This window comes from Trichosurus vulpecula, chromosome 1 (assembly GCF_011100635.1).
Source record: "Trichosurus vulpecula isolate mTriVul1 chromosome 1, mTriVul1.pri, whole genome shotgun sequence".
Taxonomy (NCBI): domain Eukaryota; kingdom Metazoa; phylum Chordata; class Mammalia; order Diprotodontia; family Phalangeridae; genus Trichosurus; species Trichosurus vulpecula.
Window position 1 is genome coordinate 406,350,453 of NC_050573.1, and position 144,179 is coordinate 406,494,631.

General features: G+C 36.8%; 2 protein-coding genes across 3 annotated transcripts; both read right to left on the reverse strand.

Annotated features, from left to right (window-relative positions):
* Nucleotides 1–215: 215 nt before the first annotated feature.
* TTC33 (tetratricopeptide repeat domain 33) lies at nt 216–46,653 on the reverse strand. The gene is made up of 5 exons (XM_036741870.1): nt 46,570–46,653; nt 41,761–41,982; nt 16,347–16,428; nt 12,528–12,659; nt 216–2,715 (listed from the first exon to the last, which is right to left on the reverse strand). The coding sequence occupies exons 2-5, from the start codon at nt 41,979–41,981 to the stop codon at nt 2,362–2,364; spliced, it is 789 nt and encodes a 262-aa protein (XP_036597765.1). The 5' UTR covers nt 41,982; nt 46,570–46,653; the 3' UTR covers nt 216–2,361.
* Nucleotides 46,654–63,694: 17,041 nt separating this feature from the next.
* PRKAA1 (protein kinase AMP-activated catalytic subunit alpha 1) lies at nt 63,695–119,588 on the reverse strand. Of its 2 annotated transcripts, none has more exons than XM_036765342.1 (9): nt 119,462–119,588; nt 107,387–107,528; nt 105,868–105,961; nt 95,499–95,643; nt 90,752–90,839; nt 88,162–88,386; nt 72,745–73,231; nt 71,398–71,524; nt 63,695–65,813 (listed from the first exon to the last, which is right to left on the reverse strand). In XM_036765342.1, exons 1-9 carry the CDS (start codon nt 119,586–119,588, stop codon nt 65,569–65,571), a joined length of 1,680 nt encoding a protein of 559 aa, XP_036621237.1. In that variant the 3' UTR covers nt 63,695–65,568. The 2 variants fall into 2 exon arrangements, with proteins under 2 accessions (XP_036621237.1, XP_036621245.1); XM_036765350.1 differs by lacking the exon at nt 119,462–119,588 and adding an exon at nt 118,042–118,162.
* Nucleotides 119,589–144,179: the final 24,591 nt, after the last annotated feature.

The following is a 144,179-nucleotide window of genomic DNA, read 5'->3' on the forward strand; positions in this document are numbered from 1 at the left end:
AGACCACCAAATAAATAAGCTTTCAGTGTGTCTTAACTCTTACCTTATTTGCAAGAATGAGAGTACTGATAATATATATGATAGATTATGTCCATTATTCAGAAAATGGTGTTAACTACTTTCTAGACATGGAAGTAAGATTTCCTTTTCACTTCAATACTCTCATTCTCATCTCTCAGATTATATGGGTCACACATGCAAAAAGAAAACAGAAGCAATAGTATAAGACTTTATTTGGTTAAAGGGGAGAACAGTCTGATTTGCATACTTAAGAAAAATGAAAAATTAAGTCTCAGTTTAATTTTTTTAATATTCTAGTGGCTATACAGCAGCTCCATGAATTGATAACTTATACTAAGAACCATATGCCCTGGCAGAGACTGACAGAGGTTTCACCTTCACGTGAAGGAAAGATTACAAAGCAATTTAATTGTTTACTCTGTCTTTATATCACTCTTTCCAATAGTAGAAAAAAATAAATAGGGCTAAATATCTACAAAAGAATTTGTGTTATCTCCTAAGAAAGGAGACACATAAAGGAAACAATAAAAGTTTATTGCACTATTTTAAAAAATCTACCGTACTTTAAGTAAAATCAAAAACTTGAGATTGCAGAAAACCCCACAACTTTATTTATACACGAATTTAACAATAAACAAGAAAGCATAAACATCCATCACACAAACAATATGTGAAATTACAAGACTGTTCACATCTATACTTACCCAATTTGTAATTATTTAAAACAATAAGTATTTTGTATTTAGGGTATATAACTTACCATTCTATCTGGAACCATCTCCCCAATAGATCAAATACATAGTACAATACTTTCCACAGCAGAATTAATCTGCTGATTTCTCCATCTCCGAGTAAAGCACCCAAAGATCCTGTCAAAAATCCATCAAATGACCTGCCTCCAATGTAGATGAGGAAAACAAAATCCCCATAATGAAGCAGATTACTTTGATTCTTGTCAAAGGTAACTGACCTTAACACCAAAATATATCTTTCTGAGATTCAGGAATAAGATAAAACTTCTACTTAATGGTATATTATACTGGTGAATCATAAAATCAACTTGCATTAGCAAAGATGTTTATTTTTATATGCATTTGATAATTTTCATTCAAAGATATCTTCAGTAATTCCTGGTGGTTAGCAATATAAAGAATGAACTTTTAGATTCTAAGTTATAGACATGACAATGAGTTAGTGACTTAAGAACTAATAATTTCATCCTCACTTTTTAAGGACAGAATTTACCTATTTTTTAATGGTAAGCCATGTTCTTATCCAATAGAGATAGCTCCTATCAAGTTCCATAGGCTGAAAATAAAAATCTACCTTCTTAAATATCACATATTAAATAACCACGAAGGTAACGTAAGCTTTAAAATTAAGGAAAACACAGAATTTAAACTGGAAAAGGGTATGCATGTTATTGTGCTCTAGCTGTAAAAAAAAAAAAAACATTTATAATAAATTTAAAGGTCCACCTTTTTAAAATGATTCATTTGTGGCAGGGATTGCTTACTCTTTTTTTTTTTACAACAAAAACATTTTAATGTCAGGATAATGCTTTTTATTATCAATCTGACACATCTGATATATGTTGGAGGGAGAGGAAACAACATTATAGATCAATAACCTTTTTCTTTTCTAATATGGTTTTGAAATTTGAAATTTACAAAAATCTAATTTGTTTTTGAAAAACCAAATGTATAGATCCAAGTTAAGAGAAGTATCAGAAATTGCTTTGAACATATAGATATGTATACATTTTTTGTTGAAGTTTCCAAGATTCTACATGACATTCCTATATTCCATATTCCTGATGATATTTTGTGACTATTAACTTTGACTATTAACTCTCCCTTTTCATTACAATGCCTAAATGCTTTTAGGTTCAATCTTCTTTTCACCTAAATACCTATATTTTGAAGACAGAGGGAAAACCTGCCACTTTCCCAATTTCAAAAAATAAATATTGATTTGAATAACCAATTCACAACAATCAAGTCTTCATGTGTATCCACAAATGACAAAAGGGACCTGCTGTATTTTTCATAAGCTTTCGCTTTTCAAGTTATGCATTAATAAAATGAGTGCTTTAATATACTAAAACTAAACAAAATGTGTTAATCCTTCAAAATTTTACTCACATTTCTCGAGGTTAAAATTCTAAGTCATAAGTCATCAAAATGCTGACCAGACATTATGCAATGATTCTACCATTAAGTTTTCAAATATCTCATCTTAAAATTATTGGTTTCACCCTGTTTCTTATGGATGGAATTCTCTGCTGCTAAAACTTTTAAGAGATGCTCAACAAGCTCGATTCAAGTTACATGCATTGTTTTATCGAGCTTTGATAAAAACAGAACCATCTGGAATTGCGGCCCCTTCTTCCTTCTCAGTTACAGTCTCTACAGTCCCAGATGCCGACACAATCACCATTGTTTTATTTGCTGAAACTGTCTTCTGTTTTTCTGCAATAGCTGCACAAACAGCAACAATCTCATCGCTTTCAAAGTCATAGTCTGGAATCGATTTTGGTGAAATATGTATTTCTTCAGCTGGCGTTTCAGTTCTTTTAATCCTCTGCGCTTCCTTCTGCTGCTTTTGCAATGTTCTTGCCCAGGAAAGGTCTTCTTTCCATATTTCAGGATTCATTGGATAGATGTGCAAGGCCACTTGGAAACTTCTAATTGCCTACAAAAAAAGAGGTGAGAGGTGTTCAAGTCAATCAGTTTAACACTAGTCATATCTTTTCCATACTTTGTGTTTCATATCATGACTTCACTGGGAACAATTTATTGCCAAATATAAAAAATATCATTTGTTGACGATGACTCTTCCCAGGATGCAAGCCGGTGACTGGCTAGAGTTTTGGTAAGTGTCATTGATGCTTCTCATCAAAGTCTTGGGCACTGAAATATATCAAACAGGCACTGATGGATGAGAGGAAAGGAGAACAGCAGGGGGTGAGGCCGGCCGTTGTTCTGACTGTATTAATGCACACTCTCCTCACACTCATTCAGTTCCGCACTCCCCGCCACCACCAAGTTCTGAGAAGGAAATAAACAGTGCAGTGGCTGTGATCATTTTATCCTTTTCTAAGAGCCTGCCCTCTTACACCTGAGAGGGCATCTGGGCAGAAAATGCCTGAACTTCTTCTGCCAGGTTGTCTTACCTGAGGAAAATGAAGCTCAGCAGGAAGATCTTCAAAAGTGTATTAATTATACTGCTCAAATTTGTGAAATAGGATATATGATGAATTTTTAACAAAAAAATCTACAATTTATTTTCCAAATGGCTGTCCTGTAGAACCTAAATACTGATGGCTTTAACTCTTAAAATCCTTGGTATATATCCACATTTTATCAGTAAAGAATAAGAGACTGTAATGAATTGAGAAAAATGTAAAGAAATTTAGCTGGCAGACAGGCTTTTCAAAGAATGCTTTTTTTTTTCCTGGAAAATAATCACAGCACTTGATTTAATTAAAATACTATACATACTGTTTATATTTTCATGGAAAATAGTGAGTTTAAAAACACCCAAAGAGTGTTCCCTTTCAAAAACATTATGTGCCCTTCCCAGACACCAACTACCTCCTGCCCTGTTGCTAAGTGGACATTTATCATCTGCCCCACAGAGTCGGGATATTCTGAAAATGGGCCTGAAAGGACTTCAAGAATAAACCTTGTCCTTGTACTGTGTTGAGTCAGGATTTGCTCAGCTACCACCAGCTTTCACTTAAGTGGGAAGCCAGATAAAGTGTCAGGATCCAACATTTAATGTCCATTAACGAATGCTTCTAAAAAATAAAGGAGGCCAACAAAAAAAGTTTGCTTTGAAGATTTAGCAGAAGCCATTCTAGTCCATCTAAGAAAGTTATAAAAGGATTAAGCTGATAGGCAATTTTAAAAAATTAAAAACAATACACAAGAAAAATACATTCTGAAGTTGTGATTTCCTTCCCTTCTTCTTTCCTTTTTTCTTTTGGCTAACGTATTTAAGCATTTTCATAAAAATTCAGTGTAGCCAAGAATTTCTTTTTAAAAAATACTGTCTGCATTGGGGGAGGGGGTAGACAGGAGACCAACAAGTTTACATATTTTATGAGAGGCAAATTCTCAGTTCAAAGTATCTTTATCAATACAAGTACCTGATGTAAGAAAACTGAATACAATTTTGAATAAATATTACACAGATCACTGTAAGCACGAATTAAGTGTATTTACCTCGTGGATAATGGTGGCTTTGCTCAAAACAAGATTTATGCTACTAAAACTTCTCATAGTTGAATATGTTGCAATGTACTATGATATACTCCACATATTAGAAAGACTAGCAATTTCCATCTCTACTATAACTCATCTGAGTAGAGGAAAAAAACAGTATTTCTTACCAAACAGTAGCATTTTGGACGTCTCTCAGCTCTCTATGATATAATAAAAATTGTAATCAAACTATTAAAAAAGAAAGTAAACTATGAATTGGACTGGATTAGTATTTTTAGATGTAATTAGCACATGGAATTTGCTAGCTATTATTCTTACATCAATTGATTTTTCCTTCGTGTTTGAAGCTGCTTATTCATAATGCTTCTGAAGGGACATCACTGGCTAGACATGTTTTGCCACGCTTAGACTTTCATTAATAAACTAATTTTTAAAAATTTTAGAAGCCTTAATGCTAGGGTATACACAGAAAATCCTTGAGGAATTCTGCAACCCAACATAAATGCCAGTTTTGTTGGGCTTCATGAATTTTGTGGCCCCTACTTAGAAGCAACAGGGTACTCTAGATCCAATTATGCTACAAGTCAAGATGTGATAGCTATTTTGAGGAAATATGATTCAATCAAAATATATTAACTCCACTCTCTGAGTCCAAAGACCAGGTCTCTGTGCAATAAGATTTTCTCTAAATTTCCCCCACCAAGTACTTGCTGATCCAGGCACACAAATGAATCTATGGGTTCAAACCCCTTCCACTCAAGGTTTCAAGAGAAAAATTTTTGACCAAAACAAGCATTTCTTAAGCACCTACTACATACCAAGAAACTAGGATAAGTTCAGGGGACAAAACGATCATCATCCCTTATTATCACGGGGCCCCAGAGGGTGGAAGTCCTATAAACTGGTACTTCCTCCATCACAGACGTAGCAAACACTAAATCCCAATTCCTGTAATTGAAAGTTATTGTCTGCCAAGAAGAAATTATCCTTCCTCTGCTACAGCTCCCTGATGTCTCAACTTCCACCTCTGCTACATCTCACCTCAATCTTTAGTCTCCTTCACATTCCATTCTTGTTCAATCATCAACAATTTTCCCCTTACCCTAGATCAGGTCTATCCAAAATTAGGTTTATGTGGCCCGCCAGCCCGCCTACAAGCATAGAAGTTTACATAAATGCTTTAATAAACGAAGCCAAGCTACTGCAGAGCTCTCACTAAAATGGCAAATCAAAATATATTGTCTATTGTTTCAATAAAAACCTAAGGTTGGACAGCCCTGCCCTAGATCTCATCTCAGGCTTTCATCTTGCACTCATAGAACCTGACCTATTTTAGAAGACACTGTGGTCCTGGCTACCTTCTCCAACACTGGATGCTCCTTTTCTCACATTCCCAACCCAACACTGGTCTGGGAAGAAATACAAGATATGCTGCTTCTGCCATTTCCAATCCTTCCCTCACTCAGCAAAATTCTCCTCCTTTGAAGTGCATTCCATTCAGCCAAAAACATCTGATCTAAATCCTTCTTGGAAGTCATCTACCAGCTTCCAGGGAATTCTACAACCTTTCTCAAGTCAGTAATTAGCTTGTTTCATTTTTTGTATTTGTATTCTTAGAACCTAGAAGAGTACTTGGTACACAGTAGGTGTTTAATAAATACTTGCTAACAGCTCATGATCTTTCTCTCAAACTCAACCCTTGCCCTTATCAAAACATTTCAAAATACACACTAATGTAACCTCAAATTCCTTGGAGACAGTTCAGGATCATCCTCAACTCCTATGATCTGTATCTTCATTTGACTCACAGAAATGATTCTATCTTAAATCTTAGCTAGCAACCTCCATGATCTTAGACTCTGACACTCTGTTCCCTGATCTTAACCCCCAATTTTTCCACCTCTCTTTCTATCTCAGTCCACCTAAACCTAATCTTTGTACTTCACTATTACTTCACATTCATCTAACCCTGTCCTCTCAGTGGTTATCTCCCCTAACCCAACCTTACCTTCCTCCCTTCACTGCCTTGACCAATCCAACTATATCTTATTTTCTATTCTTGAATCCTTTGTCCTTGTCCCATAACTAATCATGCCTTGCCTAACCCCAACTTCCTCTCTTCACCTTCTCTTCTACTCATCTACTGATAAACAGCTGCAAGTCACACAACTGTGCTGGCAACATTACCTCAACTGAGCCCTCACTCTGCACAACAATCCTTTTAGTCTTCCTTGATTGACCTCTATCACACTCCCCACAGTGACTGTTTCAAACCTTCTCTCCTCAAGCTCCCCTGTACTGCACATTCACATTTCTCTCTTAGCAGACAACATTGTCTCCTCGATTTCCTGGGAAAAGCAGATAATCCAAAACGAACCTTTTTCATGAACTGATACAAAGTGAAATGAGCAGAACCAAGAGAATAGTGTGTACAGTAACAGCAATATTGTATAATAATCGACTGTGAATGACTTAGCTTTTCTCAGCAATACAATGATTCAAGACAATTCCAAAGGACTCATAAAGGAAAATGCTATCCACCTCTAGAGAAAGAACTGATGGAGTCTGAATGGAAGACTGAAGCATACTTTTTTTACTTTCTGTACTATTCTTGAGGTTTTTTTTTTTGTCTGCATTTTCCTTTGCAACATGGCTAATTTGGAAATGTTTTGCATGACTTAAATTGCTTGTCTTCTCAATGGGGGGGGGAGGAGGGAAAGAATTTGGAATTCAAAATTAAAAAAAGTTAAAAATTGTTTGTTTACATGTAATTGAGAAAAAATAAAATTAAATGGAATTTAAAAATTATCCCCTTAATTATTTCTACTCCAGAACTTCAATCTGTTTACATGTTACATGTAATTGAGAAAAAAAATTTTGCATGTAATTGTTTACATGCAATTGAGAAAAAAATAAAATTAAATGGAAGCTTAAAAATTATTCCCTAAATTTTTCCTACTCCAGACCTTAAAATCTGTCTTCATCGTTTCCCATTTTCTACTTCTTTTCTCTAGTCTCTGAAGGATCTTCTTGTAAAGATCAACTCCTCTTCTGGGACCCTTGATCACAAACCTTCCCACCTCCAACAGAGGTTGCTCCTTTCACAATTACCCTTCCATCTCTTTAATTTTTCCTTATCCATTAGTCCCTTTTCCATGAACTACAAACAGTCCTAACACTCCCACTCCTTAAAAAAAAAAAAAAAACCTAAAAACTTTCATTTGACCCTGTTATCTCTCAAACTATCAATTCACAAATTCCTATAAGAAGCTACCTACACTTGTTTGCTTCTAATTCCTCTCCTACCACCCATTTTTCAATCCCTTGCAATCTAGTTTCTGACCCTAACATTCAACTAAAACTACCCTCACAAGGGTTATCAACAATTTCTTAGCTTTTTTCAGTCCTCATCTTACTTGAGCTGTTGTGTTGGGGTTTTTTTAAGCTACTGCTGACAATTTCCTTTTTTCCTAGATACTTCATTCTCCTTTTGATTCCATGACACTGGTCTCTTTTGGTCCTTATTTCTTACTATTTCCTCTTAGGATTCCATACTAGATCATCATCCATGTCCCTGCTACCTAAGTGTGGATATCCCCACTCCTCACTCCCAAGGCTCTATCCTTAGTCATCTCTTACCCTCAATCTAAATCTTTTCCTTTACTAATCTCATCCACTCCTCTGGGTTCAATTATCTGCTCTACACAGATGATTGCCAAACCTAGTAATCCAACCCTAATTTATATCCTCAAGTCCAGCCTTGCATATCCAACTCCCTGCTGGAAACCACTATCTAGCTGTCCCAATGGCCTCTCAAATTCTCAAATGGATCTGTTATCTCATCAATGTGAATGTTCCCTCCAACGATGCTTATCCCAATCCACCCTCACCTGCCATCTGTGTGACTCTCGCCCATCTCTTCCCATATGTTCACCACAAAGGATCCATACAGGATGCTGGATATTTTTTGATACTGTCTAGCACGCAACTTAAGGGTTTTTTTTTTCTGTTGAACAATTTTTCGCCCTCACTCCTCTGGACATCACCAGTATATCAATGAGCAAACAGACTATCTACTGGCTGTCTCTAACTCTTATCACATGATGAGATCATCTTTTTCATCCAAACATTTCTTTGATGGCATTCTTTACACTGCTTCTCAATTCCCCACTTAAAATTTACCTCAGCTTGCTCACAGCTACCATATGCCTGTCCACTGTCCTTTGAGTTACCCTCAATTTCAATTCTTTAGAGAGATTATAATGCTCCATGAAAACACCAGAAAAATATTGGTATTAAACAGATAGTATTTGTTTGGGGTCATTTTTTTAAATTATGCAATTTCCCAAGAGCAATCTAGTCTGCCCTCCTCCCCTGTTCAATTCTCAGCCCAATTCATTGTCCATTTACAATCAAGGGGTCTGTGAACTTTAAAAAATATATTTTGATAACTGTATGTCATAATTGGTTTCCTTTGTAATCTTATGATTTTGATTTTATGCATTTAAAAATATTATTCTGAGAAGAGGTCTGCAGATTTGACCTGATTGTCAAAGGGATCCATGATGCAAAAAAAAGGTAAAAAAACCTAATATGAAGTATCTGTCTAAAATACAAATATATAGTGATGGATAAGCTCTCTATATTTAGCTACATATCATGGTCTAGACTAGAGGTGGGGAACCTGAAGTGTCAAGGCCACACATGGCCCTCTAGATCCTCCAGTTCAGCCCTTTGAATGAATCCAAACTTCACAGAATAAATCCCCTTCATAAAAGAATTTGTTCTGTAAAACTTAGACTCAGGCAAAAGGCCATACCTGAGGACCTAGAAGGCCACATGTGATCTGGAGGCTGCAGATTCCCCACCCCTGTCTAGACCAAAGGTTAGCAAACTATGTCTAGATTACAGTCTGTTTTGGCATGGCCTGAGAGGTAAGAAGTGTTTTTTTTTATATTTGTAAACAAAGTTTTATTGTATTTTAAAATGTAAAAACCACTTCTAGTTCACAGGAGTATAAAAATAGGCTGTGGGCAAGACTTGGCTGGTAAGCCATCAGGGCATAGTTTGGCAACTCTCGGTTTAGACTATCAATAGTCTTAAATTTCTTCATTCACTGAGTTTCTTTAGGTTTGAATTTGGAAGGTTTTTCTATGTAGATAGTTAGGTGAATTCTTTGGAATGGCTAATGATTTCATTTAGGAGGTTCTGTAATTCCTAAATGTTCCATCCTCACTATCACTAAATTTCATCCTCAAACAGGAGCAATATGGAGGATCTCACAATCTCAGGTACTTCCTCCACAACTGGCTCTTGTCCTGGATCTGTTTCATGTCAGTAGTGAGTACATTTGGAAGGGATATACCTCCTTGTTCCAGCCTCATGTGATATTGGGAACAGCTAATTGGCACAGAAGATACAGTGCCAGGGCTGGAGTCAGGAGGACCTGAGTTCAAATCCAAGCTCAGACATTTACTAGTTGTGTGACCCTGGGCAAGTCACTTAACTTCAGTTTGCCTCAGTTTTCTCATCTATAAAATGGACATAATAAATAGCACTTCCCTCCCAGAGTTGTTGTGAAGATAAAATGAGACAATAATTGGAAAACACTTAGCACAGTGCCTGGCCCATAGTGAAATGCTGTGTAATTATTTATGGTTGTTGTTGCTATTATTGTGATTTTTAACGATCACAGGATTGGACAAGGTGATCTCTGTCACTAAGAGTATTCAGGTCACCCTGAGTAATTTTAACATGCATGGGAGATATCTTGTTGAAACTAAGCCTTTAAGGTGACATTTTGCCCAACCAAACTAAATACTCTTTTATAATCAATAAACAATAAGCACAGTGAAATCCTATATTGTCCATCTTTTAGTCAACTGTACGACGGCAAAGATATGGTCTAGAAGGTTTACTTGTAAAAATCTTCCTGTTCCCTTCTAGTGCCCTCCTCAAGTTATCCACAGCATGTACACCAACTATTCTCATTAAAATTTTATACAGATAAGAAGTAAAAATATGGGTTAGTATTTACTTACGTTTTCTTGGTCACCTTTTTTTTTTTAAGTAACAAGATCCCACATTTCTCCCATGCCTTTGATACTCTACCCTCTTTCATATATCTTAAGAATCAAATCCTTCGATTCCCTCAAAATGTGTTGCCTCCAGTACAGACTTGCTCTATGTATATGTGATCCACTCCTGCTGCTTTTCCCATACTTTTTTTCAGTGCTATTTACAATTTCTCTATAAGAATATCCAGAACTATAATGTGACAATCCCAAAATGGTGGCTCCACTGTCCTTCACTGTGAGAAAAGTTTGTGAGAAACACTTTCAAATTCTTTCCCTCATGGGTCTGTTTGTGGTCCTCTTCTTCCAGTTTCATTCTAAAATACCTTCAAGATGACTGGGTCCTCTCTCCTAGCTTTCCTTTTAAAATGATTTTCCCATCCTCTGCTTCTCACTGTTTTGGCAGGCAATTATTCCTCATCACTTTTTACCACTCTTCACTGTGAGATTTTCCAAGTGAACTTACATTTTAAAACAGTATTTGCTCTTCGCTACTGTATCTCTCTGCTTAGCTACTAAGTCCACTGGGTGTTCACTAGGGCAGGTTTTAGGCTTTTTTTGTTCTTTCCTACAGCTACTGATTGACATCAGCTACACTTCTACCACTGGTGTATGCTACTACCCCCTTCTTCATCTATTTCTCATTTTTCAATGATAACTTATTCAAATAGTTCAGGTTCGAATTTTTAAAATTTTATATTGTATCTTTTCATCAAGTTTACTCTTTTATTTTTGTATAAGTTTTAATATTTGTTCTAACAAGTTAGGAGTCTGTATGTAGACAAATGATTCAGGAATTGTTCCCACATCAATAATATGGCATTAAGATGTAATCAATTTCATTTTTTTGATGTTACTTGGTGTTTGCCATGTCTAGGGTCTAAGGATTCTTTTTTTCAAATAGTATTTATGCTATATAGGCATGAGACTTCTGTATATTCTTCAAGTTTTGGGCCTTTCTCATTCCTTATTCCTGAACTATTATCTCCCAACATATTTTTCACTGTGCTTGCCTACTTACACTGCTGATTTAAGTTAATGAATATCAAAGTAAAGCTTGATTTGATTTGGAGAATCTGATCAAATCCTTCAAATCTTCCTCTAATTTTTCATCCCTTTACAACAGATATGGGTTCATAAACACAATTATTTTCACAGTGTTTTTGTTGTTGTTGTTAATACTCAACTTGAGTACTACAATATAATGTCCAAATGTCCATTTAGTAATAGATAAATGGATAAATGACAATGCTAATTCCTCCAAATATGATGAAAGAAGCATAGAGAAACTTCTATGAATGGGTGCAGAGTGAAGTAAACAAAATACATAATAACTACAACAACAGAAAGAACCACAAAACAATCAAAAACGAATGCTGCAAAACTACAAAGAATAAGCAGTCTTTGTAAGACAGAGAAGACCTCTCCCCATACTCTACTCCTTTGCAGAGGTGGTAGGTCCACAGGTGAGGAACACTGCATATATTTTCAGATTTTCTTTCGATGTATTGGATAGTTTTGCCAATTTTTTTCTTCTTCCTCTTATTTTTCTTCAAAAAACTGTTATTTGTTATATGTGATGGCTCTCTGGGAGAAATTTTGTAAATTTATGTAAAAACAATGTTAATTGTTATTTTGATATTAATATCAAAACAATATAGGAAAGATATCACTAAAAATGTTTTGTTTTGTTTTTTAAAAATTTTTCCTCCAATTCCATTATTTGCCTCTCCAGGAAGGCATGTAAGCCATAACTGCCTCTTTTGTTCACAGAGAGAATGCCAAGACTGCTATGTTCCTTCCCAGTAGTAGGTCAATTCCTTTGGTCAATCAAGAAAAATAGGAAATACAGAGTTCCAATAGCAAAAGTTGCTTTTTCACCACTTCATGATTGTTACTCTAGAAGTAGATGGGGGTTGCACTTGTTCATTTGTTCTTTTTCACTCATTACCCAGGCCACAGATCCTAGGTGGCTAGCGTACTAGTGATAAGAGTCTCCATACTTTTCAGCATGAGAGAATCTACCAGGGCTACCCCTCTGCTGGCACAGTTTTAGAGAAGAACCTATCCAGATATAACTCTATGATCCTATGAGCAATTCATATGAGTTATATAAATTAATGGGCTTTTATATTCAGGTTTATCCAATCACATCTAACATCAATAAATGCAAGCCTTCAGGATTTAGATAATGTTTCCTTACCAAGACAATCTCCCCTAAACCAAGCTGAGCACGTCCCAGAGTTTGCCAAGCTTCCCACGAATGTGGATTTCTCTGAACAGCCATTTCTGCTGCATGAACTGCAGGGAACATTTCATGAAGAGACATCAGAACCTACATCAAAAAAAAAAAAAGAAAAGAAGAAAAATTAACCAATCCATCAGTTAGTGTCAAAAACTAACAATCAGTTTTCCCCTTAATAAAACTAAGATGAAACACCTTTCCGACTTTTCTCTTTCTGAATAAAATTTCTTGTCACACTTAGATGCTGTCATTTTAATTTTTGTTCCCTTCCTCTCTCATTTATGTTTTGAATTAGGAGATCCCCCCACCCCCACTCCAAGTAACAAGAAATCTCTTATTTAAACATTCAAATATATCACCTTTCTTCTTCTAATTACAAATTCTTATAACCATAAAGACAAATAAAAATGTGGCTTCCATGGCAGTAATGCTTGTGCTAAGAGCTACCTAAGCTAAAACACTTCCTTCAAGTCACAGCCCAAGGCTGGGAAGACCAGCAGCTTTTCTACTCTAACCCTATGAAGTCTCTGCTCTTGTGGGGAGAGGAGAGAGAAGAGAAAGGGAAGGTTAAACTTCTCCAGAGTGCTTTCTTCAGGAATTAATGAGTTCCTATTTCAATCCCACCAAGCCAGCCAGATCAAGAAGTTCTTCATGACCACATGAAGTCAAGAGGTCTGGCATTTTTAGGGTCCATAAGCCCAAGTTCCCCTTAGGTGTTAGGGAACCCAAACAATTCAGGATCACTGACAGAAGCTTATTTCACACAGGTGGCCACAAATCATAGTTTAATGTACATAGAAGATTTAAAACAAAACCTGAGTTATAAAATAATGTTTCCTATAGTATATGGACAATTTTTACTTGTGTTTTCCCTGGCTACCCAAAAGGCTTATAAAAGACTTGGCCAACTTCAGATCTTAATAACATACATGTGCATACTTGTGTGTTAAAAGGATCACTTTAGTGATGTTTTACAACTATTCCCTAAAAAAAAGTTTCCTATTTTTGCTGTTTTATTTGAGGCTTTCAAATATTTTAGGAAAACAAACCTGGTGCCTAGTACCCACGACTCCTTCTGTCTGATTTTCTCATATAAGTATTTGAAATATTTAAGTATGAGTATCATTTTAAAACTATTCATAAATATTTTTTTGAATGTATTTTAGTCTCCTGCTCAGGCCTTTTTTTTTTTAAGAGTTAACTTGATTATCAGGAACCAATGATGTTATTATCTTGAAGGCAATGAAGCTATATGCCAAATACAGCACAGCTAGTTCCCAAAAAAGATTCCTAGTTTAAAATTATTAAAAAATCATTGATGACTCTTATGAAGAGAAATCCAGCTGCTTCATAGACAATAATAATTACTTTTTATAATAGTTGATTTAAATGAAAATTCAAATAAATTACTACTTTTATCCAGAAGTAGGAGGAGTGTGGCAGGGCAAACATGGAGTCAGGAACCCTTGGATTCAAGTCTCGCTTGTTATACACACTAGCTGCGGAATCCTCAGCAAATCCCATCACCTCTCTGTGCCTTAGGTCACTAACTCTCAAAGACCAGAGTTTGAAAAGCAGGTGTCACTATACCCTGGTATCAGTAGTCCAGAACAACACCAAAAATAATCCATGAGTAACTGAAATGTGCTTTAATTCTTTTCCAAATAAAACTGTCTTTAAACAATAAAATAAGAGCAAAGTGCTATTTTAATTCACCTTGGCCTACCAAACAAATGCTGTGTGGGCTCATCATCATCATCATCATCTATATGGCACTTCAAGGTTTACAAAGCACTGGAATATATTATCTTTCTGATCCTCACAACAACCCTGTGAGGTAGGTGCTATTGTCATCCCACTTTACAGATGAGGAAACTAAGGCTTAAAAAGGTTATATGAGCACGAATAAGGTCTGAGGCAGGATATGAATTCAGGTCTTCCTGACTCCATGTCCAGAATCTCACCCACAGTACTACCTGCCTGTCTCATGACAAAATGTTTATCACAAACATTTAATAGCAGAATACTCCAATTACCCAACGCATCTATGATCTCACTGATGTGGGCATTCTTTCTAATGATACATATCGTAATGTATCTAGGTCTGCCCATGCTGTGAAACTCTTGTTTATACTTATTAAAAAACAATTCTGTCAAATGAAATTGTTTTTGAACAAAAAGGCAAGACAGAAAATACCATTAATTTACCTTAGCCTACCAAATAAAGACTGTTCTTACATAACAAATTCCAGCAGGTGGCATCCCATAAATTTTTGACAATATTATATTTATTATAAAACAAAGGGTACATGCATTTTCAGTATGATTAGTAATATGCTAATATGATCACATGATTTTAAAATGCATTCAATGAGATATCCAAAAGAAGTAGGAAAGATGCTACACACATAATACATATAGACCACAGATGGCTATTTAAAAGTCTCCTTTATAAATAACTTTCACTGCCATCTAGGAAGTCCCAACCAATACTTCAAAGCACCTTTGAGTATCCAAAAAACCCAAATCTTAATAATCCAGAATTTTTGATTAACAAGCTTTCTATGCCAGCAACTTTTAGGAATTGGAAGGCAAGAGAGTCTGAAGCACAAAGCAAAAACTCAATAAATATTTGCCAAATGAATGGATAAAATATTGTAGCTGTTTCTCCTTCCCTTGGCTTAGTCACCAGCAAAGTCTAGGTCTCTTACCCAATAACTGAATCTTCCCACAACTCACCTCCTGTGAACTCCAAGGTCAGTGAGTGAGCCTAGAGAAGAAAAGTACCTCACAGACTGGCGGTATAAATCAGTCCAGGAGATAATGTCATCCCAGCCCAGCATGCAATGAGGCTTACTCTCATGCTGTGAAGCAGCATGCTTTTAACTGTTTCACAATAGGGAGGCACTGAGCAGGGTGGGGAACTCAGGCAGTTTTTAGTTACTAAGTCAGGTCTTCTAAGGCTTCCTTTAATCCCTTCATTTAGTTGTTCTCATTGTTGTTTGTGGATCAATGACATCACGAGGGCCATGTCCTGGCTTTCACGTGAATTATATTTGAGAGTGGCAGACCAGCAAAGTCGTCAGCTTCAAATGACATCTAATAAGGCTGACGTGAGAGTAACAGCAACACTGACTACACAACTTCAAGTAACTTAATACCCTGAAGTTAAGTGCTTTGTTTCTAGAGGCAGAAAGGACAAAGTTTTCTCAATAATTATTCCTTTTGGAAGAGACAGGAACAGAGAGATGAAGGAGACAAGAAAGGAGATTCATTCACACTTCACCTGAGAGTGTTAACTTGTCCTAATCCTCTGGAAAGAACGTAACTGGAAGTTAACTTCTATTTGGCATTATCTATGAAACTAACCTGCTGTATAACCTCAGATAAAGCATTTATTCTCCTTGTGCTTCAATTTCCTCACCTATCAAAGGAGATCATATCCCAACTACCTATTTCACAGGGTTGTGGGGAGGATCAAATGAAAAGAGACTAGAAAGAATCGTGAAACAGTTAAAGCACAATACATCATTAAATTACATTAACTGGACCTTAATTAGAGGCATATATTAGTATCCTCTTTGCTAGATGATATAGGAAATTGTCAAAGAGAGAGAGATGTCTAAAAATAGGTTTAGAGCAGGTTTAAGTTTTCCATCCATTTTAAAGAATAATATTATACACAAAAACAATTTCTTCAAATTCGAATCTAATTTTTGGGACTACCCATTTTCTTCACTTGTTACCACTTTAAAATTCTAAGAGTACAAGTATTACCTGTGATTTCATCTCATACAGGGTAGCATCATCTGGAGTTAACTGAAGTGCTTCATCCCATTTGTGAATTGCCTCCCAGTACCTGCAGTTATTAAAATAACATTATAATTTCACTAGGTCCCTCAAAGTTCACTGATACTATTAAATAAGTATTTATTAAAAAATATGAATGATAAGATTACTCTAGGAATGAGAGAAATGAAGAGCACAGGAAGATGAGAGAGGTGATATAGGCAAGAATAGGCAGAGAACCTTGAAACTCTCTCTAGGATTAGACTAAATCTTATCTTAAATGATAGGTGCTAAGAAACCCAAGACTGTTGTGGAAAAGGAGAACGCAGGGCTGTTTTCAAGGTGAGAAGCTATGAAGCACTTTGGTTACGTTTTTCCGGTGATTTCAATCAATGGACACTTATTAGGCAATTCATTATTTTCTCAGAACAGTACCAAGCAGGCCTAGATCGGTCAAGGTCCCAAATAACAAAAAGCCTGATCCCTGCATGCTCCTTGGAAGGCCTCTTCTCCCTGCCCCAACATTCTCTACATGAGTCACAGAATCTTTTAATTAAAATGGCCCTCCCTAGGAATCATCTAGTTCTAGCAGGTCATTTAAGGGTTCTACCTCTCACCTCAAGGAGCAGTCCCATTTAAAAGACCCTCCCTTACAGAGATAGTCAGGAAGAGACAAGCTACTACCCAGCGAGGCTGACCACTCCATCTTTGGTCTGATAAAATTGTTCCAAAGTTCTTCTTCCTAGTGCACTGAAATTCAATTCAATTCAATTCAACTTAACAAGCTCTGGGGATACAAGGACAAAATGAAAACAGTTACTGCTCATGGGAATTTAGTTTCCTGAGGGAAAACAAGTATGCGGAGAAATACAAAATATAACCAAAATAAGTTCAATGGGAAGAGGAAAGCACTAACAGCTTGGAGCAACAGGAAAGGCCTCTGGGGTCTAGGGAAATGCCATTTGAGCTAAGCCTTGAAGGGAGTTAGGGATTCTAAGAAACTGAGGCAAAAAAAGAGAACCTTTCAGGACGGAGAGACAGCTGGCACAAAGGCATGGAGGTGGGAACTAGAAGGAAACCACTTTGTCAGGAAGGTAGGGTGAATGAGAGGTAGTAATAGGAAAACATTCTGGAAAGAAGGGTTGCTAAAGAGTTTAAATACCAAACAGAGGACTTTGTATTTTATCCTAGAAACAACAGGAAGCCACTGCAGAGAATCTAGGAATAATACACATAGAATTAACATCATCATTATTGCTAGCATTTATATGGTGCTTTAACGACTGCAAAGCACTTTACACATTTCATTTGATCATAACAAAATCATCCTCATTTTAGAGAGAAAGAAATTGAGGCTGAGAGAGTGGTTAAGCAACTTTTCTAAGGTTACACAGAAGTGTCTGGGGCAAGACTGGTCTTAGTTCTGCCATCTGGAGATATACTGAGTAAGGTGAATCCCTCTTCTACATGACAATCCTTCAAACATACATTTTTAAAATAAAAGCATGCCCTCTCCATGCCCTCAAGTCTTCCTTCTAATCTACCCTTGCCCCCAGACTATACATCCCCAATTTCATATGGCATGGTTTCCTTGACCCTTCACCATCTTGTTCACAAAGTTTTAAATATTGCACGTAAAATAAAGACCTCAACAAGGAGTACTGTAAGAACTAACTTCCTTCATCTGGATACTATACTTCTATTAATGCAAGCCTAGACTTCATTTGCTATTTTGGCTTGCAATATCACTTTTCCAGCTAATGCTAAACTTGCAGATTAACTGAAACCTTTTCCAAATGACTGCCAACTGTCAATTCAATAAGCATTTATTAAGCCCCTACTAAGTGCCAGGCACTATGTTAAGCACTGAGGATACAGAGAAAGGCAAAAACAGTCCCTACCCTTAAGAAGTTCACATTCTAACTGGGGAGTCAAAACTCAACAAACTATATATAAACTACTATGTACAAACAAGAGAAATACAAAGTAAATGGGAGGCGAGCTGAGAGGCAAAGCATTAAATTAAGGAGGAACAGGAAAGATTACTTGCCAAAGATAAGGATTTTAGCTAAGACCTGAAAGAAGCCAGGACATCCAGGAAATAGAGGTGAGGAGAGACAGAATTTCGAGCAGTAACCACTGCACGTACCTTGCTCAAGCCAAATGTTGAGTTCAGGAAAAAAAAAAATACCTTAAAAAATTACCTATTTCATCTTCTTGTTAGTTGTGGACCATCCCAGGTTAACTAGATATTTCTGAACCTTGATTCTGTCATCCAGTATGTTAATAATTCCTCCCTGTTTTTATCATTTTTAAAAGTCACCTAAGGAAATATAATAACCAAAAGAGGGTATTTGGGACTGCTAAACAAATTAACATTATCTCTGGTAAGAAACCTATCCTATCACAAAACATATCACTATCAAAGATATGTAAATGATACTACCCTGAGGGAATGAGATATTCTCACTGATTCTCCCATAGTTAAGAAAAAGCCAGTGACTGAATTAATAAAATGAAAATAAGTTGTTCATGCTATTATGTTAATTTAAGTAATTTCTACCCTTTTTAAGAAGAAAAATGCTAAAACACACTGAGGACTGCTACAAGAAGCATAATTTCCTCCCAAACATGAAGCAGGGCAATTAGCATTAGCAATCCACTTGGCTAAATACAACTTCAAAAAGCAATTCTCATTTAAGTACAATAAAATTATACACAAAAACACAGGTGACATAGAAGACTATTCAAACATCTCCTAACCTAGACTTCTATCAAAAGTCACTTTTAGATTTTATTTTTATTCCTGTAGAAGAGAAAAGAATCGAATTACTTGCTTTTAGCTCTTATCATTCTAAAGAATCTCTACTTGTCCCTTTGCCTCATCCAACCTTATCTCCAAAAAAGAGTTTTTAAAACTACAGAGAAAAAAAATCCTTTTAAACCACTGGTTCAAACTCTATGAGGAATGAAGCAGGACACTGTTAACTCAGGTCATGAAGACCCACTGTCAACTGGTTTTTAAACATGACCAAAACAAACACACACCATACAGGAAAAAAAATTTAACAATCTGCCAACTTAAAAAAAAAGCTAGAAATAACAAAGAGCAAATCTCCATAGTCACACAGCTAAAGTAGGAACTGTAAACAGGTTTTCAGAACTCCAAACAACTCTCTGCCTGCTATGCCACTCTGCCTTTGCAATAAACGACCAGAGTGCAAAATTATACATCTTACATACATAATAAAGTTGACAAGTGAAATCCTATGTGAAATGTGGGTGAAAAGTTATTACTAACCTGGAGGATGAGTGAGGTCAAGGAAGGTGTCCTACAAGAAATGACATTTTAGTAGAGTACTTAAAAGATAGAAAGGAATGAATTAATGAACAAGAATTTATTAAGCACTTACTATGTGCCAGATGCTGTTCTAGGGAGAGGGGATAAAAATACAAAGTATGAAAAAAATCCCTACTCTGAGAAAGCTTATAATCTTTCTGGGGAAAAAACAAGTACACATAAAAGTACACACAGAATAAATATGAATAAAAAATAAGGTAGCTGGGAGGAGGGCTGCATGGCATGGTGGCTAGAGGCACCCTCAAATGAAGCCAGGAAGACTTTTTGCTGTTCATTCAGTCGTTTCTGATTCTTTGTGACCCCAGAAACCATAGCACACCAGGCCTTCAATCCTCTCTTATCTCCCAGTCTGTCCGAGCTCATGCTTCTGTGACAGTATCTATCTCATCCTCTGATGTCTCCTCATTTTGTCTTCAATCTTTCCTGATATCGGGGTCTTTTCCAACTAGTCTTGTCTTCTCATTATGTGGCCAAAGTATTTAAGCTTCAGCTTCAGTATCTGTCCTTCCAATAAGTAGTCTGAATTAATTTCTTTAAGTATTGATTTGATCTCTTTGCTGTCCAAGGGACTTTCAAAAGTCTTCTCCAGCACCACATTTCAAAAGTGTTGATTCTGCAGCACTTAACTTTCCTCATAGTCCAACTCTCACAGCCATATACCGCTACTGGAAAAACCATAGGTTTGACTATACAGACTTTTGTTGGCAAAGTGATGTCTCTGGTTTTTAGTAAGAAGACTTGGCTGAGGTCAAATGCAACCTCCAGCTGTGTGACCCTGCACAAATCTCAGTGCCTCAGGCAACCTCTCTAAGGCTCTACAATGCAGAGCAGGTGCCAATTTGCATCAGTAGAGGGAGTTTCTTCACCTGGAAGTTTCCTAAACTAATAAACTCACTGGTCCAGTTCAGTGAGTACCATCTAGCAGGAAAAGCACTAGAAGCTGAAAGGATGGGGAAAGGATTTCATGAAAATGGTAGGCGCTGAGCTGTGTCTCAAAGGAAGAGAGAGATCCTATATTTTGTAAGGCAGAAATGAGGAAGGAGTGAATTCCAAGCCAGGGGTGGGGGGAGCTAATTCAAATGCATGAGGATGGAGTGGCTGGCAAGTGTGAAGAACAGAAAAAAAGATCAGTATGGCTGGAAGATAGAATCTATAGAAAGGAATAATGTGACATGAAGATTGGAAAGAGAGGTTGAAGCCAGGTTGTGAAGGGATTTACAAACCAAACTGCAGAGTTTGTATTTGATCTCAAAAGCTATGAAGTCACTGAAGGTTATTAAGTAGGGAAGTGACAGGGTCAGACCTGAATTTAAAAGTCATTTTTACAGCTGTGGTGAGAATGGAATGCAGTGGGGGTAAAGTTGAGGCAAGGAAATCAATTAATCTTAATAAGGGCCCCAACCAAGATGGTGGAAACATAAAGAGGAGAGAACAGACACAAGATATGTTGTGGTTGCAAACATGGCAAGATTTAGTAACTGATTGGATATGTGGGGTGTGAAAAGTCAAGGATAACACCAAAGTTACAAACACTAGACTAGAGAATGACTGTGTCTTTAGTAGACACAGGAAAATTCAGAAGAGTGGTAGATTCTGGAATGGCAGGAGAAGGGAAAATAATGAGTTCTGCTTTGGGACTGTTGAATTTGAATCAAACAGGTACAGAAAAAGGCAGGATAGGACAAGGAGTGAATGTCAAGGGATTCCAGGCAAAAGGAAGAATATAAATAAATACAAGGATATGGGTAATCAGTTTGGTTGGAATTTAAGAGTACCGGGAAGAAAGCAATAAGAGATAAGACTAGAAAAGCAGAACCTTGAATGACAAGCTAAAGAGTTTTAATTTCACTCACTGACTGGTTTCAAGTGGAGGAGTACCACAACATATCACAAGGAAAGATGATCTAGCAGCACTGTTAAGGAGAACAAGCAGGAAGGAGAAGACCTGTTAGGATCCTACTGCAAACAGTCCAGGAAGGTGGTAATGAGGCCCTGTAGCAGGATGATGGCAATAGAAAGGAGACTAAATGCAAGAGATATTGCAGAAATATTCAAAAACAATGAAGTAAGAATAAAAAGCATGTTTTGAGGGAAAGAAAATGAACTCTATTTTGGAAACAGAATCCCCAGGATAACAAAGCAGAGTTAAGATTTCAACTAAGGTCTTCTGACTTCAAATCCAGTGCCTTTTCCATGATACAACACTGCCTCTCATGTTGAGTTTGAGGAGCCAGAAAGACATGCTACGTGGATAGAGAAGTTGGCAAATAGATCAGGGATGGAGACAGATACCAGAGAATCATCAATATAGAGATGAGTTTAAAGCATAGGAGTACATGAGGTTTTCTTAAAGGAAAGACTGAGAAGGGAGAGAAGCAGGCTTAGAATAACGCCTTAGGAAATATCTAAGTTAAGAAATTTTTTGCCTTCATCAAAACTTTCAACACTTCTACCCCTCTATACTTTCTCAAGTATATATCCCTGATCTGACTTCAGTTTCTTCTCTCTCTCTAAACTCTGCCCAATAGTTAGCCATGTGACCTCTACAATGTCATCTGCTGTTGGATCCTTTACGCTCCCCCCACCCCCCACATCTTACTGCCATTCTTGTCTTGCCAAATCTCAGTTCTGGATTACTCCCAGTAATGGCAATGTGAAATAAGGCCAGAAATGTAGGCTTGAGCTAGTGGAGGACCAGGATACCAGGAGGACATCAGGATACGGAGTGTGTATTTTATCTTAGTGGCAATAGAGACATATTCAGACTTGCATGAAGATTATTTTGGCAGCTACATGGAGGAGCTATGAACCAAGGTAAGCTGGATGTGGTAAAATAGGAACTGGAAAGATTAAACATCGACATTTTGAGTGTCAGTGAACTCACATAGATGGGAATGGGTGAATTTAATTCAGGTCATCATTACACACACTACTGTAAACAAAAATCTCTTAGAAGCAATGGAGCAGTCCTCATAGTCAATAAAAAGGTGAAAAAAGCAGTACTAGGGTATAATCACAAAAACAACAGAATGATATCTGCTTGAATCCAAGGCAAATTGTTCAACACCCCAGTGATACAAGTCTATGCTCCAAACACTGATGCTGAAGAGGCAAATCTGATCAGTTCTATGAAGACTTAGAATGTCTTCTAAAAATAACACCAAAAAAGATGCCATGTTCATCATAGGGAATTGGAATGCTAAGGTAGGAAATCAAAAGATAATCAGAATAACAGACAAGTTTAGTCTTGGAGTACAAAATGAAGCAGGGTAGAGGCTATTAGAGTTTTAGCAAGGTAGCTCACTAGTCATAGCAAACACTCTTTTTCAACAATCCAAAAGGCATCTCTATACATGGACATCACCAAATGGCCAATATCAAAATCTGATTGATTATATACACTTTACAGTCAAAAGTGGAGAACCTCTATACAGTCAGTTAATACAAGACCTGGAGCTGACCAGAGTTGATATGAATTTCTTAATGCAAAATTCAGACTTAAATTGAAGAAAGTAGGAAAGCAGGAAAAACCACCAGACCATATAGAACTAAATAATATCCCTTAAGAATATGAAATAGAAGTGATGAATAGATTTAAGGGATGAGATCTGGTAGACAGAATGCCTAAAGAACTATGGAGAGAGGTTTGCAATACTGTATAGGAAGCAGCAACAAAAAACATTCTAAAAAAAAAAAAAAAAAGAAGAGCAGGAAAACAAAATGGCTGTCCAATGAGGCTTTATACACAGCTGAGGAAAAGAGGAAAGCAAAAAGTAAAGGAGAAAGGGAAAGATACACCCAACTGAATGAAGAATTACAGAAAAAAGCAAGAAGATGGAAGATTTTCTTAAAAGAGCAATACAAAGAAATAGAAGAAAACAATAGAATGGGAAAGACATGAGATCTCTTCAAGAAAATGAGAGATGTAATGGGGATAAGCTAGATGCATTCCCAATAAGATCAGGTGTGAAACAAGGATGTCCATTATCACCCCTATTATTCAATTTGGTACTAGAAACGTTAGCTGTAGCAATAAGAGAAGTAAGAAAAATTGAAGGAATTAGAATAGGAAAAGAAGAAACTAAATTATCACTTTTTGCAGATGATATGATGATTTATTTAGAGAATCCTAGAGAATCAAGTAAAAAACTCCTTGAAATAATAAACAACTTTAGCAAAGTTGCAGGATATAAAATAAACCCACATAAATCCTCAGCATTCCTATACATTACTGACAAAGCCCAACAGCAAGAGATAGAAAGAGAAATTCCATTCAAAGTTACTGTAGACACTATAAAATATTTGGGAGTCTATTTGCCAAGACAAACCCAGGGCCTATATGAACATAACTACGACACATTTTTCATGCGAATAAAATCAGATCTAAATAAATGGAAAAATATCAGTTGCTCATGGTTAGGCCGAGCTAATATAATAAAAATGACAATTTTACCTAAATTAATCTATCTATTCAGTGCCATACCAATCGAACTACCAAAAAATTATTTTACTGAGCTGGACAAAATAATAACAAAATTCATCTGGAAAAACAAGAGGTCTACAATATCTAGGGAATTAATGAAAAGAAATGCTAGGGAAGGTGGCCTAGCCATACCAGATATTAAACTGTACCATAAAGCAGCAGTCATGAAAAACACCTGGCACTGACTAAGAAACAGAGTTACGGATCAGTAGAATAGGTTAGGTACACAAGACACAGTAGTCAACGACTACAGCAATCTACTCTTTGATAAACCCAAAGAATCCAGCTTCTGGGCTAAGAATTCACTATTTCACAAAAACTGCTGGGAAAATTGGAAAATGGTAGGGCAGAAACTGGGCATAGACCAATATCTTACACCATATACCAAAATAAAGTCAAAATGGATTCATGATTTAGGAATAAAGGCTGATAATATAAGCAATTTGGGAGACCAAGGAATAGTTTACCTATCAGATTTATGGAAAAGGAAAGAATTCATGACACAACAAGAGATAGAGAACATTATAAAATGCAAAACAGATAATTTTGATTGTGTTAAATTGAAATGTTTTTGTATAAAAAAAGCCAATACAACAAAGACTAGGAGGGAAGCAGAAAATTGGGAGAAAATCTTTACAACCAGTGTCTCTGATAAAGGCCTCATCTCTAAAATATACATGGAACTGAGCCAAATTTATAGGAGTATAAGTCATTCCCCAATTGAAAAATGGTCAAAGGATACAAACAGGCAGTTTTCAGAGGAAGAAATTAAAGATACCTATAGGCATATGAAAAAATGCTCAAAATCACTACTGATTAGAGAAATGCAAATCAAAACAACTCTTAGGTACCACATCTCTCCTGTCAGATTGGCCAAAATGACAAAACAGAAAAATGACAAAAGCTGGAGAGGATGTGGGAAAATTGGAACACTGTTACATTGTTGGTGGAGTTGTGAACTGATCCAGCCATTTTGGAGAGCAATTTGGCACTATGCCCAAAGGGCTATAAAAATGTTCATACCCTTTGACCCAGCAATACCACTTCTAGGGTTGTATCCCAAAGAGATCACACAAGTGGGAAAAGAACCCACATGTACAAAAATATTTACAGTGGCTCTTTTTGTAGTAGCAAAGAACTGGAAATCAAGGGAACGCCCATCAACTGGGGAATGGCTGAACAAGTTGTCGTATATGAATGTAATGGAATAGTATTGTGCTATAAGAAATAGGGAAGATATGGACTTCATAATAACCTGGAAAAACCTACACAATATAATGCTGAGTGAGCAGAGCAGAACTAGGAGAACATTATACACAACCACAGATACATGGATTCTGTGATGACTAACCCTGATAGACTTTGCTCTTCTCAGCAATACAAGTCTCAAAGGCAAATCCAAAGGACTCATGAGGGAGAGAGTTATCTATATCCAGAGAAAGAATTATGGAGACTGAATGCAGATTGAGGCAAACTGTTTGCTCTCCTTTTTTTTTCTTTTGTTTTTTTTTTCTCTCTTTTGTTCCTGCTTTTGGTGTTTTTTGGTTTTGTTTCTTCTTTCTCATGATTCATTCCATTGGTAATAATTCTTCTTTACAACCTATTGTGTAAATAAGTTCAATATGAAGTTATATGTAGAAGATATATCAGATTCTATGCCGTCTTGGGGAGGGGGTGAGAGGGGAGGGAAGAAAATCTGGAACTCAGGATCATGCAGAACTGAGTGTTGTAAACTAAAAATAAAAAATTTTAATCAAAAAAAAAAGACTGGAAAAGGACTATGACAAGGCTATATGTCATCACCTTGATATGACCATCAAGGCCAGCTACCACACTGATGGTAAACTATTTAACTTGAAAAGGCTACAAGGCAAGATTAAAGTGGAGGTAGAGTTGGTACATGACCTTTTGTTCGCAAATGATTGTACACTCAATGCAGTCTCTGAGGCTGACATGCAACAGAATATGGATCAATTCTCTGCTGCTTGTGCTAGTTTTGGCGTATCAACATCAAGAAAACAGAGGCTCTCCACTAGCCAGCACCTCTCCATCCATATGTGGAAACACTGGTTATAACAATTGAAGAAATTTTGAAGGCTATGGATAACTTCACTTACCTTGGCAATATGCTTTCCCGGGATGTCCACATAAATGATGAAATTGACACACGTACTGACAGAGCTAGCTCAGTGTTTGGGAAACTCCAAAATAAAGTGTGGGAGAGAAGAGGTATTAGGATGCATACCAAACTGAAGGTCTACAGAGCTGTTGTGCTGGCTTCATTGTTGTGTGCTTGAGAAAACTGAGCCGTCTCTCAGCTCCACACCAGAAAACTGAACCACTTCCATTTTGAATTGTCTTAGGAAGATTCTGAAGATTATTTGGCAAGATAAGGTAGCAGGCACTAAGGTCCTTTCTTGAGCTGAACTGTGAAGCATTCAAACTCTACTGCAGAGAGTGCAACTTAGATGGGCTGGCCACAAAGCCCACGATGCCAAAAACACATTTACCTAAAAGACTACTTTATGGAGAACTTACACAAGGCAAGCACTCACATAGAGGTCAGAAGAAGCAGTATAAGGATATTCTCAAGGTCTCTGAAAAACTTTAGTATTGATTGTGAGATATGGAAGACATTGGCACCCAGCACGGTGTGCCCACATCAAAGAAGGAGCTGTGATCTATGAGAAGAATTAAGAAGCCGCCTGATCAGATTGAAAGAAGAGAGTGTAAAAGCTGGCTTGAAGCTTAACATAAAAAAAAAAAAAAGATCTTGCTAACTGGTCCCATTACTTCCTGGCAAATAAAGGGAGAAGAAATGGAAGTAGTGTGAAGATTTTAAATTCTTGGGCTAAAAGATCACTATAGATGCTGACTGCAGCCATGAAATTAAAAGATGCTCCTTGAAGTTCCTATGGCAAAATCTGGACAGCATAATAAAAAGCAGAGACATTGCTTTGCTGACAAAAGTTCACATAGTCAAAGCTATGGTTTTTCCAGTACCAATGTATAGCTGTGAGAGTTAAACTATGAGGAAAACTGAGTGCTGCAAGATCAACATTTTCAAATTGTGGTGCTGGAGAAGACTTCTGAGAGTCCCTTGGACATCAAAGAGATCAAATCAGTCAATATTTAAAGAAATTAATTTGGACTACTTACTGGAAGGACAAATACTGAAGCTGAAGCTTAAATACTGTGGCCACATAATGAGAAGATGGGACTCACTGAAAAAGATCCTGATATTGGGAAAGATTGAAGGCAAAGGGAAAAGGGGATGCCAAAGGATGAAATCGATAGTGTCATGGAAGCATTAAACATGAGCGTGAACAGTCTTTGGGAGATAGTGAATAGAAGGGTCTGGCATGCTATGATCTATAGAGTCACAAAGCTGGACATGGCTGAACAAAGACGACAATAACAAAAATGGAGTGTGAACCAGGGAAACAAGAAAACCAATTAAGAGGTTTTTATAATAGTTCAAGTAAACATTGTTAGGGTGAGGGAAGATACAAGACTGAAGAGAAAAGAATGGATTAAATATGTAGATCAAAGGAAAGCGATGACTGTGAGGTTTGTGAACCTGGTCGTACCCATTCCAGAAGTAAGGATGTTTGCTGAAGAAGTCAGTTTGGAGAAAAAGATGATGTTTTAGACATATGAATTTGATAACAAAAAAAAATGGGAAATCCAGCTTGGGACAGAACTTTGAGAACCAAATAGTAGGGAATGAATAATGATTCAGCCAAAGGGACCAAAAGAGTTTAGTCAGACAGGCATATGAAGGACCAGAACAGGAGAACAGGCATATGAAGAACTCAAGCCAAAAATTTATAACTGTTATGAAACTGAAATTCTAGAACCTGAAGGAAAGGAATGATCTAAGTACAGGCAAAACCTTCTTTAGGTTAACTAATACCATCAGTATCTAAGAAACAGTTGCAAAGACTTAAAAGAAAAATTAAATTACTTGTTTCAGACAATATTTTATGGTAAATGTGTTTTTTGCAATCAACTTCCAGTACTATAAAAATAATTTACACCCATTTAATAGATGACACCGAAACTCAAGAGTATATAATTGTCTTAAGACCACAGAGTTTTTAAGTGTCAGAGCCAGTATTCAAGCCTGGGCCTCCTAACTTCGAGTCCAGCATTCTTTTCAGGGAATGACACAGTGACAGAGAGCAAGAGAGAGCTCCTCCTATATGCGGCTTCTCTCCCTTCTGGAAAAAGGTACAGCTCCGGTCCCTTTAACCTATCCACCACAGGGATAAATGAAATAACATCAGCAAAGCACCTAGCAGAGTGCCTGGTACCTAGTAGATGCTATATAAATACTTATTCCCTTCTCACCCTGCCTACCCCTGAGGGAGGCAGAGCCAAGATGTGAGAGCAGCAGGAAGAAGTACAGCTAAGCTCTACCTAATATTTCTGCTAAGAAAATGTACCACACCAAGTCCTGATCAGGAAATAAAAGAAAAAAAATCACAAGTCCTTTTCCCAGCCCAAGTTGGCTTTGGGAGAAAGAGGTCAGAGGACAGGATCTAGCCAGAAATGGCTGCACAGAGTATTTCAGGGCAAGGAGAACCTATGCACCAGGACAAGAAGAGATCTCAATCCAGCACAGAGGGGCCAAAGCCATTTAGGGTGTAGGAATAGTTAAGAGTTGGCTGTTCTGATGCTCACTACCCAGTTCTAGGTCACACATCCAAGGCAGGCTAAAGGCGGGACTTGTCCATAAAGGTGGCATTCCAGGGTGAGGAGTGGTCACAGCTCTTCAGCTGTGTATACAAGCAAGGATCAAGTTTGGAAGCATGCAAGCTCCTCACTTCCAAAGCAAGGAGTGTGACTCTGACCCCAGGAATGGAGTAGGTCTCAGTTCCGGCCTTGAGCCCTCTCTGCTGTATAATAATAATCATGACAAGAAATTCAAACCAAAGGGGAGCTTGTACTTCTGTTGCTCTGAACTGGTAGAGCTTTCTAGCTGGCTGATAGAGGCAGAATCTAGCAGCAATCTACTGGAACATTAACCAGGAGTAAGTCCTCAGGCATGCAGCACAGACCCACAGAAACTGCTGGTCAGAAATACACAGAGCTCAGATCAGGAGGGCAGCCACAAGCCTTTGCCCTAGAACAGACCACTTTGGGAGCCCTGAAAGTTTGCAGGTTCTCAGCCTGGATTGTGCCTGAAATCCTAGAATAACACATTTAATAGGCCAAGAAAAAAGCAGCAGGCCCAGCCCAGACATCCCCTCTAGAAATGTGCAGAGTCCAACCTAATATGAGGTCTGAAGTTGGAGTAAGCAAACAAACAACCAAAGACATCATAAAATGCTAGTGTGGTGTCAGGGACGCTTGAGACACAAACTGAAAAAAAGAAAATGACTCCAAACATCTATAAGCAAAGCCTCAAGAATAGACACAGCTTGGTCCCAAGTTTAACTACAATTCCCAGAAGAGATGAAAGAAGAATTTCAAAAAGAGTTTTAAAATAATTTTATAAATGAAATGAGAACATTGGAAAGAAAAAATGTTAAAGAAACAAGTTAGAAAAGAATGAATTGGAAAGGAAATTTAGTTTGGCATGAGATACAAAATACTGACTAAACAACAAACTCCCTAAAAATTAAAATGAACGCAATAGAAGCTAACGACTCCATTTGACAAGAGGAAATATTAAAACAAAGGCAAAAGACTGGGAGGAAAATGGAAGAAAAGACAAGGTATCTCAGTGCAAAAACAACTAACTTGGCAAACAGATCAAGGAGAGATAATTTAAAAATTAATGGAATACTCAAAAGCCAAGACCAAAAAATGAGCCTAGATATCATATTTCAAGAAATCACAAAAGAAAATTGCCCAGATTATCTCAGAATCAAAGAAAAGAGTGAGAATAGAAATAATCCATTGGCTACATCCTGAAAGAAACCCCCAAAATGAAAATTCCCAGGAATGGTACAACCAAAATCAAGAGGTTCTAGCTTAAATAAAAAAAAATACTACCAGCAGCTAGAAAGAATTCAAGTTCTAAGGAATCACAAGAAAAGCTGAGTATACTCCTACATGCAAAAACAATTGATTTTTAATGAATATAGGACTTAAAAGCATCCTGATGAAAAGACCCAGAGCTGCACAGAAACTCTGAAGTACAAACATAGTAGTCAAGAGAAACATCATACTGAATTTAAAAAGGATAAACAGTTTACATTCTTATGAGAAAGATGAAACATGTGTTCCCCGTCATCATTAGAGGTAATCAATTAGATAGAGCATCTGGAATTAGTTCTCTTATATTTTGATGATCTTATAAGAAGAATAGAAAGGGAGGGGAAAAGGAATTAATAGAGGGCAAAGGGAATGAGGTTAGGAAAGAAGAAAAAGAAGGATGAGGAAATTATCCACATAATCAGAATGCACAAGAAGTCTAAGTAAAGACAGAGGAAGGAGGCAACAGCTTAACACTTGATCCTCACTCTCATATGAACTGGTCGAGGGAGAAAAAATTACACACTCATTTCTCTTAAGTTCAGAAATACATTTCACTCAAGAGGGAAAGAAGGAGGAAGAGGAGAAAGGAGAAGAGGAAATAAGAAGTAAGGAAGATTAAGGAAGACATTAATCCTAAGGAAAAAAAGCTCTAACAAAAGATATGCAAAAGTATTTACAGCAGCTGTTACTGTCCTGGCAAAGAACTGTAAACTGAGGTGGTGCCCACCAATTAGAGAACAGCTAAACCAGTTATGGTATATACATGTGTTGGAGTATTAGTGTGCTATAAGAAACGATGAAGGAGATAGTTTCAAAAACACCTAGCAAAACTTGGATAGATATAGAGTGAGGTGAGCAGAACAGGATCAGAAGAATAGTTTATGCAATGACAACAATAGCGTAAAATAACTTTGAAAAACTTAGGAACTTTGGCCAATGAAGCAAATTTTTTCATTTTTGGACATGCGTGGCCAATAGGGGAATTTGTTTTGCTTGACTATACATGCTTGTAAAAGGTTTTGTTTTCCTTTCTTTCTCAAGTGGAGAGGGGAAGTTGAAGGAAGAGAAGGTAGATTTTTATTGATTGAAAAAATTATTTTAAAAAAGGTTGCTAGAGAACATAAAGTAGAGGGGTGCCTGGGTATTCTTCTGCTACAGAGAAAGAGTACTGTAACTTTAACCAGCCACCAGAGAAAAGAAAAGAGATGAAGAGCATAGCAGAAACCCTACATGGCTCAGTGCTTCTCACTTGCTCCTCAGTAGGTGTGAGTTTGCCTGAGGTTTGAATACATAATCACTCTTTCAGTTCCAGCTCTCTGCCACCCCAAAGGATGCTGGCCCTTTTAGGGGCAGATTAGCTTTGGACTGAGAAGGTCCAATTCTCTTTTTAAATAAAAAGCCGCTTTTTCATCCCAGTCACATAATCAACTGACTTGACTTACAGAAGTCAAGTGGGGGAAAGGAACATTATTATCCCTCCTTCCCATTCAGAGTAGCTAGAAGGTAATCAATCAGATGTCAATTGATGATTCTAATATTGCCGAGGATAGCTAAGCAAGAAGTTCGCAAGCCATATTCCTTGTTCAATGAGTTACAAACTGCAAATTATGAAAACAAAATTTAAAGCTATCATCCAGTTAAATTTACAGGAAAACAGTAAAGGTCCAGCATCCCATTTCCTTCTACTAAATATTTTCAGATTTCAAATAGTCTTACTTAGCTGTTTCCGAGTTTGCTGTCAACGCCTTTCTAGGAGTTCATTTTTATTTTTTATTCCATCATTTGGTAAGTTTATTAATGAAATTTGATGGTAAATGGCCTTCTTACTGACTCATTTTTATATTCTGCATCTTACAGATGGATTTCTTTTGTACAACATTAGAGCAATATTTGAAAGATGTTTTGTTTACTTTTTTAATTATGCAGTGGCTATTATGGAAATATGATACTGAAAGTACTTTTTCATGGTTCACTGTTGCTACGGTAAGAATCAGCCAAATGAGTTTTTCTATGAAAAGTATTTTGTTTTAGCAAAAATCATCTCCCTTCCAAAGTAGTGAATTAAAATTCAAAGTTAGTCAATAAGACACCAAATTTTTTGTCCCCAAATTAAACCAGATATGTAGATTATGTAGTGCTTATGTCCCTCAAATAGAAAACAGCTATCTGAAAAAGACCAAACCACCTTTGTTTCTTCATCTATAAAATAAGGGGATTACACTAGATGATCTCTAAGGTCTCTACCAGTTTTAACACATTACGAAATAAATAGTATAAATTTCACACAATTTGTAACTTAAATGAATTCAAAATAAAAATAACAAAGACTTTGACTTTGAAGATGAGTGAAAACTGAAAAAAACTGAATTACAACATTGATCAAAATATAGGCTATTCCAGAACATAGGTCACACCTCTAAAATGAGATCTCACTGAAAGGAAATGCGAGAGATCTCTTTCCTTACTTTGCAGCACCAACAGCAGGGGTGTCAGGTACAGGCTCCTACAGCAAGAGAGAAGGAGGGAGAGAATCAGTTGTACTGGCTCTGTTACTTCTAGAAAGAACAAGAAGTACTTAACTGTTTTTCCACTGAGAACACAGTATGTCATAAGGTTTTTTATATTTTTAATTCTGGTCCTTCCTTAAGGCTCAGCTCAAATGCCATGATGATTGATTTCTCTGATCCCCCAACCCACCCCTGAGAAGTGATCTCTTCCTACCCTGATCTTTCATGCAATGTTTGGCTTCTCCTATGCACTTTATCATATTTGTGTGGTAGAGTTATTTCTGAAACACAGCTAACTGTCCCCAACTGTTAGCTCCCGACTCCTTCTCCATTGCTGTGGCCTTCTGACGTTACAATGCCCCTTAAAGAAAACGTACATGTATCTAAGTACTTTAACGAGCATACACGGCTTTAGCTAGAAGATATGGGGAACATGCTTAATGTAGACAAATGATCCAAGCCTACCTGCTATGTCTGTACACAGATCATTAGGTACATTCAAGTCACATTCTACTTTCCTTCCACTGTCATTAGGCTTGAAAGCATTCTTGGAGCTTCTCCCTAAACATTACTCCGTCGTTCCTTCCAGATGTCCGACCTTAACTAGCATTTACTGCAGGTTTTTGTTTTGTTTTCTTTTAAACAGCCTTATACATGTCTAATGTAAGCCCAAACTCCTGGGATCCTTTCATTCTTGATTCCACTGCTAACGCTGCTGATTCTGCTGATATTTTCATTATCATCCTTCTGGTTATTTTTCCATTAGTATCTGCCTTACAAGTATTTGGTGTTCATTTTTAAGATAAAAGAATCCTATTTCTCTTTTTGTCTTGTCTCTTTCGTATCCGATGGCATTTTTCAAAATAACATATACTAACCATGAAAGTGGTAAGGTAAAGTGCCCTTAATGGAACGTCTCCTTCTAACCTGAGCCTGAATCAACCCTGTTCTCTGGCTTTTTCCTACCCTAGTCTTTATCTGTTAGCTACCAAAATATCAAACAAGACTGTAATCCCCATAAAAATAAGAGCTCTGTCATTTTTCATTTTTGTATCCCCAGAAACTGGCAGAGTAATATGTGCTAACAAATGTTTGTAGAACATGAACTTAGAGAATTCAGATTGGGGAGCAAAGTGTGCACTACATTCAGACTATGGTTTCAAAAATTTTAGAATGGACCAAAAAATTCTTGATCCCTTTCTGTGAAGGAAAAACAATACAAAGTATCATCTTTAAAAGAAAATCTTTAAACTATTCAGAGATAGTTTTAAAAGCTGTCCCTTAAATAGAATTAAATGACCTATAAGATTAAATAAATTTGAAATTTTACTTTCACGAAAAAGTTGTTTATTCAGGGGCAGCTAGGTGGCACAGTGAGTAGAGGACCAAATCAAGAGGACTTGCTGTGTGACCTTGGGCAAGTCACTTAACCCCAATTGCCTTGCCTTCCCCCCCACAAAAAAAGTTGTTTATTCCCCAAGAAGTAAACCATATCCTTTTTCTTGGTGTGAGGGGAATAGTGAATGCACGTAGGGGAAAAAGCTGCATTCATTCAACTAGTTATTAAATAAAATATTAAACAAAAACATGTATAATTTAAAGATAATTAGGATTATATGAAAATTTTAGATCAAATTAGTTTTAGAAATCACAAAAGAGAGCATAATTTTTTTAAAAATCACCTTTAAGTACAAGAAAAAGTTAAACTAAAAAAATTTTAAATCAATTAGCAAATCCTGTTACTTGCTGCAATTTTCTTTCAAAAACAGGTCATACTTTCAACTCCATTTTGAATTCAGGTACTTATGATACCTCTCCATTCATTTCTCTTGTCATTTTTTTAAGTCAAAAAAATATCAAGAGATCCTACTCACTAGTTATTAATTTATAAGTGCCTATAATAACCTAGACTATAAGGAAAATATAATGTAGATATTATACTAGAAAGTTATTGAAGTACTGACATACTGAAGAATGTCAAATTTTATTTTGACATAGAATGTACAAAATATTCAAAAAGGCAACAACAACTAGAACTGGGATTGAGCCTTATGCATAGGCAAACTATCTGCAGTGTAATTTAAAAGATGCTTTGTAGGTCTCTCTGCCCTGCCATGATGTCTGGAATTCTAGCACAATAAATTAACTACCTAGGTTCCCTAGACTTTTCAGTCTTCAGGATACCCTTTTTAAAATACAAGAAGCCCGGATGATGGAGCAGTAGGAAGCAATGCAGTCAGGCTCCCTTCCACAAAAACTCAAACTTTTAACAGGCCTAAAAAAAATACACCAGCTCAAATCCTAATGGGAAAATCCAGAAAACGTTAAAATGAATTCTTTGTCAGGCCCAACTTGGCATAGGGAGACAAAAAGGTCTGCTGACACTGGAAAAAGGGTTGGGATGGGAACACACTGGCACCCTTGGAGTACTCCAGTGCCCCCCGGAGTGCATCAGTGTAACAGAAGGTGCCAGACCCATATGAGAGTGCTCTGTAAACTATAAAAGCATTGACTTCCTACTATTGTAGGCCTGCACAACTTGCAGTCCACATTTCCTCTACATACAAAAGATGTTTTCCTCTACATTTTTCGCGTGCCTCCCAAAATCCTTTGGCATGCTGCAAGCAGCCTGAGGGCCACAAGTTGTGTAAGCCCATACTACTGTAATATCCAGAATAGAGATTAAAACAATTCAGATTTTTTATGGCACTTTACAATTTACAAAGTGCTTTTTGCACAACCCTACAAGGTAGGTTGTAAATACAAAGTAGGCAGATTATATGTATTTTTCTTACCATTTGTTGTAACAAATTAACTACTATTTAAATCATAGATTTGTCACAGTAAGTTAATTCCCAAATAAGTAAACCAAAAATCAGTTAAACATCTGAGGGGAATAGTGCATGTATGTAGGGAAAAAAGTTGCATTCATTCAACTAGTTATTTTCAATTTATTTTAATTTGCTTTTCAATATAACATTGATTCTTATGATAGTTTTGCACTAAATGTTCAAATGGAAGTAATGGTGACACCCTGCCTACTCTATTGAATTTCAGACACTAAGTGTTTCAATGAACAGGTTTTTCATGTTTTATGCTAAAGAATGTTCCAGATAGTAGTTTCAAATAATTCATTTCAGCCTAGTCTAATACAGAGGTAATGATAACTTCTAACATTGTTACGCCTTCCCCATAATTAGAAATATGCTAATGTTGATTATCTCCTTGATTTTATTTTCTGCACAATTACAAATATACTAATGAAAATAGAAACTCCTGCTGATACATAATTTTATGTGAATTACTACTAGTTAATTGAAAACAAATTTTTACAATTTTTAGAATAAATAACATCACTGGAACTTGGAAACAACTTTCCCATGAAAGCAGTATTATAAATGGTGGTTAAGTTTCCAAAACAGCCCCAAAATGTCTCTATTTAACCCATAACAAAACCGAAACATTGTATTCTTTCAATGAAAAATTACAGAAAGCAACATGGCTATCATATTCATAACTAAAACTTTTTTAAATTACAAAATTTAGAAAAGTCTTATTTGTTTTTATTTTGAATGCTGGATCTCAAGCATATAGAAGATGATTCCCTTTCCCTTTAAGATGTCTTTTTTTCTATCAGCCCAAGGCAGAAACTGGTCCATTTTGGCTATTTATCTCTACCTCCACATCCACAACAATTAACCAACCACTCTGCTCCAGATCACAAACTCTCTACTCTAGAGTAATCTTAGATTTTGGCTAAGGTTCAATTCTAAGTATTCCATAGCTATAGAGGGAACTGCCACATGAGAAAATTCCATCTACCAATGCAGGTTAGCCCCTTCTTTGTCATCTGTTGCCTTAGAGATTTGCCTACAGCACTTAAAGGTTGAGATATTTTCCCCAGCTCACATAGTGAGTGTGTATAAGAGTCATGAACTTAGAGAAAGATGGAGTCACATTTTCTTGGTTTTTCTTAATGTTTATATGTTTTCAGATGCATTTTTTTTGTTTTATGTCCTACCTCTGAAATGAAAAATAATATATCTATAAATATGCAAATATTAAGACTACCACTAATGTTTTTCCATTTTTTTCTATTTCTATACAATTCACTAATTTGTGAAGTCAGGAAAAAGTTGTTTCTCATGAAATACCTTAAAGAATGTAGCTTCTCTTGCTTTTCCTTCAGAATCTAGTTTATAATGTGGCCTAATTAAAATAGAATATTCCCCTCTTAACCTAAAAATTTATTTTCTTAATTGAACCTCATTCTTCCAATTTACATAACTTTGTAACAAGGTAAGTATTTCTTTCCTGCTTTGATGACTACATTTATCTATTTTCAGACAATTATTTCAACTTTTGTTTGTCTGACAGCAGCCAAACTAGTCTATTCTACTAACCTCTAATTAATGTTTAGTTATTCTATGAAGCCATGTATACATTATGTCAAAACAAATAGTTGAAAAAATCAGTTAAACATCTGGTTATTTTCTCCATTTGACGTCAAACAAGAGCTCTGACTCATTTTTCATTAAATTAACAATATTTGGGGACTATGTGGGCAGGTAGTACATATCTTGTTTATCTATATGGCTGCATTTTCTGACAACTACACACAGGAAATTCGGGGGTCATCACAGTAATGACTAATTTGCCTTTTCCTTCTTCCCTCTTCTGCAGTTCAGAAAAAGAACAATGACAGTAAGTTATTAAATGGCACTTACAAAAATTCCTAAAGTTCTGTTTTGTGGACATTTAGAAAGTGATTTCATAAATGTGGAAATTTACAGTTAACCTTTTTTGTGCTCAAGACATAACAGCCAACTCTGTAAAGTCCTATAGAAGGAATGTTTTTGTATTAGACTGTTAATTCATAATCTATAACATATTAACCCAGGAGTTTCTGTTTATTCTTTTTTTGATAACATTTGAACTAAGAATTTGTTTTCTGTTTATATTAGAATGTTACAAAAGATTGTCTCCTAAATCAAAAATTAAAACGGGGACAAAAAAACAAAAATTCCTCAACATCTATGATGCTTCTAGCACTATAATCCACAAATGATTAATGCAGTAATGTTACAATTTTCTTAGTCTCTCAAAGGATGTTTTTTTTCAAAGAAATTTTGTTATCAGGAAAGGCAGCTAGGTGTCGTGCTAGAGACTGGACCTTGGAACCAGGAGGACATGAGTTCAAGTCTCGCACTTGACATACATGGGCTGTTATTCTGGGCTCTCTGTGCTAAAGTTCTCTGTACCCCCGGAAACTCTCTAGGAAAATAAGTTGTAGAGAAGGCATCAACCCATACTGGAAGAAGGTGTTTCTTCATCCAGGGAATTTTCTATACCAATGAAACTAATGGTACAGATCATATCCCTGTTTTCAATAGATGCCAAGCATCATGAACATGCAAGGACATGAATTAGCTCAGTTTCTAATAGCCACAACAGCAGTTGGAATATGTGAGTCAGCCATGAAGATAAGCCAACCCTCTTTCATCAAATATTTACCAGTAAGTCTCCTAAACATACCATCATGTTGATGTTATATAACATTAAAGGTAGCAGTGAAAATGCAATGAAAGGCAGAATTATGCTAAGAACAGCAGCATAATCCTCACAGCCCATTAAGAGAGCAAAGACAGACTTAATTTTTTTTTCTTCTCCTCTCTTCACTTCCTGTTACTCAGAATCTTCTTTGACTCATCAACTCATTCAATATTCTAACTCTACTCCCTCCATTACTAACCTCTCTACACTCTCATTATCTCATACATTTCTTCAGTAGAATAAATAGAGTGGGATCATGGGAGGATAGATGTCCAAAGGACATCATAAAACACAGCACAAAACATGTCTACTAGCCAGAAGCTGCTCTCAGGGTAGCCCAGCATTCACATATACCTTCCAAATTCTAACCATAGAACTTCTCTTCTATGTATAACATATTACGGCTGCAAAGCCTGAAGCCGCCACTTACCAATTCAATTGTGATGTCTCCAGAGTGGTTGATTTCCACCATCTATACTTGATTATGTACTACCATGCTTTATAATTGTATTCTATGCATATATTTGCTAAATCACAAACTCATTTATGGTAAGGACCATGACTTATACATCTTTTGTATTTCTTACAGAAACAATAGGTGCCAATAATTTAGAAATTGACTTATTCAATCACACGTCACCTAATCTTACACACTGATATTCTTGTTCCCAAACTACACATATCCCACAGCCATACTCACCAGTACCACTATAGACAGAGTTGCAGAAGACTGGAAATTGGGAGACTAGGATACTAGACTTAGTTCCATTACAAACTATATGACCTTGCGCAAGTCAGTTCACATCTCTGTGCCTTTTTTTTATAAAATGGGGGAAAAGAGAAGGATATTCTACCATCTAATCTTGTAGCTCCCTCCTAGTTCTGACATTCTGATTCTACGATTCACCACATTAAAGAGATTTGAGATACATGGCAATCCTATCAGATAACTCGGAGAACAGGTTGAAGGTAACAGGAATTACCAGACTAAACACAGAGGTTGCAATTGGAACTGCAATAGGGAACAAATAAATACTCTCCAATTCTTCCACTGGCAGCAGAAATTACAAAAATAGAAGGTACTAAAGGGTTATTGGAAATAATAAGGAAGACTGAAGATGGCAAAAATTCCATATACTCCACCTCCTTAGTTTATTTGAAACAAATGAAACACCAGAGGTCTAGGTCTAAGAGATCTAGGTCTGGGAATGGGGAGGCGGGGAGAGGCAGGAGATATGAGACTGCCAATGTGGAAGGAAGTCCAAATTATAGCTTACAATGGGGGGAGGGGTGCAATTCTTAAAAACTTGCCTCAATAATAAAACTTCTGGTTAATATTTTGCCTTGTTTCCACTATCATAATTCCTTTTCTACCTCCTTCTATTCTTTAATTTTAAAAAAAAATGCATTGTAAAAAGAGGAAAAGCTCTAAAATAGTTTAAAAAAAAATCAAAATTGTTATATATTTTGTACTTGATAAAAATTAACAAAGCACAAAAGTAGCACCCTTAGAAAACAATAAAAATATACACCTTAGATCTTTTTTTCTTAAGACTAGGTCTCCCAGGTGAAGCACAGTGGTTAGTCATGAGCTCAATACTACTGACTAGCACAGGAGTTCTGATCTGCTCAATTTCCAACGTGGACCAATTCATCACTCTTTTGACACCCTGGTGGCCTCTTGCTCCCACTATACTGATACCAGACTTGATTAGTTTAGCTCTCAAAACTCCCAAGCTCAAGAGATCCACCAAGCTAAGCCTGTAGTAGCAGTGATTATAAGCATGTGATACTACATCTTAAACTCTTCCCATTAGCTGTACCATGGACAGTAACTTCTTCCTTGCTTTTTTTTAATCATTAAAATAAAACGATAATGTAGAGATCACTAACAAAAGTGAATAGCATAAACTCTTAGAATAGGGATCATTTACTAAAATTTACTTAAAACTTAGAATTTTGGCTAGATAATTCAAAGTAAAACCGAAGTCCTGCGGGCTACTCTGGTAGCAAGATTGTGTGTGTATCATTGTTGCTGTTCAGTTGTTTTGGTGGTGTCCGACCCTTCATGACCCCATTTGGGGTTTTCTGGGCAAAGATATGAAGTGGTTTGCCATTTCCTTCTCCAGCTCATTTTACAGATGAGAAAACTGAGGCAAACATGGCTAAGTGACTTGCCCAGGGTCACAGAGCTAGTGTCTGAGGCCGGATTTGAGCTCAGGGAGATGAATCTTCCTATCTAGGCCCTGCAAACCCTCTACTGCATTACCTAGCTGCCCTTTAAGTGTGTATACACATGTAAGTAGGTGTTTATACATACACATATGCATACACACACACACACACACACACACACACATACATACTTCTGTTACTCCTCTTCACCCTGTATCCTCTAGTTACAGAAAGCAAAAATATTTCAATCATTAGATGATGATCTAGCTACTCCCCAACAGCCATCTGGAAATGCTGTTATTAGGCTATTGAGTTTCCCAGTTCAAATTCAGAAGCTCCTCAAAGAACCTATGAACGAAGATATAATTAGTATCCCGTGCTCTTTAGCCATCAACTACACACTAAAGAGTCTATTTTTGAATGAAGTCTTGGATGAAATGCAAAGGGTCTCTTATACCTGGGGATAGCAAGTTCTCTGGGACAAACTACATAGGAGCAAAGAAGTCTAGAGTTGGAAAGGTCCTTAAGATATACTTAGTACAATCTAATCTTTTCACAGATTAGGACATTTAGAGCTATAGTCATCGGTGAGGCCAAATAATGGCCACGGTGGAACAGGCAAGAATCAGGACAAAATGAGAAAGGAAAAAGAAATCAGACAGGAGAATAAAAGAAGATTCAAAGAAGAAAGGAAGAAAGAAAAGACAAAAGATACTTACAGTGGCAGTGGGCCCCTAAAAGCTATCCCAGATGCAACTCCATTGTACCACTGTCTAAAAGTTGCCTATCCCTGCCCTAAAGAAAATATATAATTTGATTCCCTATGCTGCTAAAGTTTTTTTTTTAATTACGACGTCAAAAATTTCAAGGAGTAGATTAGAACTCTTAGAGGAATGCTACAACTGAACCTCCCAACTGGGGATGCCTTGGACAGGGAAAAGGGTTATAACGAGATTATATACCCCTAAAGCTACTATAGAGAATGCCTAACTTGCCTAGTACTGATTCAAAGTTGTTAATGCCATAAGAAAGTTTCCAGAAGTCATCAAGCATTCCAGGAGAAGTAAGTGTGATGTGCTTCATCTAGCATAGCTGCCTTTTTAGATGAAGCCACATTAGGTGGCAAAGCAAAACCGAGGAATAGCTCTGAACCTGTGAAATAATATAATCAAAATTAAAATTTTTCTATACTAGCCATAGGAAGGTTCACCTTGGCAACCTATTATTTACCTTATAAATTTAAAATGTGTGAATATACAAATCTTCATCTAATGACTACACAGTCAGAAAATTAAACAAACTCCATTGCCTGACATGGAAAAATAGGTACCATACCTCCTGTTCTCTGCCAAAACTGCACCTTCATCCTTTAGCCGTTTACTCTTCTCTGCACAATCTTCTAGGAGAATTGCTTTCTTTCGTTTAATTGCATGAAGCCAGTTAACATCGTCATTCTCCACTACGCCCTTCTCATCAGCAGCTTCAGCTTCAAACTGCTGGGATGTGACTTTTGAGACCTTTTCACCAATTTTCCTCTTCCATCCAAAGGAAGCCATTCTGGAAAATTATAGATGACCAATTTTAATCATTTCCCACCAACTTTAAGACTGCCTGGAATGGTGGCAAAGGACTTGCTGAGAGTGATGTCTTCAATAATGAGGAACAGTAGGAGGAATGGAGGAGGACTATGTGTAAGAATATTAAAATCTGACAATAAAACCCCTAAACAGACAGCAGAAAAAGATCTGCCTGCTACATTTCCCTGATGAGAATCTATAAAAAAGAGTAGAGACTGTGCTAGGCAAGAGCAACTAGTTTGGAAACCTATGAGGTAAGACGGTGCTTCCCAGTCTGTTGGATGAGGACTCTTAAAGAGGCACTGAGCTATTGTAAGGGGTCTGAGAATTCACATGCGTAACAAATGCTATCATTTTTCTTCTTTATTCAACCCAACAAAACATGCCACATGAACTGTGATCCTAAGATCAAGTGAGTTACTATTAGATTTGATGCTAAAAACTTGACAAGATTTGGAACCCCTAAGGTAAAACACTGATTGATTCCTAGAGATCTCTTGGCCCTCTACAATGTGCCAACAAGGGCCAACAACTGGCCCTTAAAGTAACAGCTCATTTCACAGCCAGAGTTCCATTCACTCCCAGACGGCTGATTCACAAATAGGTATTACTGGTCATACCTACGGAAAGAGTATATAACTGGATCCATGTAACTATAACAATACTCTTAGAAAAGTAATTCATGAATGCATCCTTTACCGACTGTAGATCGGTAGTGCCATCTTCATGTATGAAGAACAGCATACGGATTATTTTAACGTCATTTTTATTATCTTTTGTTTTTATTGAATATGTCTTTGTTTCCTTCCCCGTTTAGCAAGCTATTCCTTACTTATAACAAAGATTTAAAAAGAGAAAAGACCAGTTTAATAAATCAACCATATCTGACAGTATATGCAAAATCCCACACCCACAGCCTCCACCTCTGCAAAGCAGGGAGGTGGCAGTACCAGAACCAAGTAAAACCCAAATGAATAAGTTATTTATTATATTCCTAATAACATAATTTTGATTTTAATTAAACAAAATAAATCTGATAATATTAAAAGTAGGCCCGCATTCAAAGAAAATGTAAGCTGAGAGATTAGTGTTTTACTTCTGCATTTATAAAAGCTGCATGTAGCTCTTTTTGTGGTAGCAAATAATTGGAAATTGAGGAGATGTCCATCAATTGGCTAATGGCTGAGCAAGCTGTGGTATATGAATATAATGGAATACTATTATGCTACAAGAAATGATGAGCAGGCAGACTTCAGAAAAACCTGGAAAGACTTAAATGAACTGATGCTGGGTGAAACGAGCAGAACCAGGAGAACATTGTACACAGCAACAGCCATGTTGTACAATGACTGACTTCGATAGACTTAGTCTTTCTCAGCAATGCAATGATCTAAGACAACTCCAAAAGACTCATGATGGAAAATGCTATCCACATCCAGAGATAAAACTTTTCGGTCTGAATGCAGATTGAAATATACTATTTGCTCTCCTTTTCTTTTGTTGTTTTGTTTCTTCTTTCTCATGGTTCCTCTCATTAGTTCTAATTCTTCTTTACATCGTGACTAATGTAAAAATGTTTAATATGAATGTATAAGTAGAGCTTTTATCAGATTGCATGCCATCTTGGGGAGGGTAGAGAGCAGGGAGAGGGAGAAAATTTAAAACTCAAAATCTTATGGAAGTGAATGCTGAAAACTAAAAATAAGTTATTTTTTTAAAAGTGGTATGCTCATTCCTAAGAAATATGTAACAGACTAGCAAAATTACAGGTTGAATAAGCTCTAATGTTCTTCAAACACAGCCTTACGTATTCTGACCACAGAAAATTTTCACGTCAGTTAAAGTCAGATTTTTCAAAATAGCTTCTATGGATTAACATCTTCCCAGTACAGCCACCCTGGAAAGGATAAATTAATTCTAAAAAACAAATAGAATAACTATATAAAATCTCAGGATTCTAAAAGGTTCTCAAATTTGCTTAGTCTAACCTTCTACCCCACTGTTACTTTTCACTCAACGATAAATATTAGGTGCCTCTTTTGGAGGATGTCAGAAGTTTACAATCTAGAGGATATTAGAAATGCACAAATCAGTATAATACAAAGAATATATAAGTTCCATATGACTGATTTGGATAATAAGTGTTTTAAGAATTTTACAACAGCTGTATGGAAAGGAAAAATTTGCTGCTATCATCAGGAAACACATAAAAAAAACAACAGACCTTGAATGACAGAATTTCAATAAACATACAGAGGTGATAGACTAAAAATGCAGAATAAAACACATATTTTTGGATATGGCTAACATAGGAATTTGTTTGACTATTCATATTTGTTACAAGAATTTTTTTTCCCCAGTGGAAAAGGACAGGTAAAGCTCACCAGTTCTCTCTCTGGAGATGGAGAGCATATCTGATACAATAGGGGACTGGGGCTTTCCAGGTACAAGGAAAGATATTAATGAATTATTTTTTAAAATATACATATGCATATATATATTATATATGTGTATATATATATATATGAATAATAAAGCTAAAAATATAAAGCATGTTTGGGAAATAGCAGATTAGGATGGAAAAGGTAGGCAGTATAGATCTTTAACCAATAAGCTTTTATTAATTACCTGGCAGCATGGTGTAATGTTTTGAGTGCTGGCCTCCAAACCATGAAGATAGGGTTCAAGTCCCTTCTCTGACTCATACTGGCTCCGTGACTATGGGCAAGTCCTCTAACTTCTCACGGAGTTAAGCACTGGTGATACCATGACAAAAATGAAATACTGTATTTCCTCATGTATAAGATGCACCCTTTTTCAAAAAATTTGGGGTCTAAAACTGGGTGCCTCTTTTACAGCGGTTGTATATATTTTTTTTTCCTTGCATTTCCTCCTTTTTTGTGCTTGTTGTCTTTGTGCTCATTGTTTTGCATTTGTTATCAGTATAATTACTACCTTACATTTTGCCACTTCTGCCCAGAAATAGCTCAGAAAAGATTTTCGCACAGTGCTAAATTCAAGTTACAAGTGATCCAGTTTGCAAAAGTTGAATGGAAATTGTGCTGCTGAACATAAGTGTGGTCCTCCTCCAACTGAGAAAACAATCTGAGACTGGCTACAGGAAGAAGAAACCCTACTGAAAACGCCACGGCAGAAGGCAGTGAGAGGCAAGTCAGCAAAACGGCCTGATTTACAGAGGGAATTGAAGATACCGATTGAATTGCCCAAGGGCAATTGGAATTCCTGTGTCCACAAAGATGGCTCAGCATGAGGAGAGAAGAACTGCTGATGAAAAAGAAGTTACTGATTTCAAAGGAGGACACAATTGGTGCTTCAGGTTCATGAAATAGAATGGACTAACCATGTGTACACACACCAGACTTGCCCAAAGGTTGCCTGAAAGCTATGAACAGATGAATAAAACTTGAGTTCAATAACTTTGTCATACATTTTTTTCCCAAATTTCGGCTTAAATTCAAGTGCGTCTTATACATGGCAGCACCTTACACATGGGAGCTCTTATACATGGGGACATACGTTAGTTCCTGCCCTCAAGAAACTTACATTCTAATGGAATTCCAAAAAGTTATAAACCTTGTAAATTTAGAGAAACTGAAACATCAATTCCTAATTGTTTTTACCACTTTTTAGTTTTCGAAGCAGTTTTTGCTTTAACCAAAAGAATTCCTAGACATAGTATAATTTTTTTCCACTCTCATACTTGGGTTAATGAAGTTTTTTTTTTCCCCAAAATAACACAATAATACTTCCTTGATTTCCGAAGAAACCATGAACATCAAGACCTTCTGAATGCCACTAAAATACCACAACGGTAAGAGAGAGGAGAGCCTGTCCTTTGCGCTTTCTTCGTAACTCCAATATCTACCTCAAAGCCTGGCACAAAGTAGGTGCTTAGGAGGCATTTACTGACTGGTCTGTCCTTGCCCGGGCTACCCTACCGGAGTGCACAGTGGGCACTCTTAAGTTAATGCCGGATGACTATTTTTGTCTATTTATAAGCTACGTTTTATTCAATGCTGAGGCTCTGGGGGGCGCAGCTTATCACTGACATTACTTAACCCCCAAACACAAGCCAGAACAGGGAACACGGCTCAAGCCGCTCCTCCCGTCAGTCCCCGGAGGTGCAGTCAGTGGGGGCTCCGAGAAATGACGTAACTCCTTTAAAACAGAGAACAGGCTCAGCGACTTTCCCCCTCCCCACAGCCGGCAGGGGTAGAGGGTTGTGTGAAACTTGCCCACGGACGTCAGAAAGGGGGTGGCGGGGACGCAGCAAATGAAGCCACTCTCCCGGGAATATTCCAAGCCGCCCTCCGGGACCCCAACACAGACCCAGGGCGGGGGAGACAAGAGCTCGCTCCCCCTCCTCCCATCTCCCAAGGGGCGAAGGCGCCCCGACCTCTAAAGGCCATCCCGGCCTCCCGCTCAACCTGGGGGCCAACCCATAGGGCTGCGGTCCCCTCCCCGCAACTCCTAGAGATGTCTCTTCACCAAAGCCAGGCCTCCTCCGCCCCAACCTACCCAGGCCACCCCGAGAGCCCCGGGTTACCTGGCGACAGCTGCCTACTACCAGTGTTTACGTTCCACGCCACTCCCGTACACCGGAAGCGGAAGCGACTCCGTTCGCACTTCCGTCTCTCTTGAAAAAGCGAGGGGGAGGTTTCCTTAGAAGTGTCATGAGGTCTCCTAGGAAACGGAGGTCGATGCCTGCGAGCATCAGGGCGGCCTCTGCTGGGGCTGCGGGAAATTCGCCCTGGGCGCGATCTCTGCTGCTCAGAGCCGGAAATTCCGTAGGACTCGTGCACAACGCTTGGGCTCCGGTAATCCGGGGGAGATTAGAGTTCCGATGTGCGCCCCTTCTACGGCCAAGCCCTGTCCATCCTCCTGTCATAATATCTCTAGAATGTGCCACCTTCCTTCCTCTCTCATCGCCCGCATCCTAGCGCAGACCCTCGTCACCTCTGTCCTAAATTACTGCAGTAGCCTGCCTGTGGGCTGTCTCCTCACTCCAGGGCACGCGCCACTCAGCCACCAAAGTGATTTTCCTAAAACTCAGGTCTGACGATATCAGTACCTTACTCAACACACGGCGGTAGCTCCCTTATTCCCTCCGGGAGCAATTACAAAATGCTTCTCTGTGGCATTCAAAGCCCTTCATTACGTAGTCCCTCCTGCCTTCCCAGTCTTCTTACACCCTAACTCCCCAACAAGAATCCTTCAATTCAGTGACAATGGCCTCCTGGCTGTTCTGTGAACAGGACACTCCATCACCTTGCCTCACCTTTTCTCTGGCTGTCCCCAGTGCCTGGAAGGCTCTCTCTCCTCATCACTGCCTACTGGCTTTCCCTTCCTTTAAGTCCCAACTAAAATCCTATCTTCTACAGGAGATCTTGTCCATCCATTCTTAATTCTTGTGCCTCCCCTCTGTTAATTTTTCTTATTTATCCTGTATATGGCTTGCCCTGTGTGTGTGTGTGTGTGTGTGTGTGTGTGTGTGTGTGTGTGTTGCCTATTGCCTCCCCCATTCAAATGTAAACTGCTTGAAGACAGAGATTGTCCTTTGCCCCCAGTGCTTACCATATGGTGCTTAATAAATTCTCCGTGTCGGGTGTGATTGTGTAAGCTTTTTCTAAAAGGCAGCACAGATATCTCTCCTTCCCCACCCCACCACACCCCTATGCCCAGAGAAGAAAGATGCCACCCCATGAGCAAAACTGCGGACTGGAGGGATTCAGAAGGGCATCATAAAAGGAACTCTAAATTTGGATTAAGAGGATCTTGGTTAAGATCTTAGCTCTGCCCTTCACTCAACTTATGGCCAGAGGCAAAGTTATTTAACCTCCAAAATATATTTCCTCCATTGTAAAAAAAAAAAAAAAAAGGGTAGGCCATTTATTTCTTTGTTTTTTTTTTCTTCTCTTCATTGGTGGAGATCAATGCCCTGATCCTGGGTGAGGGCAGGAGGAGATGGCGAAAGCAGGAGACAGTCTGAAATCAGTCTTTGCAGACTTCCTTGGGGTCTCTGAGATCTTCGGGCTCTATGGTTGCTTCAGGCTCTTCTGCCTTCTAACTTCGAGATGGAAGATGGACAATGTCAATCCCATTTCAGGTTGCTGAAGTCAGAAAAGACTCTGGGAAGAAGCCAAATGAGAAGAGCTTGTGGTCTCCATCATGTCCCTATCCCCAGCTTGCTACTCTAGAGATTTCAAGTAATTTCCTAACATAAGACAACCTCTGTAAGTAATCATCACAGTAACAGATCAAACTTTTGTTATAACTGTAGACCAGATGGCCATACTTATATTGTACTGGCAAAGAGAATGCAGCATTGGTCAGGAAGTAGTTAAAATCTGACCCAACTTTGGGTAACCAGAGCAAAGTCAAGAGAGGAGGTCACCCTGGGCTTCCAGGTCTGTCACATTGACGACATCATCAATTTCTTATGGGTCTATTCCACCTGAAAACATAGGACTTCATACAGAGTTGATGGTAAAAATTGAGAATGTGGACTACAATGCTGTCCTTGACAGTGAATCTTAAGTTATCATCATTTTCCAATCTTTTTATGACAAATATTTAGGTAAAATACCTTTAAAGCCTATGACAGGGCCTGGACTTGGTGATTTGAATGAAAAAGACTATCCATTCCTGGGTATATACAGGTGAGCTTGAAATTTCCTAAGGAAGTTATTGGTGCCAACAGAAAAGTGTACATTCAGATTCTGGTTATATCTAGACTCTCCAACATTCATTGACATGTCAGTACTGATTGGAACTAATTCTAGTCTTTTCAAAATTCTAGCAAGCAACAAGCTGAAACCCTGCACACTTTGACGATCCATGAAGATTGTGCAGAGGCTTACAAGAGGATAGAGGCAAAAGGTTCTAGTGAATGTCACAGGACATATGCATATCCCTCACATGTATCTCAGCTGTCCTTTCAAGAATCCCCAGTTTGGCTAGTGTGCAATTCACTGTGTCCCCTGTCATATGAGAAGCCTCCTTGATTGGCTATCGAATGTAGTTAAAAATAGTTAGACAAACTCATTGATTTTTTTTTCTGCCATGTTTTTGGCCACTCCTAGCTGCCGTGCCCAGTGTGGAGGCCACAAATTGAACTGAGACTGAAAGGATTTCCTTCCCTTACTTACCTCCCTTTTCCCACCTCTCCCCAGTCCAACAAATGGATCTGAGGATGTTTATTTCTGCTTTGTGTTGTTTCTCCTCACTTTCAGGTGCTGGTGGTGATCCCCACCGGACTGGGAATTGGAGCCAGGAATGCAGGCGAAATGGTGCTGCCAGGCAGCTTGGCATAGAAGGCCTGAGAAGCCAGGATAGCTGGGACTCAAGTCTAAGGTGAGTTTGAACTTGGAACTGGGACTGTGCTCTGTGGGAACAAAATTAAGCTATAAACCTAATCCTCTTCTCAGCCCCAGAGACTAAGGTGGTGAAAAGCAGGAAGGAGGGATTATGCTTCTTCCATAGTATCTGAGGAGTAAGTCTGTGTATTTGTAATTATACCTTATGAAATAAATATTCTCTTTGTAAAAGATCCTCCATTACACATATACAAAAAAAAATCTTATTTAAAAACCTCCCATTCCGTTCAACTGTTGCTCTATTTCCTTTCTTTTATTGGTCAAAGGTATAAAAGAATAGTCTCTGTTTCTTGTCTGCATTCCCTTATCACTGATTCATTTCTGAACAGCCCTAGCATTTTGGCTTCTAGCCAGGTGTACTGAAATCTCCTGTAACCCAAGTGATTTGTTAAATTTTCATGGGCAGCATTTACACCTAAGAAATCTATGGAGGGGGGGGGAAACGGGACTACAAATCAGGATTTTTTTTTTGTTGTTGTTAATTGTTTAAAGCGTTAACAATATAATAATTAAATTACATTAATAATTAAATAATTAAAAGTGTGTGCACATACAGTTCCCCATCTCCCCCACCACGGCCTGCCAATCCTGTTGTTAAGCATCGATCAGCACATGCCTATATTGCTCTAAAACATTGCTTGAGTTCAGCAATGCTGTGGAAGGCTCAAGGAATAAAATCACCACCAGACAGGAGGCTTGGAAACTGAGGCTGATATAATACTAATGGCTGGCAATTATAGCATGCTTTAAGGTTTGCCAAGTGCTTTACATCCATCACAATGTCTCTCCTTCCATGCCCACCATTCGGCCGAAATTGTCCTCTTAAAGGTTATTACTGACCTTGTAATCTGCAAATTGAGCAGCTATTTCTTAGTCCTTATCATTAGTGGATTGAATGCCAGGCCTGGAGTTAGGAATACCTGAATTCAAATCAGGCCATAGACACTTCCTAGCTGTGTGACCCTGGGCAAGTCGCTTAATCTTGTTTGCCTTAGTTTCCTCATCTGTACAATGAGCTACAGAAGGAAATGGCAAGCCATTCCAGTATCTCTACCAAGTAAACCCCCAAAAGGGGTCACAAAAAGTCAGACATGACTGAAAAATGACTAAACAGCAAAGCATTTAACACTGTTGACCACTCACTTTTCCTTAGAAGCCTGTGCTGTTTAACTGCCTCCTCCAGGCTGTCTTCTTACCTCTATCATCTATCTTTCAGAATTTCTTCAAATGACTATACTTCTTCCTCACACCCTACACAATTAGGTCATCTCCAAGGTTTTCTCAGTCCTTTTGCCTTTGGAAATTTCGTTAACTCCCGTACTTTTAGCTGTTACTTCTACATTGTTGATTTCTAATCTTTACCTTCCTTTACCGACATTTGAACTCCAGTCACACATTTCCTACCGAGCATTTCCATCCAGCTATCTTGCCCAATACCACAAATTAAATATATCACAAATCAGATTCATTATCTTTATACCTTTCTGCTCATCAAACCCACACTCAAACCAATCATTGTGACTTAACTATTTTTACAGAAGACAAAGAACATGCAAAAAAAAAATAATGGTCACACATTGGATCACAGCTAGGATGTAGATAAATTTTCAAAAGCATAGATCGTATAGATCATATTTTTAGAGCTTAGTTCAATAATCAGTAGTAAATAAAGGCTCTATCTGAGGCAACTAAGTGATGAGTTAATTGAGAGCTTGACCTAGAGTCAGAAAGACCTGAATCGTTTGAAGTGTCTGCTTCAGACACTTACTAGTTTGTGTGGCCCTAGGCAAATCACTCAATCCTGGGTCTGGCTTGCTTTCCTTATTTGTTAAACAGGAATGATCACAATAGAACCTACCCCTCAAAGTTGTTTATAGGCTAAAATGAGATAATATTTAAATGCACTTTGAAAACCTTAAAGTGCTATATTATTATATAAAGAGCTCAATTATTATTGCAAACTTTAAAATGCTAGCTATTAAGAAACAGGTCCTTGTGAAAAACAAAAAGTAAAAGACATTTAGGTGAAAGAAGAAATAAAAAAAATTATATCAAGGACAATTACAAGTCAGAGAGAACATCAAAATCTATGGGATGTAGTCAAAGCAGTCATAGGCAAGTTTGTAATGAGCCCTCCAAGACACCATTCTGCATCTGATGAAATGGATTAATTTTTTAATTAAATTGAGGGTTCAAATAAATTTTCCCTATAATAAAAACAACTATAAATATTCACAGGTAAAAAGAGTCTCCAAGGTGGTTAAAAAACAGTTAAGAAAGTAAAAGCAGCAAACAAGGACATTGTCAAAGTAGGTAACTATTACTGACTTCTATAGATTCACATCAGTATGCTTGACACTCCCAAAAGATTTCTAGAGAGTGTTGTCAAAAATTTTATGAATTCTTGGACAAGAAACTGAAGATCATAATCACCTCAATCGTCCTTTCAGAACCAAAGGTGACCATAGGTAAAAGAAGGTTAGAATGTATTTGTACAGACAGGTAAGAGAAAAGCTGATTTGGAAAGTGAACAGTTGGCTAAGAAGATAAGAATAGGATTTGGATTTCTGGACCACAGCTTAAAATATAGAAATGCCAGGTTCCTGCCCAAGGGTAGATTATCTTTTAACCAACAGTAAGAATGTTATCTGCAGAGATATATCTACATCCAGAGAAAGAACTATGGAGACTGAATGCAGATTGAGGCAAACTCTTTGCTCTCCTTTTTTTTTCTCTTTTGTTTTTTTTTTCTTCTCTCTTTTGTTTTTGTTTTTGGGTTTTTTTTTTTTTGGTTTTGTTTCTAATTTCTCACGATTCATTCCACTGGTAATAATTCTTCTTTACAACTTGACTATTGTGTAAATAAGTTCAATGTGAAGTTATGTAGAAGATATATCAGATTCCATGCCGTCTTGGGGAGGGAGGGCAGGGGGGGGGGAAGAAAATCTGGAACTCAGGTTCATGCGGAACTGAGTGTTGTAAAGTAAAAATAAAAATCTTAATAAAAGAAAAAGAAAAAAAGGTTATGTGCTTGGTGTCTTGCAAATCAAAAGGGTTTTGAAAGACATCATGGAAAGTTATACATTGAATTTATTATGTGCTTAAAAAGAAAAGCAAATTGTACATATTAGTTGTAGTTTCATATTTCTGTGTTACTTATTTAACTATAGCATGGGAAGGATAATCAGCAAGGATACAAAACTGGGTTTGGGTAGATAGAAGACTCTTTGTCTCCAGAGACAAACTCATCTAGTCAACAAGATGTGATGACTTCAACAGCAGTGGGACATCAGCTAAATCTGAGAAGCAATGACTCCTTAAGGCAATGAGGAAGCTATGTCAATGGCTTGAGAATTAGCTCTATGGACCAATCATGTCTTGGTCTCCTTGCCTTGCTCAGGGGGAAAATTAGCCTAACCATATGGTCAACACTGTGCCAGATATTATTTCTGTCACCTAGCACTTCCTCAAGGTCCAGGTAGGGCATTTGGCTCTGAGGACTTTTGGCTCCGGCTTCTCATCTTCTTCACCTCAACTCATACTTATATAATAATGCAAAGGCATATTCTAGTCTGCCTTACTGCTACCTTATCAGTCTTGTCTTTCTTGCTTGTTTGTTTGTAGAAATGAAGCTATACACATAACCGTTCCACAGAAGTTATTTCTAACTGGACAGTAATAAAACTACAGAAGAGTCACTAATATTACTATCAAACTGCCCAGGGCCTAGGGTAAACAAAGGAAGCTAAAGCTTCTTACAGATTTACCCATCTCAGGTTAAACACTTAACATGTCTTTGAATACATTAATCCTGAATGTCAAATGAGACTAAACAGAGGAAGTCAGAGGCCACACTGATGGATGTTCATCAGGTAATCCAGCTATCTCTATTTCCATAACTCATTTCCTTCCATGGGTGAAGAGGCATTATCTAAATGTCCTACCTCAATAGTATAGAAATTAACCATTCATTAAACTTTGGCAAAATTCACCCCTGAATCCCTTGGGTCCTACTTCCTTTTATTTTATTTAGGATTTTTTATTCCTCACACAGAAACTCACAGACTTAGCGACAAAGCCCACTTAGGACACACTGATGTCTATTTAACAGATAGCACATGAACAAATGAACCATGTGACCACATATCACTTGAATTCAATATTGCATTTATACTATTAGCACTACTGATATCAAAGCAAAAAAATCTCTGATTCAAGGGTTCATGTCCTCTACCTTGCATGGCTACTTCAGCTGATTTCAACAGTTTTTCCCCAGGACCTCAATCTCAGATTCTGCCCTACATAAGATGCTGAACCAACTGGCTCTGAAAAGTGAGGTAAGAATTTCCCTTGTCAGTTGGACAGGAGCTCTATTTTTTTTGACGAGGAGACCTGTTTCAAGGGATATATAGTTTGGTTTCCATTAAGAGACTTTCCTTGCTGGGGACCTGTGATCTTGGAAGAGAATTCTGTTTTAGGGGAGTCTCTGAAGAAATCTTTGTTTATTACTCTACCACCTCTTTCTTCCAAAACAAATAAACAAATAAGAATAACTGATCAAAACTTCAAAAAAAAGTCTGAAGAATATGTGTTATGTGTAATAATCATAGGCCTCCTACCTCTGCAAAAGGTTGGGGTCAGAGAATTTTCTCATCTCTTCTTTTAAGATACACTTGCTCTTTAAACTTTTTGGAATATTCACTTTTGACTTTTTGGGGGGGGGCGGTGTTCTTTCCATTTACATTGTTTATATTGTTTTCCTTAGTTCTGCTTACTTAACTCTCAATCAGTTCATATAAATCTTTCCATGTTTCTCTGTTTTTGTCACACTTGTCATTTCTTCCTGCACAGTAATATTCCATTACATTCATGTATGACAATTTAATTAGCCATTTCCCAATCAATGAACGTCTATTTTGATTCTGATTCTTTGTTATCACAAAATGAGTTGTTACAAATACTTTCACATATATAGGGACTTTCTTCTTATCAATAGCTACCTTGGGGTATAGGTCTAGTAATGAAATATCTGGATCAAAGGGTATGGACATTTTAGAAATTGTATTTGCATAATTCCAGATCGCTTTCCATCATACTGATTCACTACTTAGAGTGCACCACTCTTGGAGTGTCCTTTCATATGGCTGTTAAAAGTTTATAATTCTTCTTTTGAGAACTTTTGTTCACATCCTTTGATCACTTATTTACTGGGTAATGGCTTTTGACTTTCTATACACATTAATTCTTTATAGATTTCTATACCAACCTTCTCAGAGGAATCTGACACAGAAGTTTTCCATTAGACCGTGCTTCCCTTCTTAGATGTATTAATTTTGTCTGTGAAGAAGCTCTTCAGTTTCACGTAATCAAAGTTATCAATTTAACTTTTTGTAATTGCCTCTATATCTTATTTAGGAACACATCTCCTAACCATAGCTGTGAGAGGTATATAATTTGCTTCTCCATTTTTTAATAGTATGATCTTTAATATTAAGGACACATACTATTTAGAATGTATTGTGGAATATGGTTTAAGGTATTGATATATGCCAGGCAGTTTTCTAGTTTTTCCAGTAGCTTTTGAAAAATCAAATAGTGAGTTCTTTCTGAAAATTTTTGTTTTCCAACTTTCTTGAACAGTTGCATTCTATTGTTTCATCTAGTCTATGCCATCAATCTACCTCAATTTTTTAACCAATACCAGATGATTTTGATGACTGTCACTTTGAAATATAGTAGGAAGTCTAGAAGTGATCTTCTCTTTGTCCCTTCCTTTCCTTTGATATATTTCAGATTTTTCATTTTTCCAAATGAATTTTATCAAATTCTAAGTATGTCTTTGAAAGTTTTAGTGGTGTAGCATTAAAAGTATATACTAACTTTAGCTATATTACCATTTTTATTACATTGTCACAGCCTTGTCATGAGCACTCTATGAGCAGCTGTCATGTCAATGAGCAGCTATTTGTTATTCTTTATTTCTTTAAGGAGCACTTTGTAATTAGCTCAGTAACAACCTTTTGGGTGCTTTGGTAGATTGGTCACCACATACTTCATGTACTTTGTAATTGTTTGGAATGGGATTTCTCTATCACTGCCTCTTCGATTTTATTATGTAGAAATGTATTGATTTTGAAGATTTATTTTATAGGTTTATTATAATTTTGCTGAAGCTAGTGTCTAAGAATCCTTGATAATTTCCTAGGATTTTGCAAGTAAATCATCTTTTCATCAACAAATAAGGATAGTTTTATCTCCTCTTTCCCTATTTTTATGCCTTTTTTTTCTCATCTTACTGCTATTGCTAGCATTTCCAGAATTATATTAAATAGTCAAAAGAATAGGCATCCTCGTTTACATCTATATTTATTAAGAAGGTTCTAGCATACCCATTGCACATGATAACTCATTTTGGCTCAAACTCATGTTATTAAGAAAAAGACTCCTCTGCAACTATATTTTGTAGGGTTTTTAGCACAAATGGGTGTTGTACTTTGTCAAAGACTTTTCCCACATTTAATGAGATAATCATGTGGTTTGGATATTTGTTTTTAATGGGAAAAATGTTATTTTTTCTAATGATGAAACATCCTTGTATCCCAGGTATAAATACAACTTGGTTATAAAGAATGACATCTTTGATAAGTTATTGTAGTCTGATGAGATTTTATTTAAAATTTTCCTTAATGATATTAGTCTATAGTTGGCCTGTGCCTTATCTTACCTTGGCGGGTATTCACTACATTTGTCTTAAAAGGAATCTCGTAGGATGTCTTCCTTCCCAATTTTTGAGAATAATTTGCAAAGCATATGTACTAACTGTTCCTTAAAAGTTCAATAGAATTCTCTTGTGAATCTCTCAAGGCCAGGCATTTTTCCCCCCTTTTGGCAGTTCTTTTACGGCTAGTTCCATTTCCTTCCTTGAGATTTGATTATTTAAGATCTCTAATTGGTCTTCAGTTAATTTGGGTGTTTTGTATATTTGGAAGGTGTCCTTCAATTTCTTTTGTGTTCTCACTTTTATTACCATGTAACTGACAATAGGTTTTAACTATTTTAAAATTTTCTTTTATTGTCATTTCATTCTGCTTATTTGCTATTTTGTTGATTTGTCTGTTCTTTTTAATCAGATTGACTAAAAGTTTATCAATTTTGTTGGTCTTTTTAAAGAACCAGCTTTTAGTTTTATCACTTCTAGAGTGCTTCCAGTTTATTCCTCCTGTAATTTTAAAATATCTTTTTCATGCTAGGTTTATTGACTCTTTAGATTTACTTTTTTAAATGCACATCCAGTTCATTAACCCTCTTTTTCTACTTTGTTAACATGTTTGCAGAGATGATTTTTCACATGTTTAGCTGCATCCCAGAAAATTTTGGTAAGTTGTTTCATCACTATAATTTTCTTTCACATAATGTATTGTTTGTTTTTTTAGACTCACCATTTAAGATTTCATTATTAAGTCTTAATTTGGGTCTGTGCAGTTCATTTCTCCCCCTTTTTTGTTACAGGGATGGCTCACTGGGGAGTATCAAGGGAGCAATATATTTAGAAACAAAAGTGACAAATCATAAGATAGTAATAAAATCGTAATTAAAAAAAATGTAAGCACCATCAGGTTTGGGATTGTTTCACTTTTGCATTTGTTTTCCCAGCACTTAGAAAAGCATCTGCCACACAGACACCTAATAAATGCTTATTGATTAACTTGGACTTGAAATCCAGCTCTCGTACTTGCTACCTGTATAACTTTGGGCCATCACAACTTCTCTGAATATCAGTTTCTCTATCTATAAAATGATAGGGTTGCAGCTAGGTGGCGCAGTGAGTAGAGCACCAACCCTGGAACCAGGCGGACCTAAGGTCAAATATGGCCTCAGACACTTGACACGTGCTAGCTGCGTGTCCTTGGGCAAGTCACTTAACCCCAATTGCCCTGCTCAAAAACCAAAATAAAAAAAAATGATAGGGTTGAACAATCTCAAAGGTCCTTTCTAACTCTAAATTCTGGGTCCCCAATAAAGTAAATGAATTTAAAAATAATTTTTAGAAAATTAACAAAAGTAGAACCTAAATAAAATTTTAAGATGGGCAACAGAGAAGTGTATGAGAAGCTGAATATGAGTGAATATATAAAATCTGATGAAAACATAGTCAATCAAAACATGAGCATAAATCCTATTTGCCTGCCTTAAGTTAGCAAAGCAAAAACAACTGAAATTCCATAAGATTTCTTATTGTTTATCACTGAACTGGTGACAGGAGGTTGAGTGGGCAAGCAAGTCAATCAGCAAGGGGATAGAAATAGGGTCAAGGGAATTATGGGGTCATGAAAAGAAAAAAAAAAGTAAGTTCAGTACGAATAAAGGATCAGGAAAGTTAGAACAATGAGGTGGCTATGATGTGAGAGGGGTTTGAGAAGTTAAGGATTTTAGAGGAAGGTCCAAATAGTGATAGGTCCAGGGCTGAAAAAGACATATTTGGATTTAGGGAGGTCAGAAAACCAAGAGATTAAGGTGTTGGCAATGGGAATATCTACATAGACATTGAAATTATGAAGGACCCCAAAAGGATGAGATGGAAGACAATTGAGATGCAAAAGCCACTGAGACAAGTGGCTGAATAAATTATGATATGTGAATATAATGAAATATTGCACCTTAAGAAATTATGAAAGTGGTAGATGGAGGGAAACATGATGGCTTTTATTTCCTGATGCAAACTAAGCAAAAACTGAAAAACATTATATATATAATGACTATAACATTGTAAAGAACAATTTTGAAAGACTTAGATCAATACAAGGACCAATCATGACTCCAGAAGATTGATGAAGTCAATTACCACCTTTTAGCAGAGAGATGGTAGACTAGAGGTGTAGAATGAAACAATGCAAATGTGTGGTTTGTTTTGCTTCCTTGTACTTATTTTCTATGAAGGTGGTATATCTGTGCTGGGGAGAATGGCTAGGAAGTTAGTGGGTAAGCATAGTTACACACACACACACACACACACACACACAGCATCAATGAAATTAAATTGGAAAAGAGTGAGCAAGCTATTCATAAAAACCAAGTTCATAGACCTCAGGTTGAGAACTCTTATTATAAAGGATCGCTATAGGAAAAAGTAGAGAAGGAAATACATTGAGAAATGCATTTGATGTAAAAACAAACGCTATCGATAACATTTTGTTTAAAAACAGAATAAAGGAGAAGAATAGTTGAACAACATTGTTGTGTTTGTCCTTCGTTCTCAAAGAAGACCATGACATCAGGGAAATGATGACATGACTTGCCATTAGGCTTGGCAGGTAGGCGGCTCCGTGGATGAGTGCAAGGCCTGGAGTCAGAAAGACCTGAGTTCAAATCGGGTCTCAGACATTTACTAACTGTGTGACCCTGGACGAGTCACTTGCTTGACATTGAAATCCTTCCTGAGGCTGTTACCACTAAGCTGAACAAAATAATTAAACTAAAAACAATGAAGGCTTTGACAAGTTTCCTTTCTAAGATATAGAGGGAACTGATTCAAATGGTCAAAGGATATTTTCTGAGGAAGAAATGCAAGTTATTAAAAACCATATAAATGCTCTAAATTATGAGTAGGGAAATAGAAATTAAAGCTGAGATTCTATCTCATACTCATCAGATAAGTAAAACTTAGAGAAAAAAAAGGAAAATGACAATGCTAGAGAGGGTATGAGAAAACAGGTGCATTAATGTACTGTTATCAGAGCTGTTAACAGGTATAACCATTCTGGGAATCAATTTGGAACCACATTCAAAAAGTTGTTAAACGGTTCATAACTTTTGACTCAGCTATAACACTACTAGAGCTATGCCCCCAAAGAGATCAGTGAACAAGGAAAAAGACCCATATGTACAAAAACAATGATAGCAGCAATTTTTCTGATGACAAAAAATTGGAAACTGAGTGGGTGTTCATTGGGAAAAGCTGAGCAAAGGGCAACATGAACCATGATATATGGATGGAATACTGTAAGAAATGAGGAAGCAGACTATTTTAGAGAAACCTGGGAAGACCTGTGAATTGATGCAGAGTGAAGTAAGCAGAACCAGAGTTTTTTCAACAATATTGTACAAAACAACTCTGAAAGACTAAAAAACTATGATAAATGCTATGATCAACCATGATTCCAGACCAGACGTGTCAAACTGGCCTGCAAAAATCCTGAGTACAGCCAGAACCTGATCAAAATGTAATTGGGAAATGTTGTAAAAAAGTAAACAAAAATACAGTACAACACAGATATAAATTTGTGGTTTTCTAAGGCAATATGCCAGGAGGGATCCATTTCTATTTAAGTTTGACACCACTCACTCAGAGAATTCAAGATGAAACATGTTACCTATCTCCTAACAAAAAGGTGAGACTCTATAGATGGTGACACTTGGGAGGAGTGTGACAGTGTCTACAATGCAGGAATTTGTTTGTGGGGCGAGAGGTACAGGTAGGAGAGAGAAAATATATTTGATTGAAAAAAATTAAAAATAAAAGTATAATCTAAATAGAATTTGAATGTAGTCTGATGGATAGAGCCAAGACTTATCTGTAGGCCTACCCAAAACAGTGGTTTTAAGAACTCAAACCAGGCATGATCCAGTTAAGGGCAGTGATTTGTTCAAATTTAGAGGTGAATTTAAAATTGTAAAATTAAAACAAAATATATTGTTTTATTATTGACAACAAAGACTCTATAGCGGATCAAGCTATTTTTTTTCTCTAAAAATTCAAACAGTCCATTTATTTGGAGGCTGAAATTCTCCACTTACCTTTCCTTCTTTGAGAAAGGAAAACCTTATGCTATTGGGGAAAGAGGGGAAGTCTTCAACATAGATAAATTATAAGCTAATGGTAAACTGACTTTTTGGCACATACATAATTCTTATTTGTGGCAGCATTTGGATTTACTATTCCAATGCATCATCGTGGCATGGAGGTGATCGTGGGCTCTTTCAAGGCTAGGCCAGTACAGTGCAAGCTTTGGAAAGTACAATACCAAGCTGGAGTGGCTTCAAATACAGCTTGGATGACTGACTGTAGGATCCTCATGAGATGACATGCCACGAGGTATCTAAATTTTTTGTACTACTGAAGAACACTGCTTTAAAGCAAATGAGCATACTTTGGAATGGCATGTTAATAAAGGTCAATCTTACACAGTCACGTTAACCTCTATACTTTTTTCTTATAACACATTTTGATTGTAAAAAGCTCACTGATAGGGGCAGCTAGGTGGTGCAGTGAGTAGAGCACCGGCCCTGGAGTCAGGAGGACCTGAGTTCAAATCCGGCCTCAGACACTTGACACATGTACTAGCTGTGTGACCTTGGGGAAGTCACTTAACCCCAATTGCCCTGCCAAAAAAGCAAAAAAAAAAAAAAAAAAGCTCACTGATCAAAGACAAATGATTGATCCTCTGGGTCTTAAAAGTGGCAATCCCTCATAACCAACCTGGATTGTTACAAAAGGCTCTCCAACAATTTTCTTGCCTCTTCTCTTTCTTCCACCTCAGTGCTTCAAATTGTAACAGTTATGATTCTTGTGCACACATGTGACTAAATGACTCCTTTTCTTAGATTACCTACTGCCTACTGAATAAAATTCAACTCCTTAGCCTGGTATTCAAGACCACTATCCAAATCTGGGACGCTTTCTAGCCTTATTCATATACTTCCTTCCAAATTTTGACTGGACTGTTTTTTCCTTTCACCCAGCTTGTACTTTTGTGACTGAAAACAGAAACCATATATTGACAAGTACAAACTATATGTATTTTTTTTTATTTTTACACATTCAAGTTTTAACTTGTATTTACCATATAAACCAAACCTAATGACATTATTTGCAGCAACAGTGACTGATGGACTGCAAAAGATTCCCCCATTACCAGTGGATAGCAAGGCCAACATTAACATTAGCAGGAGCAGCAAAAAAGTAAGACTTAGCTGCCAGGGTATCAACCTCAATTTGGAAGAATTTTTTTTTAAACCTGAGTGAAATTTATCATGTACTGTAGAGGAATATGAAGTCATGCTAAGAATAATGGATCTTATCTAAATATATCCACTCTCTCACATGTCAGATGAGAGTTCAGTAGCACATTAACAAGTAACTATTTAAATCCCCATAAAATGCCATTTTTTGAGTTAATGATACCTTTATAACACTCTACACAAAGCACACATCAAAATGCATAATAATAGTATTGCTATGAATGGTAAATTTCAAAAAGGCAAACATTTGAAGTGTATCTAGCAAAAAATTTTAGTGCTTATTTTGGGTGAAAAGAAACGTATGCATGTGTGTATACTGATATAGATTATCTTTCTTCCTATCTATCTGATCTAGTCAACCCAACATATGCTAAATATTTGCAGCATTCAAAGGTAGTTAATTCTAAAATTTGAGAAGATATACAAGTTGTCCCAAAAGTCCCAGTGCAGTTTTAAGAAATTAGAGCTTAACTAAACTGCACTAAAACTTTTGGGACACTCAATATTGTAAATTTAATTTTTAATAGCCATTTAAATCAATTTTAAAAATACAATTCCTAGTCTTCCTGTTCACAGACTAAATTAAACTTAATATACACATTTATTTCAATGACAAAGAAAATAAATCATTTCCACCATTAATCTCAAGAGATGTTATCATTTAATTGCTGATTAATGGACCTATAGTATATTAGGAGTATACTAAGAAGCCGTTGAAATTAATAGAATGATATTCTTTGTCCCTAAGTTTGCTTTATGGATGACAGTATTATGAACAAGGATAAAATGTTTAAAACAAGAGAACCATATAATTTTAAAAGGTTAAGATAAATATAGCAACTCAAAAGTTGCTACAAGGTTAAAAGATTGGCACTGCATGTTAGACATGGCAGTCTATTTAATACAAATCTTAATAAAAATCAGAATATCATCTCTAAGATTGTGGCTGACAACTAACTGGCACAGAATCTATTAGGCAGCACTCTTAAAAACACAATAATAACAATTAAAACTATACCAGCATAAGTACTAGCAGTTAGCAATTAATGGTAGTTGCTATAATTTCATTCTACATATTTCTGATGTTTTAAGCTGTTCTTGATTTTAAATAAATTAAAAATTCATTGTAATTTAGTTACAAGGGATGAAATAATTTGCACACAACTTTAAAACCTCAAAAATAAAAATTAAGTATTTTATATTTAGATACCGTATTTTTTTTAAAAAAAAAAATTACAGCTGCACAACTACAAACAAGCATTTTTTTTCCATTTGGTATTGCCAGATATTTTGAAAGGAATTAGGTACAATGTTCTTAACAGAAGAAAAATGATCACTGTGCTATAATATACAGTGGCTCTAAAGCAGAGTAAATAGTTTATTTGAAAATTTATACTGAAATACACTCGTCAAAACATACATGAAAATTCTCAGAATATTGCACCACAAAGATCAATTTCTACCTTACTACCAGTTTATAAAATGTTGCATGTAGAATTTCAGTTTATCAATGAATATGATGAGAAATTAGAATAAAAAGGAAAGCTCTGTCAAGGTGTTTTCATACTAACGAAAATCCGGGAGAGGGAAAGTAAGAAAAAGATACATACAAATAGCATATACTTGACCAAATCCTTTCTGTTTTCATTCCCAAAAATGCCAATCAGTTCTCTAAAGTTTAGTGAAGCCTGCAGCTTACCCACATTACCATGGCATCAATTCAACATGCATGACATCACTATAATCTCAAAGACAACAGTGTATAAAAAAAGGGAAATCATTGTAAAAAATCATCCAAAATCTTGAACTACACACACTTCAAGAAAAAAAAGCAGAACAAATAAAAGATGGAGCTATATCTTAATGAAATCACATTTAAATTAGGTAAGTAGTATAAGCTTCTGTTTCCCCCAAACCCAGTATAAAAATTCCTTTCAATGAGAAATCATCTATTTTAATGGCAAAATCTTTACATGCCAGAAAAATCTGCATTATATTTAAAACTATGTATACAATACATTTGTGGCAAAAGCCTATACATCTCCCAGCTGTCAAGACAAAGTAAAAAACATGGTTGCATTAAAGCACAAAAAAATATAAATTGCTGAAAAGATATAAAAAAAGATTAAAAACCATTTGCATCTTGACTCTTTGTAGGTCTTCAACATTAGTTAGAATTTGCAGACTACAACAGATTGTGAAAGTTTTGATACAACCTTGACATATACAACCAAAAGTTCATTTCATTTCAAAAAGATCCCAGCTTAAAAAGTAATATACTGCAATAAAGTCTGTGCGTTTATTATACTATTTGTACAAGTGCAATATTTAAACAACTTCAAAAAAAAAAAAACTCAATTACCAGAAGGGATCACAATAACTTAACAGAATATATCAGAATTGAATTTTATAAGACTAATAAAGTATTTTAGAAAGTTCTTTTTAATTGGTTCCTCTTCCTCTAGCATATATAGACATTATAGTAATGTCCCCTGTATTATATACATACCCCAAAATCTTCAACTTTAAAAAATACAATCTTTTGCCAATCTCCAGGGACATTACGTTTCACTTGAAGAACATGTCTCAAAATATCATTCTAAATATCAAGGGCCATAAAAATTTTTTTAAAGAAAATTTAAATTTATATTAAGTGGATATATTAATACTTTGTACAGAGTCCACATTTAACGTTAAGTACAGCAACCCCTGGACATAAGCAGTGTCGTGCTTCTTTTCAATTCAGTGCATGTTACTAAATTGTTGGAGTTGAACTCACAACTACAGTAACCATTCATGTAAGTTATCATGATATTCAAATGGACACACTATCATCTGATTAGGCAGATATGCATTGTGTTTGCCTAATAACCTAATAAGTAAAGGTATTTAAATAAAGGAAAGAAATACTTGGGGATATGGAACAGTGCTATATTATTCATAAAACGAATCAAACTGAAAGTAACATATATAAGGCAAGAATATTAGATTCAGCATTTGTTTATATTTATTAGCATACACATGATATCAGATTCCTCTAAAATGGCTTTAAATTTGTATTTACCATAGCTATATGACACCATTACCGAAAAGAAAAAAATGAATACTTCCAGCTATAGAAACAGGTCTCTAAAAGTCAGATCTTGAGGTGGTTTAGCATTTTCTTCAGTTCATATAATCCTATTTAAAAATTAATCAAAATCTAGAACTAGTTTGGGAAATATGATCCTTCAGAAAACTGAATTTTTTCATGTTAAATTTCATCCGAGAAATAAACCCCCCAAATAACTGGGCACTTAAATACTCTGTGTAGATGTTATCTTCACTGTCAATTTAAAACAGATACATAATCAATTGACTAAAGAATCATGCTTTAATTTAATAATGAATTGTCAAGATATGTTATAAAAAGTAAATAGAGTATTTTTAAAATTGGAGAGCATTGCCCAATGTCTTATTTACAGTGTATGCCAACTCATCCCTTATGACAGAAAGAGCAATTTATATATAGAAAGTATTAGCACTTACTATTAGAATAAATTAAGTGCCAAGGGTATCTGAATGAGGAAGCACTCTGTGCTCAGACTTCTCAGCCTTAACTAAAATGTGTTTACATTTTATGTCTTTGAAGTAACAATTTTCAATTATATTATAAGATAACGGAAGGGAGAGATACAGTCATTCAGACTGTTGAAATTATTGGATGATTACTTAAAGGAGAAGCACTTAAAGGAGCTGAAAAACAATCAATTCTTTAGTTTTCTAGGGACTAATAGGCAAGTATTTATTGACTTAAATTTTGAAGCAAAAATTTAACAAAACATAAGAGAAATATAAAGGCCTTTGAGGTAAAACAGTAATATTCTACAAAGCCCAGTGTGCAGTAAAATATCCAAAACTCAAGTGAGCTCGAGAGACTTAGAATTCATTGTGCCTTTTGTATTATATACTATATACTTGTTGAAAAATGGACAATAAAATAATCACAATTCACTTCGTTAGCCTATTAATCACGTTCCAATCTCTGTGCAAATTGCATTCGGAAAGGGCTATTCTTCTCAGTGCCATAATTATAACTTGATTACAAATGGAAGCATTTGGCTATGATTTCTGCATGCTTATTGCTATGAAAGAAATAAGCAAACTTATGTTTATTGTGCAAGAATTTTAATAAGATTTGCACACATCTCAAAAAACTCTATTGTGTGACTTCCTGGTCTTGGGGTTAAGTCAACTGTAGAAGAGTCAAGTGAAGTCACTGATGAGGTAAGGGAAACATCTGAGGATCTTCCTTGAGCTTCAGCATCTGAATCATTCTTTTGGCAAGATCGGTAATTGCTCACAGAACCCGATCGTTGTGGAGTAGTACTTCCAGATTTGGCTTCGGTAATTTCATCTAGAAAGGGAAACACTTAAACTAAGTTTCAATTCATCACATTTTGAAGATGAAAAAGTTTTTGTACATCAAGATTACACTTAACAAGCTTGTCATAAAAATACATGCTTTTGATTTTGAAAAAATGGTATTTTTTTCTCAGTCATCCTCAGCCCATCAATGGTTTCCCCTTTATAACCCATAGAATGCATTTGTGATCACATGCCAGAGCCAAGCTTAGTCTGTAGCTACAGAATAGTTCTGTTCTACACAAAGCTAATTGGGATTGAACACACATTATAGGGTTTCATTAGTACCAAATGAATTCTTGAACATTCCTAGGAGTAAGATCATTTGCACTGTAAGATTTTTTCTAAGAACAATACCAATTTCAACTTAAATTAAGGAAAATCTAAAAACAAGAAACATAATTTTTTAAAAACCAGAACAAAACAATTACTAGCAATTTAATCTCACATTTATTTACCTAGCTGTTCCTAGTAAAATTAAAGTTGCAGGTGAGAATTAAAGGGGGAGGGGAAGTCTTCTACAGTCATATATACCATGCCTTACCTGGGTCATTTTAACATAGAGTTAGACAAGCAGATAATCACATGACTGTACTGCTGCCCATCATCCCTATTTAAACATAATTTTAAAGGTCATAGCCTACTGGTAGCAGATTATTAGTGTAATATATGCATAGAAAAGACTGCACATTGCTACAATATACAATCTTTAATACAATATTACATTATTATATATTATGTTACACATAATCTGTACATAATATCTGTCATATAGCAGTCTTGCACAAGCTTAGGAAAAGGCATTATCTTGTCTTTTCGAAATTAAATTGGCTAATGAAAGGTTTACATTTTCCACTGATAGACTAATACAGGAGCACTTTAAAATTAAAAACATCTTTATAATGTTGGAGATAGAAGACAAAAATCTATCATCTACAGGCCAATTAAACAATCTAGTTTGGAGGACTAGAGTGCTGGAAATGCAGTCCGGAGGACCTAAATCCAAATCCCACCTCTAATAATAATTTTCCTTCCTAATAGTGCCCCAAGTTCAACTTTATTTTCCACTTCCAAAACCTCACCTCCCCTTTCCTATTGCTATTTACATCTTGCTAAATCCCAACTCTAGATCATTCCCACCAAATGCCACTTCCACTACAAAGTTATGGAAGCCTCACTCCAACAAAGCAACTCTTTTTTTCCTCCCTAACTGACTCTCTATCATACTCACCATAACAGCTGTTCCAAACCTTTTCTCTTCAAGCTTCACCCAGTATGCCACTTCCCACCCTCTCTTATGAGTATATCACCTAACATTTTACCATGAAAACAGAAACTATTACCATGCACTCCCCCCACTCCCTTCTAGACACCATCCTAACTATTTAACTTCTTTGCTCTAGTTTCTGATGAAGAGGTGACCCTTCTCTCCAAAGGCAAACTCTTTACAACTATCCTTGATCCCACCTTCTCTGGTCTTCTCAAACTTCATTCATGGCCTTCAACAGCATTCCTTGACATTACATGGCCTGAGGGGATGCATAGTGCAAAGTGTGCATGCTCTGTGTTCAGAACCAAGGCTGCAATGAAACTGCATTATGCAACACAGCAAGCTCTGCCAAGAAACACCTCAGATTTATTATGCGTTTGATTTTTAATTAATTTTTGGTCACTGCCCATTCAGAAACCTTTTACCGTTGCCAAATTTTTTTCGACCCCAGGGTTGTGACCCAGAGAAGCGCTGCTCTAACAGATAACCTACATCAGGGCTGTCCAAAATGCCCCATTTGTCCGCGATTTATGTGGCCTGCCTACAAGCATAGAAATTTACATAAATGCTTTAGTAAACAAAGCCAAGCTATGAAAGAGATCTCACTAAAATGGCAAACCAAAATATACTGTATATTGTTTCAACAAAAAATTAAGGTTGGACAGCCCTGACCTACATCATTCCTTCTGTCTCTAATCTTCCACATTTCCTTATCCATTGGTTCTTTCCTTAATGCCCACAAACCCTCACTAGGTCCTATCATCACTGCTAGCAACTGTCTTTTATCTCACCTCCCTTCCTCATCTAAATTCCCTGAGAAGGTCATCTATACTCAGTGCTTCAATTTCCTCTCCTGTGATTCTCTTCTAAATCCCTGCAATCTGGCTTCTGACATCACTCAACTGAAAATTCTGTCCACTCCTCAGTCTCTTTTGCTGGATCATCAACCATATCACTCTTTTTTTGCCCTCCAAATGTCAGTGTATTTTAAGTCTCTGTTCCGGGACTTTTTTGCTTTTCTATTTTCTCACTTAGTAATCTCATCAACTCCCATGGATTCAATTTTCAGATGATGTTCAGATCTACATATACGCTCCCCTACCTAGTATCCTTCTTGAACCCCAGTCATATATCACCAACTACCTATTGGACATTTAAATCTGAATATTCCCATAGGCACATCAAAAACAGCATAGCCAGGACAGAACTCATTCTACTTCTCTTCCAATCTACCCTTCCTTCAAACTCCCTTTTAATGTGTGCCACCAGCTTTACAACTTTCTCCCTTCCCTAAGTCTCTCCCCATTCCAATTTGTCCTCTGTAAAATCCTAAGGTAATTTCCCAAGAGTCCCATTATTTGGTTAATTCCAGTGGCTCCCTGTTACTGCTAGAATATAATTTAAATTCTCCTAGCATCTAAAGTTCCTTACAACCTAGCCCCTTTCTACCTTTCCAGTATTCTTATACGTTACTTGTCTCCCACATACTCTATGGTCTAGTGATATTGCTGGCCAAGTTTGCACAGAATGCTCCATAAGCTGTCTGTCCCCAGTGCCCAAAATCCTATGGCTCTTGAAATCCCTGATTTCCTTCAAACCTCTGCTCAGACACTACTTTCTACATGAAGCCTTTCCCAATTCCTCCAACTGTACATGTCTTCTCTCCCAAAACACTATATTGCTTATCAGAATGTAATCTTTGAGGGGAGGGATTGCTTTGCTTTACACCTAATGCCCTATTTAGTTCTGTATTATTATTATTACATTCTTACTCTTTTGGCTGCAACAAATTTTAAGAATCTAGGCTCTAAATCCATGTTTCCATTGGCTGCCACAGAACTTTTGCTCAGCAAAAAGAATACTGTTGCAAATAATGTTTTGCAACAGTTAAAACTTCTTTAACAAATGATAACTGAAGCCTCTAATTTTACTTTTGTTGATGTGCCATTTTTCAAGGTCAATAGCTGTTATACTCTTATGCTACCGTCTCATCTTTATCCTTTCTAATTTGGCTTTTATTTTGACCTTTGCCCTAAGTTGTTGATAGACTGCACAACTGTTTCCAGATCAAATGACATGTGGAAAGCATTTTCCAGACCATGAGGCCCTTTTACTGTTTTGATGTAGTCAATTTCCATTTTTTAAAAATGGTACCATTTGTCAATCATTGCATCCATCACCTTCTGGCACTCTTGAAGAAATTATTCGTAATGTTGAGCCATGAAGATTCTGAGCAGTCACTAAACCTATGGTCTCTTCCAGTTCTGTCAGTCAGTCAACATGCATTTACTAAGTACTACTATGTGTCCAGCAAGTACTGTGCTGAGCATTGTAAATACAAAGAAAGGTCAAATCAGTCCCTGCCCTCCAGGACCTCACATTCTAACAGATGATTATTTGATACACAATCTACAGGATCTAGATGAAAGGTAATCTAACAAGGAAAGGCAGCAGTGGCTGGGGGAAGGAGGACTGGGAAAGGCCTCTTATAGTAGCTGGGACTTGAAGAAAGCCAGAGAAATCAAGAGGTAGAGGTGAAGGGTCAGAGAACTCCTGGAATTTTGGATAGCAAGTGGAAAAGCATGGAGAAAGGAGGTAGAGTGTTATGTTTAGTGAACTGTAAGTAGGCCAGTGAAGCTGGATCATAGTTTGTGGAAGGAAACGCAGGAACGGGCCAGTTTATGAAGAGCTTTAAATGCCAAACTGAGGGATTTATAGTTTGTTTTGGAACTAAAAAGGAGCTACTGGAGCTCACTGAGCATACATAGTTGGACATATGCTTTAGAAAAATCACCCTGGAAGCTGAGGGGAGGACAGATTAGGGTGGGGAAAGATGTGAGGCAGGGAGATCTTTTAGAAGGCTATTGTAATAGTCCAAGTGAAAGGCGATATCATCCTGGACTTGGGTTTTGACTGTGTGAAGTGAGAAAGCAAGAAATGTTTTTAAGGGAGAAATGACAATATCTGATAAAAGACTGGTTATGTGAGATGACTGATTGGAGAGATGAGGATAATGATGAGGTTAAAAGTATGAGAGACCAGGATAGTGGTACCCTAGACAATAAAATAAAAGTTCAGAAGAAGTGAGGGTTTGGGGGATAAGATAATGAATTCTGTTCTGGACGTGTTGAGTTTAAGATGCATATGGGGTAGTAGGTGATATGTGAGAGTAGCCCAAGAAACAGATTATGCTAGATATGGAGACCTCAAAATTATCTACATAGAAATGATGACTGAATACCACAGGAGCTGATGAAATCACCAAGGGAGAGAGTAGCAAAAAGTGAAGAGGGCCCAGGTCAAAGCACTGAGAGATACAAATGGTTAGTGGGCATAACGTGGATGAAGATCCAGCAAAAGTGTCTGAAGAACTGTAAAACAGTGAACAAGGCAAGAGCAAAAACAGAAAGATAATACAGTATCTGAGAGGATGAGGATGACCAGTGTTAAATACCACAGAGAAAGGAGAAAGGGCTATTAGGCAAGGCAGTTATGAAATCGCTGGTAACCTCTGAGAGGACGACTTCAACTGAATGATGAGACTGGAAGCCAGATTGCAGATTATTCTAAATTAAGTTGAATAGAAGTAGAGACACTGAATATAGGAAGCTCTCTCAAAGTGTTTAGTCACAAAAGAGATGAAAGATATAGGATAACAGCTGAGAGGTAGGGTAGAATTGAGTCAGTCTATTACAAATAGAAGGAACATGAACATGTTTGTAGGCAGCAGAGGAGGAGCCAGAAGATAGGAAGAGCCTGAAAATGATAGTGTGGCAATTTTGCTGAAGGATTCAGAAGAAGATAGAATCATGGGTACTTATAACAGGGTTGGCAATCCAAATCAATTATATTGAAATACAGCTATGAAAATATTGTATTAGAACCATGCAACTCCCAAGTAATTAATGAATCACTTATTTCCTTATTTGTTCCCTGAGCTTAAAGGACCAGAGGAGATTCCCAGACTAAAAATCCTCCTTCACATTAGTTCCCTCCAAGAAATACTAGATGGAAAAACAGCTCTTGAATACAGGAGGTAATCATAACTATAATGCACATTCCCCCAGATTCAGAAGGTGGAATTTCTACTAAGGTTTTGATAGAAGAAAACATAGAGATAAAAAAAGACTATTATAGCAAAATAATTATATTAAAATGTACTCAAAGTTATATATAGAACACTGGCGAATATAACATTTTATTTCTAGGTACTGATAATTCCCAAACTTCAAAGGGTTTTGAAATTTATAATTGCTTGTTTGAAACTTGGAATTCATTTTTTCATAAGAATAAACGTCATACATACCATCAATGCTTCGGAAGTCCAATAAGTAAGTTCTACTGTCCACCTGATATAATTGTAGACTCATTTTTGAGTATGTGCTTGTCACTGGATTCTTCCTTCGAACACGCAAATAATATGGGTTTACAACCTAGCATACCAAATGAAGAGGAAAAATCATCATATGCAATTTTTCATTTAGACAATTTGTATACTTTATTAGGCACAAAAAGTATACAAAGCAAATAATGTGGGTACTTGCAGATCTATTGTGTCTCAAAGTTTTGATTCTTTTACAGCAACAGAAAGAGAATATGACTGGGTATCTTCTGTACTGATTATCTCAACATCTGCGACTCATTTGATAATATAAAGTCTCACATTTTTATTATATGAAAATTATCTTTTCCTGTAGAATCGTCTATCCAGTTGTAATTTGATCTCAGAGTATGAATTTTCTGCTGGATTTTTGCTTTGAGACAGAAACTTTATTGGCCATGTTAAATAAATACCCTCAGGTAATTGCTGCTTGTGCTTACAGATTACTATTACTACTGGCTCTTTCCCTCCTCTATGTTGGCTTGTGAATATGCCTCTCCTTCAGTGCAGTCTGCTGCTTTGGGACTGCTAGCAACTAAGTGCTTTTTTAGATCCATTGAAGAGGGTGGTAAGGAAAGGAGGAGAGTGAAAGATATGTTTTGGGGACTTCAAGGGAGAGTGGCTTCCCTCTGAATCATACATGCATCTTAATCTTTTAACATTTCTTTGTGATTTTGTTTTTCATTATAGGTATCAAAAAGAGGTTTGCCAGATTTAGGTCCAACTAATAAAAAATTTTAGAAGGCCTGCATTATAGTCTTCATGGCCCAGGAAAGGAGGGAAATTCTACTAAAAAACATTAGATTGTAGCAGTGGAAAGGAAAGAATGAACTGGCCTATTGAAGGAAGAACTTGTTGTAACCAAAAAATTTCCCCTGGAATTTTTCGCTTCTTGGCAATCTAATTATAGTTAATAGCTGGCATTATACAAGGTTTTAATGTTTGCAGTATTATTTATAAAATGTCCTCTTGTAACTCAGATCCTCTACTTTAGAAGCCGCTACAAGTAGCTTAGATATAGAAGTCTTAGCCATAGCAGAAAAGGAAGAAGCTTTTCCATCACACTGCAAGGTACAGCATATACTTTTTGCATTCCATGTTGGAAAACTGTATTGCAGATGTGTAAATGCTTAAGATAAATTTAATGAATTAATTTTTTATAGAAACATTATACATGGCAGTTAGTTTCCTTACTACTTACAGTCAATACAGAATAGTTCAGTTACATTGTGGAAATGTATAGACTTTTGTAGGATAAAAAAAAATCCTCACCTTCCATTCATAATCCAGTTGTTTAATTGAGCGACAAACTTCTGCCATGATGTCATTTGGTCGACTTTGACTTCGAATACCCAAATGCCATTTTGCCCTCCTCACACCCTGGTGTTTGGATTTTTGAGGATTTAATTCATCCAGTGTATGGCGTGACCTTGGTGTTTCAGCAACCAAAAATGGCACTCTTTCAGGATGTGGGCGAGAAAAATGGTGATCATCTAGGAAAGAATCTGGTGGGCTTGTAGCCAAGTAGAAATCTTTGGCCTCATTCATTATTCTCCTATTATCTATTATGAGGTGATAAGCGACTGCCAAAGGGTCCTGGTGGTTTCTGCTATACAGACAGCTGAGAACCTCTTCCTCTGTACATTCAAATTTTTCACATACTTCTTTTAAGGCTTCATCATCAATCATGGTTGAACTATATGATGGATCCTCAGGAAAGAGATACTTTGGAAGGTCTTGTTTAAACCACTCATGTTCCCTATGTAAGGAAAACAACAAAAATCATAGACTCAAAGATTCTGAGTAGTTTGCACAGTATATAAATAATATTTTGGGACCATTTCAAACATAAAGGGTCATGCATAGACATATTGGTTTTAAAGAGCAATTAAATTTTTTTTAAAGTACAAATTTCATAGTACATTCAAAGAAAGTGCTTCTGTCTTCTGTCTGGAATGGAAAAAATAATGATTTTGGAATAGAAGTAGAAATGCACACAATAAATTAAAAATTAATTAAAAATTAGCTTAATTTTAAAAATTAACTACAACTAAGAAAACAAAAAAGTGTCATTTTTTTCTTTACAAAGAACCACGGCATTAAAAAGCAAAGCAGCTAGGAACTGATCGGATACAAGTTTTTTAAAACTAAGATCTAATTTCTGAATGCTAAAGAAATATACTATTCCTTTTAATTGAAATTTTAAAAATATTCATCTTAAAGAACTATTATTTTTAATTTTCCCAAGGTAATAACAACTGATGTTAACACAGCATTTTTTAAACATTTGCAAAGTACTTTATCTCATTTGGGCCTTAGAATAATGAAAGCCTTGGACTTGGAATAAGGAAGACCCACTTAGTAGTTGTATGATCTTGGGCAAGTCACTTAACTGCCCTCAGCCTCAATTTCCCTATCAGCAAAACAAGGATTAGAACTTACCTTCCAGGGTTGTGGTGAGAATAAAAAAAATGACACTTGTAAAGTGCTCTGTAAACCTTAAAGCACCACATAAATACTAGCTGTTATAACTCTGGATGGTATGTACTACAACTATCATTACCCCTATTTTTCTAATGATGGAACTGAGGTTCCAAGAAGTTAAAGGTGACTTGCCTGTGTCACATACCTAGTGAGTGTCTGTGATGAAATTTAAAATAATTTATTTTTTGCCTCAAAACTTCTGGTCTGAGGCTTTTGAAGAGTGAAAAGAATCATTTTCAAAGTATCACAGGAACTGAATGAGTTCCCCTCCCCATTCATGTTCCTCCAGCACTTTCCTATTCATTCCTCCCAATCCTAGGCAAAACTTTCCTCTATACTTTTGACTTTTCCAAAGAAATACTTATTATCATTCAGAAAGATGAATAAGGTGGATGTTATCAGAGAAGAGAAGTGAGAAAGTGATAGAGGGAAAATCAAAGACTACTATAAATTCAAAAAGATCCCCCAAACCACATGACTTCTGACAAACGCTATTCTGATCTTCAGAACCAAGTTTGAACATGACAGCAACACAGGAGAACCAACATTTGATGATAAAATTTTCCATTTTATATACATTTAGTTTTTCTACATAGTCAAAAATAATGTCACAGGGAAGCTATTGTTTAAATTTCATTTTGAAGAACACAAAGAAGTTTCCTATTAATTTATGAAACAATATTTGCAGATACAAGCAACTATCAATTAATAAACATTTAAGAACATACTACATGCCAGGCACTGTGCTCAGAACCACAGACATAAATACAAAGAATAAAACAATCTCTACTCTTCAGAAGCTTACATTTTATCATGTAAGACAACATGTACATACATAAATATATGCAGAGTAAATACAAGAAAGGGCACTAGCAGTTGAGAGATAAAGAAAGATTTTGTATAGAAAGTGGCATGTGAATTATATCTTGAAAGAAAAGAGGGATTCTATGAAGCAGAAGTGAGTAGGCAATACATTCAAGGCATGGGATACATATAGCCAATGCAAAGGCTCAGAGATTTGAGATGGAGTACTCTGTGTGAAAACCAGAAGGAGGGAGGGGGAGGGAGGGAGAGAGAGAGAGAGAGAGAGAGAGAGTGTGTGTGTGTGTTTGGGGGGGGGGGGGGGGGGGGGGGGTGTTACAGGGGAAGAGGTTATGAAAAGGGAGGCTAGAAAGACAGGAGGAAGCCAGGTTGTAAAGATTTTACAGGCTAATCAACTGAGGAATGGCTGAACAAATTGTGATATATGGTATGTGCTTATAATGGAATACTACTGTACAATAAGAAATGATGAGCAGGATGCTCTCGGAAAAGCCTGGAAAGACTTGCATGGCCCAGTTTCTGGGGTAAAAACTCACTATTTGACAAAAACTGCTGGGAAAACTGGAAAACAGTATGGCAGAAATCGGGCATAGACCAATATCTCACACCATGCACCAAAATAAATTAAAAATGGGTTCATGATTTAGATATAAAGGCTGATACTATAAACAATCTGGGAGAGCAAGGAATAGTTTACCTGTCAGATTTATGGAGAAGGGAAGAATTTATGACCAAACGAGACAGAGTGTTATGAAACGCAAAATGAGTAATTTTGATTACATTAAATTGAAAAGTTTTTGTACAAGGTCAATGCAACCAAGATTAGGAGGGAAGCAGAAAAGTGGGAAAGAACTTTTACAACCAGTGTCTCTGATAAAGGCCTCATTTCTAAAATATACAGAGAACCAAGTCAAATTTATAAGAATAATACAAGTCATTCCCCAACTGATAAGTAGGCAAAGGATATGAACAGGCAGTTTTCAGAGGAAGAAATTAAAGATACCTACAGTCATATGAAAAAAATGCTCTAAATCACTATTGATCAGAGAAATGCAAATCAAAACAACTGTCAGGTACCACATCTCACCTGTCAGATTGGCTAACATGACAAAACAGGAAAATCATAAATGCTGGAGAGGATGTGGGAAAATTGGAACACTAATGCATTGTTGGTGGAACTGTGAACTGACCCAACCATTCTGGAGAGCAATTTGGAACTTTGCCCAAAGGGCTATAAAAATGTGCATAACCTTTGACCCAGCAATACCACTTCTAGGGCTGTATCCCAAAGAAATCACACAAGTGGGAAAAGGACCTGTATGTTCAAAAATATTTATAGCAGCTCTTTTTGTGGTGACAAAGAATTGGAAATCAAGGGGATGCCCATCAATTGGGAAATGGCTAAACAAGTTGTGACACATGAATGTAATGAAATACTATTGTGCTATAAGAAATGAGGAGCCCACAGACTTCATTATAACCTGGAAAGACTTAGATGAACTGATGCTGAGTGAGGGGAACAGAACCAGGAGAACATTGTACACGATTACAGACACATGGTATCTCTGACGATTAACTCTGACAGACTTGGCTCTTCTCAGCAATACAGGGTTCTAAGACAACTCCAAAGGACTTATGATTGAAAAAGCAATTCACATCCAGAGAAAGTATTACAGGGTCTGAATGCAGATTGAAGTGAACTATTTGCTCTTTTGTTTTTGTTTCTTCTTTCTCGGGGTTCACTCCATTGGCTGTAGTTCTTCTTTGCAACTTGACTATTGTGAAAATATGTTTAGTGTGAAGGTATATGTAGAGTCTATACTGGATTGCATGCCGTCTTAGGTGGGGAGGGGGAAGGGAAAGAAGGGGGAGAAAATTTGAAACTCAAAAACTTGAGGAATTGAATGTTGTAAACTAAAACTAAAAATTCATTCATTAATTAATTTTTAAAGAAGAAAAAAAAGACTTGCATGGGCTGATATAAAGTGAAATGTACCGTGTACAAAGTAACAGCAATATTGTAAGATGATCAGCTATGAATGACTTAGCTATTCTCAGCAATACAACAATCCAAGACAACTCTGAAGAACTTATGATGAAAAATGCTATTCATCCCCAGAGAAAGAACTGATGGTATCCGAATACAGATTGAAGCATACTTTTTTTAAAACTTTATTTTTCTTGAGTTTTTTCCTTACCTATGTTTTCTTTCACAACATGACTATTATGAATGTTTTGCATGACTACACATTATAACCTATATGGAATTGCTTGCCTTCTCAATGAGCGGGGAATGGAGAGCGAGAGAGAGAATACACAACTCAAAGTTTTAAAAACAAATTGGGGAAAAATAAAATACTAAATAAAAGTTTAAAATAAAAAAAGTGGTCCAGGGGGAAAAAAAAGATATTACAGGCTAGGGTGGCTACACTGCCCTTCAAGGTTTTAGGGGAGACTGCTGAGTAGTTGAAGGCACTTTTCCTAATGCCATCCCCTTGAGCCCCTACTGGTTGTGTTCCCTTTGCTGTTTGCTGTTAGCCTACAGTGAGTAGCAACTCCATTTCCATTTAAACACTGAATATTAATTAGCTTTTTACAAAGGGATGTTTACTTCAAAGATTTAACAAGAACTAATGAACAAATATTTTCCCCCAAATCTTGGGGGCACACTCTCTCTTAGCACAGTTTCTATATAACATTGGTCCCACTAAATTCACATCCAGATGAGGCACGGCTATTGGATCAGTACTCTATCTCAGGTGCCACAAATCTGGTTCCTAAAAGTCACACTCTGCTGTTTGGGGCATCGATGCTGGCTGTAAAACCTAGCAGGGTCCTGGATTCCCAGAATTCCAGAAACTGGCTCTCCTGACCTTTTGAAACTCCTAAGGTCAGAGCCTCTAGCTTAATCTTCTTAACTTAAAGTGGAAGAATCAACACTGGAGCAAGGAAGTCCTAAGGGACCTTATAGCACTGCTTCTCACCACGAGCTGTTTGGAAAGGAGCCAAAACACCCACCAAGTGTAAGCAGTCAAAAAGAAAATGACCAAGACTCTGGTTGTTAGTCCTTTTTGAATATTTCCCCATCCAATACAACAGCCTCCTATGTACCATGTGGTTAGTCAATATTTATACATGCTCCAGTCTCCTTGCAAGGCTCTTATGTTACATGTCATTATGACTCTTCCAGAAGCAGACTCCCCTGCCAAATTTCAAATGAGTTATATTCTAGAACTTCATCTGTGAGCTGTTTTAGAGTGACAAACAATGTTATAAATGGTGGTGAGCATCAGTAAAACCACATACATTTTAAATACTAACGACAACTCATATTTGTATAACACTTTAGGTTCTCAGGCTAGCCAAAAAACAAACAAAAAAAATGATAAAGCAACATAACGAACTATAATACTAACAGTACTAGACGATGCTCTAATCCTAGGAGTACTAAACTTTGAGGTGTAAGAGAGGGAAGGAAGAAACTGTCTTTAATTAGGTGCAGATTCAGACTGAAGCAAAAATTTTGAAACTAGTCATGTCTGTTTTTGGCACTGTCTTATTCCTCCCTTCCTGCCTGTTCGAGCCATTCTCCCTTAGGTTTCCAGTACCAGCATGTTACTCTAAAGTCTACCCACTGGCTCAACACCAAGGCTTGCCTACGTCCATGTGAAAAGTGCTCTGCATTCCAAAATACTATACCTCTCTTTTTACCACACAAGCAAATCATCATTCTTTCACTCTAGTAGTTTAGAAGAGGGCAATCTGAGCTCACAGATTATAATCCTCTAAGATGTATGGGTTTTATCTTTAATTCCCAGAATTTTAAGCAATATAAAAAGTCCCATTATAATGCTTCACTACAGTATGGAGGTCACTCTGAGTTCTCAAAGGTTTTGCCAGGGAAACATAAACATGAGGACAGGCCCCATGAAGAAGTGTCACTTAAGTACCAACTTCAGAGAGATACAACACCAGAAGGATGATTTCTGAGGGAAGAATTCTTTTGGTCACAGCAATTCATTAACTCATCCTCTAAGTCATAAAGAAACTGTGATCTGAATTGGTAGGACTGCCTGTATTAGTTTATATACCTTTTGAAGTATTTAAATACTAACAATAACTCATTTATATAACACTTTAAAGTTTACAAAGAAACAATAAAATGAAGTGAAACAAAGTCAAATGATGTTGGAGTAAGAAAAGTCAGATCTATCTGGCAGTCTTCCCAGAGTTACATCTCTTAAGATTGTTTTATGTTTCATATAATTTCTTCTCTTTCACTATTTCTATAGCCACTAATTCTTCTTTTTTTTTTTTGGAGGGGGGAAGGCAAGGCAATTGGGGTTAAGTGACTTGCCCAAGGTCACACTGCTAGTAAGTGTGCCAAGTGTCTAAGGCTGGATTTGAACTCAGGTCCTCCTGATTCCAGGGCCAGTGCTCTACTCACTGCGCCACCTAGTGCCCCATAGCCACTAATTCTTAAAAATATCCAAGTTCTTTCACAACCCTCCATGTTTGGGAGAAAGAAATTGGATCTGGAGAAGAGGAAAGAGTGGCAACCATTTGTATATTTAGACAATCTTGTAAGTTTGCATGTTTTAAAGTTGGTATTTACATTACATTATAGTGCACAAATTTAGAACTGTGAAATGTGATATGACAAGGAATTCTTCAAACCTACTCTCTGCTATGCTTCTAGAGATTCTTGTGGGAATCAATGAGAGCACATGAAAGAATCTGGAAAAGATCTTTAAGGAATATGAAGTTTGTGACAGGCAAATGAAGGACCTTATGACACGGTTAGCGTTTTACCCACTTCTCCAATTTAAATGAAGATTTCATATAACAAAGGAAAACACTAGAAAAGAATATTGGCTAAGAAGACCGTGTCAGAAGATGATCATTTACTTTCTAGACCACGCTCTAGTCTTTTACAACATGACTGTTATAGAAGTGTTTTGCATAATGACACATGTGTGGCCTATGTTGAATTGCTTGCCTTCACAAGGAGAGTGCGTAGGGAGGAAAGAAAGGAGAGAATTTGGAACTCAAAGTTCTAAAAATGAACAGTCAAAAAAATAGCAGTTGTTTTTACATGCAACTGGGAAATAAGATATACAAGCAATGGGGTATAGAAATCTACCTTGCCCTACAAGAAAGTAAAGGGAAAGTTAATGGGGGAAGCGGTGGGGTGACTGAAGGGAGGGCAGACTGGGGAAAGGGGTGATCAGAATATATGCCATCTTGGGGTGGGAGGGAGGGTAGACATGGGGAGAAAATTTGTAACTCAAAATCTTGTGGAAACCAATGTTGAAAACTAAAAATATTAAATAATAAAAAAAATTTGTATCCCCCCCAAGTAATACTACCAGCAAACTGATCATATAAATAACAAAACGAACAAAACTCATTGATAGATGTAGAAAAAACTTTTAACAAAATACAACACTCATTCCTATCAAAAACTCTAGAAAGCATAGGAAACATCGCAGCTTTCCTTAAAATGACAAGTAGTATTTATCTAAAACCAACAGCAAGTATTATCTGTAATGGGGATAAACTTGAAACCTTCCTAATAAGATCAGAGGTGATGAAAGGATGTCCATTATCACCACTATTATTCAATATTGTACTACAAATACAGCTATAGCAATAATAGAAGAAAAATAAATTGAAGGAATTAGAACAGACAATGAGGGAAAAAGAAACTATCATTCTTTGCAGATGTTATGATGGTATACTTAGAGAATTCTAAAGAATCAACTAATAAACTAGTTGAAATACTTAACAGCTTTAGCAAAGTTGCAGGATATAAAGTAAACTCAACAAATCATTAGCATTTATATATATGACCAACAAAGTCCACCAGCAAGAGACAGGAAGAGAAATCTTAGTTAAAATAACCATAAACAATATATAACACTTGGGAATCTACCTGCCAAGATAAATCCAGGAACTATATGAACACAATTACAAAACACTTTTCACATAAAGTCAGATCTAAACAACTGGAAAAAATAGTAATTGCTCATGGGCAGGCTGAACCAATATAATAAAAATGACAATTCTACCTAAATTAATTTACTTATTCAGTGTCATACTAATCAAACTACCAAAAATTATTTTATAGAGCTAGAAAAAACTAATAAAATTCATCTGAAAGAACAAAAAGTCAAGAACATCAAGGGAATTAACGAAAAAATATGTGAAGGAAAGTAGCCTAGCTGTTCTAGGTCTCAAACTGTATTACAAAGTGGTAATCATCACAATCATTACAAAGTAATAATCTGGTACTGGCTAAGAAAAGAGTGGTAGATTAGTGGAATACATTAGGTACACAATACACATAGTAACGTCATGTTAGATAAACGCAAAGATACAAACTTTTGGGACAAGAACTCACTATTTGATGAAAACGTCTGGGAAAACTACAAAGCAGTTTGTCAGAAACTAGGTATAGATTAACATCTAATGCTATCTGCCAACATAAAGTCAAAATGGGCAGATGATTTAGACGTAAAGGGTGATATCATAAGCAAATTAGGAGAGCATGGAATAGTTTACCTATCAGCTCTATGGAGAAGTGAAGAATTTATGACTAAATGAGATATAAAGAGATAAACAAAGATACAGATAAACATATAGATATAGAAAAACAAAGATATAAAGAGCATAACAGATTAAATAATATGAATAATACATTAAATAGATTTTGTACAAACAAACCAATATAGCCAAGAATAGAAGGAAAGCAGAAAACTGGGGAAAATTTTTTATAGCAAGTATTTCTGATAAAAGCTTCATCTCCCAAATATATAGAGAACTGAGTTAAATTTATAAGAGTATGAGTCATCCCTCAGCTGATAAATGGTCAAAGGATATGAATAGGCAGTTTTCAGATGAAGAAATCAAAGCTATCTATAATTATATGAAAAAATGCTCAAAATCACTATTGATTAGAGAAAAGCAAATTAAAACAACTCTTAGGTACCAGTTTACACCTATGAGATTGGCTAACATGATGGAAAAGGAAAATGACAAATGTTGGAGGGGATGTGGGAAAATTGGGACACTAAAACACTTGGTAGAGTTGTGAACTGATCCAAGCATTCTAGAAAGCAACTTGGAACTAAGCCCAAAGGGCTATAAAAAAAACCTGTGCATATTCTTTGACCTGACAATACCTCTATTAACTCTGTACTCCAAAGAAATTTCAAAAAAAAGAAAGAAAAGGACCTATTTGTACAAAAATATTTATAGCAGCTCTTTTTGCAGTGACAAAGACCTAGAAATTGAGGGAATGCCCATCAACTGGGGAATGGTTGAACAAGTTGTGGTATATGATTGTGATGGAATACTACTGTGCCATAAGAAATGGTGAGTAGGATGCTATCAAAAAAACCTGGGAAAATTTACACATATTGATGCAAAGTGAAGTGAACAAAACCAGGAGAACACTGTACACATAAGAGCAACTGTGAATGACTTAGTAATTCTCAGCAATACAAAGATCCAAGACAATTCTAAAGGACCTATGGATGAAAAACGCTGTCCACCTCCAGAGAAAGAACTGATGGAATTTGAGTGGAGATCAAAACATATTGTCTTTTAACTGTATTTTTCTTGAGTTTTTTGTCAGTTTTCTTTCACAATACAACTAATATGGAAATGTTTTGTATGACTGCACATGTATAACCTTTATCAAACTGTTGCTTTCTTAATGAGGGAGAAGAGGAGGGAGCTTGGGAGGGAATTTTGAACTCCAAATTGTAAAAAACAAAGGTTAAAAATTGGTTTTTTACATGTAATTGGAAAAAAAAATTTTTAAAACTGAGCAAACCCAACTAACACACAAATCTCATATGATACCACATGCAACATTCTACACCGATAGTCCCCTTCCTTTCTAATGAAAGAAAGAATCTGCATTTTCTCATCTCTTCACCAGAGTTTAACATGGTCGTTATAATCATACAGTGTTCAGTTTTGTCTTATTATTCTGTTTACATTTTTATAGACATTGTGTATATTGTTTTCTTGATTTTGCTTACTTCACTCTGAATAAGCTTATCTAAAGTTTCCCCATGTTTTGCTGAATTCTTCAAAGTGATTTTTTCTTACAGAACAATATTACTCCATTACATTCATATTCCACAATTTAACCATTCCACAATTGACAGGCACATAGTGTTTCTAGTTTTCTGGTACCACAAAAGTGCTATAATGACTATGGTTGTGGCCCACCAATAGGATTTCTGAATCAAGGTCTATTTTTAGTCTTTAAAATATGTACGTATGTATGTATTTAGGTATAATTCCAGATTGTTTATCAGAATGGATGGACCAGTTCATAGCTCCATCAATAGTATAGTAGTATAGTTTCCATTTCTCCTCATAAATGGATATTTCTATCTTTTGTCATCTTTGCCATTTTACTGGATATGAGATGAAACTTGGAGTTGTTTTAATTAGAATTTCTCCTCAATAATTATTTGGAGCAAGCTTTGATTTGGTTAAGATTTTTTAGTTTGTCTTTTGAAAACAATTTACTCCTATTTTTGGGCACGTAACAATTACAGAATAGCTCTTTTCCAATTTATTTGAGCTAGTTCTCTATATATCTTTAATATCAGAACTTTATCAGAGATATTATATGCAAATTTTTTTAACCAACTTACAATTTTCCTTCTTATCCCAACTACATTGATTTTGTTTCTGGAGAAGTTATTTGATTTCAGGTAATTAGAATTTCTTATTTTAGTTTTGTGATCTCCTCTGTCTCTTGCTTGGTTAAGAATTCTCCACCATTATTATTGTTTAAGGTTCCAGACCTTTTGTATTCCCAAAAGAATTTTATTACTTCATCTAGTTGTCTACAAAGTAACCCCTTGGAAATCTGACTTACAAAGCACTTGATATATATAAATTTAGCTTGTATCATCATTTAAATTATACTGGAGTTGTTAGGAAACTGACATACTTAGAAGCCAGACTGAAGCATATTTTCTTTTCTTTTTTCTTCTGGACATTTCTATAATGGAGGAATTTGTTTTATATGACCATATATATTTTAAATGGCTTTTTTTTTCATCTTCTCATTGGGTGGAGGAGGAATATGGAAGAGAATGTGGAACAGAAAATAAAATGAAACTGAGTGGAAAAAAAATCAATTATACTGGAGTGGTCCAAACATGAACAATAACTATTCTTCCAATTATTTTGTATCTATAAAGAACATTACAGAATAGTACTTACAAATCTTAAGTGTCCCTTGGAAGACTGCCTCCCCAGATAATTTATGCATCTTGAAATTGTGTTGAATGAAATTTCTGTATTATTTCTTCCTGATCTTTGTTCCTGTAATGTTTTTGTCACATAAAAATGTTGATGATATTTTTGGTTTTGTCTGCTGCTACTTAACTGAAGTAGTGTCTCAATTTCTTCGCTGATTTTCCGGGATTTTATAAGTAATTCACTGTAATCTGCAAAGATGATTTTATCTCCTTATTGCTAATATTTATATCTTTAGTTTCTTCCTCTTGTATTACTATTACTAGTATTTTTGGTAAAATAATGGCAGTAAGAGATGACATCCTTGCTTTACTCCCATACTTATTAGGAAATCTTACAGTATTGTTCCTTTGAAAATCACATTAGCTTCTGGTTTTACACATGCTTTTATAGATCATATTAAAAATGGCCTTGTTGGGGCAGCTAGGTGGCGCAGTGAGTAGAGCACCGGCCCTAGAGTCAGGAGGACCTGAGTTCAAACCAAGCCTTAGACACTTGACACACTTAATAGCTGTGTGACCTTGGGCAAGTCACTTCATCCCAATTGCCCTGCCTTCCCCCCTCCCAAAAAAATGGCCCTGTTACATCTATGTATCACAGCATTTTAGCATAAAAGTGTTGTACTTTATCATAGGATTTTTCCTGACTCTATTGATATAATTATGCAGTTTGAGTAAGGGTATAATTATCATTGTTTTTTTTTAAATATGTTTATGTTATTTTTCCTAGGCCTTATGTCTCCAATTCTAACAATCTTTCTACTTTACTTGGTTGTATGCCTTACTGGGAAGCACTGAATTTAGTCCACAGAATATTAATGAAATACTTCCTCCTTCCCTTCTCCCAGTTCTTTAGGGTCCCCTTAAATAGTTCCCTCCTTAAATCCTTCCTCTTTCTTCTTTCACCCCTCGATTCTATTTCTTTCTTTCTTTAAACAATAATCTATAAACATGACGATTGTTTCATTATTTAGGTCTTTTCTGGATATAATTTTACTATTTTATTTTATAATTTTACTATTTTCTTATGTTTCTCTTATTTGAAAAGTTTGCAATATGAATGTCCTTCCTTGTTCTGTTTTAGAGTAATTCCTTAAATGCCTCTTTTTTCCCCCTAAAAGTCCATCATTTTTCATTGGTGATTACATTCGGCTTTGCAGGCTATGCTATTTTTGCAATCTGAGCTACTTTTTTGAGGGGGAAGAGGAAGGGAAGGAATATTCTATTTCATTCTTTTTATTCAATTTCTCATAACCATAAAGCAATCTTTAATTATATGACTTTAAATTTAAATTTGTAAAAAGCTCTTAACATAGTGCCTGGTACACATTAGGCACTATATAAATGCTTATTTCTTCTCTTTCTCTGTCTTTCCTCTTTTCTCCTCACTGCTTGCAACATGTTTTCTAGTATAGCAAATTTGAAATGCAATTATTAATGTGCCTCAGAATTTTAAGCTTGGGGTTTTCTCTGGAAAGGATTTATGGATCTGAATGATTAATACATAGTATTCAAAAGTTCTGCATAGTTTTCCCAATTTAATATGTTATTTTAAAATTTTTTAATTAAAAATAATTTTTGAAAACTTCATCCTGTTCTTCTGGAAGACCTCTGCTCCTTAAATAAGCATAGCATCCTCTTTATTCAAGATGAGTCACTTGCTATACAGAATTCATATGTTCTTTCAAAGTTATTGTAGTTTGCTTTTTTTCTGCCAATTTTTTTCACTTCTGTATTTCTGAGTTTCAAATCTATCATTCTCTTTTCAAAGACTTTAGAGAGATTCTCCATCATATAATATTTTCTAAGTTGTCTACACCATTTATTGTCTTTATTACTTCTGCTTTGAGAGCTCTGATTACTGACCAAATTTCTATTTTAATACCTTCCTTAAGGACATTTTTGAACCAGTCTAGAATTTCCTATTAGTTATTCTTACTTGTTCCAAACTCCTCAGAGAACTTAGAAAATTATTTTTCATTTAGGATTTCATACTATAATATCTTTTCAATATAGTTTGGCTGCTTAAAAAATTTTATTCATTTTTTTCCTCTGCCTTTCTGAATATCATTGTTCACTTAGCAGCTAGGCCTACACCCAGCTTTGGGACTTTCTTCCTTTCACCCTTTACTCTTGTACTCCCAGTAGCTTATCTCTGGCTGTCTTCTACTCTTGGCTATTCTTTCCTCTATGGCTATGAAAACTTCCCATATACACTCCTGAGGCTAGGCATCCATAGCCTCCTCAAACTGAGGAGAAGTGGTGTCCTCACCTTCTTAGCCACAGAAATGATCATATCTTTACTAGTTTTTCTTTGGAAAAACTTATGATCCAGAACCCCTGATTCTAAAGTAAATACTGGTTTCAATATATTATATACATTTTAAAAATTTAAACTCCAACCCTATTTAAGCCTTACTTTCGTATAATATATCCAAATTTGAGGAGGCTCTTATAATAGACTAGATCTCTCAATTTCTTTTTTTTTAAACTACTGTCTGAACATAAATGGTAGAAGCATGTCAGTTATTGAAGGGTAGTACTCTAATGTCTTGAGTTCACCAATAGGATAGAGTATGTAGCATTAAGTAGTTCAGAATCCAACAGTCTTTTACCTGGTCTCAAAAAGTATTAATTCCCCAGAAAACAGATATATAACACAGTATACACATTCAAAGATTTTGAAAAAGTACTCAAGAAAAAACTTAAGAAATACCACCTCTGGCACTAAAGTTGTTAGAAACATCTTGATATCCACTTATACCCAATAGACAAAAGGGCAGATCAGTCATATAAAGATAATGAAGGAACAGATGGGCAGCTCAAGTGCAAAGTGCAACTTTAGCCAAAGAAGAAAGTTTCCAGCCCACTGAATAGATCCAATGTAAAGGTTCTCTGGGAAAACACTGACAAGACTTGCACAAGAGAAGAAGGTGCATGGAACTTGAGATCTGCATCAGCAGAAATCATGAATCCACCCCCTAAAAATCAAGGATCCACCAAAGCACTAAAAGAAATATTCTATTATTTAGTTAATACTTTCCACCAATATTTTATATAAAGTTGTATCCAATCTTACATATTGGGTATTATGCATCCAAGACTATATAACTGAATATGTCCTCAGTCTCAAAATCATTCTAATTCCCATCACATTTTTATTGCAATGTTTGGTTGAAGATAAAAACCTAGAGATTCTCTTTCAAACTCCCATCAATTTGCAAAAGAATCAAAGAATTTTAAAGCAAAAGGGGTAGAGATTTGTCAAGTTCCTTATTTTAAAGATAATAATGGCTCCCAGAAGATGTGTAGCCCTGCCCTACTGGTACGTGAGAGCCGAGTTCCTGGCATGTCAAAAGGGCTCCCAGTCACCAACAGCATCCTACAGAAATGTATCTCTACTTACATGAACTGGCAACAGCTTCAAAGCCCTGAGAATGATGACCAGAGGTCCAGAAGAAAAAAAAGAGAAGACTTGCTGCTCAGAGAAGTCAGGAGAAGCAGACCCAAAAAGGTGATAAACTTCATGAGGAATAGGAGAGCTTGGAGCAAGAAAACACCTCACTTTGGAGAGATCTGGAAGCTGACAGAGGAGTGAAGTGCGGAAGGACAATGAGAATATATGTCCCTCACATAACTGCTCTATGAACTCTGTACTTATAGCAATCCCTATCATGACCCCATCACCAACTGCCTGCCCAAATAAGGCCCAAAGACTCTCCTTCGCCACAGGGTGAAGAAGGAAGCCTGGCCGTTTTCATATCTGGGATGAGGGGCTTTCTTAATTTACACCTTCATGTACCAAGTGGTAGTGTGAAACCCCCACCAATCTCCTAATTTTCTGAATACTCAAGTGGATTAAGTCTTTAATTCTACTTCTTGTGTATTTGGACATTATAGTAGCATTTAACTATCAACTAGAGGTACTCTCCTCTATTCCAATTAAGAATTTTGGCAATAAAAACTACTTTTATCTCTTAAAAAAAGATAATGATAGCACTCAACAGTAGTAAAATATAAACAATGAATTCAAAATTAGTCTGTATGAAGAACTTCTAAACCTGCTGAGGAAACACAATTGCTGCTTTTTTACCTGATGTCTTTGATTGTGGCTCTCTTCATGGGATCCACCTGCAGCATATGTTTCAGAAGGCTAATTACAGAAGGATTCAAGTACTGAGGGGTATAAAAGATCCCATCACATATCTTCTTAAAAAGGGTTGGCACATGATCATCATCAAATGGAAGGGTGCCACATAATAAAGCATAGAGAATAACACCACTGCTCCAAATATCTACCTCTGGACCTGCATACAACCTGGAAAAAACATGCCATTAAATAATATGGAATTTTGTATGTTTAATTATTATCTAAAAGAGAATTAATCATAAGTTTAAGTTTGCACTGTATGGAAAAAAATCATATTAGTCAGAAAATGGTCTTTGCAGGCACACCAAATAGAAGAACATAATTACTATCAGTATTCTCAATCTTTAAAACAAAGAACATCAACATATAAATTTATAGATTTATCTCATTCTGACAAGCTTCTTAAACCTGTGACAAATTATTACTAACAGCATTTTTCTTCACTTTAAATTAGCGAACTGTGAGCACCAAAGTGCACCCTTGAACAAAAAAATTTCATTAGAGATACATCATAAGTAGAGAATGTGCCTTAATTTGTTTTTTATTCATGATGACAGTCTTGAACTTTTTAGAGCCATACTCTCACTTAGGTTCCTTTGTGACCAGACATAGAGTTCCAGGTCAAGCTGACCAAGATTAATAATAATACGCACTCACACAGTGCTTTATGGTTTGTAAAGTACTTTACAAATATTATCTCATTTTATCTTCACAACCACCCTAGGAGGCAGGTGCTATCATCATCCCCATTTTTGCAGATTACAAGACTAATGGTGTGGTCTGTGCTAAAGAAATAAAGAAAACCTAGTTAGCATATAAAGGGAATGACTCAGAATTTGGCATCACCAACATGATATTCTAATTATTTCAACTAACTAGTCACAAACTGAGATCAACATAATATATCTTGTTATGAATATTACCTTATTAGCATATAGTAGGGATTTAATAAACATTTGCTGAATTCATTATTATAAAATTATTAAAACCAGTCATTTTTACCACTTTCTGTTTCATGTCTTTTTTCCCCCAGGAGCAATGCATTAACACTGTGGAATGGTTTCTCTCTATTTAAACTGATAAATTTTAATTGCTCCAATTATCAGAATGTTCTTTCATAAGTTAAAAGGTTTTTAAATATTGCCAGTCTTAACTGCTATTCATTCTAGGTTTGGCAGAAAAAACCTGTCCAAGGACAGAGAAAAAGAGTCCAGTAATATTCCATAGCATAGGTACATTCTATTTTTAATATGATAAAGCCAATTATTTAATGTTAAATGTCCACAATGTCTAGGTCCTAACCACCACTGCCTTTCCAAAACATGATTACGACATAACAAACTGTGACAGACAAGAGACAACAGACAAAACAAATGAAAGCCAGGGGAAAGGAGTCAGGGATTTTGCACATCATGTTGCTATAAAGAGGAGGTGATGAAGGTTGGTAGGTTTAAAATTAATCCATGTGCTTTATTCAAAGAAGGGCAATCACACAAACACCATTTCTCTGGACAAGCAGGTAGGGAAATAAATATTGTTCATGTAACTACTCTTCCTCAGTGATTTTCGAAGTAATCAAAACATTGCCACAACAATTTTGAAGAGCTAGAACACAAGAAGTTGTTTAAAAAAATAAAAACATATTTTAGGTAGGTTACTAAAAATTAATGGGAAAAAACTAGTGAAAATAGTTTTGCTTCAATAATATTTAATTTCATGCTTTCTTTGCCTTCTAATCTATTAAAACAATTCCATCTGTTAAGTGCAAACAAAGCAAGAATCCTGAACAATATTTAATGGGGATTGTGTTTTCAATGCTGTGGTACCTGTAGACTTAAAGTGGCAGGTGTAGTTTCAGATGCTCATAGGATTTAGAGTTAGAAAGGACCTTAGAAATAACAGTCTAACTTTGTCTTTTTACAGATAAACAAACTGAGGTCCACAGAGGTGAAGTGATTTGTCCAAAGTTAAATGAAAGGATACTTTAACTGTCACAAGTTTTAATCAACACTTAAAGCAATTTCTCTATCAAGTACCATTTTCATAAAGCTTAATTAATGCTCATAAAAATGCTTTGAACCTGAACTTCAATTTTATTAGATTGATAGCATGACTAAGGAAAACTTTTCTAAAGCATTATATAGATCTACATTATTACACTCTTATGCCTTAATGTACTTTTTAAAATGTACCATTCCTTCATGTGTTTTAAGAACATTAGGGAAAAATTACGAAAACTAAAATACATACTACATTTACATTAGCAGAATTTTAGCTTGTACCTCAATGCATGTTACCATAAATGGGATTATTAAACTTATCAAACATGTTCTACAAAACCTTATTGTATCATAAAATAAGGTACATCTTATTATTGTTACATACAATAAAACTAAGAACATTTCAAATTAACAGATTTGAAAAAAAGTGAAAATTCTAACTACTATCTTCTCCTTCACTGGGAATATGACATTTGTAGACTAACAAACTCTAAAGGATAGGGGCTGTAACAACAACAAAAAGGAAACACTACCTTCCTGAAATTACTTCTGGTGCAGCATAGTTGGGAGAGCCACAGCTTGTTCTTAAAAATTCGCCATCTGACATCATATTTGAAAGACCTGAAAGTGCACAAAAGCAGCTACTCAAGGATTTCCCAGTGGCACCAAATTGTTTTTAACAACTGAGGGTTTGCATTTAATGACTAAAGCTTCAGCCTGTACTCTGCTTCAACAAAATCAATTATCATCACTACCATCCCCAAACATTTAAACATTTTAATCATTTCAACATGCAATATGATCGTTTTACCTTGAATGTAAAGCTAGTATTTAAATAGTAGACATGTAAGCTATTGATTATTTTAATAGGATACACTGTGTATGTAAAAAGTTTATCAATTAAGAAAAGACCAGAAAAACAGGAATCTGGAAAAGCTGAATATAAAAACGGAAATTTAAATGTATCTATTAACACTGTCCTAGTTCTCATAATAAACTATATAACTCTCTTGATGATGTCATCAGCTCCCACGCATTATTATTATTATTGTTACCATCTCTATGATCCAGATCTATTCATCAAGTCCCGTATCACCAAGGGACAAGTACAACTAGATGTACTACAGGCTTCTCAAATTCAACATGTCCAAAACAGAATGGATTATTTTCCCCACAAACCCAACCCTTTTCTGAATTTTCCTATTTTTGTTGGGGGCACCACCATCCTTCAGGTCACAGAGGTCCACAATGTGTCAGTCATCCTACACTCCTCACCTCATGTAACCAATCAGTCTTGCAATTCTACCTTCACAGTACCTTAAAATTGTTCCCTTCTCTACCCCTATAAGGACACCATCCTAGTTCACCTCATCACCTTTATCCCGGCATCCTTGCTTCAAGTCTCTCCACTCTAATCTACCTGCTACACAGCTGCCAAAGTGATAATACTAAGCCATACATCTGACTATGACAGTCCCCTGCTCAATAAACTCCAAGGGCTCTCTATTACCTCTGAGATCAGTTTGGCATTTAAGTTCCTTTGCGACTTTGCAACTTCTCTCCAATCTATCTTTCCAGTATTCTCAGCATTATTCCCCCTTCCTGTCCTCTAAGGTCTAGCCAGACTGGACTTCTTGCTGTTTCTCAGACATGATAACCAATTTCTGACTTCCTTGACTTTTCACAGGCTGTCCCTCATACCAAGAATGTACTGCCTCTTCACCTGAGCCTTCTATAATCCTGTTTCCTTTAAAGTTTATTTCAAACTTCTGCATGAGGCCTAACTACTATGCAGTCTTCACAATTTGTATTTTATTATAGTATCTACATCAGTATTTTTTCCATTATTGACTATAAACTCCATGAGGACAAGGATTTTTTTCTTATCTAAATTTGATATCTACCTCCTGCTATGGGTACTATGTGATGCATATATGTTTTTTTGGTTTTGATTTTTTTTAATTAATTAAGGCACAAGGAAATAAAGTAATTTTCAGTTACACAACAGTACGGCGGTCCAAATTATAAGTATTAATCAAGGAAATCATTGGTAGGTTATCAGACTCAGAATTGAAAGGGACCTCAGAGGTCATCTAATCTGAACAATACCAGAACATAAATAACATGCCCAACAAGTGATTATCCAGCTTCCACTTGCAAATCTTCTGTGAAGGGAACATGCTACTTCCCAAGCATATGCATTCCACTTCAGGACAGCTGAATTTCAGTTTCTCAATAATTTTCCCCTATTGCTTCCAGGAGGGGTGAACTCTAGGGCTAAGCAGAACAAATCCAAGGCTCTTCACCAAGACAGCTCCTTCTCATATTTGAAGACAGTCATATTTCCCTCAGGTCTTCTCTTACCTAGGTTCAACCAATCCTGGTTCCATGAACCAATCATTGTAAAGTAGGGAGTATAGTCCCAAAACCATCTGGGTACATTCTAACTTGATGATCCATATGAAAATATGGCACCAAGAACTGAAATCTCTGGATTATCTGGTCCAGACAAACCCTGAACAGTCAGCTTCCCACTCCGGACAACACCTGCTCATGTCACAATCCTGATAAAAATTTTTTCCATAGCTCCCTATTGCTTGCCAAATAAAGTTTGAACTTCTCTATGTGGCATTCAAGGTTCCTCTACAAACTTATTCCACTGTCTTACCCACCTTATCTCCTATCATTCCCCTTCATTCACTCTAATATAATCTGTGCTTGCTTTCTTGATGGCTTTTGTACATGCCCATATACCTTCCCCTGGTTTTTAAAGTTTTCTGGTTCAAAACTCATAAAAATGCTTGAGCATTCTCTTGGATTTGAATACTTTCTTCTATATATTCAATTATCAATAAGGTATTCTTTGCAATAAATATAATTCTCTCAAAAATGTGACTCATATTTTGACCTGTTCCCTGCTATATCTATGACCTTCCTCTCTTCAAATTTCTGTAATTTTTCTTAATTTTATATGGTCAAAATTATTTCAAATAACGTTCCTTTTCATAATTTCAAGTTTTACATAATTTAGTCCCATTCAACAACCTTGCCATATTAGCTTTCTTCTATGTTCTCAATGAGTAAAGACACAAAAAGAAGAAAAGGTTTCTTCCTTTCTCCTTTACCAGTGGTGACCATTAAAAAAATACCACTTAATACCTGAAGATCTGTTCATTAATATACCCTCTCTATTCTTCCCATTTCCACAGCATCAAGAGATATCTCTCTCTCTCTCTCTCTCTCTCTCACACTCACACACACACACACACACACACACACACACACACACACACTACATACCCCTTCACTAATACTACTTTCTGTTTTACAAATACAACATTTTAAGTGCCTACTGTGCACAGCACACCATGGGAAGGAAATGAAAAACTGCGGGGGACACAGTCCTTGTCTTCAGGATGTTTATACTCTAGGAGACAGATAAGACATCAAGACAGATACCTATAGTATACATAATAGGACACATTAAGTATATAAAAGTTACAAAATAAAGGGTTACATAGGAACTGAAGAGGAAGATTGTTACTGATGTAGGAAATAAGAGGAGCTTCATAGAAGGGAAGGCATTGAGTAGGGTGTTAAAGGATGAGTAGGAATTTAACAAGCAAAGAAAGCAGACATAGAAAACATCTGAGCACAGGCATGAGAGCAATGAGTATTCAGAAGATTAAGTTATCATCTCCATGCTTTCTGTATTCACAAAACCCCAATTCCTCCCCTGTCCTAATGCCTACAACACTTTCTTCCTCATCTACTAACTTTCAGAATCTTTCTTCCTTCAAGGCTCAGATGCCAAATAATTCATGACTCCCTTAATTTCCAGGTGTTCTTTCCTCAGTTTAGCTGAAACATGGAAGAAAATAAATATGAGCTAAAACTGGAAAGGTAGGGTGGTAACAGGATATGCCTTGAATGCCAGGCAAAGGAATGTGAACTCACTTGGGAGGTCATAGAGAAAATATGAGTGGGAATGCTACGACCAAACTTATCTATGAGAAAATTATTTTGCTCACAAGATGAAGGATAGACTGCGGGGTGGGAGGAGGGAAGTGGAAAACAGAAAGACTAATCAGGAGGTTACTATGACAGTCCAGACAGATGATAATGAGAGCTTGTATAAGAGTAGTGGAATCAAGGAAGAGATGAATTCCAATGATGCTACAGAGATGGAATTGAGAAGCTAGAATTACATGTTAACAATAACATACACTGGACGTTGTATGTCTGTTGTATAATGCTACAAATTCTTTTAAGTGGGAATATAGTACACTGGAATATATGTAAGTTACCTGAAGAAAACATCAGTGTACAATTACTATTCTAAATATGAGCACTATATCTCATTTATGCAATTTATTTAAAAAGTTAAAGTTTTTTCTGTAGAGATGAAAGATACTAAAAGAAAATATCCAGCAGAAATATCACGATGTTACAAAAGTACACCATTCATTGTTTCATCTGTTTAGGATTCACCCTTTTAAAAACTTTTAAATAAAGCCACAGTACCCCCAAAAGATAATTGCACAAAATAAATTTTAATATATTTCTAATACACCATTATCTAAATTGATGCATACTGGGAGTCCCAAAAATCTTGGTGCAATTTTAAGCTTAAATAGTTTTAATAGCTTAAAATTGCACTAAGACTTTTGGGACACCCTGTATAAATGTTTACTGCAAAAAAAAATGTTAAAATAACAAATTACTGGACTAAAAATAGTTAAGAAGTTTGTTAAGCAGAACATTTCTAATCAAGCATTGAACAAGAAAGTCAAAACAAACTGTTATTTCTTTGGCTATCTGTATCAAGAATGAAAAAATTCCTACAATTAAGCAGGAAAATTACTTATTTAAAAGCTTATATAAGACAAATAACTGAACATGGCATAACAGAGTATATTGTTTAAAAGATTCCTCAAACAGCATAAAAAGAAAAAACAGGAACTGAATATTAATGAAATGTAATTATGTTACAACCTTTGCATTTTTTTGCGAATATAATTTCATAGAAATTCCTGGCAAGCTACTGTCATACAATCTACTGTCACAACACTCAATCTAAATTTTTAAGGGTTATAAAACTGAACAGTAGGAGAGAAAACTCCTTTGACTCCTCTCTGCTGTTTTAATTGGCTGATAAGCAAAGAGACAGATCATGGTCTTGGATGACTAGTGCAATACTTTATGTGAGTAAAAGTAATCTAAGATAGCATAAATAAGTAAATAACAGAACTGACATTTTAAATTTTAAAATATTCTTACCAAAATCAGCTATCTTTGCATTCATGTGTGCATCAAGCAGTACATTTTCAGGTTTCAAGTCTCTATGGACAACCATGTGTCTGTGACAATAATCCACACCAGAAAGGATTTGTTGAAATAAACGCCGACTCTCTTTCTCATCCAGCTAAAGAAAAGGAGAAAAACATTTTAAGGGATCCCTTCTGAAAGAATACTATCAAGCAATATAAATCTTTCCATATATACTTCCCATTAACAGGCACATGAATAATTTCAATTAAACCCAACAAACACTTATTATTAAACATCTATAACACAGACAATGTTGGGGATAAAAAGGTTAAAAATGACATCATTTCTGCCCTCTGTGAGCTTACAAGAGAGAGTAAATAACAGCTTCCATTGATGATTCAAAAATTTACAAATTTATTTCCTCACAACAACCTTGTAAGGTCAGCAGTCTAAGTATTTGACAGATATTCACTCCAGCACCTATAGATGCTAAATTTCTGTGTGAATAAAACTATACATCCATGTCACACTCCCTATGGCAGCTCTTCCAAACCTTCTCCCCAAAAATCCCTAATACCACTCTCACATTCTTCTGTCCAATAGGTAACTCTGCCTCTTACTTTACGGAAGACTAAGTTATCATCATCATGCTTTTTGTACTGACAAATCCCAATTCCTCCCCTCCCCAAAGCCTAGAATTCATTCCTTTCTTCTTCATCTCTTAACTTTCAGAATCTTTCTCCCATTTCAAGGCTCAGACGCCAAGTAATCCATGACTCTCTCCAAAATTTCCTGGAGCTTTCTGGCTAGATCTCCTTTGAATCACCACTCCCTACCTTGGACTATCTATGTACATGTCACATTTCCCTAGCAGAAACCTCAAGGGCAAGGGGCTGTCATTTTATCTTTGTATTTCTAGCACTTCATACGTTGCCCTTTTCATGGCAGAAACTTAATGTCTAATTCTTTAAAAAAAATTTCTATATTTTGTTTTATGCAATTTTCATTTCCAAATACTTCTCCCCACTTCCACAATCCCTTATAACAATTTCTTTAGAGAAAAAATATAATTAGCAAAACCAACTGTGTTTATTTCACTCACCTAAACAGTCACAATTACTAAATTTCTCCAGCTCAAAAAAAAGGGCAAATGTGCTATGGTAATATTTGCATTATAAAGAAAAATGTAATTAGGCCATTTTTGTTTCAAGACATAATAATTTGACAAAATAGTACCATGACACTATTTGAACTATCAAGGCATCCAAATGTTTTTTTCTGACCCTGCCACTGATATACCTTTAGAATACTGCTAAATGTTGGTGTCTTCACTGTTGTTTATAAAATAGTAATAATGCTTAATTAACCTCATCACTTTCAAAGACATGAGTTAATAAGACTGCTTTGAAATTGGCAAAGGAAAAGTATTACAAGCCCAAAATAAAAATGTAAGTATACAGGGAGTAGTTCCCCATGATCCTATTTGGTGGTGGGATTGTCTACTATATACCACTATTATATACAAAACAACATGACTAAACAAAGCTCATACCACCAAGTAATTTATTAAACTTGCCTCCATGTCTGAGATCAGCATTAATTTGTAGTAAGCAATAAGAAAGGATGATTGTATTTATTTTACTAGTGAAAAGTAAATACAAAGAGTAAGTAAAACTTTACTTCTTAATTCTTCAAGGAGGTAGCAAGCTAATAGAAAGAATTCTGTGGGGGGAAAAAAGGAAGAATTCTGCAAATCTATAAAAATGTCTATTACCTCTCTGTAACATTGACCCTATGGCCAAAATATTCACATAAACATTAGAGCCTCCTGGATCTCACTGAACTCTTATTTGATTAAAATGTTTTATCTCAAAATTAAGAGACAGAGACCAAGAAAATATAATAAACAGGGCAAAATCATAAGATATGGATTATCTACAAAAGTGAAGAAGTAGGGAGAAAAAACTATACTTCTCAGCAAAAACCAAACAAATAGGTCCTCCCGCTCCCCAAAAAAACACAATACCACAAATCTACAAAACTAGTCAGGAAAACAACTTTGTAGATGTGATCCTTTCAAAGTAACCATATTATTTGAGGAAGGACTCCTTTTTATACAAGAATTACTAGGAAAATTGATAAGTAATTTGGGAAAAATATCACACCACATATCTCAATAAGTTCCAAGTGGATATGAGATCTAAATATGAAAGTTCCTTTATTTTTGTTTTTAAACTCAGGGGAGTAGAAAGAGCTATTTTGCAAAACTATGGTTAGTAGGAGAATTCTTAATCAGAGACAGATGAGTATATAAAAAATAAAATGTAGAATTTCAATTTCCTGAAATTTAAAAAAAAACCTGCACAAACAAAATCAATGAAGCTAGGATAGAAAGGGAAACAGTGGAGAAGGAAAAAACTAGCATGCTGTGGACAAACAAGTCTCAAAAGGAAAACTGAAAACTATCAGCATCCACATAAAAGATTTTTCCAAATCACTGATATGAGAAATTGAAGTTAAAACAACTCCAGGTTTTCACCTCACCAAGCAAATTGGCAAAGATGACAAAAGATTAAAATAGTCAATGCTGGAAGGGCTGCAAGAAGACAAGCACAATGACATACCACTGGATCTATAAACTGTTTTTCCCATTTTGGCAAACAATCTGGAATTATGTGGGTGAAAAAAAGCAACTAAAATACTCTCTGACTCAGAGATCCAACTGCTAGGTATATATTCTCTATGGAGGTAAAGACAGAAAGCTCCTATTTATACCAAAATATCCACAGATAACAAATAACTGGAAACAAAGTGGATTCCTATCAACTGGGAAATGGCTAAACAAACTATGGTATATGGATGTAATGGAATATTACTGTGCCAAAAGAAGACACAGATATGAGAAACTCAGAAAAACATCAGGAGACTGACATGGTGTGAATTAAACAGAAGCAGAAAAACAATATGCACAATGACAACAACATAAACGGAAAAAACAACAAAATGAAACTGAACGCTGTATAATTAGAATAGCCAAGCACGGCACCAAAAGAGATGAGAAAATGTACCTCTTTGTTTCCAGTGAAGAGACTGGAGAATATCAATGTGGAATGTTTCATACATTGCCTTATGCAGGGATTGATCTTACTAAACTGGTTTGTTGTTTTTTAAGCTTTGTTACATAGGGAGGTTTGTAACAAAGAAGATGAAGGAGAGGCATATTCCAAAATGAATGCAATGTGAAAAAAAATACTTTTTAAAAGTATCCATATTATGACAGAAGGGAGGGCTGACTGGGTAACAGGGCAACCAGAATATACACCATCTTGGAGTGGGGGGGAGGGTAGAAATGGGGAAAAAAATTGGTAATTCAAACTCTTGTGAAAATCAATGCTGAAAACTAAATATATTAAATAAAAAAGTACATATAAGTAATGTTTCTACTAATTAGATTATGTAATAAAAAAGTATCCATATTAGAAAACAAAAATCTATGTTTGAATAGTCCAGTTATACTGAATAACTAAGAGTCTAGAATTCCTAAATTCATTACACTTTTCTAAGAAAAAAAAAAGAATGAATACAAACTTAAGAGGCAACTGAAATGGTACTTTCGATTATACTACAGAAACATTTCTGGCTGTAGTTTAATTACATTATCTACTGCTCCTATTATGCCTCTTAATGCAAAAGTAGTCCTGAGCCAACTTATTAAAGGATATTTTACATATAGCACATTACAGGGGTGATGATGAGAACTATGGATCAAAATCTGTAATTTAGGGGGGGAAAGGTTGCAAACATTTTTAAAGGCTTAAATTTTTTTTGACTTCTAACTTCATTTTATTAGCATGACTTTACTATCTGTGGCACACTTTCCACTGACAATGGCCTATGGAATGGGAAATGCTATCACACACGGTCAGTGTGTCAATTTGTTTTAACTGCACTTCTTGATTACAAGAGAAGGTTCTGGAGCAGCTAGGTGGCACAGTGAGTAGAGCACCGGCCCTCGAGTTAGGACGACCTGAGTTCAAATGCAGCCTCAGATACTTAATACATGTACTAGATGTGTGACCTTGGGCAAGTCACTTAACCCCAACTGCCCTGCCAAAACAAAAAAATAAAATAAAAAAGAAAGAGAAGGTTTTACTGGGGGGAGGGATTAGAAAATCATAGCATTATTGATATTTTTAAAGTATCAACAAAACCACAGTTTTTTAAAGATGCTCTACAGAAATATTTAGATTAAAAGATTTCTTATTTGTATTGGAAAGTGACATTACTAATTCAGAAAATAAGTAATTGTTTTAGGAGGACCAGAAAGTAATGATGATATTTTTCACTAGTGCTTATATCTTTATAATTTTTATTATACATACATTCTTTCTAATCTAAATGCAGAAAATGTTAAATACATATTATAAAGTATAACCACCATTGTTCTGTGCTTATTTAAAAAAAAATCTTTGTAGAATAACTCATGCCATCAAAATCTTAATGAAAATGTTAGTGTTCATTAATATTTTTCTTCTCATCTATTTACATTTGCTGACTTACCAATATTTCCCCACAAATTTATCTGCGACAGATACTGTTGCTATGATGTGCCATTTAATAAATAAGCTATTAACCCCGCTTCCAGGGGATTTTAGTATATTCTTAAATAAGTTAATGTGTTAAATATTCTAAATATAAATTTCCACATCTTAAATTGTGTGAAGTTTGAAAACAACAACAATAAACTAAGAGGTTATTTTGAAAGATGAAAAAAATTAAGAATTACGATGTCCTGTCCCTAAAAAGACTGTCAATCTTTAAGTAAAATTACATTCTAAGAGATGAAAAATTGGCCATTCATTTTAAAACGTACATGAAAAAAAGCTTTCCCAATGCACTGGTGGGAAGATTAAAGAACTCCTGAAGGGGAGTTAATTGGAAAAAAATCTATAAAAAAAGGATATTATATCATACAGAGAAAAGTATGGTTCAGTGGAAAAGAAAAGTTTGTAAATGTAAGGTTAGAAAAGGAAAAGCAAAAGAAATATTCAATCCAATAAACATTTAGTAAACATCTACTACAAACCATAAACAGAGCAAGGCAGTAGGAAAGCAAAGATAAAATCAGAGACGTTGGCTGATAACAACTAAATGTTGGTCCCAGTCAAGTTACCTAAACTCTTCCTGTCTCAATTTCCTCAACTGAAATATAGAATGAAACCTAGTTCACAGAGTACCATAAAGACCAAATCACGAAAGAAACACAAAAGTCTCTCTTAAAATTATAAAAACAGATTTTTAAAAAACTTTTTACTTTATGTTTTTTATATCTTCATTTCCAAAATAATCTTTCCCCATAATCACCTAGAGAGCTATCCTCTAAAATAATTGTTTTTAAAGATATAAAGGATAAAAACAGAAAAGGAAAATAAATACTGATTTTCAAAAAAGATTATAATTTATGATAACCAAAAAGCCAAAGCTTTTCATAATTTTTTAACCTCAACCTTTCTTTAAAAAAAAATCTAAACATGTCGGAAACAGAAACAGTAAATAAATGGAATAAAAAGGCAGAGTAATATGCAGGAAAAAGGGAAAATCTAAATGTGTGTGTATTCAAACACATAGAAATACACAAATATGTGTGCTTTACTGACTTGAATCTGAGGATACTTAAGACACTCGCCAAAGTTACTGAAGTCATAATTCTGAAAATTAGCATAGCATTAGGAAGGTACCTGACAAATGAAGAGAGTTACTGTGTTTTCTCTAATTCTAAAACTTTCTATCAATGAAACTACAAACATGAAAGTTACAACCTCAATATCCATAAATAAAATGTAACTAATAGATGCTGAGAAATGGTGTATTTGGATCCTGGTACATAGTAGGTGCAATAATTTCTAATGATATCAGACCTAGAAAGTAAAAAGAAAATAGATATAACTGTATACTGTAATTGGTTAAATATACTAGTATGCCCAACTGTCTAAGCACTTGGTCAAAACGGTAAAAAGAACACTGGGTTGGGAGTCTAGGGTCCTTGAAGGTATAGTCCAGGGGTAGGGAACCTGAGGCCTTGAGGCCACATATGGTCCTCTAGGTCTTCAAGTGTGGCCCTTTGACTGAATCCAAACTTTAGGGAACAAATGCCCTTAATAAAAGGATTTGTTCGTAAAACTTGGACTCAGTCAAATGGCTGTACCCAAGGACCTAGAAGGCCACATGTAGCCTCAAGATCACAGGTTCCCCACCCCAGATAGTCTAAGGTCACAGGTTCCCCACCCCCTGAATAGTCTGCTATCACTTACTACCTTTGTTGACACTGGTTAAACCTCTGCTTAGCTTCCTCTTATGACAAATGCATATAATACCTACTTTTCTTCACTATTGCAAGGATACTACAGAGGATACAATTTAATTCAATCCATCAAACATTTATAAAGAGCATACTTTGAGCCAACCATTGGAGATTCAAAAACAAACCAAAAAACCCAATCCTTGCCTACAAGTTCATCAGGAGCACTGAGAGATGTCTATCAACTCCGAAAAGTAGAAAGTACTACCTATCTATTTATCTATCTAACATACATACACACACACATACGCACGTGCTCAATATTAGACTAAACCACTAATTAATTTTCACCAGACTGGGAAGGAGCTGTGGCATAGTAGAAATTATAGTAGATTTGCAGTTCAATGTTCTGGATTCTAATCCTAACTCTGCCATTTCCTAATTGTATGATTATGAAGTAACTGAGCTGGGATTTAATTAACAACAACATAATAACTCAATTTTATCATGTGTAAAATGGAGATAATATTTATGCTACTTAATTTATAAGGTTGTTGAAATATCAAAAGAGAATTTACATAAGTACTTCATGACCAAAAACAGTGAATAAATGCTTGCTTTCATTATAAAAATAGAAAGAGGATAGGCAGAATTACAATTCTACAAGTAAAATAAGCCCAGTATAGAAGTTATCAAGAAGGAAATTTTGCTGAAACACTCCTGATGAGGAAAAAAGAGGTTGCCTGAAGAGAACAGTGTAGGTATACAGGGAATTCAGAGACCAGGGATTTTTAGCTGTTTTTTAATGTCACTGACTCCTTTCTTAGAATGTTTCACTGCCTACATTCATAATTAAAGGAAATGGAAATTTTCAGCTAGAGGTTAATGAAAATAAAGATTTAATTTTTTTCCCCATCCAAGTTAATGCCCCGCTCTGAAATTAATTCATAGACCTGGAGGAGTCCGAGATTAAAAAAAAAAGTCTGGATATAGACCAATTTAGCTTTGGAAAAAAAAAGAGCTAACCAAGGCAAATGTCTCAAATCCCCAAGAAAGGAGGGGGTTGGAGGAGAAAGAGGGAGAAAGGAACAGAAGGAGGGAGGAAGTGAGGAGGGAGGGAGGGAAGGAGAGAGAGAGAACTGTATCAACTCTGAAAAGTATAAGGCACTATGTAAATATCATGTATTAGATATAATTATTGACTGTTGTTTCAGTCATGTCCAACTCTTTGTGAACCTACTTGAGGTTTTCTTGGCAAAGATACCAAGTAGTCTGCCATTTCTTTCTATAGATCATTTTACAGATGAAGAAACTGAGGCAAACAGGGTTAAGTGACTTGCCCAGGGTCACACAGCTATTTAGTGTCTGAGGCTAGATTTGAACTCAGGTCTTCCTGACTCCAAGCCTGGCCCTCTATCCACTGCACACCTAGCTGCCCAATTACTGACTAGTTTTCTTTAGATTGAAAACAAGCTGTGGTACAGGGGAAAGAATACTAGTGTAGACTACTATAGGCCAGTGAGCTTAACTCTGATTTCTAGAATATATAATTGATGAGATAGTAAACATCCAAAAAAGAAAACGCTGATTACAAACGGCTTCTTCAAGTACAGGTCATCTCAACTTGACTTCATTTTTTTTCGGATAGTTACTAGACTGGTAGATTAGAAGAATGCTAAAGATCTATTTTACCTAGATTTTAGCTAAGCACTTGACAAAGTCACTCATTCTATTCTTTTAAGCAAATTGGAGGAGAGATACAGGCTAGACGATAATACAATTAGGTGGTTTGACCCAAAGAATTGTCATAATTGGCTCATTAATAACTTGAAAGCAAGTCTTCAGAGCAGTGTCCCAAGGATGTGTTCTAGGCCCTTTACTGTTTAATTTTTTAAGCAATAACTTAGATAACTGCCAATATAGATAGCACACTATCAAAAGTGCAGATGACACAAAGTTAGGAGAGTGAGCCAAAATAATGCATAAGAGTCAAGATTCAAGATCTCAACAGACCAGAAAGTAGGGCTGACTATTAAGTTAGGATAAACATAAAAACTTACTTGGGTTCAAAAAAGTCTACTTCAAAAATATAAGCTATACAAGGTATGGTTAGATAACAGTTGGTCTTAAATCTAAGAGGTACGGTGGTATTAAAGTTCAATGATTCAACAGTGTAATATAGCAATCAAAAAAGCTATGTTATCTGAGACTGCATTAACAGAGAGTCTATCCAGAACTAAGTGATAACCCTATTGTACTCTGACATAATCAGGCAAGATTTGGATTATGTTTAGTTCTGGGTGATACATTTTAGAAGTACAATAAACTGGAAAGTAACCAAAAGAGGGCAACCAGATGGTGACAGGCCTCAAGATTATGCCATATGGGGATTGGTGAAGCAACTCTAAATGTTTAGCTTGGAGAAGAGATTTAGAGGAGACAAGATAGTTGTTTTCAAGTACACTAAGGACTATCACATAGATTCATTTGTTTATTTCCAGAGGGAAAACTAGGTATAAATTACAAAAAGACAAATAAAGACTTAAAGTAGCAATCCGAGCTCATTTTACAGATGAGGAAACTGATGCAAACAGGGATCAAGTGACTTGCCCAGGTCACAGCTAGTAAGTGTCTGAGGCTGGATCTGAACTCATGTCTTGCTGACTCTAGGTCCAGGGCTCTATTCACATTGAGTCACCAAGCTGTCACAAACGGAAGGGAAATTTCCTAAAGCTTAAAATACAAAATATGAAATATTTACAAGTTCTTCTAGGAGAAGGATAACTAGAAACACCAAGGAAAGAAAGAACCCATGAAAAAGCCAATAACTTCTTGCTTATTTTAATCCAGCTTCATAGGAAGTTATCAGTAGTAGACAGAAAAATATGGCATGAGAATGGCAATATTTTTTTACTTCTAGAACTTGACATTTTTACAGCCTTAAATTAAATATCTTAAATTAGCTTTGATAGGGAAGTATCTATTTCAAATTCTTTCAAAAGCATAACACTAACTTAGAAGCAAAAATTTAAATGTTTAGTTCTAACATCGTCTATTTAAATTGTTTATTTTCTACAAAAGAGTATCTATGTGATATTTACCTGCTATATTATATGTATATGGAAGACTTGTGCTTTACTATAAGCCATTTAATTCTTAGAGCCCATTTGACTCTCAATACTTAATTTTCTGCCTGTAACACTGAAGTAACCATTATCATAGCACCATACCAAAACATCTACTGCAGACTAACTCTCTCCCCAAATCTACTGATACAGACAAGACCTGGAAACAAATCTGAAATGAAACATGTAAAACAAATATTAAAAAAATGAATCCACCTGGGTTAGCTGAGAACAAAACAAACAGTGGTGTGAGAAGCAGTGGGAAGCGCACTGGACTAGGAAATCAAGGACCTGCATTCTAGTTTTAGGTTTATTGCTAAATGTGTGATGTTAGGCAAATTACTTAACATCTTTATCCATAAAATTCAATTAGATAGGATCATTTCTGGGGTCTCTCACAATTCTAAAATCCTATGATTCTAAATCTTACCTCTATCATAAAGCCTGTTCTAACTATTGTAGGCCATCTGATTTCTTCTTTCTTAATCCTATCTGTAGTAAACTGGAAAAAAGCACTGCACTGGGAGTTAGCCCCTAGCACAAGGAGGAGACAGAGAAGAGGAAGAGAAGGAGGAGGAGGAGAAGGGGGGAAGTAAAGGAGAAAGGAAGGAGGAACAACCCAACTCTGCTACTAATAAATTTTGTGTGCACATATATATAGATATAAATATATGAGACTGCCTGGGTAAATCAGCATCTCTCAGAACTACGTTTTGGACTAGATCTCTAAGATCCTTCCAGCTCTAAACACTGCATGAGACTCCATGATTCCAAGGAAGAGTGTGACTGAGGAAACTGGACTGGACCATTTGGACTAAATGATCATAGCACTTGAGTTAAATCAACCTATTCAAAAAAGAAACAAAAAAAAAAACTCGTCTCCAAATGACACTTTTATACTTCTATGGCATAATAACAAGACATTCCACTGTGGTATGAAGTTAGAATTACTTACCCTTCCGTTTTTACAGATATAATCAAACAGCTCTCCCCCAGAGACATATTCCATCACCATGAAAATGTCGGATGGTGTACTAATGACCTGGTACCTAGTAAGAGAAATAATTATCTAATTAAATTCAAAACAAATAGTAGCAAATTAAAGTTTCACAAAAAAGTCCAAAATAGATTTCAAAAATGTTTAACAATATAATGTAATGCTATCTTTTAGTAATTAATGTTATCAGTTACCCCTAAAATAGACTTTTTAAAATCTGCAAACACACTAACATAACAATGTTCCATGGTGAAAATATTTCACCATTTCTTAAGCATCACTCTGTGGCAGGCACAGTGTTAGATAATGGAGATACAAAGATAAAAGTGAACAGTCCCTATACTCAAAAAGCTTACAATCTAGTTAAGGAATTTGTTCCAATGGGACTGATATATTAGGGAACATTTGGAGCATAATGTAGATTTCAAGTTAGCTTCTACGTAATTTCTTCTGCAAGAAACAATGACATAGTCAGAAAATTACACCATTTCACAATAACTCACAAGCTGCAACTCTTTTAACACCCACTACTACAACTAAACTTCAGGTTTTTGTACAGTGCCACTGTATATATTCGGGTGCAATAGGGCTGGTCAACTCTACCTCTATTGCCAGGTTCTCTAGGCCCGAGGCCCAGAGTTAAGGCTAGCCCAACCTGTTCCGAGAAGCCACAGACTGGGCCACTATTGTCGCATTAATGTATTTCTTAACCATTTATCATGGATAAAACTGTGCTACCTTTTTTCATAAGGTTCCTATCTTCTTTTTTAAAGTGTCACTGACAAAGTTTTTGAGTCTTAGAACCAAAACCCCATCTTCCCCATAAACCATAATTGCAAATGTGTTACACTCCACAGAGCAGTGCTTTTGGGGAATGTATATGTAGCATTTTGGTAGAGCTAGCTATATAAGTATATACGAATTTTATATAAGGTGATTTGGATCCTTTACACAAGGATCAGAAGCTGGGGTGGGGTGCTCAGGACAGGTTCCATGAGGAAGGTGGCAGTGATGCTGAGTCTGGAAGTTTCAAAGCCAGGGATTCTAAGAGACAGAGGCAAGGAGGGGATGCATTTCAGACATGTGGGATAACCAGTACAAAAGCACATGACCAGAACATGGTGTGGTCTCTGGTTTGGAAACCACTGCACAAGACTACAGCTCAGATGCCCTTGGTCCAAGTCCTGGCTCCTTCAGTTCTTTATTATCTGCATCTCCTTGAAGAAGTCACCCACTTCTCTGAGCTTCAGTCTCCCCATTGGTAAAAGGAGCCTGATCCATGCCCTGCTTTCCCAATAAATCTATGTTAAAGTGCTTTGTGCCAGAAAAAGTATTACAGAAATGTAAAATATTATTAATGAATGAAAAAACAAAGACAAAGAGGGAATTTTAACCATCTTTCTTACTTTTACAATAAAGAAATTAACAAAAGATGACAGAAAAAGAGTGGATCTAATTTAACACAATCCTAACTTACAGCTTAATGATATGAGGATGTCTGAAAAGCTTGAGGTTCTGAATTTCTCTGCGAATTTTTCCTACCACATCAAGGCTTCGAATTTTCTGTCGATTTAAGATCTTCACTGCAACTTTGTGGCCAGTCAACTCATGCTTGCCAACTGTAGGAAAAATAAAATTTGATAAAATTAGGACTCAACTGCACTAATAATTCTGTTAGTCACCTTCCATAAGGACCAAGGATACTCAGAAAGATTATTTAAGTCCCTCCCTTTATTGCCCCACTTCCTCCTCAAATAATTTTGTTATCAATTTAAAAATGCTTCAAAACTTTCATTTTTGAAGAAGAGAAATCATTTTCTTTTCTTTTCAGAGCATGATGGGTGGAAGATGGAAATTATTTATCTGCATGTTGATCTTGCTAATTATGAAATTCAGACACTATAATAAGTTAACTCACTGTAATAAGTTAACTCACTGTAAAATTCATGCATAGAACAGACTCAATAACCAAGACCCACAAGCAAAGGAACTAGTATTTATTAACCTAAGAATATACACTACTAGGAAAGGACCTCCTATTCCACAGGAACTACTGGGAAAACTGGAAAACAGTTTCACTGAAATTATGTTTAGACTAGCATTTCACCATTTTAAAAAATAAGTTCCAAATGGATAAGCTGCCTTAACATAAAAGGTCATATAATTAAAAAAAACCAACAAATAAAAACAACCCAAGAGGAGAAAATCTATGGTTTTAGGGAAACATTTATAACCAAACAAGGGATGAATAACAAAAGGTGAAATATTTTGCTAGTAACTTTTTCCTAGGAAAAAATAATAACAGAATAATAATAATATGATATAATAATAATATAATATAATAACAGAATAATAATAATATAATATAATATAATATAATATAATATAATATAATATAATATAATATAATAACAGAACTAGAATAAAGAAACTGCCATGAGGGGTGGAGGGAGGGGAGAGGTAGAGATCTTCCAATGAAATATGTGAACCAAAATATAAAGGGAACTGGCACTAACACATAAAACTAACAGAAAAGTAGTCAAAAAATATAAAGTTTTAAAAAGAAGGAATACAAACTACCAGCAGCCCTATTTTTAAATGCTCCAAATCACTAATTACAAGAGAAATACAAATTAAAACAACTCTAATTTCACCTCATACCCATTAGAAAAAAGGAAAATGACAACAGTTGCTGGTGGACCTGTAAAGTAGTCCAACCACTGTGGAAAACAATTTGCAATTGTATTCCAAAAGACACTAAACTGTACATATCTTTTGACTTAGCAATACCATTTCTAGGCATATACCTCAACAAGATCAAAGACAGAAGGAAAGGGCCCATAAAGCAACTAAATGGTGTACTAGACAGAGCATTCCACCTGGAGTCTGGAAAACCTGAGTTCAAATCCTACTCCAGACACTTACTAGCTGTGTGAACTTGGGCGAGTCACTTAACCTTTGTCTATCTCAGTTTCCTCATATGTAAAATGAGGATAATAACAGCAAATACCTTGCAGGGTTTCTGTGAAGATAAAATGAGATAATACTTATAAAGTGCTTTGCAAACTTTTAAGGGCCATATAAATTCTAGCTACTATTTTGTACATAAATATTTATAGTAGCACTTTTTGTTACAGAAAAGAATTAAAAACAAAATGACTGCTTGAACAGCTCAATAACTGGAACAGCTGAATAAATCATGGTATATGAATGTAAAGTAATTCTATTGTGCCTTAAGAAATGAAAAAAGGATGAATTCAGACAAACTTGTTGTAGAGTGAGGTGAACCAGGAGAACTTACACAATAAAAATAACACTGTAAGGAAAAACAACCCGGAAAGACTTAACAACTCTGATCAATGCAATGATTATTCACAATTCCAGAAGAGTGAAGATGATGCATTCTTCACATCTCCTATTAGAGAGATGATGCACTAAGGTATGAAAGGAGACACATTTTTAGACTCTACCAATACTAATTTGTCTTGATTGACTACATTTGTTACAAGAGAAGGTTTTTATTTTAGAGGTGAGTGTTGGGTGGGTGCAGGGGATGAATGGCCTGTCTTTTGCCTTTCTTTGCATCTTTAGCACTTAACTCAATGCCTGGCACTTGGTAAATGCTTAATGACTGACTAGTGATAGTGATGCAGAAGAAAAGTGCACCAATAACACAGGTAACAAATAGAGTAGAGAGTCCAGAGCAAAAGTGGAGGGCAGGGCTGATACTACCATGTTAAAGTTTTTGTTGTTCAGCTGTTTCAGTTATGTCTTACTCTTCATGACCCCATCTGGCAAAGATAGTAGAGTTGTTTGCCACTTCCTTCTCCAGCTTATTTTCCTGATGAGGAAACTGAGGCAAAGAGGCTTAAGTGACTTGTCCAAGGTCGCACAGCTAGTAAGTGTCTGAGGCTGGATTTGAACTCTGGAAAAGGAGTCTTCCTGGTTCCAAGTCCAGTGTTCTACCCACTGTACTACCTAGCTGCCCTCAATAGATTCCAAGACAGCGTATATTCAATGTTCGAAAGAATGTAAAAGAAAAACACTAATCAACATCAGAAATCAAATTAAGTGCAAATCAATTTGCCTCTACAGGGCTAACAATGAAATGGAACTGTCTACTCATTAAAGAGGTAGTGGGGCTACAGATGTAAAATGAGGCAGACACCATTAAGACAAAGCAAACAAAGTAGAAATACTTTTGCTTTGTCAAAAGCTATAGTGATGTTAAAAAAAAATCGCCTCAATAAAATGTCTATTTTTTCCCTAAAAAAAAACAAAAACAAAACAAAAACACCAAGTACTTTTATTATATTCCAAGTAGAAAAACAGAATATGGAGGGAGGAGGGAATTCTTCTGTCTGAATCATTACTTTAAACACAGAGCTACTAGCTTGCTCCAAACTTCTTGAGGGTTTTTGGACAACCCATCAAAAGATACTGGATAGCATTCAAACATTCAATTTTTAATCACAAATCACAATCAAATGATTTTTCAGGATCAAAATTATTACTTACTAAATACTTCCTGCTTTTTAGCGAAGTATATTTAAATTCCAATTTACTCTCACTATAGACAGTACATGATTTGCCTACCTCCTATTATGCATTCAAAAGATAAACTAAGTTGCTACTGACCAAACACAAGCTATTATCAAAGCTAGTGGAGAGGAATACCATGAAGAGAATAATTTTTTAAATGTACATAATCAAAAAATCATATACTGCTTCCCATCTTTAGGGCTGGTGACAGGAAGGACAAATGGCTACAGAAACATGACAGGTCTGTTTCCATGGTACGACAGAGGCCAGGAGTCAGTGCAATCCTGTCCAAAGCAATCTAACCAAGATTTATTTAGGGCCTACTATGTGCAATAAATAGGACAACCATAAATTACATCAACAAAGTTCATAGGTAATTACAAATTGAATATACAAGAATCATTAAGTCCTTCTGACCATTTCTTTTTTAGCAGAAGTTTGCTCTTTCAAAGTTACAATAAACTTTTATTCAGTTTTTTTTCTTTCATACAACAAATGACAAATATATCCCAGAAATTTCATTCAGTGTGAAGGCTATGTGTATGTGTACATGTGTGGGTACGTGTCATACATATTTCTTAACTAAGAGGTTCACGAAATCATTCCTGAGCTAATAGGTCACATAAATTAGGCTGCTTCCATTTAGCCCTACTTAATTCATTCTTTGACTAATTTGCAAAATAGTATTTTTTGTGGTCCCATATATACCCAAATAAACTAAAAACAGTGCTCATCAGGTGAAGAGAAACAACAAATTGTGGCAGATGAGCATAATCTAGTATCATTACACAGAGATGGTGTGTGTGTGTGTGTGTGTGTGTGTGTGTGAAATTTAGAGAAACAGGGAAGATGAGTATGAAGTAAACACAATGACTACAACAGCATAAATGAAAACAACAGGCAACAAGATCCAAATTAACTGCAACAACCAATCTTGGCCCTAGGGAACAGATGATAAACCACACTTTGTCCACTAGGTAGAAGTGGGGGATTTTAGAGGCAAAGAATGCTGCTTATGTAACCACATGTGCAGACTCAGTAATACTGTCTGCCAATTTTATTTAACTGTTTTTCTTTGTTGCAAGGGAGTATTTAAGGAGAAAAGAGGGAGCATAAGGAGAAACGAATACAGTGTTTCAAAAAGGTAAAACTTTTTTCTTAAGAAAAGACTACCCTTTAACTTAGAATACTATATTAGGTTCATGTCTAATAACTTTTTAAAGTTTTCTTTTTGATTGTGAATTAAGTCAACAAACATATGGTACAAAGAATAAGCAAGAGGACTGTATCAGAAACTCTTGTACTTTTTTTTTCAATCAACCAACAAACATTAACTGTTTACTATACGCTAAGCATTGAAGATAGAGAGTTTAATAAATAAGAAAATTTCTGTATCTGTTTTCCCTTACACTTATTTTTTTCTTCTGGGCATTTTAAAAAAATGCTTTGTCAAACACTGGCCATATCTCAGAATGCATGTCTCATTCTATGCCTGCCTAGACTGAAGACCTGGGAAAGGCCTCTTACAGTAGTGCTTGGACTAAGTCTTAAACGAAGTCAGAAATTCTAAGAGGTACAAGGTGGGAGGGCATTCCAGGAATGGGGAACAGAGTACAAAGGCATGAAGACAGGAGATGGAGTGTTCTGTGCAAGAAACATTAAGGAAAGAGGGGAATAAAGAAAGGCAAGAAGAGTACAGGTTGTGAAGAGTATAAATATCAAACAAAGGACTTGATATCTGATCCTTGAGGTAATAGGAAACTGCTGGAGTTTACTGGAGAGGGGTGTGACCTTGGTCAGACCTACACTTTTGGAAAATCACTTTGACAGCTCCATGGAAGGCAGATTACACTGATAACAGACTTGAGGGAGAGAGACCAACTGGGATGATAGATGTTTTAATGAGTTGGAAAGGATGGGACATAAATAAGAAGTGTTGCCAAACTAGAAACGACAAAAATTATTAATAATAATAATGGTGATAGGTAGCATTTAAATAGTATGTTATAATTTACAAAGAAATTTACACATTTAATCCTCATAACAACCCTGTGAAATAGGTACTATTATTATCCCTATTTCATAGATGAGGAAACTGAGGCTCCAGAACACACCTTTAATGTCTCTCAGGGTACTGTCCTGGGCTTTCTCCTCCTCTCCCTCTATACTACTTTACTTGGCGATCTCAACAGCTCCCATACATTTAATTACCACCTCTATGCTAATAACTGAACTCTACCTATCCTACTCCAAATTCTCTGCTGACCTTAAATCTTGTATCTTCAACTGTCTTTCAGATATCTCAAACTGGATGTCCAAAAGACAACTTAAACTCAACATGTACAAAACAGAATTCATTATATTTCCCCCTAAACCATTCCCTACTCTTTATTTCCCTGCATTGTGAGGGCAAAACCCTCCTCCCAGTCCCTTCGGCTGACAACCTAACAATCATATCCAATCCGCTGTCAAGGCCTGTCAATTTCACCTTTGCAACATCTCTTCCATATGCCCCCTGCTCTGACACTGTTACCACTACTGCAATAACCCACTGGTGGTTCTATCTACTTCAAATTTCTCCCCAGTCCAATGCATCCTCCAATGAGCCACCAAAGTGATTTTCCTAAAGCACAGGTCTGGCCAAGTCCACCTCGCTAGATGAATAAACCCCAGTGGCTCCCTATTGCCTCCAAATTCAAATACGGAATGCTCTATTTAGCATTCAAAGCCGAAGCCCTTCATAACCTAGCCCCACCTACCTTTCCAATCTTCTTAGACCTTATCTCCCAACACATACTCTTTGATCCAAAGACAATGCCTCCCGGATGTTCCATGAACAAGACATTCTATTCCTTGGTTCTGGTCATTTCTCTGGCTGTCCTTCATGCTTGGAATACTCTTCCTCCTCTACTCCAGCTACTTACCTCCTTAACTTCTTTTAAGTCCCAACTAAAATCTCTTCATTTATTATGTCTTCCCCAACATTCTAGTGCCTTCCGTTAATTTCTTCCTATTTATGCTATACATAGCTTGCTTTTTTTGTATGTGTTTGCATGTTGTCTCCTCCATTAGATCATAAGTTCCTGGAGGGCAAGAACTCTTTTGCCTCCTTCTGTATACCAAGCACTTAGTATAGTGCCTAACGCTTAGTAAGCACTTAATATAAATCTTGATTTATTGAGGCACAAAGAAGTTAAGTGACTTGCCCAGAATCTCAAAGCTACTGTCTGAGGTAAGATTTGAACTCAAGTGTTACTGACTCAGAGACCCATGGTCTATCTATCTACTGTGCCACCTGGATGACCATTTTTACAACTGACTGGATATGCAAAGTGTCCCAAAAGTATCAGAGCAGTTTTAAGCTTTTATAACTTAAAATTATGCTAAGACTTTTGGGACATGCTGCATAAGGTGAGTGAGGATGACTAGAGAATGATGGAGAAGTTGCAAACTAAGCTGAGCAAGAAGAATGCAACTCTGGGCAATAACATAAGTTTAGAAGAGGGGGCCATTTAAGAGGAAAGCTAGTAAGTTCTGTTTTAGAACTCACTAAGTTCTAAATGGTAAGTCTGAGATGTCTACAGGACAGTCAGTTTGAGATGTCCAACAGACAGCTGATAATGAAGGACAAGATGAGGAACAAAAAAGCTCAGCAGGGCTGAGTATATAGATCGAGGAGTCATCTGCATCAAGATATTAAACCCACAGGAGCTGAGGTGACTAAGAGAAACTGTAGAGGTTCTTAATCTTCGATCTGTGACCTTTTTAAAAACAATTTTTATAACTGTTTCACTATAATTTCCTTTGTAATTCTATGAATTTTATTTTACGCATTTCTGAAAAGTCTATAGGCTTTATCAGACAACCAAAGAGGGCCATGAACAAAAAAGGATTAAGAAGCCTTGGTGGAGGGCCACAGACAGCGTCTTAGGGCGTACACCTACAGTTAGGGGGCACAATGTGGATGATGAACCAGGAAGAGGGACTAAGAAAGCAAGACAGACAAGCAGGAGGCAAACATGGGGAAGAGAACATAATCAGGAGGAAAGGGCGGTCAATAGCACTAAATGCTGCAGAGAAGTCAAGAAGAATTAAGAAAAGACTATTAGATTTGGCAGTCAAGAGATCAATGGTAACTTTTAACAGAGAATTTCGGTTGAGTTGATTGACTAAAGTTGGAAGCCAGAGTCCAAAGGATTCAGAAGTGAGTGAGAAGAAAAAAAAAGTCAAGATCAACCATAGAAAGCTTTTGCTGTGGAAGGGAGGAGTTATAGGATGATAGCTTAAAGGAATGACAGGACTTTTTCAAGGCTGGAAAAGACTTAAGGTAGAAAAAGTCAGTAGAGAGGAAAAGATGGAAAATTAGAGAAGGAATGATTATGGAAACAATATGCAGGAAAAGATGACAGGGGATGGGATCAAGGGTATATGCAGAAGCATGAGAAAGGATGCCAGACCGGAGTAAAGGAATAGAAAAAAATGATCTCTTCCTTTGTTGTTGGCATGCTAACTCTCATACTGTGTTTCTACTCAATACTATTCTTCTCTTTCACGGTCTGAGCGATGAGAAACCAGATAACTGAGAACTGTATCTAACCAGAAAATTAGGCTCAGAGTACAGGCCTGAGCGCCTCTCCTATGACAGCAGCACTAAATTTGAAGTTAGAGTTGCAAATTAGAATTCAAATCCTAGCTCTACTATTAATTTGCTACATTTGTGAAAGGGCAAGTCAGTTAATTGGGTTTCTACATCTTCATCTGCAAAACAAGGTTGGTATAACCAAAAGAAAATTAATGTTGCAAAATTACAAAGGTCCCAAAAGAAGACGGATGAGAAAGCATTCCCCACTACTTTGCAGAGTTAAGAGGTACATATGGCAAATATTTTCATTGCATAAATTTTTAAATATTTTCAACTAATCACTTTTTCTGATTTTTTTTCCCCTTTTCTTCCTCTTTTTTCCTTAAAATATTCTGTGTTATATGGAATGGCTCTCTGAGAGGTGGGATGAGACTGGGGGAAATGTAAGCAATGTAAAAACAAAATATATAAATAAAAATTTTTCAATGAAGGAGTTGGGACAAGATGGCCTCTAATGTCCTTTCCAACTTTAACCAGTGACCTGGATTTAGAGTTGGAAGAGTTCTTATAAAGGCAGCCAGAGCAGCCAGCCTGAACTGAGGAAGACCTGAGTTCAAATCCCACCTCAGTTACTTACCAGCTGTGTGACTCTGGGTAGTCACTTAACCTTTATCTGCCTCAGTTCTATCTCAACTGTAAAAAGGGGATTATAAGAACACCTACCCTGCAGGGCTGCTGTGAAGACTGAATGAGATAATATTTGTAAGGCACTTATCACAGTGCCTGGCACACAGCAGGTGCTTAATACATGTTTGTTTTCTTCCTTATAGGTCATCTAGCACTCAATTTATAGATAAGAAAAGTGAGATCCAGGGCAGTTAACTGATTTTCCAAACTCACATAGCTTTTAAGTCAAGATTCAAATACAGGTTTTCTGACTACAAGTCCAGTGCAATTTCTATTGCAAGTCAGAACAAACTTTTATAAAAATTGAGCTCAAGATTCTTCTAGTCTCTATAACACATTAATAGTTGTCTAAGTGGCTCCATCCTCAGCCATTTAGGTACTTAAGAAAAACTTTTATCTGAAATTTGCATCACTAAGTACTCCCTACTTTATTCAGTATTTGATAATCTTACTCCAAAAGCTCCCAAGAGATTTACTTATGACAATGCTCAGCTGGAACATTCAGCTTGGAGCCCAAACAAGAAAGATAAAAGCATATGTTTATTCAGAGTCACAGACAGTTCTGTTGCGGTTCTGCAAAGGTCCTGACACTCAAATTTTCCTACTTCCAAAGCAGCAAAACTGTCAACTGAATAACTAGTAAGACCAAGTTATCTCTGTCTCTTCCACAAGTAGCTTTGTTTAAATGCATCAGAACACTGTAACAGGGGCGGCTAGGTGGCGCAGTGAGTAGAGCACCAGCCCTGGCATCAGGAGAACCTGAGTTCAAATCCAGCCTCAGGCACTTGACACAATTACTATCCCTGTGACCTTGGGCAAGTCACTTAACACCAATTGCCCTGCCTTCCCTCCTCTGAAAAAAAAAAAAAAAAAAAAGGAACACTGTAACAAATGCTCTCCCCTAGACCAGATGGATGATCTTGATTTTAAAAAGATTAAAATCTGACGGAATGTGATTCTAAATGGAATAAATAAATGTCAGGTATATAAAGTAGTTTCTGGTCAACAAGTTAAGGCAATTTTTCTCTAGTACTTGTGCTAAAAATGTGTCTCCCCTCCATTTTACAAGGCTTCTACTTACACTGACAATAGAGCAGTGACCCAATTATACTAAAGGGGGGGGGGGCACTTTAAAAGAACAATTAGTAAATGCAATTTTTCAAATGAAACATTTAAAGTTTTTTCTATACCAATCCATTTCAACCTAAAAGAAATTGGTTTTATTTTGAAACATTTACCATCTCAGGTAAAACACTATTACTTGTAATTTAAATTTTAACAATTAAAAATACAGGAAATTCACATCTCACACACAAAATTAAAAGACTGTCTCTTACTGGTGTTGATGGCTGAGCAACGAAGAACAAAGAGAGCCATTATAATTTTGAGGAACAATGGATTCAACACTGTGGTATGAGGAGGGAAAGTGCACTGACCTTGGTATCTGAGAAGACCTATGATTTTGTCAGGGCTCAGTGACTCACTACTAAGATACTACCCTTGACCTGGAATAAGGTCCATAACATTCCCAAGCCTCAGTTTTTCTCACCTATAAAACAGGAACAATACTTGCACTACCGACCTCAGAGTGTTGATGTAAGGATCCAACAACAACCAAAAAGCATTCTGTGTAAACTCAAGTTTTATGTAAAGGAAACAAGATCAAAATGTTTTTCCAATGGTTATATCTGTAATAAAAAATAAAATCATCCTGACAGCTAAAGGGGAAAAAAAAGTCTGAGCAAAGCTAACAGTCCATTCACTTAACACCTACCTACTATGTGCAAGATCTCTTCCACTAACAAGGATACTCTGAAGCATTTTCTCACAAAATGCTAGAGCTAAAAGTTACCAAAGGATCTTTTTAACCCCCTGCCAATCATAATAGTAAACAAAAAGATCTCATTGAATTCACAACAAATAGTTGCTTGAGCAAATCACTTATTCTGCCTTCCAACCTCTGGTGTTTTCAAATCTTAAATGAATATTACCATGTTTGAAATCTTTTTTTTTGGGGGGGGGGGGGTCTCTACAATGACAAAATGAAACACCATGTTTCTATAAGGTAAATGATCTTAGTGTAAATTCAAGTAGAATTTCAGGTGAAATGATCGAGGACAGTTTAATACCCTTTTAGGATGCTAGCAAGTATTTCTTCCAAATAAGAGTACTAATAAACAACTCATAAGCTCTGATTGATACCAGAGCCAAAAACTCACATCAGGATCACACAAATCCTAGCGTAGCAGAGACCCACCCTAATAACTATCATTAACCTATTCTGTCATTTTGCTTAAGTTCCTTACATTTATTCAACTTACTGTAGGCCTTGCTGATTTTCACAAGTAGTGTTATGCAGTTTCTCCCTGTGAGCTACACAGCAATTTTCCACTTCTATGACTCAGAAAGGGCAAGAGAAGGGAGGGTTCTCCTCTCCCATCCCTAGATAAAATCAGAAAATGTTTATTTAGCTCTAGAAGAGCAAGACTTATTTATTTCACCATCCAAACTTTTATATACCTTTCAAATCAAAACAAATATTTACTGAGTATTTATGTACCAGATATGTTACATACATAAAACTAAGGTAACAGAAAAAATATAAGAGAAATTTATTTTCTATTACAATTTATCATAAAAGCCACACTTATTTCATCTATTATTCTACCCAGGGGCCACTGTCAAATGTTTAAACAGTACCTATTTTGCAATGTTTCAGCATTTGGTTAAAAACAGGAGACAGAAAGTTCCTTGATATTTCATTTCATAAACATGGTGTTGAAACAGCAGGACTGGCAGAGAGAACCCCAGTATAGTTTTTCTTTCCAATCCTTTGAAAAAAATATATTTTGTTTCTCAAAAAGTGAATGTCATCATATATGGTAAATGCTGTCAATAGTACCTACAATAAACTAAAAACTTTATTTGGGGTAAGCATGCAAAATAGCTAACAGATTTGGCATACGTGGAATACAGGACACTTGCTGATTATCCAAAAATAGTTGGAAGGCATAGAGTACATAGGCAAAACATAGACCTAGCAATATATCATAATGGAAGGAGCATTTCCAAGACCCCTGAGGACGAAAAGTACTCCAACAAGACCAGGTGGCTGGCTTGTCCTATACGGCACCCAAAGCTTAAAAGGCTGGGGGGTGGGGTTCGTGTCACCTTGATTAATTAATTTGCTCGGCGATAGCCAAATCCATTAGCCTCGCGAAGAGAACGGAAACACAGCCAAGGCTAAGCACTGAGAGGATCTGGGGAGCTAGGGGCTGGCCCCGGTCCAGCAAAAGAAGCAGTGGGAGCAGGGGGACCCCCTTCTCCCTGGGACTCGCACTTCCTGAAGCGACGGGGCAGGTCCCGTTGCGAGACCACAGACCCCCCTCGGACCTCCGGCCAGGCGACGAGCTTCTGGCCTCGCTGCCCAGGGACAGGACCCAGGTCCGAGTCCCGCAGAGCCGGCCAACAGCACCACTCCCCGCCGGGCGGCCAGGGGCGCCTCCAAGCCCCCACCCCGCCCCGCCCCAGTTGCCATGACGACCCGGGTGGGCACTGAGGGTTCTCCCGGGCTGTCCCCCGGACCCGGCACGAGAGTTCCCGGGTCCCGGCGCGCGAGGGAGAGAGGGGGAGGGGGAGCAGAGGGACGGAGATGCGAGGAAATGGGGGGAAGAAACGCGGGGGGTGGGGGCGTCCCCCAGCTCCGCAGCAGCGAGAGGGCCCGGCCCCAAGGGCTCTCACCCTTCACTTTGCCGAAGGTGCCGACCCCCAGCGTGTCCCCCAGGATGTAGTGGCCAATCTTCACCCGCCCGTCGTGTTTCTGCTTCTCCGCTGCCGCCATCTTCCTCCAGGAACTGAGCCTGCGCATGGCGCCCTGGAGGGGGAGGAGGGACGAGAGAGAGGAGGGAGGGGGAGGAGAGAGGGAGGAGAGGAAGGGAGGGGGCGGGGAAAGAAAGGGAGGGGAAGGAGGAGGTGGGGACAGAGGGTGGAGGGGAAGGAGAGGGAGGAGGGGAAGGAGGGGAAGGAGAGGAAGGAGAGGAAGGAGTGGGAGGAGAGGGAGGAGGGGAAGGAGAGGGAAGAGGGAAGATAGAGAGGAGGAAAAGGAGGGGGAGGAGAGGGAGGAGGGGAAGGAGAGGGAAGAGGGAAGATAGAGAGGAGGAGAAGGAGGGGGAGGAGAGGGAGGAGGAAAGGAGAAGAATGAGAGGAGGAGGAAGAGGAGACGGAGAAGGGGAGAGAGAGGCGGGGAGAGAGAGAGAGGGAGAGAGATGAGAGGAGAGAGGGATGGGAGAGGTAAAGGGAGGGGGAGGAGGAAAGAGGAAAGGGAAAGAGAGAGGAGGAGGTGGAGACGGAGAAGGGGAGAGGGAGAGAGGAATGAGGGGAGAGAGGGACGGGAGAGGCAAAGGGAGGGGGAGGGAGCGGGAGGAAAAGGGGAAGGGGAGAAGAAAAGTGGGGGAAGGGGAGGAGAGGGAGGCGGCCCCTTGAGAGCGCAGGAGATAGGAGGGGCCAAGGGTGAGGACCAGGGGGCGGGGGAGCCGCGATCACCTCCGCCCAGAAGCCGGGCTGCGGCGGCCGCCGCCCTCCGAAGCGGGTGTTCTCGCTGCCTGGGCTCCGGCGTGTCCTTCGCCCGCGCCCGGGCCGGTCCCCTCCTCCTGCTCCGCGTCGCCGCCGTCTGGCCCCAACCACTCTCGACCTGGCGGGGGCGGCTTGAGGGTGCTGAGTCGAGTGGTGATGGATGCACCAGTCCCCCGGCCGCCGCCTCCGTAGCCCTTGGGGCGCGCTCCCAGGTGTCCGGGCGGCCGGCGGCGCCCCCCCCCCCGCCTCGCTCCGGGTGAGGACGCCCCGGGCTGCCCCCACCCACCCAGCTGAGGCCGGAGCGCGGGCTGCGTGGGGAGCCGGTCGCCTGACGCGTGGCTTTGCTAGAATCTCCTTTGCGGACGTTTGGGGATATGCTTGAGACTGCAGTGAGTGGAGTCTGAGTGTGTGGAGACGTGGGATGGCTAAGGGTTATCAACTCAAGTCACCCATACTCTGTCCCTGCGTCCCCAGACTTTCCTCTCCTCCACTGGAGATCTAGAAGTTGCGGTCAATGCACCTTGGCGTGTTTCACGGAGGATCTCCTTTCCCAGCCTTGAACGTTTAGCCTTTAAACACCCGTCACTCAGCGCAGTCGTACGGCTAAATCCTTAGCCTGTCTCTTGAGCCTCTTCAAGATCCTTCGAAAAGTCTCATCTTGTTGCACAGAACTTCGAAGTGGCCGACCTAAGTAATTTGAAGTTCTTAAAATTTTCCTGGATAGAATTTCGATTTGCCGTTTATTTAAGTGTATTAAGCAATGTGGTGATATACGATCTGTGAAGAATGCAAAGATCCCTACCATAGCAATGATAGAGGATACAGGTGAATAACCAGGGGAAAATTCGAAGTCAGCATTCGAACTTCTTCATTTCAAATAGAGACTGCCTATAAATGCTGAAGGAATCCAAAGGAAAGGAGACAATTATTGTTCAAAGATGGGGGAGCAAAGTGCGTTGCATATCGTTCGTGGGATTTGACTAAATTTAAAACAACCCTGAGGTATCAACAAGTTATCAAAGATGTAAAAAGATGTGGCTGTGAGAAGTGAGGTACCCTAAGCTAATTCACTGCTAGTGGAGCTACTAATTGATTCAAACACTCTGAAAAACAATTTGGGGCTACGCAAGAGAAATTTATATCCTTCAATACCCAGAAGGATCCCACTACTGAGACTATTATTCCAGGGGACTAATAAATAAATAAACCCAACGCTGTATGTACAAGAATGTTCATAGTCGGCCAGACATTTATTAAGTGCCTGCTATGAGCACTTTGCTAAGCACCGAGCATACAAAAAAAAGTGGGGGAAAAATCCCTTCTTTCAAGAAACTCAGTCTAATGAAGGAAACAGCATTCAAACAAGCTATAGACAAAATAAATTGTAAATGATCAGCTGAGAGGAGGTACTAGATTAAGGGGAATGGAGAAAAGCTTTCTGTTGGAGGTAGGGTATTAGCTGGGACTTAAAAGAAGCCATGACAAGAGAGAGGAGAGAGAAAGCATTGGAAGCATGGAGTGGGGTAGGGGTGGGGTAGAAGGGAGAGCCAGTGAAAATGCCCAGAGTTTGGTAGATAGAGTATCTCATTTGGAGAAGAGTAAGGACGCCAGTGTCTCAATTCCAGAGGATCAAGGGGGGTAGGGTGGGGAAGGAAGGAATGTAAGAAGACTGGAAAAGAGGCAGGGAACAACAAATTAAAAAGGACTTTGGATCCCAGGACTTTATGCTTGGAGGTCATAAAGAGCCACTAAAGTTTATTGAGTGGGGGAGAGGAGGGGAGTGACGTGATCAGAATTATGCTTTAGAAAGATACTTTAACAGCTGAGGGGAGTATGGGCTGGTGTGGAGAGAGACTTGTGACAGGCAGAACAGCAGTAGGCTATTGCAGTCATCCAGGCATGAGGTGATAAGGACCAGGTTGGTGGCAGTGTCAAAGGAGAAAAGTGGCTGTATTTGAGAAATATTATGAAGATTGAGATTATGGATCTTGGTAACAGTATTGGATTGGGGCAGGGAGAGGGGTAGAGGTAGAGTGAGAGAGAGTTGAGTCCAGAATGATACTTAGGTTGAGAGCCTGGGTAATTGGGATGATTCTGGTACCCTGGACAGTAATAGGGAAGTTGGAGGGGAGGACTTGGAGGGAACCATAAAGAGTTTAGTGTTGGATATGTTAAGTCTAAGATATCTATGAAACATCCAATTTGGGATGTTCAGGAGACAGTTGGAGAAGCAGACTGGAGGTCAGTAGAGAAGTTCGGACTGGATAAGTAGATTTGAGAATCATCAGCAGAAAGATCAAATGGGAGTTGCTGAAATAGCCAAGGTAAATGGTAGAGAGGAAGAAGAGAAGAGGGCCCCGGGACAGAGCCTGGTGGTACACCCATAGTTAATGTGTGTGACCTGGATGAAGCAAAAGAGACTGAAGAGGAGAATGATAAATGCTGGAAAGGATGTGGGGAAATTGGAACATTGTTGCATTGCTGGTGGAGTTGTGAGCTGATCCAGCCATTTTGGAGGGCGGTGTGGAACTATGCCCAAAGGGCTATAGAAATGTTCATACCCTTTGACCCAGTAATACCACTTCTAGGGTTGTATCCCAAAGAAATCATGCAAGCGGGAAAAGGACCCATATGTACAAGAATATTTATAGCAGCTCTCTTTGTGGTAGCCAAGAATTGGAAAGCAAAGGGATGCCCATCAATTGGGGAATGGCTGAACAAGCTGTGGTATATGAAGGTGATGGAATACTATTGTGCCATAAGAAATGGGGATGATGCAGACTTCATAACAACCTGGAAAAACCTACACGACATAATGCTGAGTGAGCGGAGCAGAGCCAGGAGAACGTTGTGCACAGCCACAGATATGTGGATTCCGTGAGGACCAACCCTGACATACTGCGCTTCTTTCAGCAACCTAAAGGGGCAAGGACAATTCCAGGGGACTCATGATGGAGAATGCTATCTTCATTCAGAGAAAGAACTGCGAAGTTTGAATACAGTCTGAGGCACACTACATGCTCGCCTTTTCTGCTTCTCTTTTGTTTTTGTTTTTGGGGTTTTTTTTTGTTTGTTTTGTTTTTTTTTTTTTTTGGTTCTGTTTCTTCTTTCTCATGATTCATTCCATTGGTCAAAATTCTTCTCCACGACTTGACTAGAGCATAAATTAATTCAATGCGAAGTTATACATGACAGTTATATGAGACTTCATGCCGTCTTGGGGAGGGAGGGGGGAGGGAGGGGAGAAAAACTGGAACTCAAAACTATGTAGAACCATGTGTGGTAAACTAAAAATAAATAAAACACCTTTAAAAAAAAAGTGAAAAGAAAATATCATTCACTTTGTTTAATCACTTTACTAAGGGAATTCATGAATGAAGAAAAGAGCTTATTACTCTTTGATTCATTTACTCTATTTGGATAGTCATGCCAGTTAATTTGTTAGTGAATCCACTACAGAGATTGAATTATCCTGTTTAACTATCTATATTGATAAAATAAACTGAGAATCATTTCTACTCTTATTAATTTTACTATCTACACAGCATATATGAGCACATCAGAGCAAATGAGCAAATGTCCAAGATAAAGGTGAATCCTACTTCTGAATGTGCACAACTTGGTAAATCTCATAAACTTTCATAAAGGGCATATTATGTATCTAGCTAATTTCTGCAAAGCATTAAGTATTATCAACTCATACTTGAGAAAGTTTACTGCTCAGTGTGATGTGTTAATAAAATACTTTAAAATAAAAAAAAAAAGAGACTGAAGAGTAGTCAGATAGGTAAAAGGAGAACTAGCAGAGAGTAATGTCCCAAAGAAGAGAAGAGAATATCTAGAAGAGGATGATTGAAGTGTTAAATGCTGCAGAGAGTTAAGAAGAATGAGGATTGAGAAAAAGCCATTAGATTTGTCAATTAAGAGATTTTTGGTAACCCTGGAGAGAGCACTTTTGATTGAAAGATAAGATTGGAAGCAACACTATAGGAATTTAAATGTAAGAGTAAATGAAGTGGAGGCACCTTCTCAAGGAGTTCAACTAACAAAGGAAGGGGAGTTACAAGACAATAGTGAGTAGGGATGGGTGGATCAAATTGGGTTTTTTGAGGATGGGGAAGCAGCCAGCAGAGAGAGATTGAAGATAAGGGAGAAAGTGGAACAAACCTGGGGAAAGGAGAATGGAATTTATCGCTTTTGCATATAGAGGGGTTGGCCTTTGTAAGGAGAAGGGCAACCTCAATTGAGAGAAAAAGGTGGAGATAGTGACAGAAAACCTCTAGGTAATGTTTGATGACGAAGGGAGAAAAGGAAGATGTCACTGAATTTCTTTTTTTTTTTTTTTAGTAAAATATGAGCCAAGGTTCTCAGGTAAGAGTGGGGAGGCTTGCTGGGGTTGAGTGGGATAGGGAGTTAATTAGGGAGAGATAAAAGAATTGCTTTGCAGCAGTGAGGGCCCAATTTGCAGTGATTTGAACTATAGATGGTCAGCACTGATTTTCTTGAGAAGCGTATATATAGGAACAAAAGGGGCAGATGTTGGGAGTAAGGCCGAGGTTTGGGGCATGGGACTCAAAAGGACAGTGTAGAGTGGGACTGGTTCACCAAGGGGTCAATATAAGGAAATAAGGAGAGGTCTATAAATAAAAACATGGAGATTTAAGAACAAAAAGAAAAATAAAACTAGACAAGTATAACAGACAATGTCAGTACCATACAGTAAGAATTAAAAAATATATCCTTTCTGTCAACAATTGATAACTTTTTCAGTGAAAGTAGTTCATTAAGAGGTCTGTTTGCGTATCTGTTGTGTTAAAATATAACAAAATTTTAAAAATAATTAAATGGCTTTCACCTGTCCTCTTTTCTCCCTAGCTTTTTTTTTAAAAGCCTTGCCGGCTTCTATGCATTTCTACAGCTCTAGCCCTAGTCTTCCTAAAGAAAAAATTGCTTCCAGCCTCCCATTTGAGAAAACAGAAAATATGTCTCTTCTCTTTTAAATAACCCCTTAAATTTTCCTAACTACGGTTTAGTCAGGTTTTTCTTTTTCTTTTATAAAAACTCAAGATACCAATTGAGTTTGTATTTTCTGATGCCCAGTGGAAATTATGTGAAAACAAAGATCAAAAACTAACATATATATGTATATCTATATATACATATGCATATATATACATATATTTACATGTATATATATATATAATTTACCCAGTTAACACATTAACTACAAGCACTAGTCTTTGCTACCTACACTCACTAAAAATAGTTTAGAATATGAAACTTTGAAGAGAAAAGTAGATGGAAATCTTGCTTTCCTTTTATTATAATTTGAGCCTGGATTATTGTAGTTACTGGTGAGGTGACTCTGGACGAGTCACTTAATCTAAGAAACCTTGGTTTCTCATCTACTAAATGGGGATGATAATAATAGATTTCGTACCTATCTGAAAGGATTGTTGTAAACATGACTAACATGGAAACGTTTTGCATGACTGCACATGTATAACCTCTATCAAATTTCTTACTGTCTCAGGGAGGGGGGAGGGCAGGAAAGGAGGGAGAGAATTTAGAACTCAAATTTTTTTTAAAAAATGAATGTTAAAAGTTTTTACATGTATTTGGGGAATACTTAAAAAGGATTGTTGTGACAAATAAAATAATATACGTACAGTGCTTTGCAAACTTTGAAGTATTATAACTGTGTCAGTTATTATTTTGTCTCCCCTATGATCCTTGCCCCTAAGAATCATAGAATCTTGTAGAGGAGATATAACCTAAAATTATGGGAATTAGAGAGGTCATTTAGTCCAACAAAATGTGGAGGTTTTCATCTATTCCATAGGATCCATGACAGGGGCTTATTGAGCTTCTGCTTACAGCTTGAATACTTCCAGTGAAGGTCACTCTCCCATTACCCAGTCCATTATTGGACAACTCTAATTGCAGCGTTGGAAGCTCATTCTTGATTTGGAGCTGAAGCCTACATCCTTGTAATTGCTACCCTCTTGGATTCCATGGCACAATCTTCTTCTGCATGATAATCTTTTCAATACCTTAAGACAACTTATGCCCTGCCACTGGAATAAGTCAAAAGATATTACCCTAGAATGCCTTTGTCAGTCAATAAATATATGTGCCAGGCACTGTGCTAAATGCTGTGGTTGAAAAATAGACAAGAGAGTCCGTACCCTCAGGGAGCTCATAATCTAATAGGGAAAGCAACAAGCAAAAGAAAAACTGTACAAAAAATTATACACAGGATAGATAAATAAGAAATAATTAAAAGAGGGAAGGGACTAGAATTAAGAGGAGTTGGAAAAGGCTTCCTGTAGAAGATGGGACTTTAGTAGGACTTAAATGAAGCCAGAGACACTAGTAGGTAGAGATGAGGTGGGAGAGCATTCCAGGCATGGGGGACATAATACTTTTATGGTGCATAACCCCAGCTGAGGCCGTACTGGTACCAGGTTAATCCTGTTTCCTATTGTGTTTCCCATACAAGCAGTTTCAACCATTTCTTCTTTCCTCTAGTCAACAACTCCCACACTCCCAACAAATAAATTCCATCTCTGAGAAAACTGGAGCCATCTAATGGGAAATCCTTCAATGCACCTCCTCCAGTTCTCAAAATTTATCAGCATTATTACCCAATCTTTTCTCTATTTTGTTTACAGGGATGAGATTTCTCTTACTCCTTGCCAAGGCTAAACTGAATCTGTACTTGCATCCATGATAACATTCCCTTTCAACTCCTCCAGGATTTTGATGAACAAATGAATGAATGATTAAATGAAAAAGCATTTAAGTGCTTTCTGTATTCCAGACAACCTTCTACATTCTCATTCATCTTCATTTTCTCCCTCTCCACTGGCTCCTTCCTGTTTGCCTAAAAATATACCAAGGTCTGCCCATTCCTAAAAGAGCCTTCTTTTGATTCTTCTGTCTTCATCCAGGTACTATCCCATTTCTCTTCTCTTCACTGCCAAACCTCTTTTTAAATGTTGTCTAGATACAATGCCTCCATTTTCTCACCTTCAACCTTTTGTAATCCACTTTCACCAATCTACTGAAATTGTTCCCTCAAAGATCACCAACAACCCACAAATTCAGTGCCCCTTTTTCAGTCTTAATGCTCCCTGACCTTTCTACATTTCACCCTGTTAGCCATTTCTTCCTTCAAAATACTGTCTCTTCTTTTCAGTTTAAAAACACCAGATTCTCTTGATACTTCTCTAACTACTACTTTTCTGTGACACTACTTTGTATTGGTTCTCCTCTTAACTGTATAAATATTGTTTCTCAACCTCTTTTGCTGGATCACCATCCGTCTTCTTCCCATTAAGTATGAAAAACCCTCAAAGCCCAATCCCAGAAGAGTACTCTCCAGGGAAAGTATTCTCCCTCTTTCCCCCACCTCTCTCTCATCTGCTTTAGTGAATTAAATTATCCTCTCTGTGCAATAACTCCCAGATCTATATATCCAGCCTTTATCTCTCTCCTGAACTACAATCTTACACAGACAACTGCCTGTTGATTATCTCCACTAGGCATCTCCAACTCAACATTTCCAAAATAAAACTCATTATATTCCCCACCCCACCCTGCACAAAAAAAAAAAAAAACACAAAACCTCATCCTCCACTTTCCTATTTTTCTTGAGAGTACCATCATTCTTCTAGTATCCAAGTTTACAGTGTCAGAGTGATCCATTACCCTTTCCCCTTCCATAACCCTCATATCAAATCAGTTGCCAGGGCTAGTGGCAGTTCCACAAACATCACATGCCATCTCCTGACTCTCTGCCTTGTCTTCCCAGCCCTTGGAAGCATTTCTACCTCAGTTCCAATTCTTAGAATCCCTAGCTTCATCCAAGGCTTAGGTTCATAGAGTGGAGCCCGATAGTAGTGATCTTTATTTTTTCTTTTAACTCTAAATCATTATTTATTTATTTAATGTTTTTAGTTTTCAGCATTAATTTTTACAAGAGTTCAAATTACAAATTTTCTCTCCATTTCTACCCTCCCCTCACTCCAAGATGGCATATATTCTGATTGCCCCATTCCCCAGTCAGCCCTCCCTTCTGTCACCCCACTCCCTCCCATCGCCTTTTCCCTTACTTACTTGTAGGGCAAGATAGATTTCTATGCCCCATTGCATGTATATCTTATTTCCTAGTTGCATGCTAAAACTTTTTTTTTTGAATATCTTCTTTTAAAACTTTGAGTTCCAAATTCTCTTCCCTTTTCCCTCCCCACCCACCCTCCCTAAAAAGGCAAGCAATTCAACATAGACCATATGTGTATCATTGTGCAAAACCCTTCCACAATACTCATGTTGTGAAAGACTAAGTATATTTTGCTCCTTCCTATCCTATCCCCCTTTTTCCAGTTTTCTCCCTTGACCCTGTCCCTTTTCAAAAGTGTTTGCTTTTGATTACCTCATCCCCCTATCTGCCCTCCTTTCTACCATCCCCCCTTTTTTTATCCTCTTTCTCCTTCTTTCCTGTGGGGCAAGATACCCAATTGAGTGTGTATGTTATTCCTGCCTCAGGTCAAATCCAATGAGAGCAAGATTCACTCATTCCCCCTCACCTGCCCCCTCTTCCCTCCCAACAGAACTGCTATTTCTTGCCACTTTTATTTGAGATAATTTACCCCATTCTATCTCTCCCTTTCTCCCTATCTCAATATATTCCTCTCTCATCCCTTAATTTTTTTTTTTGGTATCATCCCTTCATATTCAACTCACCCTGTGCCCTCTGTGCATATATATATATATATATATATGTACACACACACACACACACACACATATACATGTATGTATATATACACATACATATATATGTATGTATGTATGTATGTATATTCCCTTCTGCTAAGTGGTGATCTTTAAATATGAGCATGAAGACTGTATTTTTATGCTAGAACAAAGGTTCTTAACTTTTTTCTGTCATGAATCCCTTTGTCAGTGTGGTGAAGCCTATAGACCCCTCAGAACAAGTTTTAAATGCATAAAATAAAATACATAGGATTGTAAAGGAAGCTAATTATATTGAAATAGAGATATCTATTTATCTGGTTTTTTTTTTAATGTTCATAGACCCCAGGTTAAGAACCCTATCCTAAGGATGACAAAAGGGAACCTACATAGCTAGATGGCACAGTGAATAGAGCATCGGCCCTGGAGTTAGGAGGACCTGAGTTCAAATCCAGCCTCAGACACTTGACACACTTACTAGCTGTGTGACCTCAGGCAAGTCACTTAACCCCAATTGCCTTGCCTTTCCCTCTCCAAAAACAACAAAAAAGCGGGGGAAGCCTACAATTCTGTTGTAGTTGGTCTAGTTGGTTTAATGCAACAGGCTCCCAAAGTCTATCTCTACTCTCTCTCTCTTCTCCAATCCATCCATACTGCTGGTATCCTAGTCTTAGACCAAAATTCAAATTGCTTCTGGCATTCAAGACTTTCCAAAATCTAGCACCATATAATTTTACAGCCTTATATCATTCTACCCCCTTCCACATGTTCTCCAGTTTAGCCAAAGTGAAGTACTCATGTTGAACTAAACTATCCCTACACAAGGTTATAATATTCCTCTTGCCTGTCTTCTTCTCTCTTCTGTTGTAATGACTATGGTATTTTACCACATAATCGTTGCCACCGCATGATCGTCATACCCTGTTTTTTCAGTCCAAAAATTGGTTTATAACCTTTCATCGCATAATCACCACATGGTGTAATTCTGTTTGTCATGTCAGTTAAAAGGTAAACAGAGCAGCAATGTATTCACCGTGGCATATGGATATGCATTTATATCTCGAGCACTGCAAGCCTAGAATTCTCAGTGCATGCACATTGTCAGTATATTTCTGAAAGCCGCCTTGCATAGTTTGTTTAGAGCTCTACAGTACTAATGGTATTGTCTCTCAACCCAATGAAGAGAGGTAGGCATAGGCATAGGCAAAAGGGGAGAAGTTCGGCAGGAAAAGATGCCAGGAGTAAGTCACATGATATGGTAAGACTTGCATCTTCCCAGTTTTAACAAATATTCATTAGTATTCCATGCATCCTAATCTTGCACCAAAGGCAGTTTAATAATAAATAATTTTTAAGTAATACCAGCACACCTTTTCCTTTAAAGTTTTGCATAATGGGCACATTCCATGTTTTTGCAAAGAAATTTGGCATAAAATCTGCAATGATTATGCAATGAAATTCAGTGCCTGTATCCTCATCTTTTAAGGCCCAACTTAAATCCCATTTTTAATCATGAAGACTTGCCTGATTCTGATCTTTTCCCAATCAAACCTCACTCACATGACATTGTATTTGCCACTCTACTGCACTTATGCATTTGTTGTCTTACAATTATTTGTGTGTGTGTCATATCTCTCCAATAAACTAAATTCCCTAAGGGCATGGACTCTTTTATAGAAACTTTGTAACTCCAATAGTACCTAACAAAAAATTCTGTACACATTAGATATTTACTAAATATTTTTAATATTGAATGTCTCCCCTTAATCTTTTCTTCTCTGGGATCAACATGATCTATAACATGATTTCAAAACTCCTCAATGTCCAGGTTGCCCAATGCTGAAAATACTCTAGGTATTCAAGTCCATCTTTATTAGTGGTCCCCAGAATTAAACACAGTACTCTATATATAGCCTGACAAGTATGGCATAGATTATTATTTTCCCATAACTGGACACTAAATTTTTATGAATATGGTCTTTGGGAGTCACAGTGTACATCTGTCCTTTTTCATTCTTGTCAAATGGTTAATACACCCCTTTTTTGATCATATATATCCTTGAGAATATCTTATATGCCACTTTTCACACCCAAGTCATAGTTAGTAGCTTGCTGCAGCCTACTTGTGCCCACTATATATAATTATCTATCCCAATTTTGTATTATATATGAATTTAATAAGCATCTGAGTCATTGATAAAAATGTTAAACAGTACAGAAGTAAGGACAGAGCCTTCTAGAACTCCAATAAAGACTTCCTTTGGAATGAAGGAAAGTTGCTATCAAAACTCTCCTGTATGATTGTTCCAACAGCTATTAATCTATCTAATTTAGAACTCCAGCACTAATGGATCTGTGATCTCATTTGTTATGACAGTACAGATCACAACCCATCCAAACTTGCCTATCCTGTGTGACTCTAGTCCATGTCCTCCATAATAAGTTCACTACAGAATTGTGCCTAATTTATGGAGAATCTTCCCTATGTTCTCCCAACAACTTGAAGATGCCAACAAAAACCACATGAGCTGGCCATTGGTTATTCCTCAGTCTCACTACATGATTAGTTCATATTTTTCATTCATAATCTGATGGCATACTTTGCAATACTTCCCCTAAATCAAATATATGACACAATTAGAGAAAAATGCAAAAAGTGTTTAGTGAAATCTAATGTTCAGATCAGTTTTATATATTTTTCTTTTTCCTTTTATTTTTTTTTTGAGGCAATCAGGGTTAAGTGACCTGCTTAGAGTTAGAAAGGTAGTAAGTGTCTGAGGCTAGATTTGAATTCAGGTCCTCCTGACTCCAGGACAGGTGCTCCCTATACTTTACTACCTAGCTGGCCCCTTATTTTCTTAATATCCTTGCTAAAGGCATATATATCTTATAAATAACAATAACCTTCAGCTCAATTTAATTGAGCAAACATTGAGACTATAAAACTATATATATATACATATATATAACATATATATGTGTGTGTATATATATACATATATACATATACATATACATATACATATACATATACATATACATATATATATATATATATATATATTTACACATACATACCAGGTATTGGGAATACAACAAATAACACTTTCTGTTCTCAAGGAACTTATATTTTACTAAGGAGGATATAATTACTATCAAGGATACCACCATCCTCCCAGTCACCCAGGCTTGTAACTTAGGCATAATCCTCAACTCTCACCCCCAATATTCAATCAGTTGCCAATCCTGTTGTCTACCTTCATAATACCTCTTCTATATGCCCCCTTCTCTTTGACATTGCCACCACCTTGGTGCCTATTCTCATCACCTCTTGCCTCAACTATTCCAGTAGACTTTTGGTTGGTCTCCCGGACTCAACTCTTTCCACTTAAGTCCATCCTCTTATTCAGCGGTCAGTGACAGCATAGTTCTGCCCATGTCACTTCTCTTCTCAATGAACTCCAGTTGCTTCCCATAACCAAGAGGATCAAATAAAAAATCCTGTGTTTGGCATTCAAAGCTCTTCATAACATGACCTACCCTCTTCTAACTTTCCAATCTTCTTATACTTTTCTCCTCATCCCTTTACAATCTAGTGTCATTGATAGCCACACACAAGACATTCCATCTCCCTACTATGGGCATTTTTATCTGCTATTCCTCATGCTTGGAATTCTCTTTCTTCTCTGACTTCTGGCTTTCCTGAGTTCCTTCATGTTTTAGCTAAATTTCCTCTTTCTTCTGGAAGCCTTTCTCAGGCATCCTTAACTTTTTTTTTAAGGATTATCTCCAATTCATCCTATATACATCTTATTTGTACAAAGTTGTTGACAGATTGTCTCTCTCATTAAACTATGAGCTCTTTGAGAGCAGAGACTGGCTTTTTTCCTCCTTTCTTTGTAATCTCATTGCTTAGCACAGTGCCTGGCACGTAATAGGTATTTATCAAATGCTGTCGACTTATTGTCTTGACATGCTTCGTAAAAGTGTCATGGGACAAGGAAGAGATGTAGGGAAATATAAGGAAAGCAAGATCACTTTTGCCCTGATTTCCTCATCTGTAAAATGAGGGGGTTAAAGGATATTTAAGTTAATTCCAAACTCTAAATCCTATGAACTGGGAAGAGAAGGAAGACTTCACACTGAAGGTGACATTGGAATTAAACATGGAAGGAAAAGATTTTCTGATAGGTGGAGAGGAGAAAAGCATGCATCCCAGGCCTGGAGGAGAGCCAAGTTAAAGAACAAAAGACTCTATCAACTTCTGGTTTGGCTGAAACATATAGTACATGAATGGAAGCAATGTGGATTAAGAATGGAAAGGTAACTGGAGCCAGACTGGGGAGAGCTTTAATATCAGGCTACAGAGTTTATGTTTCGTCCTATGGGCAACTGGCAATCCTGTAAGGGCTGGGTTTTGTTTTTGCCTTGTGGGGCTTTTGGTGGGATGGAGGGAGTGTGGAAGAGAGTTAAGATTAGGGATATGTTAGTACCTATGGATTAAAAAGATTATTTCTGTAGCTGTGTGAAAAAAAACGAATACTCAACAACATTTACAAACATTTATTAAGGGCCTGCTGTGTATAAAGCACTGTCCTAGGCCCTGAGGGTGATACAAAGTTTAGATAAGTCATGGTCCCTGCATTCATGTAGCTTTTAGTTGAGAAGGGAGAAGATATAATCATAATAAATAAGCTGAAATTGGAGAAGGAAATGGCAAACCATTCCAGCATCTTTGCCAAGAAAACCCCATGGACAGTAGGGTCCATGGGGGCGTGAAGAGTCAGACACGATTGAATGACTAAACAATAACAAAAACCAGCTGAAATTATAAAAAAGCCAGAACTCACAATTCTACAGCTTCGTAACCCCCGTATCACCCCCATCTCAAATTTAGGTTCTGTTCATTTCTCCCTGTTAAATTGTACATAGCTGATTAATTTCAGGTTATTTTTTTTAAAGTGTTTGGGGTTGGGGAGACATAGCAAACCATTTAACATTGATTAATCTCCATAATTTTGAGGTTCAGTTTGTGTAAAGGATGAAAAATGAAAGAATCTATTCTTTCCTCTAGCTGATAATTCTTCTAGCAGCAGCATTTCAACGTTGCAGATTTCCATAAAAGCAAACAAAGAGAAAAAAAATAACACACAAAGGAGGGTGAGGTCTGCTTTGAAACCATGGCTGTGTAATTTTTGGCAAGTCACTGTAGTTTTCTATGCTGCAGTTTCTTAACCTCTGCAGTGTACCTCCAAAAGTGCTTATCTGGTCTCTGCCTGAAAACCTTGGTTGGTGGAGGTGGACTTGGGGGAGGGAGGAACCAATGACCTCCAAAGATAGCTCATTCTACTTTCAGACAGCTCCAATTGTTATAAACTTTTTTTTCCCTACATTTAGCCTAAATGCTCCTCTTTGTAACTTCTAAGCATCACTCTTAATTCTGCCCCTCTGGGAACAAACAAAGCAAGTGTAATTCCTCTTTTCCATAACAGCCCTTCAAAAATCTGAAGACAGCTCTCAGTCCCACCTAAGTCTTGGCATGAAACACAATTAAGCCATCCTGAGAGTCTTTTTGTATAAAAATGCATAAGCTGTTGTTTGTGTGATTGTTCTCAGATAAAAACAATCTCTCGAGACTTTCATAACAAGCTATTTTCTCTGTCAAAGATGTTGGACACCATTCCGCCCCCCAACCCTCCAACCACATTTAAATTCTAAGATCACAGTGCAGGCTGTGTTGTATGGAAGTAGAAATACCATTAATGAAAACAAAGGTGGAAGAGCTACTATATCAAATCAAGCATGCACTAAAGAAGTTTGTGATAGAGCTAAAGCTCTATCTAAAGGGCGTTGTAGGATCTTTAGGGCACTTCAAGGAATCTCAAGGGAGGGAAAATGTCAAATGCCTGAAAATATATCAGACATTACTTCAGAAAACATGCAATTGGGAAAATATCAATAAAAAATATCATCCCATGTTCCTATTTTCTCACCCCAACAAAATCTTTACGAGAAAAACCTACAAATGTAATTGATGAAGGTAGGACAAGGGAATGAGAGGATTTTGGCAAACGATATTTTACGGCAAACCATGTCGTTTGCAGTCACAATTTACTGTCAGGTGGAGAGAATACAAGGTCACACCAAGATTATTGTTTGTTGACTATACATTTTTTTTAAATTTGGTAGAGTAAAATGCAACAAGGTATTTTCAATTGTTATCCAATAGTTTTTCATTCACGTCTGACTCTTCATGACCCCATTTGGGGTTTTCTTGGCAAAGATACTGGAGTGGTTTGATGTTTCCTTCTCCAGCTCATTTTACAGATGAAGAAACTGAGGTAAACAGGGGTAAGTGACTTGCTCAGAGCCACACAGCTAATATCTGAGGCCAGATGTGATCTCAGAAATATGAGTCTTCCTGACTCCAAGCCTGGCACTGTATTCATTGTACCACCTAGCTTCCCCATTAGATGTATAAATACATTTTCCATATATTCATACATACATATCACATTATATATCATATCATGTCATATCTTATAATGCTTCTTGAATGATGCAACAACAGAGACTCCTTGGTTTGATAACCCTTCTAATTGTTAACATCAAGCAAGGCATATTGAAAATAGAGAGATGTTCCCCTCAAAGTGTTTGACACTGTCATGGAGAATGTTCAAATAGAAGAGGGATCCTACTTCTGGGGAGGTCTTCTAGATACTTCTTTTTTCAGATGACTTTGTACTGATTCCACTACAAAACCTCCCAAATGAAATGCAAATGCACTTTAAAAAGTCTGAAGAGTCTACACAGGAAAATTCAAGTGGATAAAGAATACATATTGTTTTGGCTCTGCTATGTAGTTGGATGGACAAACCATAGTGCTGTACCATTAGTGCATATATCTTGGACTAACTTGGTTGATGGACAATGAACTGGACCTAGAATTGAATAAAAATAAAAGGCAAACTGGATTCTATTTTGGGAAACTGTAGCACTTTTTAATGAGTCCCAAGCTTCTCTCTGAAACAATGGTTCATTTTTTTGACTCTAGTATTTTTTGGGCAGCATTATATGGCTGTGAGGAATGGAATACCAGAATCTCAAAACATTAAAGTTATGAATCACTCAAAAAACAATAGAGAAACACACTAGTGGACATAAAACAACAAATTAACAGGGAAGAAATGAACACCAGAAATGGAATAAGATCAAAGAGATGTTTGACCCAAAAAGTAAATGGGTTGGTCACATAACAAACTAAGGAATAACAAATAGAGTCCATAGGTTCCCTTGGTAACCATGCAATGACAAAGATTTAGAAAAAGACCCTCAGAACATCAGGTGGACTTCTTGTGGAGAATATGAGCAAGACTCTGTCAAGATGACAATGCATGTGTAGTGAGTAGTACTTCTCTCCCAGAGTCCTCAGAGCAATGTCTGTCCCTCAGGGTTCTAACATACCCTGAGGGATTGAGTGTCCTTTTCTCTATAATCATCAGCTTGAGCCCCATTGGCTTTGTTCTCCCACTTGTTAGCGACCTATAACTAGCCCCCTCCCCCCAGTTCCATTTACCTTTCTAATGGGAGAGTCAACGTGTCAAAACTATGTGCAAACAAGCTATATTCAGTATAAAATGGGGAAAAAAATCGATAGAATGAGGGCACTAGAATTAAGGAGGGATCAGGAACAGCTTTCTACAGAAGGTAGGATTTTAACTGACACTTGAAGAAAGCCAGGGAAACCAAGAAGATGAGGAAGGGAGAGAGAGCATTCCAGGCATAGCTTCTATACAGAAGGCTTTGCCTTTGAGAACCTAGAGTCACCTCTATTCTGTGATAAGAGGTTGTAATTTTTCTATGTTAATGGAGTCCTTCATTTGAAGAACGTTTTCCAGACTGTGTTACAAATAACATAGTTAAAAAATAAGATGCCTGCTTCTGATTCTTCTCCCCAACCATATTGCTTGCCTTGGCCATCTGTATGCCATACTAATTGCTAGAGCAAGAATCATAGATTTAGAGCTGGAAGGGATCTTAGATATCATCTAGTCTATTCCCCTCATTTTACAGCTGAGGAAACTGAGGCCCACAAAGGTTAAGTGATTTGTTAAGGTCACACAGGCAGTAGATGGCAGAACCGGGATTCTTTTTATTCCAAATCCAGCACTTTTCCCAATATACCACAATGTCTCATGTGGATATGGAAAAATGCTGGAAGACATTTGGAATGATTATTTTCAGAGGTCATTAACAACAAACAATTATACCATCTAGCCTGTTTCAAAGAAAATAACCTGCTTTTACAATATTCCTGCATAACTCCCTACTGCACCACCAAATAATTCTGACCCTGATTACTTGCTTTGATTTCTTTATTAGATTGAAGTCTTCCATCAGTTCTTTATAGCCCAACTCTAATTTCAAACTAAGCTCATTACTCACTCCAACTCAAGTAATTGACTTGCTTTTTTGGTGTGCTCCCACCAAAACTCTTTGCACTTTACATTCACCTGCTTGAGCTTTCTGTGGATTTTGACACTGTCAAGCACCCTCACCTGCAGAACACTCATGCTTTCCCTTGAATTCAAGGACACTGTTCTCTCTTAAGTCTTTTCCTTCCTGCCTGACAATTCCCTTTCAGTCTCTTTTGCTGAAGTATCAGCTTCTTTTCATCCATCAAATGTGGGAGCCCCTAAGGCTTTGTTCTTGGTTATCTTCTCTACACTTTTTCAGTTGGCGATCTTATCAGTTCCCATGAGCTCAGTTATCATATCTATGCAGGCAATTCCCAAATGGAGAAATAAGGCCTAAGTTCTCTCCTGAATTGCAGTCCTGCAACCCTGCTTACTGCTGGTCAACTTAACTGGAATGTTCTCTAAGTTACTCAAACTTACTGTGTGTAAAACTCATTATATCTCATCTCAAATTTAGCCCCCCTCCAAAATGCCCTCTTTCTGACTTGATAACTCCAATTGATGACAAACCATGATTTCAGAGGACCAAAGATGAAGTATGCCACTGACCTCCTGACAGAGACATAGAAGACTCATGATATGGAATGAGACCTACATTTTTGGTCATGGCTAGTGTGGGGATTTGCTCTGTCTTATGATGCCTATTTGTATTAAAAGTTTTCTTTTTCTTTTGTTCTTTGAGGAGTGGGGGATATAAGAGGGAGAGAACATAAATGTTTATTAATCAAAAAATAATACATTTAAAGTTTTTTTTTTAAAAAGAAACCTCTTTTGTTAAGGGTAACATCATCCTTCTAATCACTCAGGTTCCAAACCATGGAGTCATTTTTAACTCTTCCATCTTCTTCATCTACCTCACCCAATCAAATGCTAAGCCTTGTTGCTTCTACCTCCATAATATCCTTTCAATCTATCACTTCTCCAATCATACAGCCTCTACCCTAGTTTAGGCTTTTCCTACTTCTGATCCAGACCATTGCAATAGTCATATAATTGGTCACCCTGCCTCCATCTCTCTCTCCTCTCCATCCTCCTATGGGGCTACCAAGTTGGTAACCCTAAAACTAACATCTGACTATATTACCTGCCTCCATTCAAAATCTTCAATGGCTCCCTATTGCCCCTAGAATGAAATATAAAATTCTAGGATTTAAATCTCTCCATAAGCTTACTCTCATCTACTTTTCCAATCTTACTTTATATTATTCCCCTTCACTGCATTCAACAGTGATATGTCTGCCTCCATGCCTTTGTATGAATATCTTTCCATAATCTTCTCTTTTCCCTTCCTCATGTTTTAAATCCTTCCTTCAACTCAACTTCTGTCAGGCTAGACCATCAGTCCCTTAAGCACCCACTCCCTCTGGAAATTATTTCATTCTACTTTTAAATATACTTTTCATTTACTTACTTGAATACATGTTATATTCCTCTAATAGAAGGTATGCACCTTGAAGGTAGTCACTGTTTCTTTGTTGTTTTAGTATACCCAGAAGCTGGCACAAAGTAGGCTCTAAATAAATTTTTAAAAAAATTGAGTTGATGAAAATACCCTGACTCCCGTAGTGCAGCAAAAGTTTGTTCTCCTTTGCTCTCTTAAGCTTTTCCCCTGCCCCAGTCACCCAGTTCCCTCACACATCCCTCTGGCAGTAACCTATTCTGGTTAGAGTCCCAAAGTGTCCCCAGGTTCCAAAATTGTGTCTTCTCCACCCATTAACCACCCAAATCAAGATGTCCTTTTCCTACACTCCAGTTCAAATGTAGAAAATCTAATAATCTCCTCATTTCTGCCTCCTGGCTTCCCTAACTTCCTTTAAATCCCAGCTAAAATCCTACCTTTTACAAGAAGCCTTTCCTGATTCCCCCTAATTCTAATCCTGCCTTCTACTTGCTTATCTCCAATTTAATCTGTAAAAAGCTTGTTTGTTTAGTCATTTACATGTTATCAGTCCATTAGTTTGTGAATTTCTTTTTTTGTTCTTTGTATCCTAGCAGTTAGCACAGTGCCAGGAACATAATAGGTACCTAATAAAAATTTTTAACTTGATTGACTGACAATAACTATGAATAACTAATAGGTATAGTCCTCCTAGATGTTATTTGTAAGAGGTTGTTAAAATAAGTCAATCTCTAGATGGCCAAATTTTTGAAGGAGCCATTAAGTTATCCGGCCTAAGAAGAGCATATGTGACCTTTAACCTCTTTCTCCACCGGCACCTTAAGTCATCCAGTGAAATCTTCTCTATGTTGCACATCTGATAATTGCCCCCAGCGATTTTGATAAGTAATCAAAGAAGCCTATGAAACCTTTCTTTAGTTTATTTCTTCCTTTTTGTTGCCAGTTTTCTTGACCCATGCCTGAACCCCACTTCCTGAATTCCTTCATTTAAATTTGTCCCTCTTGATTATTAGTGTTCTACCCCTGGCCCAATCCTCCTTTGTCCAACAGTTCTCCTGTAAGGAGATCTCAAAACCTCAATAGATCAACAATTATTAAATGCCAAGTCACTGCCTTAAATGCTTGATATTCAAAGTCAAAATTGAAATAGTACCCGCCCTCAAGGAGTTTACATTCTGTTGGGGAAGACAAAACACACATATACAGGTATATTCAAAATAGATACAAGCTGATTGGAAGAAAGACAGTAACATCAGGAAAGGCTTCATATATAAGATGAGGTAGTTAAGCTGAATATTGGAAGAAACTAGAAATTTTAAAAGTTGGAGGTAAAGAGACAGATCATTTGAGGGGCCAAACACTATCATCATCTAAACATTGTTGCTAGACTGGTTATATCTAACAAATACATGTTACTGGAAGTTTGAAAAGAATTTCCCATGGGAAGTATTGTGGTTCAAAACTTGCTATTGGCATTCCATCAAACAATATCAAAATTCTGTCAAGGTGAATCTAAGAGCATATACTAGTATGCTCTTAATGGGAGGTTTCCTCAAAAAATGTTTTGTAGGTGGTATACAACTTAGTTCCAATGTGTCTTGAATATATGAAGAATATTTGCTCATTCAAGCATTGAACACAAAAGCATAGCAAAAAGCAGGTCATGTGTGAATGGTCAAGTTGGATGGTTCTGTGGCTCAAGGACTGGATTCTTTTCATGTTAAAAGGATCATTCATGGTACTCTCAACTGAGTTACTCAATACATTAAAATGTATTCAATCCTTGCCTTAAAACCTATAGTCCTATTTAATAGAGCTTTATTGTGGCCATTTGGTTTTTATTATTATTGATTTGGAAACTTCATGAAATGCTATTAATTCATATGAAGTAAGTGCTTTGCAAACCTTGAAGTATTACATGAATGTTAGCTATAAATGTCTAATTCTTTTAAAATCCTCATTTATGATGTTAATGAGATATAATAAGAATCACAAAACTGTTCATACCTTTACACAGTGATACCCACTACCAGCACTTTACCCTAGAGCTCCTATGGGATGAGGGGGAGAGCTATCTCTACAAAAATATTCATAACAGCTTTATTCTGTTATTTATAGAATTTGCTATATGTAGAATTATGTATCGTATATCCATTACATAACATAGGCACATTATATATCTATTACATATAGAATTTATTCTAATATTTAAAGAAACCTCCAAACAAAGGAAGACCAAGCCAGGGGATAAACGCTAGTAATCAAAAAGAAGCAAATTTATATGAGAGAGTTCAGGCAGTGAGGTTCTGGCATGGGACAGGACATCAAAAGGGAAGAAATAAACCAAATGAAGTACATAGACCTCTCTGCCTGCTTTATGATAGCAATCACACACACATGAAATAACCTCTATGTTCATTGATTGGAGAATAGCTGGAAAATGATAGTGTATGAATGGAATGGGAAATGTTGCAACATAAGCGATGACAAATATGAAGAATGAAAAGCACTGTGGGAATACATGTGAAATGATGCAGAGTAAAGAAAGGATTAGAACCACATAAACACTGACTAGAACTATATAATCCACCATAGCAACAAATCAGTAAAAACAAAAATAAACAGAGGAACAGAAACAGAAGGGAAAACAGAAAAACCCCCAGAACTTGAATAATTTGGAGTTTATGATTTGATGTAGGATCACTTTTGTTTATTTGAAAATCAATTTTAGCTTGAGGTTGTGAATTTGAAATATTTTTTAAAAAGATAATGCAGTAAAATGTGATTGTCAAAACAAAGGAGAGGCAGGATGCTTTTACCCATTTGCATCTGTGAAAATCCCACTGCAGGTTACCTTTGCTTATTGCCTTGAAATGAGGTTTGGGCATAACATGGCTGAAGTTTTCAAGGGTTCCTATGGGAGTAACTCTGTTTTTGAGTTAATCGACTTTCCCAGAGTCACACAGCTAGTAAGTGTGTCAAAGGTCAAATTTGAACTCAGGTCCTCTTGACCTCAGGGTGTGTAGTAAATTTCCTTTTACTCGAGATGTTTAAGCAAAGAATGAATAATTACTTGTCAAAGATATTGTAGACAGGACTGAGTGGTACCAGAGGTGAAATTTCCTGACTACAAAATCAATTCTCTATGCAATAAACCATGATACCTATAGAGGTGATGCTCCTCATAGTGGAGTCATAGCATATGCAAATTTAACAGGAGAATTCAGCTATAGAAATTGAGAAAAGAGAAATGACAAAGGAGAGAAGGGAGGAGAAAAGGGAATGTGGAGAGGGAAGAGTCAGAGGGGCGGGAAAAGAGTGGGAAGAGAATGAGGAAAGAGAACTATGTATGTATAAAACCGTAGAGGGAAACTAAGAAGTGTGTCTTCCTTCCCTGAATTTCCCAGTCCTGACTGCAAGGCCCTGGAGCAGCCCGAGTGATATATGGAAAGAACCTGTCCAGAGTCACAACCTAGACCACTGATCCCTCAGGCTCTAATGTCACAAGCCCTCCAAGGCCCCTTCAGTGCCTCTCCCATATTGGTCACAGGTCTCCAAGTCTTTGGAATATTGGAAGAATGTAGGTAAAGGGAATTGCAAACTGATCCTTAACTTCAAGACAAGGGCTGCCGTGTTGCCCTCCCCAGTTATATAGCCTCTCTCCTCTAGTGCTGTCCACTCCCCCTGATTCTGACTTCCCTTCTTCTCAAGGGGTAGAGGTATAGGGAGCTTAGAGTCTGCTGATAAAGGCCAAAGTTAGCTGAGGACAGGAAGACTGAATAATGTACTATTGCATGGGTAATTTAAGGGCTTCAATAATGTAATTTTGGCCATAGGTGATTTTCCCCTTCTGAGTTGACCTTAGACTATAATTCCTTCATTCTGAGCCTACCTTTCTCCTACTTCCACAATGCAACTCCACTACCACTATACTGTTCTTTACCTCAGTCTTGTAAGGTGGTGTGAATATTGTTACTCCATTTGTACATCTGAGAAAACTGAGGGACATAGAGGTTGACTTAGTCCTACTCAGAATTTCACAGTTGGAAAGGACCTCACAGACTATTCAATTAAAATAAAGTTCTATTAAAATAATCAGTCCTGTCTACAATATCTTTGACAAGTAGTTATTCATTCTCTGCTTAAACGTCTCTGGTAAGGGAAATTTACTACCTACCAAAGCAATACAGTAAGGTTATAGGATTTATGACTGGGAAAGCAGAACCGTTGATATCCAAACCCCTAATTTTACAGATGAAGAAACCAAGTTTCATATAGATGAAGTGACCTGTCAAAGGACCCACAGCTAGGAAGTAGCAGGACTAGGATTTTAACCCATATCCTATGATTCTAAAGTCACTGCCCTTTCTATTACTTTTGATCTGTATTGATAGACGAAGGACTGAAGCTTTGAGACCTATGTTCTGGGGCCATCAGTGTGGGGTCAATTATGAAATCAAATACCCTTGGTGTAAATAAAGCTTTAGTATGAGTAACTTCCTCCTTATCAGCAGTTTCCAATTTCCCATTTTCTGGAAATGGATATTATTTTTTAAAGTGACTGACATAGTATTTCTTTGTAATTAGTATTCTGGCAAGTTGTTTCCTAAATTGTTATCTGCACAAAGACCAATGAATGGAAAAGAATGTTATACCATTTAAGTTGCATACAACTTTAAAAAAATCACCAAAAATGTTATTTGTAAAAAGCATAGTTAAATGATTCTTGGGAATTACAATGAGAAAATGAGGGAGACCCAAGTGAAATCAGGAAAAGTGTGTAGGCAAGGGCTGATATTGGTAAAGAAAAGTCTGAGGTTATGGTGATGATCTTTTTTTTTTTTTTTTACTATTTTACTATTTTATTTTTTCCCCAGTTATATGGCAAAATTTTTAGCATTCATTTTAACAAGATTTTGAGTTCCAAATTTTTCTCCTTCCCTCTCCTCCCCTCTTCTGAAAATAGTAGGCAGTCTGCTATAGTTTATACATGAACTATCATGTAGAAATATTTCCATATTAGTCACAGTTGTGATAGAAAAAACAGATTTAAAAAACATGAGAAAGAATAAAATAGGTGAAAAAATATGATTTGATCTGCATTCAGAGTCCATTTTTTCCCACATTTCTTGGAACAGTAATACGTTGTTGGTGGAGTTGCGAACTGATTCTATAGCAGCCCTTTCATGGTGGCAAAATATTGGAAATTGAGGGGATGCCCATCAATTGGGGAATGGCTGAACAAGCTGTA

Excerpts from the sequence above, each read along its gene's own strand:
- PRKAA1 (XM_036765342.1), bottom strand. The coding sequence starts at position 119,588 with ATGCGCAGGCTCAGTTCCTGGAGGAAGATGGCGGCAGCGGAGAAGCAG. Across the intron at positions 107,529-119,461 it reads CACCTTCGGCAAAGTGAAGG|TTGGCAAGCATGAGTTGACT; the intron begins GTGAGAGCCCTT and ends TTTTTCCTACAG. Across the intron at positions 71,525-72,744 it reads AACTGGATTATGAATGGAAG|GTTGTAAACCCATATTATTT; the intron begins GTGAGGATTTTT and ends TTGGTATGCTAG.
- TTC33 (XM_036741870.1), bottom strand. The coding sequence starts at position 41,981 with ATGGCTTCCTTTGGATGGAAGAGGAAAATTGGTGAAAAGGTCTCAAAA. Across the intron at positions 16,429-41,760 it reads GTTTTGGCAGAGAACAGGAG|GTACTGGGAGGCAATTCACA; the intron begins GTATGGTACCTA and ends TAATAACTGCAG. Across the intron at positions 12,660-16,346 it reads TGTATGAGATGAAATCACAG|GTTCTGATGTCTCTTCATGA; the intron begins GTAATACTTGTA and ends TTTTTGATGTAG.